Genomic DNA, 144,179 nt, shown 5'->3' on the forward strand with positions numbered 1-144,179 from the left:
GGAAATTTACTTACGTTAAAGTGTTTCTTACATATATAAATTTTTTTTTATTTATTGTGTGTGGGATTTGGGTGGAATAGGGATGTGGCAGAAGATTGACGAGCTGCAGAGCCTAGCAGGGGCCCTTGCCTTTTTTTTTGGTCCGGGGGCCCCGAGTGTTGTCAGTCCGCCCCTGGGGGGAGGGGAGGGAGGGGGGGGTGCCAAACAAAGGGTCCGCCCCGGGTGCCAAATGCTCTAGGTACGCCCCTGCTGGAAGGATTAAGATTTTTTTATAGAAGTAATTTACAAATCTATCTAACTTTCTGGCACCAGTTGATTTAAAAAAAAAAAAATGTTTTCCAGTGGAGTACCCCTTTAACTATAGCATGAAGAGCAAGGGTTTCATTCCAACTAGTCTTCTGTAAGGACTTTCTACAGTATATTCTCTTTATGTTTCTATTGGTTTCCTTGAGTACCAAAGCATATTAGCAAGATAAACGCTGAATGGCCACATTATTAAAGGGGTACTCCACTGCCCCAGCGACCGGAACAATTAGGTCCGAACACTGGGTGGGGGCTGCGGGGGTCATGATGTCACAGCCATGCCCCTTGTGACATCATGCCACGCCTCCTCATGATGTCATGCCACACCCCCTCAATGCAAGTCTATGGGAGGGGGCATGACGGTCGTCACGCCCCATCACAGAGACTTGCATTGAGGGGGTGTGGCATGATGTCATGAGGGGTCGTGGCCATGACATCACGACCCCCGCAGCCCCCACCCAGCATTCGGATCTAAATATTCCAGATGCTGGGGCAGTGGAGTACCCCTTTAAAGGCACCTGCCTTTCACCACTGGAGTTTTCCTGTATGGAAATTAGACACGTGACCCCATAGTACAGAATAAATTCAAATCAGAAGGTTTAATGTGGATCAGCTTCAGTGTGAATCCATATTTGAATATCTATATCATAAGTGTGACCTTTAACAAGGCCTGGTCTATCGATACTAGTCTAGCTGGGGCCAGAAAATCGGAAACCACCCACCCTGTGGAATTTTCTCATGCAATGATGTCAATAGGTGGAGGTAGAATAATGGTGTGGGGAATGTTTTTTTTGGCATACCCTGGGCAGAAGGGTTTACCTAAGAATTGTGGCCTACCAAGGTCATCCCTTCATGCCAAATACAAAGTTTGGTGGAGGAGGGATAATGCTATAGGGTTGTTTCCTTAGGGCTTGGCCTCTGTGGGATTTTGTTAACTGTTTTGTTATTTTATACTTGTATGAATGTAGGTTATATTTGTATGGTGTGTGCTCTTTTGCTCTTGGCTTTTGAAGGCTTATGGGTTGCAGTGCTAGGAGCTGCGGACAGACTCATGGCTGTGGCAAAGCAGAATCAGCAAACATTGACCGTGGATGCTAGCACCCATCCTAAAAGAAGATGAACCTGTTTGCCCTTAGGTAATGGAGCCTAAGGGGGAGGAGACCAGTTCGGAGAACAAATAAAACTACCAGCTATAGCACTATGGGAGGTAGTGGTGCCAGACATTTTCAAAAAGCCTGTTGTGGATTGATCGGCACAGTTCATGTCTTGTTTTGCTTATTGACTTTTGTTTTGCCTTAGGCAGCCCTTATTATATCTGGAAGAGGTGTAAGAGGTCAATTTTATGGTTTTCCTTCTTCAGATATAAAAGATTAGCTTTTCTTTTTTTCTTAAATTGTGCCTAACGTTGGAACATCTTGGTGTAGTGTGCTGAATTTTCATTTAATACACATTTGTTATATGTTTTAAACTCATTTTGCGCCTCACTAAACAAGGAGAATGGCTTAGTGGTGGGGGGGGGGGGGGGGAGGTGACCTCACGAGGGAGCTGGTGTGGCCTAAAATGCAACATGCTGTGCCAAGATTGAGGCGCATCGGACATCGGAGTAAAACTAGAACTAGACAGTCAAAGGCTGTCCAAAATTTTATAAAATAGTCTGAGCCATTGTGATAAAATTGTTGTGTGTGTGGCACTCTTCAGTCCTGGGTTGCTGTGAGCTGGAGGGTCACAACGCTCGGCAGCGCCACTAGAGTTTAATAGCATTAAAGTTAAACTTGAAGCTAGTGCAGAGGTATAATATGGCTATACAGTATGCATGACCTCCGATGCTTACAATAACTTTGGGTAGTACCTTTGTCCTTCGACTCTGAAAAGCCCAACATCTGCATGGAGTAACTCTGGGTACTTTAGTTTCCTCCTAGACTGATAGGTGAAATTGGCTTAAAGGGGTACTCAGCTGTAAAACTAATTTTTTAAATCAACGGGTGCCAACAAGTTAAATACGGTAGATTTGTAAATTACTTCTATTTAAAAATCTTAATCCTTCCAGTACTTATCAGCTGCTGTATACTGCAGAGAAAGTTGTGAAGTTCTTTTCTGTCTGACCACAGTGCCCTCTGCTGACATCTCTGTCCATATCAGGAACTGTCCAGAGCAGGAACAAACAAACCTATCCTGCTCTGGACAGTTCCTGACACAACTACCACTTTCTCTGTAGTATACAGCAGCTGATAAGTATTGGAAGGGTTAAGATTTTTATATATAGATGAAATTTACAAATCTGTTTAACTTTCTGGCACCAGTTGATTACAAAAAAGATGTTTTCCAGTGGAGTACCCCTTTAAAGAAAAATGTTTCTGGCAACAGTTAAACAGAATTATTTTTTGCCACCAGAGTACCTCTTTAAGATTAAATTGACCCACTTGTGAATGTGTGTGAGAAAGTGAATCTTAGCGCATAGGGCACAGGGATTGATGTAAGTAATAACAATATCTGTACAGTACTGTACTGCAGAATATGTTGTCAATATAAAAGCAACAGTAACACATAAACCTTCCTGTCCATGTAAAGCTCTTAATGAAAATATCTGGCAATGTAAGTGTCACTTAAATGTCATTTGATCACACAGCTGTATGTTCTAGGCAGCCACTAAGTGGCACATGTGCCTGTAACAGGCATTTATGGCGAGTGTCTATATTAAGGCCTGAAATAGCTGTTTGTTTTAGGAGGAACATTTTTTTTTAACTTGGTCAGCCATTTTCAAGCCAAGGATATAAGCAAAACATTTTATTTCCAGTCAGTGTTCTCTGCTTTTTTTGGATCTTGCAGTTTTCTGTCCCACTTCCCAGATCTATTTACCATTCTTTAAGAACACGGCGGATATCATTTGACAGTCAATGAGTTGGCAGAGGCAGTCACTGCCAGTTCTCCTGACCACAGGACAATCATAGTCTGCACTCTGCAGCCAAGGGCTGGGTTTCAGCTCTTTGTACATTGTAGGGACGTCAGGTAAAGGATGACATTGAGTTGTAGTTAGACTTATACTTTCCAGTGTCTCAGGTCTGGTCTATATTATTAGGTGCCATTTTGTCTACTCGGAGTATCAATTTACTGTTTTGTAAAAAGCGGTTATAAGTTTTATATACCTTCCTGTAAAGTAGCTCGTACTTACTGGATTGAGTCTCTTTTCAGAAGTGCCGAGAAACACTCTTCATGAACACAGCTTTCGGAAATGTCTGGATTAGAGTTTGGGGTGTGTAGAGTTGAGCAATTCATCCTATTTATTGTTTTTCTATACAGAATTGGGATAGATGTTGGTAAGGAATCGGATGGCAGAAGATTTTATCTCAAGTAAAGACCATGGTAAGACCAAGGAATGCACATACTTCAAAATGTCTACCACTCCAACCACAGTATAATAAACTATTTAAGATGCTTTGAGAAAGACTATAAAGTTCAGTCAATCTAAATCTATTGAAAGTTGCTGTAAGCCCATAGCGTTCCCTTTGTCAGGTCCACACATACAATTGCCTCACATAGTTCTTATATACTGTACATACACAGGTGCATATGACCTTGAAAACAATTAACATATTAATGTTACATACAAGTAATGAATATTGACAAATAAATGTATAACAAATATAACATTAACATAAAAGGGGTAGTCCGGCAAAAAACAACTTATCCTCTATCCACAGGATAGGGGTGAAGTGTCTGATTACGGGGAGGTCTAACCACTGGACCCCCCGAGGTCTCCTGCCTCTCTCTGAGAGGAGCGTGTGCTACATGTGCTCCCATAGAAAACTAATAAAGCATGTGCCATCTGTAGCACATGCTCCTCTCAGAAAGCTGGGGTGTCAGGCAGGAGATTGTGGAATGGTCCCAGTGGTTGGACTCCTTGCAAAGAGACACATCCCCTTTCCTGTGGATAGGGGATCAGCTGTATTTCTCCGAACTACCCCTTTAAACATTTGCAAATATTTAGTGATCTTCTGGACCCTTTATACTCAATACACCAACACCGATTAGCTCTCAATCTTCAGCCTCCCATAGACTCTTATTGAACTGCTACACACCTTGTCCTTTACTCATAACCTTTGCTTGTATCCTTTTAATGTTTGCTATTAGGATTTACTAAATATTTGCTTATGTTTGATGCTGATGGTATATGTTTAAATACATAACTTTATTCATCTATTTATTTTTTAACTGTAGGTAACATTTGTTAATGTTGATTATTTCTGGGCCATTTGTATCTGTTTATGTATATAAAGAAATGTTTGAGGCCATTTCATGTTTTGGCCTAAAAAAGGGACTAATCGAGCCTGAAACACATTGGGGGAAATGTATCAAAACCTGTGTAGAGGAAAAGTTGACTAGTTGCCCATAGCAACCAATCAGATTGCTTCTTTCATTTTTGAGAGGCCCTTTCTCTAAATGAAAGAATCAATCTGATTGGTTGCTATGGACATCTGGTCAACTTTTCCTGTGTGCAGGTTTTGATAAATCTCCCCCATTGTCCGCAATAAAGGCTACCTACTCTACCTATGCATTGCTTCCATAAACAGCATTCTGTTAGAAAAGGCTGCTGTGGGAGCTACATTCATCTGAACAACTGCAAAACCACATGTTGTGGCCAATACCACGGTTGTACCTGAGGAGAATAGGTAAGTAGTTGTCTTGCCCATACTCTTACATATTGGAGCTGTTTTTAAATGGGCACTATCATTAAAACAAATTTTTGTTTGTACACTTATGGTAAATAAAAAAATCTTTCTAATGTAAGATTTCTGTTTTGTGTTTAAAAAAGCTGCCACTAGGTGTCTCCCTACTTATCCAGAGCACATTTCCCTCCATCTCTTGCACAGAATTTGGACTCCTGCTGGCCTGGCAGAAGTGCAAAATCAGGAAATGCAGTCTGGAGTGCTGAGGGTGGTGTGTGCAGCCTTAGCCAATCATAGCTCCTCTCACACTGAACAGCTCTGGGCTGTGTGTAGCAGAGTGAGGGAGGAAGTTCTCCCCTGTATGGCTTCAAATGATGTCATGGCTGCTGGGTAACGCCCATTCTCAGTCTGTGAATCTGACTGAGCAGAAAATACAGAGCAATATAAAGGTAGAAAACTAAAAAACTAAAGGCAGGGGGTGGTCTATCATGATGGGGGCAATGAACTGGGAGGATTACAAAATGTATCAAGATCATGACAGGTACTCTTTAAGTTTTCATATGCTTAGGACAGATCATCAATGTTCAAAGTGTACCTTTTGTTAAGTTTGGTGGGCACTGGGGTTGCCTAGGCCGAGTTCCATGCATGAGTCATACTTAGAAAAGGGTTTGTGCATAGGAACTCCCTGGGCATCGTATGGTTGCCTCAGTAACCAGACCACCAAGTGTGGGCTACATCCCCGCAACTATGCAGAACTGGTGGAAGAACAACTCTGTAGGTATACTTGAATTTCAAAAGAAACCCTTTAACCACAGCTTCCCACATTCTAAAAATGTGTACACCATCTTTGCATTTATTCTGTAACTACAGGTCCGGGTAGTAGGTCAAAACACGTGTTGGCATGTGTGTGATAAATAATGTAACTCATATAAATAAAAAGACCACACCATGGATTTCCTTAGCAACAAATAGTATAGTATTTTTTTCTGTTTTATTACAAAGCTTTTTATTTATTTTTTTAAAACATATGCTCAGCACATTAACTCATATTGGAATGACCAAAAATAATTGAATTGAATTGACATTTTTTTCTGCAAAGCCTTTACTTTGCTATCAATAAAGGGACACATCAAAATTCTTATTTTTTTTTACAACTGGCATCAAATCCCACTATAGGTTAGCAGAAGAAAAAAAAATACAACTACGATACAGAACATTTTACATTGTAACAATGAATCCAAGTGCTGGGCTCTTTTTTTCATAAAATATTGAGGAGTAATACACAAAACTGCATCACCCTTTCCTTGTGACTGATGGCATGGTTCTCCAAATGGGCCAAATCTAAGACTCTGCACGTCTTCTACCAAGATTAATTATATATTAAATATGTGTTTGACATAATACAAACAGATAAAAGACAGAGGTCATGGTTATTTGTGAAAAATAAGGGATCATCTTGAAATTCTCTTGAAGAAGCAAAGATGGGGCTAGCAGAGGACTGCAGTTAGATTATACTATTTATGGCAAGTGACATGAAATGCATCTTCTTATTGTCACCTTCTGCACAACTAATAAGAAAGATAGCACAATGCAATGTACAACAACATTAATGAGTGCCAGCCATGAGCTTATAGGAGGTCAACCTTTGGCATGCCATCTGGGCTGAATGATGTATTCCTTCTTTAGCAAAACAATGGCTACATAAAGTCAGTGGATAACAGTCTGTTCACACTTGATTTGTGGGCCTGCCATCAGCATTTCCAATATTACTGACAGCAAAAATAGTTCTTAAAAGCCATTATAATACAATAGGACCCATCAGGATTTATTTAAACATATCCAGCCTTGCTGTTTTGGCTGTGTTATAAATGGACGCTAGTGTGAACACGGACTTATTCTTCTATAACTGACCTTGGGAACAAGTAGGTTTAATTGACTGTATATTGTATACTGAACTAATTATAGGTTGTGGCTACTAAACTTCTTCCTAATTTATGCATTTTCCACAAATTACCATGTAAGAGCACCCTTAAAGGGGTACTCCGTTGCTTACACATCTTATCCCCTATCCAAAGGATAGGGGATAAGATGCCTGATCGCGGGAGTCCCGCCGCTGGGGACCCCCGGAATCTTGCACGCGGCACCCGTTTGTAATCTGTCCCCGAAGCGTGTTCGCTCCGGGACTGATTACCGGCGACCACAGGGTGGGCGGCGTGTGATGTCACGCCCCCGTGTGATGTCACGCTCCGCCCCTCAATGCAAGCCTACGGGAGGGTGTGTGACAGCTGTCACGCCCCCTCCCGTAGGCTTGCATTGAGGGGCAGAGCGTGACGTCACACAGGGCGGGGGCGTGACGTCACACGCCGCCGGCCGCGTGGTCGTCGGTAATCAGACTGATCACGGGGGTCCCCAGCGGCGGGACTCCCGCGATCAGGCATTTTATCCCAAATCCCTTGGATAGGGGATAAGATGTGTAAGCACCGGAGTACCCCTTTAATTTCCTAAAATAACATTTAAGAATTTAAGGATACCTACTTGTCTTACCAATATATAACCTCGACATCAATGTCATATATTGTCTCTGCAAAAACAACTCTTCTTTATATATTTTTAATACATTATATTTCCATATGACCCTTTTCACAATGGAAGCATCAAAGGCTGCCTATCCATCCCTAAGTAAATAAAGAATTAAAAAAAAAAAAAAAAAAAAAGACATTTTCGTGCAGAAAAGCAAATCACAATATTTTTTTTTTGTTTGTTTTTGCAGAAAGTGGGGCTGGGGACAGGAAATTATTTTATATCCTGACTAATAAAATATACATCAATCAATCCTAAATCTGATATATAAAAGCATTCAAGTTTTATGGAGATAAACAATACAATGATAAAAAGAAGAAACAAAATACAAAATTGATCCTTTTGCTCCATTCTTAAATAAAAGAGGTTTGCTTTGTCCATGGTTTATGTCCAATGTTAGAACTCTGTTTGGTCTGTGGCTGGGTCACTTCAAGAACTTCACGTATGCAGTGAATACTGCACGTAGGAAGTATGAATGTGATGGATATTAATGTATCCTGATGATTCTTGCAATGTTTTCCATCCTCGTGGATCTAGCTGTGGTACATGAAGGCCCCCGGGTACCAGTGGTGCCAAACTACAGGCAGTGATTGTCTATACGGTACAGTGTCTCTAGCAGTGGCATTTCAATGTCAATAGTAGACTCCTTGGGGATTGTGTTACTGTTAATGGAGAAGTTGGGGGGTTTAACAAGCTTCCATCTCCAAGAGTCCTCCCGCCGTGGCTGCCTTTGCTTTACACGCTGAGAAAGAATTCTTTTTCCCCCCTGCAAAGAATAGAAGGTAAGTAAAGGTAAGTGCATAATATTTCATAATAATGAAATGTAATTTGTAATTTCTATACATCTTCATGATGTCAATTTGTCTCATACAAGTCTGTTACCACCTTTTTATTTTGAGTGTTTTACTATAAAATGGCAAAAATGGAATTATCAACACATGGTTTTTTACAGTATACATTTATGCAACCTACTGGAAGATAGGCCAACATTCTAGTCAAGGGATGATGCAAGATAAAGACAAACTACTACTATTAAAAATGGCGTACAGACACACGAGGGAGCTCTTACTGCATGTATGTCTATGTGTCTACCTGACAGTCAAAATATGAATCAAACTGGCATAACGGTGTATGAATTATGCACAGATTGTACAGTCTTAAAGCAATTCCTTTAGAAAATCTATCTATTTTATATCTACATGATTAATATACACTGCTGAAAAAAAAAATAAAGGGAACACTAAGATAACACATCCTAGACCTGAATGAATGAACTAATCGTATGAAATACTTTCGAATTTACATAGTTGAAAGTGCTGACAACAAAATCACACAAAAATTATCAATGGAAATCAAATTTATCAACCCATAAAGGTCTGGATATGGAGTCACACTCAAAATCATGTAATGTCCTTAAAACAAGTCAAAATGAGGCTCAGTAGTGTGTGTGGCCTCCACGTGCCCATATGACCTCCCTACAATGCCTGGGCATGCTCCTGATGAGGTGGCGGGTGGTCTCCTGAGGGATGTCCTCCCAGACCTGGACTAAAGCATCCGCCAACTCCTGCACAGTCTGTGGTGCAACGTGGTGTTGGTGGATGGAGCGAGACATGATGTCCCAGATGTGCTCAATTGGATTCAGGTCTGGGGAACAGGCGGGCCAGCCCATAGCATATATGCCTTTCTTTTGCAGGAACTGCTGACACACTCCAGCCACATGAGGTCTAGCATTGTCTTGCATTAGGAGGAACCCAGGGCCAAACGCACCAGCATATGGTCTCACAAGGGGTCTGAGGATCTCATCTTGGTACCTAATGGCAGTCAGGCTACCTCTGGCAAGCACATGGAGGGCTATGCGGCCCCCCCAAAGAAATGCCACCCCACACCATTACTGACCCACCGCCAAACAGGTCATGCTGGAGGATGTTGTAAGCAGCAGAACGTTCTCCATGGCGTCTCCAGACTCTGTCATGTCTGTCACATGTGCTCAGTGTGAACCTGCTTTCATCTATGAAGAGCACAGGGCACCAGTGGCGAATTTGCCAAGCTTGGTGTTCTCTGGCAAATGCCAAACGTCCTGCACAGTGTTGGGCTGTAAGCACAACCCTCACCTGTGGATGTCAGGCCTTCATACCACCCTCATGGAGTCTGTTTCTGACCGTTTTAGTGGACACATGAACATTTGTGGCCTGCTGGAGGTCATTTTTCAGGGCTCTGGCAGTGCTCCAGTGGTCCTGCTGCTGGGTTGTTGCCCTCCTACGGCCTCCTCCACATCTCCTGATGCACTGGCCTATCTCCTGGTAGTGCCTCCATGCTCTGGACACTATGCTGACAGACACGGCAAACCTTCTTGCCACAGCTCGCATTGATGTGCCATCCTGGATGAGCTGCACTACCTGAGCCACTTGCGTGGGTTGTAGAATCCATCTCATGATACTACTAGAGTGAAAGCACCGCCAGCATTCAAAAGTGACCAAAACATCAGCTATGAAGCATAGGAACTGAGAAGTGGTCTGTGGTCACCACCTGCAGAAGCACTCCTTTATGGTGGGTGTCTTGCTAATTGCTGTTGTCTGTTCCATTTGCACAACAGCATGTGAAACAGCATGTTTTGTGACGTTTCAGTCACGAAAGCCTATCTATCTATCTATCTTATATATCTATCATTATCATCTATCTATCTTATAAATCTATCATTATCTATCTATCTTATAAATCTATCATTATCCATCTATCTATCTTATATATAATTATCTATCGCTCTATCATTATCTATCTATCTTATATATAATTATCTATCTATCTATCTTATATATTTATCATTATCTATCTATCTATCTTATAAATCTATCATTATCTATCTATCTATCTATCTATCTATCTTATATATCTATCATTATCTATCTATCTATCTTATAAATCTATCATTATCTATCTATCTTATATATAATTATCTATCTATCTATCTTATATATCTATCATTATCTACCTATCTATCTTATAAATCTATCATTATCTATCTATCTATCTTATATATCTATCATTATCTATCTATCTATCTTATAAATCTATCATTATCTATCTATCTATCTTATATATCTATTATTATCTATCTATCTATCTTATAAATCTATCATTATCTATCTATCTTATATATCTATCATTATCTATCTATCTTATATATCTATCATTATCTATCTATCTTATAAATCTATCATTATCTATCTATCTTATAAATCTATCATTATCCATCTATCTATCTTATATATAATTATCTATCGCTCTATCATTATCTATCTATCTATCTTATATATAATTATCTATTGCTCTATCATTATCTATCTATCTATCTATCTATCTATCTTATATATAATTATCTATCGCTCTATCATTATCTATCTATATATCTATCTCAAATCTATCTATTTATCATTATCTATCTATCTATATATTTATCATTAGCTGTCTATCATCTATCTAACTATCTATAATTATCTATCTATTTATCTCAAATCTATCTATCAAAATGGTGGCACAGCCCAATTTTCCTGCAGTTGAGGGCAGTCTTGACGGCTTTACTATAAGAAGAGTTAACTCTATCCAAGAGAACTTTGCAGAAGCACAAGAGCACCCCACAGATTTTATTTACTTTCAGCCTTTCATCCCAGACGTTCAAAGGGTTTGGTCCAGGTTGCTCTTCCTGGGAAGGTTTTCCTCTCAGCCTAACATTAAAACATTGGGCTTCCTGTTGAGGAATGTCCCGGAGGCGCCAGGGCCGTAGGTTCACAGCAGCCTGATACAAGAGCTGTGATTCAGAGCTGCAGCAGATTAGGAGCCAGGAATGTCTGCTACACCGAGAGAAATACAGCTCTGCTGTGTTTAGACCATTTCTCTGTATGCTGCCTTTGAAGTCAGGAGGTTATAATAACTATGGCAGATCTGCTCCAGACCGCTCCAATGAGAGAGGGGCCATGAAATCTCAAGGAATTAAAAGACCTAGTGATAGCATTGCTTTGGCCCTGGGAATTTAAGTGTAAAGAATGTACAATTCAAAGTACATGATGAGCATTATTGCCAGTCACAAATGTGGCCTGAATGGGAATAAATGTAAGATCAGGTTTGACGTTTGTGTCCTTAAACTGGCACTGTCATAAAAAAAAGTTTTTTCCATATGATACACCAGGTTAAATAAATAAGATTTGAAAAAAAGTCTTTTTAGGTGACTTTCATGGCCTTATAAATCTGGCCACTAGGGGTCTCCCTTCTGGTCCAGACCACATTCCATCTGCTCAAAAGCACAAACAGGCAGTGCTATTCACTGCCTATGGCTAGGCCGCACTCCCTGAGTTTGGTCTCCTGCCAGATCAGGAGGAGACCAAATTCTGTGCTTTTGAGCAGTCAGAATGCAGTCTGGACCAGAACGAAGATCTGATTGGTCAGATTTATAAGGCCATGAAAGGGACAAAAATAAAAAAAAATTACAGGGAGTAAATTACAAATCTTATATATTTTACCTGCTGTATCATATGCAGAAAATGATTTAATGACAGTGCCCATTTAAAGATTTGCAAGACAGGAATCATTTCTCTTTACTGTATGATTATTGTACATAGGGATGGTAAGGCTGGCACTGTGGAAGGGGGGCAGAGTGGATAATTGTCCAGTGCCCCCATCTTCACAGAAGCCTGTTTGTGTCACCTGCGCTCATTCTTTGCAACATCTGCTGCATCAATACTGCATCAGTCAGACTCAAGAGTATTCTCTACTCCTAGCATGCAACCTCCTCCTCTACCTCCAAGCATCAGCAAACAGGAGCCACGTGCTGTGCCAGAGGAGAACCTATTCCGTGCCCGGCCCACTCTCTTCTTCAGTCTGGATGACTATTTTTTTGGTAAAAATATGATTTTCTAGTAGGGGGCACTGACAGGATCACTATTACTATGTGGGGTACAAAAGGTGGCACTATTACTGCATGTTGCACGTTACAATATAGGGTTTTGTGTTTACTAAAGATAAGTCCTTAGTACAATGGCTTCAAATGGATAAATGGATAATGTGGTCATGTGATGGCATGTCGCAATGGTCACAAAGCCCACATTTTGGACAACCCCTCTAACTGTGCCCTTAATGTACTGCTCAATTTTTAAATGGCGACTCTAAACTGAAAAGCGCTTCACGACAATAATATATACATCATTTACACTTATAAAAAGGCTTATTACAACATTACAGGGGTTTTCTAGGATATTCCACAGAATAGGCCATCAATTGCTAGTCGGCTGGGTGCCGACACCTCAAATGATCAGTTGCCCATAGCAACCAATCAGATTGCTTCTTTCATTTCTAAAAAGGCCTCTGAAAAATGTAAGAAGTTATCTGATTGGTTGCTGAGGGCAACTGCTCCACTACTCTCTGCATCTCTTCTGATAAATCTCCCCCAAAGCTTTTACACAGTAATATAAAACTGTTTGTTGAATACAAATACAAAATAAAACATCAACAATCAGTCTATAATATTCAGATACTATGGCCCAGATTTATCAAACTGTGTGAGAGAAAGAAAAAGATTTATTTTTTCCACAGCAACCAATCACAGCTCAGCTAACAAGCTCTGGTAAAGTGAAAGTTGAGCTGTGATTGGCTGCTGTGGGAAAATCACTCCATAGGCCAAGATTTATCAAACTGTGTGAGAGAAAAAGTGGAGAGATTTCCCCACAGCAACCAATCACAGCTCAGCTTTCACTTTACCAGAGCTCGTTAGCTGAACTGTGATTGGTCGCTGTGGAAAAAATAAATCACCTTTTTCTCTCACACAGTTTGATAAATCTGGGCCTATGTGTGCGTTGTAAATCTGCGAGGTATTGCAAGAATTGTTTTGCCAATGAATCGGTACCGCTCTATGGTGATAGAAGCCTATCCTTGTGGATTCAGTAACCACCAGATTCATTTACCATATGAACAGGGACATTTTATTTAGGTGCTTGCTTTCACAATCTTTTGTAGTTTCCTGTTTTGAGGTTTTTCCCCCTTCTCACTTATTTGGATTAGCGGGATAACAGTGCCAGGGCCCTGGTGTCTTTTGGTTATTTAAATAATGCAATAAACTATTTGATTACTTCCAGCAGCGCATATAGGATTACACAGTACATCAGATTAGAGCTTCAACATGTTCCTAAGGCATCTACATAGGAAGTTCCATTAGGTGACTCCGTAACAAATTCTGTCAAAAAATTCAGGCAAAATAGTGCAGAATGGAGTTCTGCTTTTTGTCCAGTAAATGTCCTGAAACCATGATGGGAACCCAGACCTCAATAAAGTCAATGGGACTGGTAGGGCACCATTGGTTTCTGGCATGTAAGGGATCCAGCACCACCATTATTTACAGTTTTCTGTTCCATTCTTGGAACATTGCCTTGTGTTATTTACTTGTCTTTTCACTCACAAATTTGAATGTACATTTTTTGTACTATTAGAGAATGGAAACATTTAGTTCTAGCAGATAGGAACAGCTTCACGGGCTGAATTTTGACATAATGTAAACTGTTAACCTACGAATGACCAATAATTCTCCTGGTGTCTCATAGGTTTACAATTTACCGTATTTTTCGCCGTATAAGACACACTTTTTCTTCCCCAAAACTGGGGGGGGGGGGGGGGGTTGGTGCGTCTTATACGGCAAATACACATTAAAACCTGTCCTATTGCGGCGGTCCCTGCGGCCATCAACGGCCGGGACCCGCGGCTAATACAGGACATCACCGATCGCGGTGATGCCATGTATTAACCCTTCAGACGCGACGATCAAAGCTGACCTCCGCGTCTGAAGCGAAAGTGACACTAACCCGACCCGTTCGGGACCGCCGCGTTGAAATCCTCCTCGGTGTCTGCTCCGTGCCGGGATCCCCTGCATGGCTGGCGCTCTCCTTAGTCGTCATCACGTTGTCACGCACGCCGTCCCATCATCCAATAGGAGCGGCGTGTGTAGCGACATGATGGCAGCGACGGAGAGCGAGGATACCGGGCAGCAGAAACGTTCCGGAGTGACGGGGACACCCCGGGGACGCGGCGACAGCGATGGAGGGCGACATCCAGGGCAGCGGCCATGGGTCCAGAGCGGCGGGGACACGTATTACCTCTTATACCAGTGGTCTTCAACCTGCGGACCTCCAGATGTTGCAAAACTACAACTCCTGGCATGCCCGGACAGCCAACGGCTGTCCGGGCATGCTGGGAGTTGTAGTTTTGCAACATCTGGAGGTCCGCAGTTGAAGGTTCAGAATCTTTTTTTTCTAGATTTACATCCTTTAAAATTGGGTGCGTCTTATATGCCGGAGCGTCTTATATGGCGAAAAATACGGTATATTATGTCACAATTGAATCCTAGTGGAGACTGGCTGATGAATGTTGCCTGCACCTATTGTTATGACATCACACTGAAGTGGATGACTAATTCTCCTATACTGATGGTATCAGGTGTGTAACAATATAGGATGTAGATTGTTGGCCCCGATGCCACATAATGACAATGAGATTCTAAATAACCCGAATAATCTGGGAAACATTACAAATATGTTCTAGATGTATTTTGTAATCAACAGTTATAAATATATATATATATATATATATATATATGTATATAATAAAATGGGAAAGAAATCACCTATAGTCTTAAAAAAAATCTGTAAATTAGACAAGTTTAGTATCTGCGGATAAAAAGTTACAGCATACTTGAGAGGTGAAAGAAGCCAAGAGGTCAGGAGAAACTCAGGAATCTGTCCAGCCATGGGAATAGAGGATTATTAGTTGTCTAGGAGAGTGTCGCTTTCCATGGGATTAAATTTGCTGATCTCCTTGGTTTGGATCTTTGCATATATGAAGGGTGGAGTTGTAACCTCAGAATTTCAGAACATTTCATTAAGCCTGTATGACATCTGTTAAGCTTAATGAAGTTTACAGGGAAGTGTATGCTTGGCGACGTGGATAAAATCTTCATCGTGCATGCTGATATGTATAAGTGAATTTGTATCAGGGACCCAGGACATGGATAATAAGTGAGAACTAACTGGTGCAGAGGCAACCCTACAGGGGGAATGTGGTATTACATGGACCCATCCGGATGAATAGTTGTGGTTACTCCAGAGTAAGAGCCTCTTTAAGGGGTATTCCAGGAAAAAACTTTTTCTTATATATCAACTGGCTCCAGAAAGTTAAACAGATTTGTAAATTACTTCTATTAAAAAATGTTAATCCTTTCAGTACTTATGAGCTTCTGAAATTAAGGTTGTTCTTTTCTGTCTAAATCCTCTCTGATGACACCTATCTCGGGAAACGCCCAGTTTAGAAGCAAATCCCCATAGTAAACCTCTTTTAAACTGGGCGTTTCCCAAGACAGGTATCATCAGAGAGGATTTAGACAGAAAAGAACAACCTTAACTTCAGAAGCTCATAAGTACTGAAAGGATTAAGATTTTTTAATAGAAGTAATTTACAAATCTGTTTAACTTTCTGGAGCCAGTTGATATATATAAAAAAAGTTTTTTACTGGAATACCCCTTCAAGGGTTCGTTCACACTACGGAATCTCCGGTCGGGAGCGGAGATTCTGCCTGGCGGCGGCCACCGATGTTGCTTCAGTGCTAGGGCCGCGGGGCACTGAGCCGTCACCATTGACGGCTATGCAGTGCTCGCGGAATCTGCGCAAAGAATGAACATGTTCTTTCTTTGCGCAGAACAATTTCAGCGGCGGAATTGTGCGCCGCGGAAATTCCGCAGTGTGAACGGGTCTCGCGGAGACCCATTCACACTAATGTTAAGTTCACACCGCGGAATTCTGCTTGCGGAGTTCCGCTCGTGGAATTCAGCAAGAATTCCGTAGTGTGAACATGGCCTAATAGGGAATATGGAAGTCAGTTTCCCCATTTGGACACTGAAGAGCTGCACAGGCAAAGACTGTACTATGTATCCGTGCCATCATTCTGTTAGCAAAAAAGCAGATGCTAGAGAAGTACCCATGTTATAGAATGAGCACTTTTGCTCCATTTCTAGATGGAATAATAAGAATATGCATAAAAAAAAAACATTACAAGCAAAGTTATATTTATGTAGGAAGGTGAAGTTATTAAATAATGTTATACTGAACTTGTATTTGATGTATTGAGGCTGTGAAAAAGATAATAGCAGGTAGCTCCTTAACCGGTTTCCTTGACTTTAGTCAGGTGGTAAGCACACAGTACAGAACCAGGGAATATCCCGCAAAAAGACAAAACTCCACCGCAGACACACAGGGGGAGATTTATCAATGTTGTTTGTGAGAACCGTTTTTTATGTTGGTTTTTTTTTTGCGTTATTTTTGACTGCCGCGCACCTTATTTATCAAAAAGGCGCAAGGACTTGATAAATATTGCGTCTTTTTTTCATTACCTTAGAACGCACTGGAAGTCGCCAAAAGCAGTTTGTCTTGTGAAACAGTATACTCTAGGTGAGGGTTATTTAGCCAATTTTGACCTGAGGATAATGGTGGTGTTGCACAAGCCAAAAATCATACTGCTGATTTCCTATTTTAACAAGACACCCCAATCTAAAGTAACCAAACAGAGCAATTTTTCATTGTCAAAGGGTTAAATAATTTAACCACGCTGTGCTATTTACAGAACATAAAAAGAGTAATGCAAACTCGGAATGACTGAAAAAATGGAAAAAGGGTTTGTATTTCTAAAATGAAAAATGATACACAATTCTAACAGCTGCGGGCAGGTGGAGATATTAAAGAAAAACTGTTCAATAGCAAAAAGGCAGAATTGTACATTAGAAAGAGATGAGATTTGGTACATTAAATTGGTTAAATAATTTAAAGCACAACTGTCATGAAATGTTAGTGTAATAACCTGCACACAGCCTTAGTACTGTGCAGGTGTTGTGTACAGCAATTATTTTACCTCATATTTGCAGGCTTTCGTGACGCTAAAAAGTGCTTTTAATCAAAGCCACTGACGGTCGGATAGGCGTGGTGCGATGCGTGACGCGATGCCCCGCCACGCCACCACGCCCACCCACACGCTCACTTTGTATCTCAGTGCTGGGACCGCTGTGTGATTGAAACACAGCTCCCAGCGCATGTGCCCTTCAACTAATGTAAAGTGCGCGCTGCTGCGTGTCATCCCACGAGCGCTCGCTCCCGCCGCTGTTGTCCTCCTAAGTGCGCCTTCGCAGGGCTAGGTGCAGAGAGCGCGGGAGCAAGCGCTCGCTGGAGGAGCGAGCGCTTGCTGGATGACACGCAGTGGCGCGCTCGTTACATTAGTTGAAGGGCGCATGCGCTGGGACCTGTGTTTTCAATCACACAGTGGTCCCAGCACTGAGATACAAAGTGGGCGTGGCATCGCGTATCTCGCACCACACCTATCCGACCGTCAGTGGCTTTGATTAAAAGCACTTTTTAGCATCATGAAAGCCTGCAAATATGAGGTAAAATAATTGCTGTACACAACACCTGCACACAGTGTAAAGGCTGTGTGCAGGTTATTGCCCTAAAATTTCATGACAGTCTATGGGAGGGGGCGTGATACCTGTCACGCCCCCTCCCATAGACTTACATTGAGGGGGCGGGCGTGACGTCATACGGGGGCGGAGTCGTGATGTCACGATCTTCCGTTCCTGTGGTCGGGACCCAGACCCTCCAGCGCTTCCGGAGCAGAAACAGGTGGGTGCCGCATGCTATATAGCGGAGGTCCCCAGCAGCTGGTCCCCCGTGATCAGACATCTTATCCCCTATCCATTGGATAGGGGATAAGATGTCTAGGGGTGGAGTACCACTTTAAGTTAAAAACGACTCATATACTAAATATCTTCCACTGCCTAAGTCAAAATGGAATTCTGCTTCTCGCAGTCATTTATGTTAAAATGGCATATAAGCAAAAGGCGCAAAAAAATTGCCCAAATACAAAAAATTGCGCGTTTCTACAGCAAAAAAAAATAAAAAATGGGAACAGCTTGATAAATCTCCCCTACTGTCTAATAAGTAATAGTAGAATGACTACTGAACTGAAGATATAATGTATAAAGATATATATATATATATATACATATACATATATATATAGTGATCCCTCAACTTACAATGGCCTCAACATACAATAGTTTCAACATACAATGGTCTTTTTTGGACCATTGTAACTTGAAACCAGACTCAACATACAATGCTATGGAATCTGCGAAACGTGTCAATGGCTGGAAGAACCGACCAATCAGAATGGATATTTCACTGGTAAAACCTGTGTATTCCTGCATGCACTGACTGGTGTCTGGTAGCGCCCCCTACAGAACAGGGAGGTATTACATGTTCTGTACTCTTTACCTGTATTACTGAAGTGCATGCACTGACTGATGTCTGGTAGCGCCCCCTACAGTACAGGGAGGTATTACATGTTCTGTACTCTTTACCTGTATTACTGAAGTGCATGCACTGACTGATGTTTGGTAGCGCCCCCTACAGTACAGGGGGGTATTACATGTTCTGTACTTTTTACCTGTTCCAGGGTTAGCTGCTCCTTTGGACATCAGGTGAGGGCGGCTCCATTTTCCTTTTTTTTAGGACATTGTGTGTTCTGTACAGGACCCTGAAGAAGCTTTTGTCCACTACATAGACCAGTGTTTCCCAAAGAGAGTGCATCCAGCTGTTGCAAAACTACAACTCCCAGCATGCCCGGACAGCTCCCAGTAGATCTTTCTTACTTCTATATGTAAGGATTTGCTTTTTCTATATTAGTTATCTACTTATTTATCTTTAATCCTCACTTTTCTCCTATTTTTGGATGACATTTTGGGGTCTTCAGAACCAATTACCAGGTTTCCATAGAGTGATGGTCTCATCATACAATGGTTTCAACATACAATGGTCGTCCTGGAACCAATTAATATTGTAACTTGAGGGACCACTGTATATATATATATATATATATATATATATATATATATATATATACTGAAGATACAATATAGGAATTATTCCAAGAAGCTGGTCAATAGCTAAAAGCTGGGACATTCCAAGACATAAGCATTTCCAGAGAGAAGTTAGTAAGTCCTGCCCTACGCTAGTCCTGAAGACCGGGATATTTAAGGAGCAGGTCATTATGAAGAGTCTATAAACAGATGGGACTATTTTATAGGTACAAGGACACAATCTACTCCAGCAACCTGTAGCCCGTGAGCAGGTAGCAAAGAGCACAAGTCCCCCCGGTTAGTCTGCGAAACTCCGACATTAGTGTAGGCAGAAAAAACAGGTCAAATCAGGATTCTTTTCAAGAAACCACAGGCATGCGGCTCACAGAATAAGGACTGCCCACATCTGAGACTTCACTGGGGGGCTTTTCGCTGAAGTCTTGCCAAGCCAGGCATGCCGCTGCACAGCCCAATCCACAAGTAAAGTCGGCACAATCAAAGGCTGCAATTACAGCACCCTGGCTGTGGTTAGGCTTCAAAGAGAGTGCTGCAAGTCACATTTTACATATGTGAAGTCCTAGGATCAGCGCTGAATAAAAGCCACTGTGTGCTTATTATTTGTCCTTCATATTTAATGCCACTGCTGGGAGTTTACTGATAAAGGAGAAGAAACCATTCCCACAGCAGAATTGCTTTTCAAGAAGCTACAGAACTATTTCCCTCATTCCGACAAGCAGAGAATCATTGTGGAATCACATAGGAATATTACACCTTTTAACTCACTTAAAATAACTTTGTTTGTTTGATCGAGACCTGCTGGCAGCCAGTACACGAAACAGTAAAAAATGAATATTCCCAGATAATATTGATCATAAAGTACATTAATAACCTGTTAGTTTAATAAATGTTGCTGAGAAGCATTAGATCAAGGGGCATGTTGTGGATGTGCGACCATGTCTGCTTTTTTTCTCTAGATGAATTCACATTGGGAGGGGGGGGGGGGGGGATTTATCAAAACTAGAGATGAGCGAACTTACAGTAAATTAGATTCGTCACGAACTTCTCGGCTCGGCGGTTGCTGACTTATCCTGCGTAAATTAGTTCAGCTTTCCGGTGCTCCGGTGGGCTGGAAAAGGTGGATACATTCCCAGGAAAGAGTCTCCTAGGACTGTATCCACCTTTTCCAGCCCACGGTAGCACCTGAAAGCTGAACTAATTTATGCAGGAAAAGTCATCAACTGCCGAGCCGAGAAGTTCGTGACGAATCGAATTTACTGTAAGTTCGCTCATCTCTAATCAAAACCTGTGCAGAGGTAAACTTGTCCATAGCAACCAATCAGATTGCTTCTTTCATTTTTTAGAAAGGCCTGTGAAAAATGAAAGACGTGATCTGATTGGTTGCTATGGGCAACTGAACAACATTTCCTCTGCAGCAGTTTTGATAAATCTCCCCCATTGTGTTTTCTATCCCACTCTTTTTTGTTTTCACTTGGTCTGGTCTGTAATATTAAAGGGGTACTCCAATGGAAAACATTTTTTTTTTTAAATCAACTGGTGCCAGAAAGTTAAACAGATTTGTAAATTACTTCTATTTAAAAAGCTTAATCCTTCCAGTACTTGTCAGCTGCTGTAGGTCCTAGAGGAAGTTCTTTTCTTTTTGAATTTCTTTTCCGTCTGACCACAGTGCTCTCTGCTGACATCTCTGTCCATTTTAGAAACTGTCAGGAGTAGGAGCAAATTCCCATAGCAAACCTATCCTGCTCCGCACATTTCCTAAAATTGACAGAGGTGTCAGCAGAGAGCATTGTGGTCAGATAGAAAGGAAATTAATAAAGAAAAGAACTTCCTGTGGAGCATATAGCAGATGATAAGTACTGGAAGGATTAAGATTTTTAAATATAAATAATTTACAAATCTGTTTAACTTTCTGGCACCAGTTCATTTAAAAAATTTTTTTTCCAGGGGAGTACCCCTTTAAGGGCCTTCCTGGTATACCAAATTAAGTGTCAAGCACTTCTACAGCCCATTTCTAAAATGAATTACTATATACAAGTATTAATATACTTGCAAACATGGTTGAATGAAAGATTACAAAAAAAAAAAAAAAGTCTGTACTTTTTCTAAGAATCAGTGCAACTTTTATCCAAGGGCTGTGTCTGGTATTGCACCTGAGATATATTCAAGTGATATATACCGTATATATATATATATATATATATATATATATATATATATATATAATGGTGCAGATAAATCAACAAAACTGTAGATTGAAGCAAAGTTGTTAAAGAGGTACTCCAGTGAAAAACTATTTTCTTTAAATCAACTGGTGCAAGAACGTTAAATAGATTTGTAAATTACTTCTATTAAAACATCTTAATCCTTCCAGTACTTATCAGCTGCTGTATGCTCCACAGGAAGTTCTTTTCTTTTAAAATTATTTCTTTTCTGGTGATACCTCTGTCTGCCTCAGGAATTGTTAAGAGCAGGACAGGAGCAAATCACCATAGCAAACCTATCCTGCTCTTGACAGTTCCAGAAACAAACAGAGGTGTCAGCAGAGAGCACTGTGGTCAGACAGAAAAGAAACTCAAAAAGAAAAGAACTTCCTGTGAAACATAGCAGCTGATAAGTACTGGAAGGATTAAGATTTTTATTTAAAATATCTGTTTAACGTTCTGCCACCAGTTGATTTAAAAAAAAAAATGTTTTCACCAGAGTACCCCTTTAAAGCAACTGAAGAACCCTCTGTGAATGCTATGGGGCTCAAAGGTCAGTTTGTACATGTTTCTTTTCTCCATGAGATGCCATGAAGTTGTTTAGCATTCTTCTTCTATAAGGTTAGCAAACAAGGCATGGGACTATATACTGTAGTTTCCCCATTTATGTCATATATTTCGGTCAATATCCTAAAAACTTTTTTTTCCCACTACAAAGCAGCAAACATTGTAAAGATTACATGACACAACCTGAAAGCACAGAGTGCCGGCTGTTTCATGTCCAATAACCCAAGTAAGTGAGGTCTGGAGCTTTCAGGCCAAAACCTCAAGCCAATAGGAAGAGTTCTGGGTTCAGGGTGTCGGTGACGTGAACTACACCACAAATGATGGAAGGAGCCTCTTGGCAGGGATGTCACACACAAATATTGCAGTCAAGTGAAGAGAAAATCACGTCAGACACAAAAAGTATGCAGATTTCTGAAAGGTCAAGGGTTTGTGCAGATATAACAAATGAACAAAACAATCCAAACCCCACACCTGGACAAAATTCCAGATGGGGGTGCAAGACCCCATATAGAGTGCACCCTCCCTTTAAAACTTCACTTTTATTGAAATTGCTTTTAAAAGTTTACAAATGTCAAAATGATGAGGGGAAAATCGTGGTTTTAAAAGCCCAGCAGTGGTTGATGTACTCTAATGTATATCGTTTGACATCTAGCAGATTGTCTATATATGGCCCTCTATCTGCAGTACTACAGGGCCACTAGATAGGAACACTGCCGATATTAAAACATATAGAACGTGCCTCCCCAAGGGGGAGGCACGTTCTATTTGTTTTAATATCGGCAGTGTTCCTATCTAGTGGCCCTGTAGTACTGCAGATACAGGGCCATATACAGTAACCCCCCGACACGCGATGGCCCCTACATATGATCAAATCGACATGTCGATGTCAGCATCGACATACGATGCTTTTATATGTGGGGGCCATCGCATTAAGTGCTATCCGGCAGCGCAAAATGCTTAAGCTGCTGTCAGATAGCAGTTTAAGCATCCCGGACAGGTTCACTTACCTATCCCCGCTGCTCCGGGTCCACTTCGCGATCCTCCGGCGTTTTCTGCATCTTCTCAGGGGTCCGGGCCTCACTTTCCGGCGTTGTTATTACGTCGCTGCACACGCCGTCCTGGAGCCGCAACGTAATAACGTCACCAGAAAGCGAGGCCCGGACCCTGCAGAAGATGTGGAAAAAGCCGGAGGATCCCGAAGAAGACGCCGGAGCAGCGGGACAGCATCGGGAGCCCCTGGGACAGCATCGGGAGCGGTGAGGACGCGGTCCAGAGTGGCGGGGACAGGTGAGTATAACTTCCTATACTTTACATTGCACGAATTCCTCAACATACGATGGATTCGACAAACGATGGGTCGTTTGAAACGAATTACCATCGTATGTTGAGGGACCACTGTATAGACAATCAGCTAGAGCAAAAAGGGAAAGAAGAGAACCGGCACTGCTGGCGAGACTTCTAGTCACAGGTGGGTGCTCAGCCTCAAATAGGTCCAAACTCCAGAACCTTCATCCAACCATGTTCAAAAAAGGGAAGCGGCACTCCAATTCATAGTAGAAAAGTGGTGTCTTTTATTCACCCATCAAGACAAGTGCAACGTTTCAACCTCACCATGAGAAAGACCTCATGGTGAGGTTGAAACGTTGCACTTGTCTTGATGGGTGAATAAAAGACACCATTTTTCTACTATGAATTGGAGTGCCGCTTCCCTTTTTTGAACATGGTTAGACAATCAGCTAGATGTCAAACAATATACATTAGAGTACGGCAACCACTGCTGGGATTTTCCCTCATCATTTTGACATTTGTAAACTTTTAAAAGCAATTTCAATAAAAGTGAAATTTTAAAGGGAGGGTGCATTCTATATGGGGTCTTGCACCCCCATCTGGAATTTTGTCCAGGTGTGGGGTTTGGATTATTTTGTATATTAGTACCCCAGCACTATCTCTCGGGCATTTGTTGAGAAAGATATAACAAATTAACTCACTGGCAAAAATCCACCCTTGAAACAACAGTCAGGGCACTGGTCATGCTAAATATTGCATTTCAATAATATTTCGGTAAAAGTAAATGATAAAGTTAGCTACACACGGTTAAAACAGATGGGAACATGAGAATTCAGCATTTTAGAGTCATGTCATGAATGTTGCATTCTCCAAGCCCTCACAGTTGTCTCATTCTGTAAGTCCGGGGTGGGCAACATGATATTTTCCAAGGCTCTCACAAGTGGCTCTCAACTCAACAAAGGAGCCGCATGTTAGAATTGTGAACAAACACTGTACTGCATTATTAAGGAAACAGCATGAAATGTTCTTAAGGCCCAAGCTTTAGGTTAACCTTTACGCGGCTAGTTAAGTGAGCATATCAGACGCAAGGCTTCAATCATGTTATGAACGTTACAAAATTCCAAAAATACCTTAGGGATCAGTTATCGTCAATGAACATACAGAAGTAATGACAAACTGATATCTGATACTCAACCAATCACACACTACATGAATGAATGAACTTTAGGTGGAATTACAAACAAACCAACATCCAACATTTCACACAAAGGCAGCAATAAGGTAATGGTAAATTTCCTACTAAAATCTTAAAAATCCGAATCTTTTATTGATAAACAATTTTACCACTAGGTGTCAGCCTATCCTAAACATGTGGTCGGCATTTCCAAACAGTAGGACATGAAAGGCTAAAGTATTACAATGATTTGTTTAAAACTACCGGTACATGTTATTAGCCGTAAAGTTATATTAGATCTAAACTTAAGCCGATCAATACTTTCTGCAGATGTTTTTTACATATTCCAGTAAATACAATATGAACAATCTAAGACAGATAAGTAAAACACAACGAACAACGCTGGCACTTCATAAAACAATCTTTACAGAAAAAGAACACATCTCACTCACCTACTATACCCCTATGTGCTTATGAGAACATTTTCTGCCTTTTTTTATTTTTTTTTTACGAACAATATATTAACCCAAACACTATTTACAAACATATATAGCTAAGATGTAAACATTAGTGTGGATAGTGTGGATGACTGTCTCTTTGCGGTATGACCAAAAATGTATATCACTGTATTTTTCAAAATTATGGCAGTTTCACTGCATTTAACGGTATTTGTGGTCGTGGGGGGGGGGTTCCTCAGTATAGTGTCAGGTGGTCAGGGGTCCTCATCATGGTACCCGGGGTCTCGATCAGGCCCCCCGAGAAATCTCCTTCATGTCTCCACAGTTCTGCTCGAGTTTCCCTCCCCCGCCCAGAAATCATGTGCCCGCCAGCAGTTGTAGTCCCCTCCCAGCTCCTCACAGTCAATTCAGTGCGGCTCGGACTACACTTCCCAGAGATGCTGTGCGGCCAGACGTTTCTCTACGCCATCACGCACTGAAGTTGGTTGCTATGGAAACGGTATTGCGGTATGTGAAAAATTCATATCGTAAGACGAAAACACTCCGGTATTCGGTATGAACCGGTATACCGCCCAGCTCTACTTTGACTAGGATGATCCAACATAGAAGAGAAAGGAAGTGTTCTCAATAAGATCTAGTACTGTGGAAGCTGTGGTCTTGTAATGTCCTGATATATTGTAAGTCGTTCTGTGTGAGATAAGTGTTTCACTTCTTATTGAATTCCTTATTCACAATTCCTAGTGACTACAATATATTCAAGGCCAATCTTTAATTTGTTGCCGTTGTATGCTAGCCAGTCTGACCGACTATGATTTAGACGAATACAGATTTCTCTATGGTTAAAAGAATCAAATAGTAGGAAGAACAGATTGGCGATATAAAATGATAAAATGTATTCCATCATGCTGCTGAAGTGAATAGGCCTGCAAATAATTGTGGTGCAACATTCCGCTGTGGGTTTCATTAGTATCCACAACTAAAGCATGAAATCAGAGGGGAAACTTTCTACCATGATTAAAGACAAATGGCACACTGGGAAGTTGGCCTTGGGACAATGCTAGAAATTACACAATGACTTCTCCCTATATTGTAAACCTATGCCAGACCCCCCCTCCCTACAGCATTATTTTCCTGCATATCCCTAAATGATCCATCAGTGACCAGGCTGATAATTCCCAGGGTATTCCCTTTCCCATTTATGTCACCAAAGCAAGATAAGAAAAATATACTATCTATCTGTGCTAGTTATTCTATACAGGAATGAATTATTCTACACGTATTGTATTAGCCATAACAAAAATACAAAGTCTGTATCAAGCCACTGTTAATAAGACAAGAACACTTTACGATGCACTGATGTAACCTGGCAGGCAAAGAGTGTGGATTCGAATGCACAATGATGCACAATACTGTGTACTAGTTAGTGGGGGTGTTGTATGCCATAGAGTGAGAATATGTACTATAAAAAATGACTTAATGAGTAGATCAACGAATCTGCATTAAATTATGCGTCACAATTGTATATTCCTCCGGAAAAAAAGTTTTTAGATGACTTAAGAGGTGAACCTTGCTGCTTGTGATCCCAAAAGTACTAAATATGATCCCAAAAGGTTAAAAGTAGATACTAACCAACACAACTGACCGGTGCCACCAATATGTAAAATAAAAATACAGTGACCTACGATGGCCCCGACATACGATCATTTCAACATACGATGGCCTCTCAGAGGCCATCGCATGTTGAAGGCAGCATCAACGTACAATGCTTTTGTATGTCGGGGCCATCGCATAAACGGCTATCCGGCAGCGCTGACTGCTTCAGCTGCCGCCGGATAGCCGTGTACGGTGCCCCGTGTGGTCCACTGACGATCACTTACCTGTCCTCGGGGCTTCGGAGCGTCCTCTTCGGGATCCCCTGCATCGTCGTGATCGCGACGTGATGGCGGCGACGGAGAGCAAGGATGCCGGGGAAGCAGACGCCTTGCCGGAGCGTCGGGGACACCCTGGGGATGCGGCGACAGCGATGGAAGGTGACATCCAGGGCAGCGGTGACGAGCAGTGACGGTCCGGAGCAGCGGGGACACGTGAGTATAACCTCCAATACCAGTGGTCTTCAACCTGCGGACCTCCAGATGTTGCAAAACTACAACTCCCAGCATGCCCGGACAGCCGTTGGCTGTCCGGGCATGCTGGGTGTTGTAGTTTTGCAACATCTGGAGGTCCGCAGGTTGTAGACCACTTTCCTATACTTTACATTGCACGGATCCCTCAACATACATACGATGGTTTCAACAAACGATGGTCCATTTGGAACGGATTACCATCGTATGTTGAGGGACCACTGTACATGAATTTAATTGCAAAAATGTCCATATCCAATTATAAACATTATGGAGAAATGCACAGCAGCGTATAGGACTCTTCATACACATAATATGGGAACAAAAAATTTGTAAATTGACACATGTTTTCCATATGTCCAGCAAGCAGACAATAAAAAGTGAACAGTGTGCAGACAAAAATGAGCACATCGTGTTCTTGGAAATTTGGGGGGAAAAAGAAGAAAACTGCCAAAGAAATATTTCTCATTATTTAATGCCCAAGGAGCTATAAGATTTGTGCAAAACATCCCCAGCACACGGCAAACTGGTTTCCTACAGTGTTTGAGGACTCTCAACAGAACGTCTTTGTCCACTTTCTAACAGATGTCTTTATTAAAAAGAGAGGACCCTACTAGAGAGTGGCATGTTGCGAGGATCAGACCACACAGGCCGTAAACAATGGAACTGTGCCAGATGAAAGGAAATGCCTACCATTCTAATATCCCATTTTACAGACTTGGTAAGGGAAGAGAGAGAGTGCTTAAACAACTGTAAAACTAATTTGTAAATTACATACATAACTTTACAAATATGTCCTGGCTGAGAGGAACATGTAGCAACATGATGTTGGCTGTACCTTAAAGATTTCAGGAGCCAGTGGTCTGGAATGCTGCTCGGCAATGTCAACATCATATGGTAGCCAAATTGGAGCTCTACATGTCTCCGTCTCCAGTCTTTACTAGGGCTCTATTTATCCTAATCTAGTAACTGAACAAATCTTTCATTCTGATTATTTTTACACGTCATTTGTATTAAAGGGGTTATCCAGGAAAAAACTTTTTTTTTTTATAGATCAACTGACTCCAGAAAGTTAAACAGATTTGTAAATTACAAATAAATCTAGTTTGCCCGACCTCAAGGAAAGTGTACAGGATTTTTTAAAAATATGAAGAATAATTAAATTATTGAAAACCGTGCTTCAATTGTAATTTATATTCTTTACTTTATTAAAATTAACAGTATCTAATAAACTATCTTCACACAGGGCCCTTGTGTGAAAAATAGAATAGACAGTTCACAATTATTAATAAAACATTAAACATAAAATAGACATAAAAATTGTTGCCACTAGTGAATAACTGTTCATTTGATCCTTTTGAAAATATTCAAATAATGTTATAACAACCAGCGTCCATAAATGTCACTAAATGGTTAACACAGGTTGTAGCCTGGTTATTTAATCTTAAATGAAATATTTCTGAAACATCTGAACATTTAAGATTAAATAACCAGGCTACAACTTGTGTTAACCATTTAGTGACATTTTGTAATAGAAGTAATTTACAAATCTGCTTAACTTTCTGGCACCAGTTGATTTAATAAAAAAAAGTTTTCCACCGGATACCCCTTAACGACAAAGGACGTCAATGTATGTCCTGGTACGGCGGTACTTAGCGCACCAGGAAATACATTTACGTCCTGTGTATGACCGCGAGCATCGTAGCGGTGCTCGCATCATACACTGCATGTCCTGGCTGCTATAGCAGCCGGGGACCTGCCGGTAATGGCGGAAATCCACTGTCGCGCGGATGTCTGCCATTAACCCCTCAGATGCCTTGATCAATACAGATTGTGGCAATGCGCATGTTAAAATAGATGATCAGATCGCCCGCAGTGCTGCCGCAGGGATCCGATTATCTGTAATGGTGGCCAGAGGTCCCCTCACCTGCCTCCAGCCGTCTCCCGTGTCTTCTGCTCTGGTCTGAGATCGAGCAGACCAGAGCAGAAGATAGCCGATAATACTGATCAGTGCTATACCCTATGCATAGCACTGAACAGTATTAGCAATCAACTGATTGCTATTAATAGTCCCCTATGGGGACATAAAAAAGTGTAAAAAAAAAAAAAGCGCAAAAACAGCTTTCGGAACATTTAGTTTTGAACGCTGGCCAGTAGAGTACCCCCTTAAGCTCATCCTCTAGTACAAAAGTGGATGGTTACCTCTTAAAAACTATCCACTAAATATATCTTTCCAAGCATTTGCATTTTAAAATGTTTTCCAAGCTTCAGAGATAATGATATGAGTTTAAAGGTCGGTGCTTTATAACGTGCTTTCCTTCGTATGTTAAATAACATTAAGAGCAATGCAGAAACTTACAAAGTATGATAAAGCCGGTATAAAAACCATTGTGAGAAAGTATTGTTTTTCAACCGGTGATATTTTAGCTAAATCACCTTCTATAAAAGAGCTAACATAACACTTCCACCTTAAGAAAGTAGCCCGTCTCTTTAGCAGATAAAGAATGAATTTAAGGTAGATGGGCAATTCAATACAAGGCTCATCCCATCTAAAACAATATGAGAGCTAAAGAGATGTTCTTACCATGCTTCAGATGTAGGCGGCTGTCATTCTTGGTGGGCCTGCACCTGTAGAAAATTTGGGTCTTTTAACAGTTGTTGAGATATTGCAAAATGTATAAACGTCTTGATTGTATTTTTCTAGAATAATGGTTGTTATACCAGCCTTCAGTGTTTTGCTTATGATATCCATTGAATGTCTACACACACATACATATAATCTCTTTTTTTGACACATGTATTTGCTTTCTCTCCTTGTCTCCCTGCATACGTTAATACTGTATGAAGGGCTACCTTTTTCTCTGTGAAGGCATAAACGTCATGCTTATTGGTCAATAAACCCAGGTGGCAATTCCTCAGTGACCTTTGGATAATCTATAGCAGCCTATTTTTATGGGACTTACAGGTCTGTAGAGAAATGGAAATGTTTTTACACTCTTCTTAGAGCACACATAACACCTGCACACCATCTAGTCAGGGTTTTCATGTAAGGACGTGACACGCATCTTATTATCGATGTCTCTTATGTGTTAAGGAAAACTGGAGTATTTGCTATGGAAACACTATACATTGTCTGCACAGGGACAAATCGCAAAAAAAACATTATAAAAAAATGTGGAATTTTTTCAGTTTCTGAAATGTTTACTTGAAAAGAACAAGAAATGTTCCATCTTATAACTCACATTTCAGAAGTAGTCAAGAAGCTGAGCTATGTAGAGTTGTTTGACTGGGACTTCTCAATGGAAAGATGGTGGCTACCAGTGGTCACTGTAATATTTTTCCCCTAAGGCTACTTTTACACTATGAAAGTGGCTCCGTTACAAACGGACATTAAGGGCTCTTTTTTTTTTTTTTTCCTTGACCACCCTTAACTTCCGTTATTGTAACGGAGCCTAACAGGAGTCATAACAGGCAAAGAGGATCCCATTCACTTGAATGGGATTTCTCTAATGTCTGTTATAGCTCGAGTTATTGCGGCCAAAGATGGCGGAAAAAAAAAGATGGCCCATGCACACATTTTTCTCCCGCTATCTTCCTAACGGAAGTCACCTACCGGGCACAAGTGGTAGTGTGAAAGGAGCCTAATAAAACAGGAACACCAGAGAGTAAACAGCACCCCAATCTTACTAGTTAAGTGGCAAAAATGATGTAGGATAGTGGCGTAAAGCTACGTTTAAACTATAAATATTTGTCTACATGCTGGATATAGGAAAACGTTTTCACTGTTCATATCAGTCAGCACGCATCTTTACAGTAAATAGTTTATGTATTTTGCATATGGCAAAAGCTCCAGTTGTGATTTTTTTCTACTGTAGCAATGCTTTTCATTTCCCCAGAACAAATGTGACTTTCAACCTCACCGATAATATTACATAATGTTTGCGATCTTTAGACAGCTGTGGGCAGACATTACCAGCCAGAATAGAAGACATGCAAACCAAATGGTCAGGCCAAATCAGAGATTAAGGTCATTTAAGGTCAAGAGCAGGACACTATTCTAAATGTCAGTATCTTTGTACTTTTGCGGTGTGGTGGCGGTGGCCAAAATGTTTCTGAGGTTAATTGTAATCCTCATTAGATATGTCTGTCATTTTCCATGGACTGTCAGTGGCTTTCAGAAAGAGTCTAGTGTAAGTAAATGGTGAACATAAAGTACCTGAACTGCACTCAGTTTCCAAAAACAAATGAAACATATAAAGAATAGAAAAACAGACATTAGACCCTGAAATTATCAAAGGAATTTGAAGCTGATTTTGTTCACTTGGTACAGAATTTCATTGTAGTAATTCACTGAAATCTACAGCAAATCTGCAGCCTTTCAGTCCATACACCTTAAATTCATATTCTTGTATTTCTTAATGACAGAGGTTGGAGGACCTTCTGGCAGCCTCCATGGACATTACATTGGGTGGCAGATCCAAGGATGGTAAGTCTAGGCAAACATGGTTGGTTTACTTCTCAACCAAGGTCAGCTGACCAAGACAACCCAATACACATTAGAATATGAGCAGATCCATCTATCATCGATCTACTGTGTCTGGCTTTGAGGTAACACCTACATCTTCCATTTCTGCTCTGTCAAAAACAGGACTGATAAGACACCGTCCTACTAATATCTGATCAGTTTATATACTTATGTATCCCAAAGAAGGGTCAATGTGGCCTACTTTTATTGGCATGACATGTGACACTTGATGATTATTGACCATTATTGTTCATCTAGTAAACTGTGTGATCAAGCTTGGATAGAAGGATTCCAACACAAAGATTACATGGACATGAATTTACCCCTCAGGGCTTGGACTGATAATGTATTGGGCCCACAACCAACTTGGCATTGGGCTGTCTGTTATATCTTTTTCAAGTAGCCGGGTGATTTGAAATGGCAATGGAGAATATTCACTGTTTGCTTTCCTGGCAATGGCATCTTACAAAGTGATGAATGGTCAGTTTATGAAGCTTTTAATTAAGTATATATTGATTTTTGCCTATTTTAAGGACAATTAACACTTTTTCAAGGGGTCTCAAAAGGCAAAATAAATCTGTGTCAGCAAAACAAGACCAATTTGATTCTAAACAGCCCTGTACAAAGGCACTTACAAAATCCCTTAGGAACTACAACCCCCATAGCAGTATTACCATTATTTACATATGAATGAATACAGGACATCTTCTAGTTTGAAACATGGTCGGAGAATAAATAAGTATTGGGAAGCCCATTCTCATAATATGATGTAGTTAAAGGCTGAGCTTGACAAATCTTTCACTGTGGTTGTGATTCCCTGGTCACTATATATCTCAATGTTCCTTCTCACTGTCTCATAAAGTATTTGACAGATTATAACTATGCTAACACCCCAATTTTAGCATGTCGCCTCAAACATAAATACGCTTTCCCCATTTACACATTTTTGGCAAGAGAATTACAATATTGAGTAGTTTAATTATTATTACTAAAAAAAAAAAAAAAAAAAAACAGGGAACTACACAATGCAACTTACCTGATGTGGATTCTTGCAGTTTTTCTCTCTTTCGTTTCTTTTTTTTACCCTGCAGTAACCAAAACATATCTGTTACTCATACGACCTAATATTCTGAAATAATAGATGTATACATCATTAGTAGGTCATCTACCTTATACATAACCCAATGCATTGTCAATGTAAGACTCTGCAACAATGAATCCAAATGATCAGCTGTTCCCCCTAAGGCAACTGCTGCATGTGCTATCACTTTCAGTCTGATCAAAGATGCTAGGTATGATGGCGGGTAAAGCAGGCAAAAGTTTTTGGCCAGATAAAATTATAAGCTACTTTTCTGGTTCCAACACCAGGCTACTTAAATGAGGGTTCACGGTACTACATCCCTTTTCACAGTCCCCACAAAGCATTAAAAAAATGCTGTGAGATAACTTTGGGAATTGAATTACAGCAAGGTCACTTATTTTGGGCGCTTTCGTAAGTTGTCATACTCCACAATACATGTCTCAAACTGGCCATACAGTTTGGCCAAAATGAATCTAATGCGTATGGTCAGCTTAAGTGTTTGAGTGCCAAATGGAGTATAAAACAACATAATCCAGAATTCTCTCAAGTCAAACACCACCAATTATGGTATATAATTAATAAAAAAAGTACCTCTGTTTTCCAGGACAGGCAGGAGAGATCACATTCAGTTCATCCCACAAGCGGCCCTGTTGCTCTTTGAAGGCCTTTTTCTGCCTTGAGTCAGACTCCACTCCCTTGCTCTATTTACCCCTAAATCCCCTTGACTGGCTAAGACCGCCCTTTCCCTCACCCCATTTATAACTACTTCACAAGCTCAGACGCATTATGGCACACTCTTACTCTGCTTTGGTCCTACTATCTAACATTAATATATATTTGTGTGTATACAAAATTAATATACCCGTGTATATATCTTTTAACAGTTGTACCGTTTGGTAAATTAAGAGTTCATAAAAAATTTGGTACAGAAAAAAAGGCAGTTTGCAAAATAAGTGATGATGGAGTTTATCCACAGTCTCAGCAGTGCTTCAAAACATTAACAGGCAGACTTGATAAATCGGCCCAGATTTATGAAACTGTCTGAGAGAAAAAAAATTGAGTGATTTTTCCACAGCAACCAATCACAGCTCAGCTTTCACTTTACCAGAGCTCGTTAGTTGAGCTGTGATTGGTTGCTGTGGAAAAGTCTTTCCACTTTTTCTCTCAGACAGTTTGATCAATCTGGGCTTTATCTTCCATGTTTATGTGTATGTCCATTGGTGCATCAAGTGTACTGAGGATCCATATTAGTAGATAAGATATATTTCTTATATTTTAAGGTTCCATAGGGTAGAGTTTAGAATAGGAGTTTATTATGCCTGGCCTGTCACCAGTTACCTGTTGAGCTAAATTATATACTTTAAGGGGCGGAACTTGTAATGAATATTTACACTAAGAAACAATCTAAAAAAAAAAGATTATATCCAAATATAGTTCTGCTTTTTAAATTGTGCATGTATTAACATTTATAATAGTGACATGATGTGTAATACCCATTAATAACCATTTAGTATCTAAATCTGCCAGTTCAATAGAAAAAAGCACATAAGAGGGTGCAGGATGTGGATGCTCTGTTGGCCTGGAAATACAGCCGGAACTCTTGCCCACTACTAGCAATGTCCGCTTACACAGCTCTGGTGTACAGAAGTGTGCATTCTGTTGCCTGATTTTGTAGTCAGTAATAATCCCAGCTCTACTGAAAAGCTGCAATTGTTCTTAGAGTGATCCCAGGGATGGGGTGGAAGGCAGCCAACAAGGGATGATTCTGCCAATGATGTTACTTTTGTCAGCCAAAGCAGCTCCCTTGAGTGAAGATAAAACTATTTGTCTGAACAAAGGCTCTACAGCCACGTATACTGTACTTGAAACTGTGCTGGTTGTAAGTCTTGGGCCATTTTAGGGACTAAAGCCCATAAATCTAGATATGTTTACTAAGTTAATTGTTTCCTTACAGAAAGACATCCATTCACCAGAAGGCCAGTATTCACTTGGTGCCTCCTTGTTACTGATGGGGTTAATGCATCGCTTGGAGACTGGCCCAGTTCCACAGCTGCTGCAGACCTTGGTCTACACAACCTGACACCCTCATATTATACATTCCTTCCGCCCCCTACCCAAAATATAAGACACCTTTATTGCCATTTGTCCACCACTTGTGTAGCCTAAATACAGTTTAAATCTGGTTGTATTTGAACATTTCTTGAACAGCATTCACATATGAGATTCATCAACTTACATGTAAATTAATATTATACCAAATTACACCAAAACACTGGGTCACTCCCACTTTTTTCTTTAATAAAAACTGGCAATTATATAACAGAAGCCACCTTGATACATTGGCATGGCATCACAAAGCCACATTTGCTTTATTATACATTTATACAGTGAAAGACTATTTTTACTAGTAACTAATAGTGTTAACCTCCAATGTTTAGGTGTATTATTTTAACCCAAATTGTTATGGGATACATTGGATTTACCTGACAGTATCTGTTTACTACATTGTTTGGAAGGCTGAAAAAAGACATATGTCTACCCAGTTCTGCCTATTACCCTATGGTGTTGTTCCAGAGGAAGGCAAAAAAAAAAAAAAAAACACCCAAAAAACTATGATGTAGATAGCACTTATCCTTCTTTTAGGAAAGAAAAATCCTTCCTTCCAAATCCCTGGATCATAAACCCTTCTTCACAATTTTAATATAGCCTGTAATATTATTTTACCCCAGAAATGCATCCAGGGAGTTTGAACTCTGTCATGGAGAGTTCCATAATCCCCTTGGTATAGATATAGTCCTGGGTATAATTAGATAATTGGAGAGATCTCTTACAAATTTATATATAGTATTTATATATAGTTTTATACATTTATACATAGTTATTAGGTCTCCCCTAAGCCTTCTTTTTTCTAAACTAAATAACCCTAATTCTGATAATCTTTCTGGGTACTGTAGTCCTCCCATCCCCCGTATTACTCTGGTGGCCCATCTTTGAACCCTCTCCAGCTCCACTACATCTTTCTTGTACACTGGTGCCCAGTACTGTACACAGCATTCCATGTGTGGTCTGACTAGTGATTTGTACAGTGTTAGAATAATTTTTTGTTGTGTCCACCCCATGATTTAATATGCCTTGGCAGCAGCTGCCAGACACTAGTTGCTACAGTTACATTTACTGTCAATACTCCTAAGTCCTTTTCCATGTCAGTTGTCCCCAATGATTTCCCATTTAGTGCATATTCCCAGCCTGGATTTTTCCTCCATATGTCCCAGTGTGCCAGTTCCCAAACCTCCAACCTATTCAGATCCATTTGTAACAGTGCACTGTCCTCTATTGTGTTACCACTTTACAGAGTTTACATAGAGAGGAGGTTAAACTAACAGGCCTATAGTTTCCGGCTTTTTGACTATTGGCACCATATTTGCTGGGCGCCAGTCCTGGGGTAAAGACCCTGTCACTACAGAGTCCTTAAATATAAGAAATAAGGGTCTGTCATTACTTAACTCCCTTAGAACATGGGGGTGGATGCCATCTGGACCTGGTGATGTCTATTTTAATTTATTTTAGGCGGCACTGCACTTCTTCCTCTGTTAGATAGGTGACATATAATGGAGAGTTTACCTTATCCCGCTGCATTTCCCCTGGCAATTCACTTTTCTCTGTGAATACAGTGGAGAAAAATATATTTAATATATTCGCTTTTTCGTCATCACCCTCTATAAATCCTCCCTCATTACTTTTTAATGGGCCAACATGTTCACTTTTAACCTTTTTACTATTCATATAATTAAAGAGCATTTTTGGGTTAGTTTTACTCTTTTTTTGCAATAAGTTTCTGTCTCCAGTGTTACTGGTTGTATCTGTTTTACATTTTTTTTCCCTACAGCTTTTTAATGTTTCTTTACTGTCTTCCAGTTTTAGTAGCTTAAATGCATTTTTTTTAAATAATTTACTAGCCCCTTTACATTATTATCCAACCATATTGGCTTTCCTGTTCCTGACCTATTTATTAATTACCTGTTCATAACTTATGTCTCTTTTACAGTGAAAATTTAAAGGGGTACTCCGGTGCTTAGACATCTTATCCCCTACCCAAAGGATAGGGGATAAGATGCCTGATCGCGGGGGTTCCGCAGCTGCGTGCAAGATCACGGGGGTCCCCAGCGGCGGGACCCCTGCGATCAGACATCTTATCCCCTATCCTTTGGATAGGGGATAAGATGTCTAAGCGCCGGAGTACCCCTTTAAGATGTCTGTAGTCTTGTTTTTGAGGACATTATACCAATCTATAATGTAAAGGACTTCTCTGAGCTGATCAAACTTTGCCTTCCTGAAGTTCAATGTTTTTGTGGAACCTCGACAGAACACCCTATTAAAGGATAAGTTGTTGGCGCTATACAAATAATAATATTAATAATTATTATATTGTAGTCACTATATTATTATTATAATATTGTGGTCACTATTTTCTAGGTGTCCCTCAACCTGCACATTAGTTACTATGTCAGGTCTGTTGGTTAAAGAGGACCTTTGGCCAATCACCCAAATTTCTATTTTACTTTAAATAGCTTAGGGTGCCCTAATCACACACCTTCTTACAGATTCTTTATACATGCTTATAGGGAATCTGTCAGATGGGTGTGAACTTAATTTTAATAGCTGGAGTTATGGGTTGGATTATACAGTCAGGGGGTGTAAATGTTGTATATTGAGAAGCATGTCTGCCTAATACACACTCCCTGACTGTATAATCCCACCCATCACCTAATGGTCACTCCCATTATTAATATGAATTTCATGCCCGTCTAACTGATTCGCGGAATTATCAGAAAAATTATAAACCCTATTATCTTAGGAACCAAAAATATATCAAGAAACTGTAAAAAGGTGTGTGATAAGGTCAGCCTAAGATATTTAGTGATAACATAATACCATTTTTTTTTTGGGGGGGGGGGGGGGGGGGGGGGTCACAGGTCCTCCTTAATATTAGGTCCAGTAGGGCACCTAGGCTAGTCAGGTCCTGCACCATTTGGGACAGATATATATCTTTAGCTATAGACAAAAGCCTGTTTCCTTTATGGGATCCACAGGTTTTAGTTTTCCAGGTTATATGAGGATAGTTAAAGGACATGTGTAGTGCTCAGAACTTATCCCCAATACTAAAGATAGAGGATAAGTTATAGATCGCGGGGGGGGGGGGGGGGGGTCCAAGTGTTACGGCCCCCGTGATCTCCTGTACGGGGCCGTGGCAATGTACAGGAAAGGGGGCGTACCATTGCCGCATGACGCGGCAGCCGACATGCCCCCTCCATGAATCCCATAGAGATACATGGAGGGGGCGTGCCTGCCGCGGCTTTCTTCTGTGGACGACACGGTCCTTCCGGCAGACTGCTGCGGCCCTGTACAGGAGGGCCCCAGCGCTCGGACCCCCCGCGATCTATAACTTATTTCCTATCCTTCGGATAGAGGATAAGTTATAAGCACTACAGATCTCCTTTAAAGTCTCCAATAATAACCACCTCATTTTGATTTGCTGCCTTGTTTATTTGCCTCAATACTTGCTCTTCTGCCACTTCCATTATATTTGGCGACTTATAGCAAACACTTATCGAAGCGGGATTTCTTTTACATATATCCCACAGTGTGGCCTTAAGACAGGACTTGACATAAAGGCAAACTCCTCCCTCTTTACATTTTTTAAGATAGTTTTATAATAAAGCATAACCCGTAAGTTAACCTCCCAGAATCGTCCAATCATGTCTCTGTTATTCCCACTATGTCATAATTTTCCTCAGACATTATTAAGTCTAGTTATTACATTTTATTGTTCAGACTTCTAGCATTAGCCAGCATGCAATTATTTTTTTTTTCTATTAGGCCTATCCCTATTGACTATTCTAACCTCTCCCTCTACTCCACCCCCAGGTACATTAGTAAGTCTCATTTCTCTATCTACACTGCCTTATGCTCTACCCCCCCCCCCCACTGTCCCTAGTTTAAACACTCCTCCACCCTTCTGGCCATCTTCTCCCCGAGCACAGCTGCACCCTCCCCATTGAAGTACTGCCGGTCCCTAATGTAGCGCCTTTAGCCAACGCAAACCCTCCTTCCTACACCAGTTCTTTAGCAACTTGTTTACCTCCCTAATCTCATGCTGCTTCTCTGGTGTGGGGGCCATTTATATAGATTTATTAGCAGGATGAGGGGTAAGCCTAACTGGGCATTGTTGACTGTCAATTTTCTATGAAGATGTTTGCTGCTGTCAGTAACAGTTGCCCTTTCATTTTATTTCATCATGATAAATGTTATATTTCCCCATGCACAATGCTAATTTTAAGAAGCAATACAATGCATGCAGACACACATAAATGAATCAGAGTACAACATAAAAAGAGACATTTTCTAGAAATTAAATACGAAATAATGGGTCACAATAAATGCATTGGTTAATTTCACAGAGTAAGAACCAGAAATAATGTGGCAAAGATGGTAGAAAATCTATGACAGGTACATAGGCAAACCAAGGGATGTCTCGAACAACAGCATGTAAGATTAAAGAGAACCTGTCAAGTCCTCATGCCTCACATACCGGCCCTAGGACCTGACAGGTCAGAAGAACAGCACTGAAATACTGTTCTCCTCAGCTCTATGTAACTTTAATCACCAATGGCCGTGAATGGTATCCAGGCACAAAGGGGAGGATGCAGCAGCTTCCAGTCACCCTCACTGAGCCCCCTGCCTCTAGTCAGGCTTTTTTGACAACCCCAGTGCAAGGCTTCTGGATAAAAGGGGGTGCAGTGAGGATGACTGGAAGCCCCCAAGTCCCCTCCCCTGTGTCTGGACACCTTTTTGTGGCTGTAGCTAGAAATAACTTTTTAGTTTATTTTAGTATTGCACAGACAGGGGGTGAATCTTCCGCTCAGGGGGCATGAATCTGAGGTTCGGGGATTTAAATCAAATAAGATATATGCCCCCATCGGAAAGAACGTTACCATCCAGTTGACTTTTGGGAAAAATGAGCAGATCTGCAGTCAAGTTCTAAAATCTGTATATTTCAGAAATATGGTAGTCAGGGCACCAAAAGCTACCAACCTGATATAAATGGGTGACAGGGTTTTATGAACTGCTTGTCTGGCTGTTATATATTAGTTATTCAGGAACTTATAGTTCATAAAAGACAATGAAAATCACTCACATAGTTGTCTCTTGCAGACCAGCCTGGGTAGAGCTGCATGTGAAGCTGCCTTTCTTTTCGGGCTAACTCGTAATATTTGGCCTGTTCTTCACGGGACAATGCATGCCACTGTAAGAAAGACAATACAGCTTTAATAATTGCATATCATATATGTATTGTAAAGAAGGGAGAAAATATCTTCACTGCTGACTCACAGAATGTTTCTTAAAACAAATATGAAAATTAAGATTTTCACAAAACTACTAAATATATTAAAGGGGTAATCCAGGAATTGAAAAACAGAGCTACTTTCTTTCGAAAACCGCTCCCCGTCTGTCTCCAGTTGAGTGTGGTTCTGGAGCTCGGTTCCTTTGAAGTGAATGGAGCCAAACTGTAAAACCACACCTAACCTGGAGACAGATGGGGAGCGGTTTTTGATAGAAATGAGCTGTGTTTTTCTATTCCTGGATAACCGCTTTAATATCCCAAAAAAATTGATGCCTTAACGTAATTCAATATATCTCTTCAAAGGCAATAAGGCAAGAGGACAACTTCAGCAACACCACTTCTATTACTAAATGCATTATTTTACCAAAAGTAATTGTCCATAATTCCAACATTCTAATAGCATAATACAAAATCAAAGCTAAATCAAATAAAACTAGGATTCCATAAATATAGTAGCATTATTAAGAATTGTATTATTATTTCAGGGCTAAAACTTAGTAGGTGCCTGAGCATTGTTCAGAACAAGTCCTAAGCTGGTGTGAAATTTTAAATTTTATTTTAAATGTTATTTTAATTCCACAGCCCATTAAATTACATTGTGCTGTAAAAAAACAAAACACTGTGATTTAGCCATAATAAAAAGGAAGCTGACACAATTGTATAGAGATGGGGGATACCTGTTTTGCTTTAACATAGTCTTATTTGCCACAAAATCAATTTAAATCCTTCAAATGGTGTCACCATAATCCACTTTTATGGTCGGCTTTCCAGCTGCCACAGTGACATATGTGCCTTGGATGTGAATAGGCGTTATGTTGCCAGAAAAATGCAATGTTGGCTGTACATGTTTTAAAAGAGAAGGTCCTGATAGCCTTAGGCATGGAGATTAGATAGTTGCTTATCCCAGACAACATGCATTATAAATATGTAAAAATATAAGTATATCGGGAGCCAGGGATCAATAACCGGGAGAAGCATTGACAAGAAATGTGGTTATAATTAGGTCAAGGTAAAAGGCGCTCTATGAGTCTGATGCTATAAATGCTTATCCGTGCTTGTAGGCAACAAAATAACACAGCTAGTGTGAAAAGGGCCCCAGGTCTAGGGGCTCTCTAGTGGCGCCTAGTCATTAATGCCGATCCCTGCTCTGTAAAAGACACCTAATGAGTCCTAGCAATGCTCCCTCTACTCTTAATTACACCCTGACGTTAATACCTGTATTAGCACTTCCTTCACATCTGGAGTGGATCTAACTCACTATTGATCTGCTAGAACAACATACTTCATGTTAAATATTCCTGTCAGCCTGAGAAAGGACAATTAGTCAGTGTTTTTTTTTAACTAATAAAGTACATAAATGGAAGGAGGACTGCTTCATTACATAGTAACTTGAGTGCTATCATGGTTTTTATATGACATAAATCATAAACTGCAATGAAACAGCTAAAAGTCATTGTGAAAGTCAGATAATCAAAACATACACAGAATAATACTACTTTTCGGGTGCCAGGACTTTTGCCTTACCTGTGGAATAGGGAGTTGAAAACAATCTATTATTTATTGTTATCAACTATTTCAAGCTGGAGAAGAGACTGGTTGTAGTGTTTTTCAATGGGATTTTTAAAGGACTGAAGGCCCACATACACATTAGAAAAAAGTCAGCTAAAGCCGCCAACTTAAGGACCAGTCAAATGTCTAGTGTGTATGGGAACCTCCGGACAGAAAAAGTCACAAGAGATGTGTTGGGTGTGTTGGATTTTAACCACCCAATCCATTAAGCTGCTGCCAGATGGGACTGGCAGTAGCTTACCCCTCCTTTCTCCATTGGAATGTTCATTTGTATGGAGGGATCCTGAAAAACTATGGTGAAGCCCAATGGGTTTTAGGGTCAGACAGAAATCAATGGTGTCTGTCATGGGCCAGATCCAGTATTTCTTTATAGTTTCTGGTCATAACCCACACAAAGCATATGTGAAAAGAGCACAAATTTGAAAAGGATGCAATGTAGATAATTTTCAAGAGCCTTCACAAACAGATCCTTTTATATATAAAATTTATAATGCATGCAGTTTACCACTATTCCAGCAGAAAAAGAGGAAAATATAAACAGGAATGATATTCACTTGGCTCCGTTCTTGGCACGCTGCATTACAGGGCAAGAGTGACTTTTGCTTCACACACAAACCCGTGTGAAACAGCTGTTACTTACATAGAGTAATTGACTTTCACTTTACACACAAACCTCTGTGTGAAACAGCTGGTACTTACATAGGGAAAGTGACTTACACTTTACACACAAACTCCCGTGTGAAACGGGTGGTACTTACATAGAGAAAGTGACTTCCACTGCACACACAAACCTTTTAAAAACGGCTGATAATTACATAGAGAAAGTGACTTCCACTTCACACACAAACCCGTGTAAAATGGCTGATACTTACATAGAGAAAGTGACTTCCACTTCACACACAAACCCCTTTGAAACGGCTGATACTTACAAAGAGAAAGTGACTTTCACTTTACACACAAACCCCTGAGTGAAACAGCTGATACTTACATCGAGAAAGTGACTTCCACTATAAACACACACACCACTGTGTGAAACGGCTAGTCACAATGCAGTGCGCCAGGACTGGAGCCAGGTGAATAGCAGGGGAACAGAGCCGTGCGGTGAAATGGAGAACAGGATGGCTATTCGGCCTTACCCTGCTAATGCCCCTTATGGATTAATATTTTTGGCTGGAGTTAGAATTTATCAGATGGTTTCACATAATGTAACTAATCAGAGTGCCAGGAAGGTGTTAAAAGCCCTTTCACAGGCATGCCTTTATATTTAGGAACTTAACAATTTAAAGGAAATCTGTCATGAGCGACACCTGCACTAATCTGTCGGTACAGACAGGTAGTGCAGGTGACACTGATGACAACGGTGCACACCTTGTCCCGCTCCATACTGTAGTTCTCTGGCTAACATCTTCAGTATCTTCTGCTCCGTCATCACTGAAGCTCCGCCCATGCTCCAAGTCGGGAGCTCGGAGCTGAAGATACCGGAGAGGATTGCTGGAGAACGACAGCACGGTACGGGACAAGGTAAGTACCATTGTCATCAGCGTCACCTGCACTACCTGTCTGTACCAACAGGTTAGTGCAGGTGACACTGATGACAGCTTTCCTTTAAGTTGTTTCATATTTGCAAATGAGCAGCAAGTGCCCACAAATGAGGGCCAGATGCCTTAAGTGTTCAGCATTTCTATCCCCTATAGTAAACATCTCAGAGGCTGTCAATCATATGAAGGAGGAGGGGACTAGAGGCGATAGGGGTGGAAATACTTGCCACTTGAGGCGATTGGCCCTGCCCCATGGGCACTTGTTGATCATTTGCATATCTAAAAAACATGAATTGCTTGGCTCACAAGCAGAATTTCAGAAATATGAAGGTATCTATGTGAAGAGGCTTTCAACCCCTACCTGGGGCAGTGGTCATGTACATGTGGACCTCCAGATGGTGCAAAACTACAACTCCCAGCATGCAGGCATGCTGGGAGTGATAGTTTTGATACAGCTAGAGGTGCACAGTTTGGAGCCTTATGGGGAGATTTATCGAAACCTGTGTAGAGGAAAAGTGGTGCAGTTACCCATAACAACCAATCAGATCGCGTCTTTCATTTTTAACGAGGCCTCTGAGAATTGAAAGAAGTGATCTGATTGGTTGCTATGGGCAACTGCACCACTTTTCCTCTACACAGGTTTTGATAAATCTCCCCATTAGGCACTATGTGAAACCATCTGACAGAGATTCTCTGCATCCACAGCTTGGCAATACTTAACTATTAATAATCGTGGCTTCGGCATTTAGTGACTGGATTCTCACGCCCTAGATGATACATGCCAGTATCCTGATTTTTTTTTTTTTTTACCATCAGTCCTTATTTTATAAACAGCTCATAAATTCAGTAAACTGATATCATATATATATATATATATATATATATTTTTTTTACAGCAGATGTAAACCTGAGGGTAAACATAGTGAAATGAGGATCTAACGTGACAGGCAGACAGGGTCATAGCTTTCCTGGAAGTATGTGAGTCACAGGAAACGAACGCTACAAATGATTCATTTGCTTCTGGGAAGTGAATGAGTGTTGTGGGTTACATTTTGTAAAGAAAATGAAAGTACTGTGTTGTTTTCTTTATATGTTGTTCTAAACCCTGCCATTTTAGTCACTATGTAATAGTTTTGTAAAATGATGATTTCAAGGACACAGGTGGTTGATAATACAGGCATATCTATCACAATCTAGGACCTTCATGCTATGTCGCTCATACAGACATTTTGGAGGGGGGGAGGGTGACATACTCTAAAGTAGGGCTGGGCGGTATGACCAAATGTGTGTATCACGGTATTTTTGTAACTTTTGGTCGGTTCCACGGTATATAATGGTATTTATACCATTGTTTTCCACCGGAGTAACCCTTTAAGAATTAGTTGCTTAGGCTTTGGGTGATTATTCAGTGGATTCCTATTTCCTATACCGAGATTGTAGTTGGCTAGATATCTAAAGGCTCCTGAAATGATTGTTCAAAGTGTACGCACTATTTGTATCTTTTTCAAAAAGGCGCATGTGGTTAATATCTTCCACTGCAATGTCAATAATGATTTACTGCATTTGCATAAAGTGTCTATTTTGAAATTGCGCACAGTGTTGGCGCAAAATAGGTTTTCTGCAAATTACAGCCTAAAAAACTGTCAGGAAGGCAATGAAAAATCTCCCCTATGTCTCCTGGTTAAATCTATAATCTCTGCAGGCATGGTATAAAAGGAATGCCAAAACATTACCAGCGCAGGAAGCACTCAGGATATCTTCTTGGACAGAGAACAAAGTACCATTCTAAAGCAATTTCGTTTTTTTTGTTCTTTATAAATTATTCTTCTGGGACGCGTAACAGAACAGAGGTGAATGAAGTCCTGGCTGTTCACTTCCTCATTTACTCTGTATTTGCTGGTTGCCAGGCAACAGCACAATCATTACAAAGCGTTGGAATGTAACAAGAGCAAAAATGTAGCCTCAAGTACCGTAAATAGCTTTCTGGGGCAGCCAATCAGAAATCAGCTTTAAATTCTTAAACGGCTCTAGTAAGATAAAAGCCGAGCTCTGATTGGGCAAGAAAGACACTTTTTTTTTAGAGCGGTTAGGAAAAGAAAGAAACCCCAAAATCTCACCCTTCTTCCGAGGATCTGGTTGATGGCAGCACTTTCTTTAAGCGTACACTCTGCTACAACGTTCGCCCTCATCTCTTTCATATACAACATAAAAGCGTTCAGCGGTTTCTTTATATGAGGTCTTTTTGGCTCCTGTTCTTTTCTCTGTTCATGATGAGATTTCCTAAATGGAAAAGAAGGACTGATTGTGATGAAAACCACACAAGAGAGCAAATGAAGAAATATAATGAATGGGTGGATATACAGCAAACTAACAAGTAATTACATATAACAGCCATTCCCATCAGCTGCTAAATATCAGTGGTTCTTAACCTGGGTTCGGTCCAACCACAGGGGTTCGGTGAGTCAGTCCCGGGGGTTCGGCGGGGAGGTCGCAACAGGACAGGCAAACCAAGCAATTGCTTGGGGTCCCGAGCTGAGCCGGTGTTTGCCTGTCCTGTAGCGACAGGGCAATTCCCCCCTCACTATTAAATCCCTGCGGCCGCGTCTGTGGGGAACACTGCCTACATCAGTGGTCTTCAACCTGTGGACCTCCAGATGTTGCAAAACTACAACTCTGTAGTTTTGCAACATCTGGAGGTCCGCAGGTTGAAGACCACTGGCCTGCCTAATGTGGGGGGACACTGCCTGCCTAATGTGGGGGAACACTGCCTGCCTAGTGTGGGGGAACACTGCCTGCCTAATGTGGGGGAACACTGCCTGCCTAATGTGGGGGAACACTGCCTGCCCAATGTGGGGGAACTCTGCCTGCCTAATGGGGGGGAACTCTGCCTGCCTAATGTGAGGGAACTCTGCCTGCCTAATGTGGGGGAACTCTGTCTGCCTAATGACGGGGAACTCTGCCTGCCTAATGTGGGGGAACTCTGTCTGCCTAATGACGGGGAACTCTGTCTGCCTAATGTGGGGGAACTCTGTCTGCCTAATGACGGGGAACACTGCCTGCCTAATGTGGGGGAACACTGCCATTGTTGCGAAAATGACATGAGAGTGGCACTTGCCAAGGTAAAGCCGCGCATTTCTGAACTGGTCTCTGAAAGACAACAGCAGAAGTCACTGATTTGCAGTAAATATGCATTAGGTTTTTGTGTGAAAATCATGTTTTCATGGTTTTGTTCTTTGTTCTTAATGGTTTTGTTCATTTTGTGAACCTATGTATAAATATATACTTAAATATATACCTCCTGTGTTTTGAATTTGAAAAAATCATATTTTATTTTTCCAATTAAGAGGGGTTTGGTGAATGCGCATATAAAACTGGTGGGGTTCAGTACCTCCAACAAGGTTAAGAACCACTGATCTAAGGCCTTCACATTACTGCATACATACAAAGGCATCCAGAAATACTAAAGTGACCCGTCAGCAGCTTAACAGGGGTAAAAAGAATGGCATGACTAGATAGTATTTGGGGTATATTTTATCTCCATGGTCCTTTTCAGGCCTGACTATGTAAATGAGGCTTATGTGCCCAGGTGGTGTTTCTCAGCGCACCAAGAGCCCAGGTTTAGCAGTGAAGTCTACCGACTCTCATTCAAAGTGGGATAGGCATATGCAAGCAATAAAAGGAGATAGGCTGGCTAACCATGGGCTCTTGCCATGCTGGGAAACACCCCTGGGCACTTGAGCCTCATTTACATGTTAACAAAAAGGCTTAAAGGGGATGTCCCATCTGATTACTTCTGGCTTTTTTGGCTATTAAGGGAGTTACGTAAATAGCGTGGCTCACAGGGCTACACCATTTGTGCAACTCTCATTAAAGTGTAGAGGATGCAGTTGCACTATGGGCACTGGAGAGTGGAGAAAAGGTCACATGGCCCCATTAGAGAAACATAGAACTATAAGTTACATGTGATCAATATGGGGTGTGTAAAATAATTGTTGTCAACTGAACATTACCCTGTCTAAACAGGGAATGTGCAGCCAATAATAATGTATTTAGATGGCTGCATGACCAATCCAGTGATCGTTCGTATGGCTTGGCTGCATGACTGATTGGGCCTTGTGAGGGTATGAGCGCCGATCAGCGCTGGATTGTTGCCTCCCATTGGCCCATGTAAAAGGGCCCTTAGTGAAAGAAATACTCACACATGCATTAAGTCATTGTCGCTATGTTGGTGTTCTTGTTTAACCTGAGGATTGACAATAGCAGGGTGAGGGATTCCAGTTGCGTGTGGACCTGGAGGACCAGGAACCATGTGATGTGAATACCTAAGATAAAAAGAAAATATAGGTATAACAATAAAGTAGATTTCCCAGTGTTTTTTTCTAATAGCTATTTTTGATCACTCTAAAGACTCGATATATCTAGGAAGCAGGCACACATCTGCTATGGATTATACTAGATACTGACACACATTAACATACAGGATTCTGAAATCAAGTGTAAGTATTATTGTTTTGTGTGTGCTTTGAACTGCATAGATTACATTGTGTTTCTTTTTGATTGGAACGGCTTTCCACTTTGAACTGGATTAACATATTTAAAAAGAATAGTTCAGACAGAATAATTGATTCATTCGTAGCTGACTTGGCTCAATCAATTCAGTTCAAACAGGGTTATTGATTGACAGATTTCATGTAAAAATGGCTTTAGAAGCTGCGGGCATCTATAATGCTGCTCGGCTGACAATCCCAGCACTTAGTGAATTGTCTTTATTGGGAAGAATAGGCCACAGGCATGAAATGGAGGATTGAGATTATTCTAGTGTGAAAGATTATACATCTTGACTCTCTATTATACTGTATGGGATAAACTGCAGACCATTGTGATACAAAGCATGGGGTGAAGGGGTGACATTCTATTTGTGTTGGACAATTGTTTGTTATGTATCTAACAAAAAACAGTGATGTAATAATGACACTGCTATATATGCTTCACAGACAATGCAGGACTCTTATTTTTGTAAACAAAGAAGATAAAAGCAGTTACTCTAAGGAAAATAATGTTAATACAAGGGCATCTCCTTAAAGATGCAGTAAATCAGAAGTACCCATCTGTTTTGTATTGCCTGATAAAGAGGTTGGTTCGGCCATGAAATTTGTTGCATCTACACAATTAATAAAGATGTCAACAACACCACTCCAGTTTGTCTTCAAAGAGTCCTTCCTTCCGCACCAAGGGTCTGTACGTTTTGTAAACAGTACATTGAATACAAAAAATAATGACAAGTCACCTAAAGACCCTGGCATAAAATGAGAGTGCCAGCAAAGTAACAATGAAGCAACTCCCAATGGGGTACTACTAAATGCATAGACAAAAAGTCTCAATGCTAATTTCATTTGTTCATCTATTCCCAAGGGGTACAAGGAGGCCAGAGATGTAACTTGAAGTTTCTGGACCCTAATACTAAATGACCCCTCACTTATCTTGCATTATTTTTTTTACTAGTCATTATGGAATAGAAGTACCCTTTGAGCCCTATCCTTTCCTTATTTTGGAGGGGTCCCTTTTTTAAGGTCAGTTTTTGGTCAATATTTTTAGCCAATACCAGGAGTGGAACTGACACTGTAGATTTCTAACTTTTTTGTAATTCCAATCCATTCCTGTTTTTTCCTGAGAATGCTGACCATAACATTGACCAAAATAAAATGTGTTAACCCAGCCTAAAAACTGTTGAAACATCAACACTGTTAACTTTGTATCTAAGACATCAAAATTAAAATTTATAGTAATAAATTCTTCATAAACCAGTAAGAATCAATGAAGCAGCTGTTACTGTAAATCTAGTATGTAACCTTTATATGTTTTAAGGATTTCTCCATGGGGATAGCTCTGGGATCGTCCAAATCCACAAACAGTGGGATTTCACCCACCAGTAACTCACGGGACTGAACTTTGCTGGTAGCCAACCAAGCCTGTGTCACCCATTTGCAGGACTTCTGCAGTTATCTCTGCTTTACCTTCTGCCTCAGAGAACTTCTCTGCCTCAGCATTTTCACCATCCAATGTCCATATCTCTCCAGCTTCAGAGGACCTTTCATAGGGTTTTACCTCAGTCTCAGCTTCAGAGGACTTCTCATATGGCTTCCTCTCATGGTCTTCAGACTCTATCGTTTCTTGAGTCCATTGCTCAGACTCCGCCACTTTTAGAGAAAGCATCTCAGTCTCCAGTAGCTTTAAATGTTTCTGCTGCTCACTCTTGAGCTTAGCAGAGCTCACTTTCCAGCAATCCTGCCAAGTTTTTGACAGTATCCTCCAGGGACAACAGTTGTTCTCTCATCTGCTCATTGTCTTTTTTTAGCTGCGCCATCTTGGACACTTTCTGCTCATAGACTTTTAGCTGAGCCTCTTGTTCAGAGAGCTGCGTTCTCAGTGAATCCAAGGTAGCTGCATGAGACAAGCTGCGTGATATGTTTCGTTCTGCGCCTCCACGCTCTCCACCTTATAAGCCATTACTACTTTCTCCTTCTCCAGCTCTTCCATGGCTACCGACCTAGCCTTGTGATCACTTTGTAGAGCCAGATATGCCTCACACAGGACATTCACTTCTTCATCCTTGAATGAGACCTGCTTGGCCAGACTCTCCAATTCTCTCTCTTTGCTGGTCACAAGATCCTGGGAGCGGGACAGTTCATCCTGCAAACTCATTTTTCTGCAGCTGAAGCTTCGCTTCCTGCTCTTTCAAGCCAACTTGTTCCAACCCGTCTCCTCCTTTAGGGGTTGTCATCCCCTTTGCAAGGATCTTGGCCCATTGGCCTCAGGGTAGTCCCCAGAAAGTCTCTCTGGACTGTTTCTCTGCTCTCCAGCAGACTTCTTTCACTTCACCACAGTCTCTCCGCTCACTCGCAGAAACGTCAAGAGCTCCTGGGTCTGCAACAACAACATCTGGTCCAGTGGTTCGACCTTCCTGGTCTTGATCCATTTCTGGTCCAGACATCACATCTCCTTCACTCAGGACTCTGTCTATGACAGTAAGCACAGCACCCAGCTCCACGTGCACTCTTTTCAGTACTTCTGCATTATCCGCAGACATCTCTGTAGCTTCTTTTCCGTTCAACAGCACCTCTTCCAGATGACGGTGCAATTTCAGTCCCCCCTTGGGCTCATCTTTAACTGGCGAATGGAACCCATGTTCCGGCACCTTCTCCGTTTCTGGTTTTATTGAAGACTCTGTTTCAGTCAGAGGCACACTTGTCACTTGAGTCTCTGGATCCTCTTGGACTTGACTCGCGATCTGTTCTTCAGCAAACCCAGCAGTCTGGCAGACCCCTATCTGACATATATCTAGTGACTGCTGACACTCCTCAGCCTCTGCTGAGTAACTTTCTACTAGTGTGTGGTGCAAGTCAAGTGTTGTAGGCCTATCAGGTGTACCTGCTCTAGTTACCTGCCAGTTTTCCAATAATTGCTGAAAAAATAGAAAATCCATCCCCAGTACTACATCATACTCCAAAGAGGGCTCTATTGCAACCTTGTGACTCACAGTACCATAGGGGGTAGAAAAACAGACAGTAACAGTTTTACAACCCCAAATAACTGCCTGTATAGACACTATGACAGGGTCCGGCTTCACCAGACTTATTATACCCCTAGGCTCTAGCAAAGCAATAATATTTTTACCACCTACTACCAGCTCACACAGGTTTTCTTTTGTCCAGTCTGAGTTGGCAGCAGTACACATTACTTCAGAACACATAGGCATGAATTTTTGACAAAAAACATTATCACACTGCATAGGTTAAAAATTTACAGGACAGTTCACACAATCAAGTAGTGACACACCATCCATCATTAGCTCAGGAACCTTTGTGTGTGGTTTCTCTGTCACACTCTCCTCATTCCACAACTTCCAAAAATATGGGAAGTTTCTGCCCAGTATAATCTCTATCTCAAGCCCAGCACACACCTCCATAACATGGCTCACTGTCCTATAACAGGTTTCAAAGTCAATCAGAACAGTCTTACCAGGCTCTGGTCGGGTCTTCAAAAAGGGTATTATGTCCAGAATGACTCTGGATACAGCCTGGCGACAGTCCAAATCCACAAACAGTGGGATTCCACCCACCAGTAATTCACGGGTCCTCACGTCCATCTTTTCTGGCCTCCTGACCTGAGGATCATCAGGAGTGAAGATGTCCTCTTGCTGAACTACAGCTAATTTTATCAAGGTGCTCACCATAGCATCCCTCTTGGCGACAAGCGGTTGCTGTCCATGTCGGTTGCTCCTAGCAACGGCATTTCGGCATCGACCCATCTTTGCAAAACAAACAACATGGCTTACTGCTATTGCGCTGTGCAGGTGGCCCATCCACCTGTCTCCTCACCTGAGAGAGAGCTCACTTGCTTGATGCAAACCATTGCCCCTAGCAACGCTTTCACCACAGGCTCAGTCCTGCTCTTGTGCTCTACGGCTGGGCTTATCCCACTTGCAACATGCATGGTTGGTTGCTCCTGGCAACAACTTCACTGCAACTCGACCGTTGGTTGGTCTGCCCGCATCCTCCACCAATTTTAAGGATTTCTCCCTGGGGATAGCTCTGGGATCGTCCTTGACACAGCCACAGGACACGTTTCCACTTCAATCAGCAGGCAAACAACAGTACTTTATGCAAGCCCGGCCCCTTCGCCAGCTTTATTACACAGGTTGCAGGAAAAATAAAAACACAAAACTGGAACAAACAAAACCCTAGACCGTCCAGTCACTGACTAGACAACCCAGCATGCCCTGACTATCAACTGGAGGGCTTTTCCTGGCCAGTTAAACTTATGCCTCCTGCAACCTTTTACTCACTGTTTGCACACAGCATTTGCAACCTCTTGCTGTGTGTCTTGTCCACACTTGGGGCCACTCACAGCACAGGCTGTGTGTTCCTCACCAGGACCCCTGCCTCCCCCCACAGCCACCTTGCTGTCTTCTGGGGAGAGCCCCAACTAGTCTGTCTGACTTCCTTTTAAACACACTTCCCCTTTCTGCTACCTCATTAATTAGGCCACAGGTGGAGGTTTCTCCATGGTTAGCTATGGAAATACACCCTTCCCTTGCCACAGTGTCACAATGTATACAAGACAACTTGGCAACTTTTACAGGGCAGTGAAAAAATTAAGAAAATATTACAAAATACTGCAACCCACAGTTCGATGGCAAGGCATAGACTGTTGCGCACCTGGGCATGAATAACAAACATAACGGAAAAATGTTAGTCCTTTTCCAAATTCACTGATTCATCCTTATTTACGTAAAATGGGCAGGTGCCCTTCTCGTCTTATATATATATATATATATATATATATATTGTACCCATGATGTTGTTGGGGAACATTTATACTTGGTCTACAAACACTAAGATGATGCTTTCTACCATCTGGATCATCCACAAACCCTTTTCTCTGCCAGAAACATCTTCTTAAGAGAAGAATCAACATCAAATTGATTTTGAATAAAAACAGATCAACCTATAGTGCCAACATTTTGGAACAGAAGACACTGTGAACACTTGCCAATAAGCCCAGTATAAATAATTCTATATAAACAGTCACAGCTAGAGCGAGCCTAAAATCTTTTGAACTCAATTGCAATATTGAAGAGTCTCATGAAGACAACCACTGCCCATATGCCATACTAGAACATATAGACATCATAGAGAGGGGGTCTCCAACACAGAGCCCCCTGCTATAAGCCAGAATAGAGAGCAATTTTCTGATTGGCTGCCAAGTGATAACACATTTCTCTGGCAGCATCTGCTGCAAAGGAAATGTATGACTGGAAGTCACTTTCCCCAGCAAAATAAGGTTGCGTAATAAATTCACAGAAATTGCCAAGCCTTGCCATCTTCTGGGGTGCAAAAAGTTAAAAAAAAATATCAGGAATTCACTTCATTCCAGACATCATATGTGGGCTCTGAATTATTTAAGACAGGACTTTAAAGGGGTATGAACTGCTTCCAGAAAGTTAAACAGATTTGTAAATTACTTCTATTAAAAAATCTTAATCCTTTCTGTACTTATCAGCTGTTGTATGCTCCACAGGAAGTCCTTTTCTTTTTGAATTTCCTCTCTGTCTGACCACAGTGGTCTCTGCTGACACCTCTGTAAATTTTAGGAACTGTCCGGAGCAGGAGAGGTTTGCTATGGGGATTTGATCCTAGTCTGGACAGTTCCTAAAATGGACAGAGGTGTCAGCAGAGAGCACTGTGGTGAGGCAGAAAGGAAATTCAAAAAGAAAAGAACTTCCTGTGGAGCATACAACAACTGATAAGTACAGGAAGGATCAAGTTTATTTATAGAAGTAATTTACAAATCTGTTTAACTTTCTGGCACCAGTTGATTAAAAAAAAGTTTTTTCAGGGGAGTACCCCTTTAAGAATAAAATTTAAACTGTTGTATAACAATAAAACAGAACCTGTTCTTTTTCCCTAACAACGCCACTCTATCATGGGCTGTATTTGGAATTGCAGTTCAACCCCATTCAGTGCAAACAAAAAATGAAGGAGCTTCCCATAACAAAGAATTAGTTCATAATTTCCTAAACTGTACTTATAAAATGAAATCCAGAATCTGGTTGTTATGAAGGACAGATGCTGTATTTCTCACTACTTATCATTCTCTGGTAGTTTGTGCAGTAGTTTTTTGTGCAAAGATTGGGTTTTGCAAAAACAATTTGCACAATTTTGCAACTCTGCGCTGGCACAGCAAATTACAAATTTCCCCCTAAGGGTTAATAAAATCTAGACCAAATTTCGCAACGTGGGTCGGGCTGTTCTCTAAATGAACAAAACAAAAGAAAAAAAAAGCGGATATACTATAATGCAGTGCACACCTATCAGTAACAACACTATTCTGTATAAAATATTAATCTTTATTAGCAAAAAAATATACAAAAATACATGGATGCAAAAAGACAATGGGGGGCTCGTCCGGGACTGAATATTCTGGTTTCTTGAAACATAACAAAAAATGGTACCTGTTCATGACTGGCATATATTTCATTTTTCATCAAAAGACAGTCCAAAATTGCCTACATTTATTCAGAGGTGTGCACTACAATCTTTTTTCATACACTGTTGTGTCAAGTGTCAATCTTAATAAATAAGGGCCATTACAATCCAAACAAATTTGCGCCATTACATCTTCCAAAACATTTGTCATACAGCTGTCTGGCTTCTGAATAGTACCCTACCTTGTTATGTAAAACTAGTAAGGTTTGCCATGTTTCTCTTTGACCAGTCTCCTGCTTCTTGTTTGGTAGAATTCCACATGATAATGCAGTTCTGTGCTCAAGAATTTTCAGATTTGAAGACTTTCATGATTATAAGATACCATACTGGAGGAAGTCCACTCATCTTCTGACGTATCAGAAATATTAGAGGCAACAATATAGAAAAGAGTCTATTTGGAAAACTTACCAGCCGAGAGGAGGAGTCATCTGGCCCACACCTCCAGGAGACAATGGGTAAAAGGTAGGTAGGTCAGGTGCTTGATGATGCCTGTGCATGCCTGTAAATGAAGCAGAATGTGGTATCATTTTTCCAAAGGCTATGTGAACAACCCCTAGCAAAAATTATGAACTGGCACACTTAGAGGGTGGTCACCCAGCTTTTATTCTTCATAGTTAATACATATATCATAGACACAACACAAAGACATATTAACAGCTGAATATTCTGGTTTCTTGAAACATAACAAATAAATTAGTATTAACAAATAGGTTAGAAAAAGAACAACAGCAAATACATTGTAGCTCCTTCTCAGGCTTTTATAATGACCTAAAATCTTTGAGACATGGACTTCACTTATGAACTGTTGTCAACGTTCTTGAAGAGCAGTCGATAGGTCAGCTTTGGAGGATGAAGCCTTGCCATACAGCTATTTATTTACATTTCCTTCATAAGTTTTCAATCAGATTGAGATCCGGACAGTTTTTTGGCCATGCCATTAAGGCTGGGTTCACATATGTCTGGCGCCTGGCTTAGTAAACCCAGCCCGCAACTGATGATAACGTGCAGCAAGATGCGTTCCCCTGTCCAGCGCCCACCCATGTGACATGTTCCACAATGCAGCGTCCAACTTCAGATGCCAGGTGAAGGTGAACTGTCCCATTCAAATGAATGATCAGTTCTACAATCAGTTTCCCTCTGGTGCTTTTTCTACAGCACCGGAGGGAAATGCTGCCTGACAATTAACAAATGAATGAACAGCACCAAACAAAAGTTCTAACATCATCTCTTTTTTCAACTCAGTTTGGCGATTCATCACTAAAAGTTACTTTCGTCAAATATTCCACACCCCATGATTGCTTCTCTTCAGCCTACTTTACGTCTGTTTAGGTGTTAGTGCTGGTTTTTGTTTGACTTTTCTATATTAATTTCTACTATCATTTAGTCAATTTCTTACAGTTCCGATTTGTTTTTAATTTGTTTCGTTCTGCACTTTCTATTTTCTGGACAAGCTGCTCTGAGCTTTCTATCCAGACACTTTTGTCCACCCATATGTACTCCTGCTAAATGCTTTTAAAATTTTGATACCTGTACCAAATACATACAGCTGGGAACAACCAATATCTTTAGCCACACTCTACCACACCCTAATAAAATTTAATAATCCTTTCTGTTGTTTCAATTGACAACTCTTTTGGTGGGGTCATGTTTTCTATGCACCCTCTATTAACTTTATATCCTTCACTTTTTCAACTGCAGAATATGCTGCATTTTTTATTCCATTTTTTCCCCTCTACTTATATTCCATTGACTAAAATATATAAATATATATTTTTCATTTGTATTATTTGTTTTATGTTTCGTTTAGCCAGAATGTTAAATAAACCTTGTTTTGTGTCATATCTGTGGTTTGTGTATTTGCCAAAAAGTAAAATAGCTGGCTGACTATCCTCTAAGTACACTGATTCCATAATATTTGCCAGGGGTAGTATACTTATATATCAGTAGGCAGAGTCACAGGACAGTCACATCAATACTTCTTTTTCTTGCTAAAAATGTAATGTACGACAAATAATGTTAGGTTTCAGTGCAAAGAAGTGGTAAGTGCTGCTATTTTACCCCGGAGGACATTAATTCCTTCTCAGCCCTCAATGGATTAGTCACTGTCCTCCAGTTCTGTTCTATTTTCTGATGGATGAGGAAAAATATACATGAACAGCATGCATAATGCAATAACCATGAAATTTACATTTATAAGGTGCTTAGGCAATTTCTAATTTTGATTTTAACCCTTAAGTTACATGCTGAGATACCCTGGCCCAGCACCTACAGGAGGTAAGCATTAAAATAAAATCCGAGAGAAAATAAATTGTTTTATTGAACTCTTAGATCCGTTCTAATGCTGTTTGTCTTAATGGAAAGTTTTAAATTAAGAAATTCAAAAAAATAAAAAAAGCAGCTGCCCAAAATAGGCTTAAATACAGCATAGATTAGGTATGTTACATTAGGGCTTGTCCATTAACTTAGATTCCCTAAAGGTTGCATTGCATTTTTTCCTCTCCATTTTAACCACAGAGGATCAGTGACTAATTATGAATCATTTTAAGGCTTCTAATGCTCACTCTTGATATGATTCACTTGGCTCCCGATTGTCACTCCAGCTTCTACTAAGCTCTTCATCAAGCTGACGCCTTTGGGCGGCAAGGTCAAGCTGTTTTGCATTGGTAGTACTTTTGGTAGAACAAAAATGATGCGAAAAAAAATCCCATAAGAAATTGCACATCTTCTTTCACTGTGCTGGGAATGAAAACCCTACAACAAGTAGACTAAACACCTTGCCACAAACATCTAATCCCATTCCCAAATGGATGCCAGCTTTCCTGCACCATAGTTCTCGAGCTCGCTGCACACATAAGAAGGGTAATGGTATTATCGGCACACTTAACCCTCTGTTATTACTTGCATAATTGATGACTGTCCTCACTCCGATTACAGCTTTCCATCATTTTTTTTACAGTAGAAAAGATTTTTGGCGTTCTGCTTTGTAAAATAAATTTGACTCTCTAGCAAATTTACCCAAAGCTATGATGGTAAACGTTCAATGTAAAGAGTCTATGCACAAGCTGTTTTCTAAACACATAACATGAGCAATACAGTGTTCTATATTGCTAAGCATTATTGGTAAAGGTCTTTGACTAAAATAAAAATAAATAAATAAATTGATAATTTATATAGTTTATGCTTAAAGGGGTACTCCGGCGCTAATACATCTTATCCCCTATCCAAAGGATAGGGGATAAGATGTTCGATGGCGGGGGTCCTGCCGCTGGGGACCCCACAATCTGTCATTCAGCACCCACCTTTGCGAGTGCTCCGCAGCGCTGGGGGCTCCGAGTGTGCAGCGTGATAACCACCGGGCCTATTTACTTGCATTGAGGGGGCGGGGTGGGGCGTGATGTCACACAGGGGCAGAGTTGTGATGTCACCATACTCCGGCCCCGTGGTCATCAGCGCCTCCAGCGCTGCTAAGAGCTTGCAAGGGTGGGTGCTGAATGACAGATTGCAGGGGGTCCCCAGCGGCGGGACCCTCACAATCAGACATCTTATCCCGTATCCTTTGGATAGGGGATAAGATGTATTAGGGCCGAAGTAACCCTTTAACCTTATGTATCAAGAAAAACTTCCAGTGTATAGGTCAAATCTATCCATATTCCTATATTGCCTAACAACACCAGTGGGAGGTATATGTATGGCATCATAATTCTGTATAGAATAGTGCAGAATAGCTCTCTATTCCATACAGAGGAATCCGGTAAAAAATGTATACTGCATGGTATGGAAGCCTATGGTGACAGACAGCTATTGAAAGCATCTATTAAATGTACACTGGGAGCTTTCTCTAGTAAATATGTTTAATGGAAGCCATTTAAAGCATACCTGTCATTTGCAAAAACTTTTTATATAATGTAAGAAATATTCTACCACTATGCCACATGGAATTGAGACTAGGCAAACTCCCCAGACATTCCTGGCCAAAGCTGGGGAGAACTGGGAACAAGATTCCATGTATATACAAAATCAAAAAGGGCATATACAGGTTCAGGGAATAAATTATTTTTGTTTAACATAGACAATATAGGATTTGTAGGTCCTGTTCCTATTATTGGCTCTATAATACAGCCATAATCTTTGTTTATTCACGGATTGAATATATATATTTATTTATTTATTATTATTATTGTTTTTTTTGTTTTTTTTTATCAACTCGGAGCAATAATCCATACCTTGCTTTGAGCCGACATCTGAAGGAATATGTGAAGGGTGAACTCCTGGTGCGAAGTGCTCATCACTGTAGGTAATGAGAGGGGTGAGGGGATGCACTGCATGCGATGGCTGCACAACTGGGACCTTGTTTGACTGTAACAATTAAAAAAAAGATAAAGTATAAATATCCATTCTATATAACAGGTTAAGTTGATTTCTACTATGCAAAACAACTGTCTCTACAAAAAGATACTAAAATGTCTGCAAATCCTTACATGTTAATAAAGAGTAAACTGCTGTCAAAAAGATTATCTGCCATTAGGTTGACTGTATGGGCACACCTTTTGCGCAGTAATAACAGAAACAATCCAATATCTTGGTGCCCAATGGTACAACCGTTGTAATCTTTTACCATTACTATTACAAATGACTTTTCAATATAAAAGACAATAGTCCATAAAATGTGCTGGTCTACTATCATACAGATTAGTCATTACAGATCATACAGATAGTCATTGCTGTGCAAGACCATGTTCACACGGTGGAACTTCTGAGTGGAATCTGTCATAAAAATTGAGCTTGGCAATTCAACTACAGCAGAGTCCCATTAATTTCAATGGGATTCTGCTGCACTGTGCACACAGTAGAATTTCCACAGCACAGGTTCATTGTTTCTACAGATTCAGCTCGAAAATGCATTGCCGTCTATTGAGATTCTGCACATTTCCCGCTGTGTGAACATAGCCTAAGACATAAAGGGGTTATACAGACTTTGGTATTGCAGCATATTGTCTCATCAATAGAGACACATTTTTTTTTTTTTTTTTTTAATCCTGGATAATGCCTTTAATAGAGCTACCGCAGTACAAGCTTTTATCGGATGGCACATAGTTGGCCATTGACTTTAATGGGTCAACCATGTATTCACTTGAAAAAGACTGTGTGAAGAGGTAGAAAATGAATTGATAATGGCACTTTGTTCTCGCGAAAGGAGGGGGGGGGGCACAGCATTCGCTCCACAAAAAATTGGACAACGATGGTATATATGTCATTAATATCTGCACCAAGACAATTCTTAAGAAATAATAATAACAATAATAACATCGTCAGAGAGAACACAAGTTAATCTGAATAGTAATAATAATTCTAAATATAGACACATAAAAGGCAAAAACCCATAAGCAGCATTCTTTAATTTTGTTTTCATTCTCAGCGTCTTTTTCTCATAGACCACAAGAAGTTGTATTACTGTATCTTATTAATGTCTGGCCTATCCCTCCAGTCATAAAGCTCAAAAAAATCCAGCACCATGAATTCTCACTAAATTATGCCATCCTAGCTCTCCTCTTAATTTTACGGTTTTCAACACAGATTTGCTTTCCTGTGGGAAGAAGATAAGAACCTAAGGATTTTAATTTAAGCTTTGGCCTTGTCTTATATCTTTTGCCGGTTGCATAGTGAACACAGTGGCGGTAGGTGTGTCATGAATGAGATCTCTTTTTGTCACTAAATAACAAAAGAATTATAATATCTCACTATTATTCATGAGCCGACTTCCACTGAAGGAATATCCAGCGTGACCCTACCCTGTCCTTTTGATACTTCGACATGTAGAAAAGGTTTAAAGTTCAAAAAATAATAATCATATTGTTTCTTGACAGTATTCATGCTTTCCATTCACATACAGCACAGTAAACAATGGCTTTCCTTGCTAATAACATGTTGATTATTTGTCCTGTTACACTAAATATAGATGCATTTTTTACACTTGTGTACACACTTTCACACTAGCATTGCAGCATTTAGTCCACATTTAATATGCTTTGCACTTTGGGGGAGGTTTCTTAAGCCATTCCAGGTGTGCAAAGCCTCAAAAGTTGCACATTTTTTAGCACAAATTATGATGTCTGCTCAAAAATCACCAAAAAAGTGTGACTGATGAGGATTTACCCCTCTTGCACCAAGGAAGAGGGCTTGACTTTGCATGGAGGAGGCGTACATGGAGCTCACCCTCCTTACATGCAACTTTACAGCTGACATGTGACACATAAAGTCACAGAAAAATTCAACAGCTCCAAGCTGGTGTATACTTTAGCACTAGAAGCAAGTACAGCCCTGGAGCCGCTGGATTTATTAAGAAGTGTGTACTTCCAGCAAACTAAAAGATGGTGGGGCTTTACATACATACGGTGTACCAAATTAATATATATGTCTGTCCTAACTAAGAGACTAGAGGTGCAGTGATATAGTAGGTTAGTCCATATAATGATCAGCTGTAGACTTTTAAAACTCCCCTGACTCACATTGCTCTCCTCTGCTATCAGCTGTGTACAGAACCTCCTGTGTATCCTATAAGATGCAGCTATACGTTTTCCTCTTTGCATCCTAGAAGCCTATCATAAAGAGACAGGCTGAAGAGACATCACATTCAACAATAAGACTCTATAGTGTTAATAAGGGAACAGCTATTCTATGTCACTAATCTATCGCTTGCTGAAAAAGGGTCAACCACTTCTTCATCACTTTAAAGGAACTTGTTTATATGATAATAATATGACACTTACATAAGGTTTTTTGCCATATTTGACTAAAAAGAAAGCTCTGCCCCACTGTTCATGTGATGAGGCAGGATGACTCTCCCATCCATAACATAGTACATAATTGAGGAGCATGTGACCCTGAAAAATTACTTAGGAGGAAGAAAGATGTAATGTCACATGTTCTTTCATAGGGAACCATGTTGTGGGCAGGAGAGCTATACGTCCTCATGGGGGTTCAGGGGGAGCACAGCTCATCATTATAAATTCCTTATACAGAATGAGCAAGAACTGTACTCTAGCAGAGTATGTAAGTGCCATATTATTATTATTATTATATATAAAAGTTTCTTTAAATATCTCAGATCAAATACATTGCAGCTCGGTCCCAGTGGTGAAAAACCCAACCTTTTTTATTTCAACAGCTGTGTACACTGCTCAAAAAAAATAAAGGGAACACTTAAACAACACAATATAACTTCAAGTCAATCACACTTCGGTGAAATCACACTGTCCACTCAGGAAACAACACTGATTGACAATCAATTTCACAAGCTGTTGTGCAAATGGACCAGACAACAGATGGAAATTATAGGCAATTAGCAAGACACCCCACAATAAAGGAGTGGTTCTGCAGGTGGTGACCACAGACCACTTCTCAGTTTCTATGCTTCCTGGCTGGTGTTTTGGTCACTTTTGAATGCTGGCAGTGTTTTCACTCTAGTGGTCGCATGAGACGGACTCTACAACCCACACAAGTGGTTCAGGTAGTGCTGCTCATCCAGGATGGCACATCAATGCAAGCTGTGGCAAGAAGGTTTACTGTGTCTGTCAGCATAGTGTCTAGAGCATGTAGGCGCTACCAGGAGACAGGCCAGTACATCAGGAGACGTGGAGGAGGCCGTAGGAGGGCAACAACCCAGCAGCAGGACCGCTACCTCCGCCTTTATGCTAGGAGGAGCAGTAGAAACATTGCCAGAGCCCTGCAAAATGACCTCCAGCAGGCCACAAATGTGCATGTGTCCACTCAAACGGTCAGAAATAGACTTCATGAGGGTGGCATGAGGGCCTGACCGGGCAGGACATTTGGTATTTGTCAGAGAACACCAAGATTGGCAAATTTGCCATTGGCACCCTGTGCTCTTTATAGATGAAAGCAGATTCACACTGAGCACATGTGACAGACATGACAGAGTCTGGAGACACCGTGGAGAACGTTCTGCTACCTGCAACATCCTCCAGCATGACCGGTTTGGCAGTGGGTCAGTAATGGTGTGGGGTGGCATTTCTTTGGGGGGGCCGCACAGTACCGAGATGAGATCCTCAGGCCCCTTGTGAGACCATATGCTGGTGTGGTTGGCCCTGAGTTCCTCCTAATACAAGACAATGCTACACCTCATGTGGCTGGAGTGTGTCAGCAGTTACTGCAAGAGGAAGGCAATGATGCTATGGACTAGCCCGCCCGTTCCCCAGACCTGAATCCAATCGAGCACATCTCGGACATCATGTCTCGCTCCATCCACCAACGTCATGTTGCACCACAGACTGTCCAGGAGTTGGCGGATGCTTTAGTCCAGGTCTGGGAGGATATCCCTCAGGAGACCACCTGCCACCTCATCAGGAGCATGCCCAGGCATTGTAGGGAGGTCATAGGGGCACATGGAGGCTACACACACTACTGAGCCTCATTTTGACTTGTTTTAAGGACATTACATCAAAGTTGGATCAGCCTGTAGTGTGGTTTTCCACTTTGATTTTGAGTGTGACTCCATATCCAGACCTCCATGGGTTGATAAATTTGATTTCCATTGATCATTTTTGTGTGATTTGGTTGTCAGCACATTCAACTATGTAAAGATGAAAGTATTTCATATGATTCATTCATTCAAATCTAGGATGTGTTATCTTAGTGTTCCCTTTATTTTTTTTGAGCAGTGTATATTAATAGCCAACATTTTTCTTTCAACTATTATGCAAACTGTGACTGACGCATTTGTCTACATCATCCATTCCAATTGTCCTTAGAAAAAACCCATCTAGGAAGATGAACATCCACATCATTGTGCAGAATAGACAATATGGGTGCTGATCAATGTTGGGAGCTTTTCGCGAAGAAATAATCCTTCCAGCTTTTAGGTGCCATGATCCAGAAGGACCTGCCCTATGACCTACTGTCAGCTACACAAGTTTCTGATGTATAAACAAAATTAATTACTGGAACTAGCTCATTGTCCTTTGGCAAAATAGCTGCAAGCTCCCATCTTCACACTCCGATGTGCTGCACAAAGCTAAGTAAAAGCAGTTTGTGATTTGCTAACACATCTGTTTTCCCCTAAGTGTCTCTTCCGTTTTCAAGGCAATACTCTGGATATGCAATCCCTTGTGCATAACACACACAGCAGAGGCCTTACAACATGATTTGCAAAGTCTCTTTGGTTAAAAGAAGACAAAGGAAATAAGCATCTTCAAAACAAAATGTTTGTTCTTCTTCCACATACTCCATAATTAATCCGATTTTTCCTCAGTGGACTTCTTCTTACAGTTAATACTTCTGACAGAGGGAGTCAGTTTGCAAACAGTTATTGGATGGGAATATGTAACTCCAAGAAATCCCAAGACATACTCAAAAAAAAAAAAAATACATTTAAAAAATGAGAGTTAATAGGAAATGTGTAATGTAGCTTTAAATTGCACTCTCCAACTACTGGACAGCATTCTCATCTTCACAGGGACATGAGGTTCTAATAGTTTACACACATAGGTTGTCACCACTTTGGGTACTGTTTATAACTTAGTGCCACCATTGTCTTCCTAGCTCCTTTCTCTTAATGACTATCTTGCACACAGTACAGGTTATAGGTAAAGTTTTATATATATATATATATATATATATATATATATATATATATACACATATATATATATATATATATATATATATATATAGATATATCAGTAACTAACTCAAGTAGAAACAAAACGGTAACCCGCACTCACCGCAAGGCTTCAGACAACGGAGGCCGTCGCCACAGTGCGAAACCGTCGGCAGTCGCCTCTTAGCACTCCTTAGCAAACCTGTACCGGGTCCATAGGAGAATCCATGTCGGAGCAGGAAGTCTGCAGCCTTGTGGTGAGTGCAGGTTACCGTTTCTACTTGAGTTATTTACTGATTCTATGTTTATGGTTCCCAGCACCGCCGGACTCAATAAAATATATATATCATTTAGATCCATATACTGTTCTTATATACAATAAATCTTTGCACAGATCTGATAGATCCATTAACTATGAATCTGAGGCATGGAAAAATAGATGTGACCTCACAGGATGTAGAAGCTTCCATTTCATGAAAGGAATGAATGGCTCTATATTTAGCATGTCCAACTACTGGAGAAAGAGGTCAAACCTACTCTTCACATGAAGGACGGACAAAAAGACCCAATTCAGCAGTTACATGCAGTTACATGCTTATGGGAAAAGAAGCTCTGGTTACTGACCACGTCTACAAATACAGGACATTGTTCTATATCCATGGGAGAGCCCTGGTCTCCTCACCTTTGACACACAGTGTAAAAGCTTGGAGACAAGGACATTCATTCTCCTCTGTGACCCCCTCCCAGTTGCTTTTGAGATTTCAAACCTATAATGCCAGTTCATTTATATCCATGCTAATGTTCTTTTATAGTTTTTTTTTTTTAAGAAATCCTTCACAATGGAAGGCTGTATCATGGCTGTGTAGAACCAACAGGTAGGCACTCATAGACTCATAAAAATATTGCCTCTAGCGGAGAATACCTTTGACAAAATCATGAAGCAAGGGAGAGTCTGTGCTTCCTTCTCGCTATTGTGCCATGTGCATAAGGCCTATGTTTTACTTTTATACACCACACACTTTAAATTTAGTACCTTTTAAAGTGTTATTTCTTATTCAGATATAAAAATGGTGGATGAAGACCAAAGAGCTAGTCAGAAACTGTTCACAGATCTCCATTAGTGCAAATCAATCTAAGCCTATAAAACCCAATACCACGCTTACAATAAAAACTGCAAAAATCTACCCACTACCAAAATAAAAGCAAATACTTATGTAATTTCATTGGACTGCATAGAATTAAAGCTACAATTCATGACTCCTTAAAGGGGTATTCCAAGTTTCCAACTAATCCCCTATCCACAGGATAAGGAATAAGTGTCCACTTGTGGTGGATACAACTACTGGGACCCCCATGATCTTGTGAAAATGGCTCAGAGTCTTTGTTTGGAATGCTGTACTCCACCATTTCTGATAGCTCAATAGAAAGGGGATGGAACGGTGTTGCGCATGTTTGACTTGCTGCTCTATTCAAAACAAAGACTTTGGACCCCATCCTTAAGATCGCGGGGTTCCCAATAGTTGGGCCCCTTTGTGATCTGACACTTATCCCCTATCCTATAATACATATAAGGTATATTTCATTTGAGCCAGATATAACTACATGGTCTAAATATAGGGGGTATGTAGTATGCTGTCACATCCAGGCCCTAGATTCTAAAAAAATGCCCAATAGGTCCCTCTGTACTAATACAGAAATGGTAATGTGGCCTTTTTTAAACAAATCTTGCATCCTGGCCCTGCATGTATTAAGCAATTATATCCTTATACATACTGACTTATACTTTGAAAATAGTACCATATCTACGCATATACATTTTTGTGGTGCCAAAGAGTGTTGCAGGTTATGCTCTTCAGTACTGTCAATATACAGGGGATAAACCTGTCAAGTGTTTGCCTCCTTTAGTCTTATATTATGATGTAGATTGTACCTATTTCACTCTTGTTCAGGGCCTCTTAAGAAAGTAAGATGACAGATCGTGCTACAAACTATGACTAAGTTATTGTTTAATGTGACACATCTGAATGTGGAAATCAGCCCATTAGTGTGAAGACATGAGGCTTTTCCAAATTTCCTTCTTTTTCACTCAGTGTTCATTATCTCGCAGCTTGCCAGTATGATCAAAGGCCTGGGAAAGGTCAGGCATTTCTGCCGTAGAGATACTTTTGATACACAAAAAAAAAAATCTCCAATCCGACAGCATTTTACAGTTGCCATTGCACGCTCAGTCTGCCGGACACTTAGGTCTTAAAAGGTGGAGGAACATGCAACAGAATGAACATTTACAGCATTAAATAGCAAACAAACAATGTATCAAGAGTGGTTGTTAAGTTCTGAGTATATTTCCATGGACATAGCATTCATTTACTGTACAATTCCGGTAATCTACATTCACTAATCTAGAATTTTTGATCATCTGGCATTTGTTTGCAACCGAAAAATACATTATAATCAAAAATTTCCCAAAACTAAAAGAAAGAAGGCTGAGTATGGAGACCAAATAATGATTTAATGACCACCTTCTGAATAAATAGGCAATACTGTTATAGTCTGTGCTAACATTTTATCCTCAGCTATTTTCTCCAATATTGTAGTAGATAATCTGACAATCTTTAGGTCCCAGAATCAAAGAATGTTACACTATATTGTATTATCCATTCTAACTTTACCTGCCTAGACACATTTAGAGTTGATATATCTCATCTTGCATTATGTTCATATTCATGTATGTTTCATGCAAAACAATTAGCAATGGCTTTGTTTCCAAACACTATTTATGGAGTATATACATACATGGACAATGCATAACAATAATAACAATACACGCCCAATAATTTCATCAGAAACGGACACAAAGATGAGTGGACTCCCTCCTTTTGGTTATAGTTAATGCTTCCCCTTGTATGTGCTAATGTACATGCTCTCTATCTATGGACAAGAAGGATGAGATGGTACAACCTGACCTAGGTCTCTTGTTTTATGGTCCCCATATCTGCCATCTTGGTTGTCTCTGTAGCATGTATGTCCTACGAAACACCCTCTTGCTCGATTGGCAGCAATTCTAGGCCAATTTGTGCAATTCAATTATTTTACATAGATAACAAGATAACAATTATCAACCCAAAAGTATAGTTTTAGTTCACATAGGACAAGTCTATGATTTCTCATACTAAATTATTTGATCAGTATATGTATATTGGCTGACAGCAGCAGTGGAGCCTAAATAGAAAAGAAATCTACAATATAATGGAATGTAAAGAATTGTACCGCCTCCATGTTTTAGACTATTTTCGGAGTTGGCTTACAAATACTATTGCAAAATAGTGACCAAAGCACGGTTGTGTGGAACTGGCCCAAGAATGCTGTAATGGCCAGTTATGAATTTGTTGAGTATAGTAAAGTTTCATGCATTCACTATTCCTATTCGACTATATGAGAAGTGCACAAGAAAAGATGGGGGAAAAAAGAAGTTTACTGAAGCCAAAGCTTCGGGCAGCCCTAGAGCAGATTGTAGGCTTGCTGAAGCAAGTTGGCAAGCTTGAACTTTTTTGATGCGATAAAAATTCATTGATGTTGGCTCATATGAGGTGCACTACAGCAATGCTCATGCTCCGTGTACCCTTGGCATATCGGTTCCTTTTTCCTCTCTGTTTTAGCATAACTTTATTTTTCTCTTTTATCTCTAGATAACTGCTCCCAGGGACCGGAGGAATTGATTTTTTGTTTTGACTTATATTGTTTGAAGATCTGTAACTCAAAGCAGCTCTCACGCCTCTGATGTCTGCGCCTGAACATCTTAAAAGGTAAATGCAGCCCTGTGTACTAAACTCCTCATCGATGCATCTTCATACTCTTGCTGTTGCTATTTCATTTTATTTTCATTTATTTATCGCTCTTTGACCTCTGCGTAGAAGCCTTGATTCTGCAAGACATAGCCAAGGGGAAGCGCTTGTTTGCTAGAATAATTTTTTTTGCCATCTATACCAAAAAATATTGTTTTGTGTCTTACAGAAAAACAGCCATATATACCGCCCATGCTAGGATTGAACCTCAAGACAGTTTCAAAGACAAATACTGAGAAAACCACAAAACCGAAGTCGCATCAATTGTTTTTCTCATCAAGTATGGACAACTGTAACATCCCGTCATCCTACCTATATCTGTCATGTGTCATTGCCTTACGTGACAACGGTGCAGAACATTATTCATGGCTCCAGCCTAATGACCACCTTTGTTAAACTTGTTTATGCTTTGGCCTGCACACCTACTTATTGGAGACAAACATGCCACAACAAAGCTATTCCGAGTTTTACTAGACACTGCCAACCTAATAAGCTTCTAAAGCCTGTTTTCCTAATTGGCCATTCCCTCGAGGGATAAAGGGGTAAATTGGCACTTTTTTGCTACAATTGGTTAGCAAGGATTTCCTACTTGTAATTTTTATGGTTCCGAGAACATGATACGCAGCCTCTGCATATTATCTTACGACAGGCATGACCGGGATTTCAGTGACAGGACATATGTCATTAATATAACGTACATCAAGGGATAGGGTTTTTTACTTATTCTTCGAAAATGTCTGTGAAGTGCCAAAAAAAGTGCTAAAATGAGTGGATTTCCATTTTATGCAAAGGAAATCACATTGCAGTCAGACAGCAGCACATAAAATTTAAAAAAAATCCCTAGCCTTGACAAAAGGAGGAAACATTTTATAACTTTTCTTCTTATATATGATGCCAGAAGCTGAGGATGACTTTGTGCTCTAGATAAGTATATTCATTTTATGCATATTATTTATTCCAAAAAAAACGTTGACCCTGATGTGGCTATGTGTTATTACTTGTTATGTGTTATTACTTAGGTAAAATAATATTATATTATGGATGGTAACAATTGACAATATGTATATATATATATATATATATATATATATATATATATTATCCACACAAAGGGGCTCAATTTTATTTCTCATAGCAGTTACTTTTACATGCTTCTGATTTGGGGTCCCATTGTATTAATTCCCGTAAGTTGCCCAGCTTGCTAAAATACGGTTACATATGCAAGTATTATCTCTCAATTGTAACCTCATTTTCTGCTCGGCTGGACAGCATGACCATGATTTGTCATTGTGTCTCCCCCCGCCCGCCACATCACTCATGTGCCTATTATTGCCATCAGAATGTGGAGTGTCAGCAGGCCCCTGCTCCCCATCTCCACGCAGTCACTCAGGTAACAAACCCATAATCTCATCCTGGTTCCATGATGGTTGAATTACACTTAATTGTTCCTGCACAGTGATTGATTTCTGCCTGAATAGAGACCTCTGCCTTTTTTCAATGCAAGCGAACGGCAGCCAAGTCTCCCCCATCTAGGAGGAGGCAGCAGCCTTTGAAGAGATCAAAGCCAAGGCCGCAAGCAGTTGTGCGCCCTGGGAATACGGAAAGCCTTTATGCTCTCACAACCCCATTTCAGCATCATGTTGGACTGCAGCTGTATTACATTCTGCCAGGACTCTCAATGTTTTCAGTACTGGATCTGACATCACCCATAGCTGTTTTCTCGGAGTTGAAAAAAAAAAAAAAGAAGAAAAAAAACTGAAAAAGAAGCTGAAGATAATGCTTTTCTCAGCTCTTTAATTCTAACATTCAGATGCTAAGCCACAAATGCTTTCCATTCTAAAGCTGTTAACATGTTTTGGATACACATACCTAGCTATTGGACTTTACTGCTTTTCTACTGCATCAAAAGAGTCCGGCCACACCAAAATCCTCCTCTCTGCATGCCTCCAGGCCAACTAAACAAGCTGTATGTGAACTGTTTTGACCAGCATCAAGTCTGGTTGGTTCCACATACAAATGGTAATACGATACAGTAATGTGACAGCCACCTTTTTCTCAAACCTGCTTTTCACGCTAGTGGGAAAAAGAAATTCATCAAGAGGATGTTTTGAGACAAACAGTAGAAAAAAACAGTAGAAAAAAAAATGCAAAACATCCTCCAGATATTCAGTATGAACCGGAAATAAACACACGGCAAATGAAACTTACCACCAGACAGAAGCTATGGTATAGTAGCAATTTAATTTGTCTGTATGTATATATATATATATATATATATATATATATATATATACATATATATATATATATATATATATATATATATATATATATGGGAAACATGTTTTTTTTCCTACATAAAAATCTACCAATACAGTTTTGCCCCTTTTACTGACACTTACATTAAGGTCACCAAAAATTCTAAATAGAGGGAAACAATCGGTGCTGTTGACAATGTGCATGCTACCCTAAAAGGTCTGGCAGTATACTAGACTTCAGATACATTAAAGAAGAGCAACAGAGAAGTAAAGGCATAACTCACAGCAACCAATCAGATTCAAGTTCTCATTTTTAGAGGCCTTATTTGAATGAAAGACTCAACATGATCGGTTGCTTAATGCTAACATGGGATCTTAAAGCCAACATGAATGGTTATGGTATAAAAAATAGTCACCAAGGATCTGGTCATCATTGCCATCTTTGTGACTTTTACTGTCAATTAGTTTTAGTTTTTTTTAACAGATTTTTATTTGCTTAAAATATAAAGATACCTGCAGTGCACTATCTATCTATTTATCTGACATTTATCTAGTCATGGCCGTAAAGGTTGGCACCCCTGAAATTTTTCTAGAAAATGAAGTATTTCTTAGAGAAAAGGATTGCAGTAACACATGTTTTGCTATACACTTGTTTATTCCCTTTGTGTGTATTGGAACTAAACCAAAAAATGGAGGAAAAAAAGAAAATTGGACATAATGTCACACCAAACTTCAAAAATGGGCTGGACAAAATTATTGGCACCCTTTCAAAATTGTGGAAAAATAAGATTGTTTCAAGCATGTGATGCTCCTTTAAACTGGCCTGGGACAAATTACACCTGAAAGTAGATAAAAAGGAGAGAAGTTCACTTAGTCTTTGCATTGTGTACCTGTGTGTGCCACACTAAGCATGGACAACAGAAAGAGGAGAAGAGAACTGTCTGAGGACTTGAGAACCAAAATATCATGTAGAAAAATATCAACAATCTCAAGGTTACAAGTCCATCTCCAGAGATCTAGATTTGCCTTTGTCCACAGTGCGCAACATTATCAAGAAGTTTGCAACCCATGGCACTGTAGCTTATCTCCCTGGGCATGGACGGAAGAGAACAATTGATGAAAGTTTTCAATGCAGGATAGTCCAGATGGTGGATAATCAGCCCCAAACAAGTTCCAAAGATATTCAAGCTGTCCTGCAGGATCAAGGAGCATCAGTGTCAGCGCAAACTATCCGTCGACATTTTAATGAAATGAAACTCTATGGCAGGAGACCCAGGAGGATCCCACTGCTGACACAGAGACATAAAAGAGCAAGACTACAATTTGCCAAAATGAACTTGAGTAAGCCAAAATCCTTCTGGGAAAAGGTCTTGTGGATAGATGAATGAGAACAAGATAGAGATTTTTGGTAAAGCACATCATTCTACTGTTTACCAAAATCGGAATAAGGCCTACAAAGAAAAGAACACAGTACCTACAGTGAAATATGGTGGCGGTTCAATTATGTTTTGGGGTTGTTTTGCTGCCTCTGGCACTGGGTGCCTTGAATGTGTGCAAGGCATCATGAAATCTGAGGATTACCAACGGATTTTGGGTCGCACTGTACAACCCAGTGTCAGAAAGTTGGGTTTGTGTCCAAGATCTTGGGTCTTCCAGCAGGACAATGACCCCAAACATATGTCAAAAAGCCCCCAGAAATGGATGGTAACAAAGCGCTGGAGAGTTCTGAAGTGGCTAGCAATGAGTCCAGATCTAAATCCCATTGAACACCTGTGGAGAGATCTTAAAATTGCTCTTCCAATAAGAGAGACCTAGAGCTAAAGGAAGAGTGGTCCAACATTCCGGCTGAGAGGTGTTAGAAGCTTATTGATGGTTATAGGAAGCGACTGATTTCAGTTTTTTTTTTTCAAAGGGTGTAAAGCCAAATATTAAGTTAATGATGCCAATAATTTTGTCCAGCCCATTTTTGGAATTTGGGTGCCAACATTTACGGTCTTGACGGTATCTTTCTATCTATCTGCTATCTATCTATTTGCTACTTATCTATCTATTTGCCATCTTTCTATCTATGTATTTTCCTTCTGTCTATGTAACACCTATCTATCTATATATATATATATATATATATATCTACTTACCGATCGATCAATCAATCTATATATCGATCAATGAAGCTATGGATCTATATATCGATCAATCTATGGTTCTATATATCTGTCTCACATTTATTTTTATTTGTTGTGCTATTATATCTTTGTATAAAGTGTCCCAATGATCTTGCTTTTAGGTCAGCTCACCACAGACATTTTATATTAGTCTTGTGTCCAGGAAACATCCACAAAGATGTACATTCAGATTGCCTAAACATGTATGTTTATGACCAAGCAAGCAGGATGTGGGTATTTCAACAGAAGCAAACATTGGGCAATTCTACTCTACCCACACGCTTGGAGACTATCACCGGATTTGGCTGAAGGAAGGTCAAGTGATACTTTTCTATTGAACGGTCCATAACTTGGTGACAAAACACACATATATGAAGATCACCACACACACACCTAAAGTCTGAGACAGGTTGCCCAAATTGTGCAGATCAGGAGTTGGTCCCTGATGTCAGTGGAGCATAGAGGCTCAAAAGCCAAATAAACCTTCAACCACTGGTTGAGCACACTGAGGTAAACAGATTTGCTCTTGCCATTGGTAAGCTAGAACCATATAGCAATATTTTAGCATATGTGCAACTGCTTTCAATCTACAGCCCTAATAACACTGTTTTTTCCAGTTGTGAAATTATGACCAGTATTTCCAATGGTACGGAAATCTAAAGAGCCTAAATATTCATGTTTAATACACCTACAACCATTTTCCTTGAAAATCAATGATCCAAACATCCAATATGGAAAATTCACCCGATAATACTCTTTGGCTAACCTCTGTCTACCTGTGAATATTCATGCAACCTCCTCAGTGCTTTGCGCTTGTTTGAATAAAAGTAAAAAATCATTAATCACTACATATCTATCACAATACACAAAACAAGATTTTATAGAACAAGACATAGAAATGATATAAAACCTAACCTAATGATTTTGGATGACAACAAATATTACGGTACTCGTAAGACTGTTAGTGAGTTTGTATACAGTGTTTACTTGAATAAGAGTCTTTGGCTACTGTCTTCATGTACCGCTGTGTGCTACCATGTAGCATATTTTGCCCTTGAACCAGTGCTCTAGATGGAAGCAGTCACAGACAGCATAGTGCTCCTGGGCAGAAATAGTGTATAAGCCCCCTGTAAAGAAGAAGCCAGTGTGTCGAGAGCAGTACACTAGCTTCTCTGGGGGGGAAGTAATTCATCAATAATATGAGCCATGTCAATCATTAACCGAGACTGTTTACAAAATTCAGATATAATAGCAGCAGTAATAATTCATTTAAATCAATCGCCAACGTTCAGTAACACTAAGTATCGTTAAATTTGATCAGAATTGGATCACACAAAAATGTGCATCTGAAGCCTGAGAATTTTGCAAAGTTATCTTAGCCGCCAGTGTCAGTGATAGAGTAGGAACAGACAACAAGCTCTGCCCCAGCATGTGAACAGCTGCAATAACACCCTGACTGTCCTCCCCTATTATTGATTAGGCCATGTTAAAAGGACTTTTCCACCATCCGACAAATTCCACTTATTGGTGCCTACATGACCCCATATAGAATTTATGAGACGGCAAGTTTATTTGGCTCCAGTCAGAGAGAAAAATCTTGTATCGGAGACATAGGCTGGGTTCACACTTAGTATTTTGGTCAGTATTTGGTCCTCATTTTGGTCAGTGTTTTAGATAACTTCTGTTCTGTTTGTTGTTCTGTCTGCAACTCCTGGAGTTATGTTGTCAGAGTGGTTCATGGTATTATGCTTACACAACTGTAAAGCCAGGGGAGTAACACAAGTGGTGTAACACAGCCGGCTCAGTGAACCCAGTCTAAAACTGTCCACAACTGATGGCAAAGTGTATCATCTGGCATCAGTTGTTTAGGATCTAGTGCCTATTATTTCGGGGGGGGGGGGGGGGGGGTGTACACCGCAAGCACCATGCGTTGTGTCCAGCGTTTCAAGTTCCAAATTGAAGCATCAGATAACTGTGAACTGTCCCATTCAAACAAATGGGTTCAGCTCTACCATCAGTTTCCCTCCGGCACTTTTTTACCACCACTGGATTGCTGGATATAAGGGGGGGGGGGGGGGCGCGTTACTGTTCTGAGATGACACAGATGTAAAGCAGAACCAGGAGAGGGGCCTATTTGTCTTCTCTTTAATCCTTTGTATTAAGTGATATGGTAACATCAGAATACATTGATGGCGGCAGTGACTTGTACAGCAAGGGGCTGTATGTTATAGTTCTAAGCACTTAAAAGGATAATCCTATAAATTATACACAAGTACTGGGTAGCAGTAGTCATCCATGATGAAACAAGGGTGATTCACTCAACATTTGACTAATTGAATTAGCAGTGATGCTGTTTAATCCCTTGAATAACTTTTTATAGAAATAACCAGGGATTGTAATAGATAAACCTTTCCGAATAAGTGTACGATTAATCAGAATATGCAATCTAGGAAGTAATAATTGTTCATCCCAGACTAAGGATAATACAACAGTCAAGACAAAAAACTCATTAATATTAAGACCCCACAAATGTAGGTGAAGCCACACAAAGCAAAGCATGTAGTATTTTCATTACTTTGCATGGCAGAACCAATATTTGCAGCAAATAAATGTACATTTATTGTCTACATTTTGCAGAATAAAGTCCTTCTATACCAAGGTCTACATTACTATCGAAAGCCACTTGTGTATAACAGTAAGACCAATTTTTTGTAATAGATCAAAATTTGGTTTAAGAGGTACTCCGGTGGAAAACAAATTTTGTCTAATCAACTGGTGTCAGAAAGTTAAACAGATTAGTAAATTACTTCTATTAAAAAATCTTAATCCTTCCAGTACTTATCAGCTGCTGTATGCTACAGAGGAAGTTGTATAGTTCTTGTCTGTCTGACCATAGTGCTCTCTGCTGACACCTCTGTCCATGTCAGGAACTGTCCAGAGCGTCCCTGACATGGACAGATGTGTCAGCAGAGAGAACTGTGGTCAGGGAGAAAATAATTATACAACTTCTTCTGGAGCATACAGCAGCTGTTAATTGCTGGAAGGATTAAGATTTGTATATAGGAGTCATTTGCAAATTTGTTTAGCTTTTTGGCACCAGTTGATTTAAAAAAAAATGTTTTCCACCGGAGTACCCCTTAAGGGCTTATTGGTATAACATTCTGATTTCAAAGTTTATTACTTGTTTCTCTAAAAATTGCAAGATAATCAGTAATCTCCCAGGACCCGAAACGGAAGAAACAGACCTGCAGAAAGACAACTAGTTTGCCATTCTGTTGTCAGCATTCCCTATTTTCTCAAGGATCTCAAATTAAGTTGTATGTACTTTACTATGGCCATTTAATAATCCATAATTCTTTTTTATTTTTTATGTAATTTATTCTAGTGTTTTTAAAAGTTTACCATAACATCCCCACTCCTTTCATCTCTATTCATTAAGAGACAATGGCTATGGGGTTCAGGCAACGTTTGTGTCAATACAGAGTTGGTATGAATGACAAATACTCCTTAAAGGGGCATTTTGGGCAAAAACATTTTATCTCCTATCCAAAGGATAGAGGATAAGATGTCTGATCGCGGGGGCCCCGCTGCTGAGACCCCTGTGATCTCCCTGCAGCACCCGCATTCTATGCGGGTGCTGAATCTCCAGTTTTGGAAACCTCTGGGTTTCCGGGACTGGGGACGTGACGTCACGCCCCCTCGATTCATGTCTATGGGAGGGGGCGTGACGGACATCACGCCCCCTCTCATAGACATGAATGGAGGGGGCGTGGCGTCACGTCACGTCCCCAGTCCCGGAGGTTTCCGAAACTGGAGATTCAGCACCTGCGCAGGGAGATCGCAGGAGGTCTCAGCAGCGGGGCCCCCGCGATCAGACATCTTATCCCCTATCCTTTGGATAGAGGATAAAATGTTTTTGCCCGGAATACCCCTTTAATACTCTATAGGCTTTCTGTATTTTTGGGGCTCTGTTAAATAAACATTGAATTTACCTTTAGCATTAGCCTAGTCCCAGATAACTAATAAAAAAAAAAATTAACAGTGTTTTAATGACTGCCCAAGGCAATAGGGTGCAATAAGATTCTTGGCAGTAGCTTCGTTTCAGCAAACACACATAAAGAGACAACCATCTGGGAAACACTGTCCCTCTTTTTGCTGGTCCCCCTACTTCTCTTGCTGATCCCCCTACTACAGTGTAATATATATATATATATATATATATATATATATACCCTGCTGTAGTGTAGGAGTAGGAGACCATCAGCCATCTTTCCTTGTAAGATGTTAAACAGCTGGGCAAGGGGAGTCACCGGCCAATATGGTTGCTCTTGGTGGCAGAACCTACTGCTCAGTAGCCACTTGAACTCAAGCTTGGACTGTCTAGCAAGCTTAGAACATAGACAATTTGTGAGGTAGTTTTTTTTTTTCATTGTCTTCTACAAGTCTTTACAATCTAATTTCCATTTCAGCTGAATACAATAATGCTTAATTTTTTAAACATCTGGGAAGACAGAAAAGTAAAGCTGGCTATACTTATGAATGTTCGGCATGTATGTCTCTTGAACGGTGAGAGGCACTGCCAGAAAGCCCTGCCATTGGCTAGTTACACTGAGAACAAAAGGTTTGGACAGTAGAAATACATGAATAATAAAGAAGGCCACCATACACATGGCATATGGTCACACAGGTTCAGACAACACATATCAAATCTGGCAAACTTAAAGGGGTACTCCGCTGTAAACATCATATCCCCTATCCAAAGGATAGGGGATAAGATGTTAGATCGTGGGGGGGCCCGCCACTGAGCACCCCCCTGATCTCAGGGCAGGCAGTGGTGGAGTCCGGAACATGGAAGCTTGCAGCTTCCGCGTTTGTGACATCACGCCCCTTCTATTCATGTCTATGGGAGGGGGCATGACGGCAAGTACATAGGCGTCACGCTTCTTAAAGACAAGAATGGAGGGGGCGTGGCAGCCGGCATCGCCAGTCATCGGGCTCGCTCCCTACACAGAATGACAGGGTGTCGCAGCTGAGAATGTGGGTGTCCCCAGCAGCGGGACCCTGTGATCTAACATCTTATCCTCTATCCTATTTGATAGGGGATAAGACATTTACAGCGGAGTACCCCTTTAACTAGAGAAAAATACCACACTCCAGGCAGTCAATGTTCCATCAGTTCTACAAAACAATATTGTGAAACCCATCATGTCACCTATATTACGTGAACAGAAACCTTGACCATTTTATAGTTATACATAATGACAATTTTCATATTTCTGTTCAATAGGAGGTAATATAGACGTTTAAAGTCTCTGGGGAATATTTTTTGTACATACAAATGCTAAATATATCTCCAAAGATTTACGATGCTAACACCTACACAACACATACCGAAAGAACAAAGATACTGTGTTGTGTAAGAGGTCTACTACGAGTATGGTTAAACTATGATACACAGTGCAAGCTATGGTTTAAGCAAAAGAAAAGTGAAAACTGTTCCTGCTTTGATATTTTACCACATAGACAGAATTTGACTGCAATATACCAACAGATACGTTAAGAAAAGATTGGGCGCTTGGTACTTTTTGTGTGGTTTAGCAGATGCTTTTCTGGGAAAATATTGAAATATACAAGGTATGCACGTTTTGCTTTAGAAAATGAATGTAGACTCATGGGCCCACATTTTTCATTGTAGGTGTAAGTGAAGCATTTTTTTATACCTTTTTTTTTGTGTGCTGATAATGTGTAGAAGCATCAAATTTATTAAAAGGTAAAAGAGCTTTAATAAATTTTGTGCAGGTCACATTTTCTGAAATTTCTGTCTGCACATACACCAAAAAGCTACACCATGTCTGGGCTGGTGTCGTTTTAGAGACTTTTCAGTGGCTTTGCGCCTTTTTTTGCTCCTTTTTACAAAAAGGCGCAATGATAAATCCCTTCCATATCATGTCTATTGCCAAAATCAGTGGATTGCAACTCAAAATGTGTAAACAAAAAGGGACAAAAAAAGTGCAAAAAACCCTGCTTGCGCCTTTTTTGCCCCTTTTTTAGACACAAAAAACATTCTAAAGACAATGATAAATGTGGGCCATGGTCTATAGAAGGTCAACAAGACCCTACAATACCATGTGGCCCACTAAAGAGGTTCTCTATCTAAGGGTATGTTCACATGTACAAGATCTGCTGCATATTTTGTGCAGTTAATTTTGCTTCCCATTAACTTCAATGAAAAAGAATAAATGCAGCCGATCCTGTACAAGTGTTTATTGTATAAAACAACAAAAATATACGAGCAGGAGAATACTATGGTTATGAACTGTCAAGCCACCTTGTTTTACTTTTATCCATTTTAACCTTACAGTGGTCCCATATTGACAATCATTTAGGGAAATTTAAGTCGCTAGTTGTTGAGCTGGATCCCCTTATTTACAATACAAAGGAACAGTGAGTCCTAGCAGAAATGAAGAAATCTGTGTATGAGTCCACAAATATAGAGCTTCTCTTTGTAGAAACTCTACTCCTTCTAGAATGGGACGGCCCATCATAGTGAACTAATGTTTATGGAGCATAATAATATTACAGGTTATGGATCATTGATCCTGGGATTTATTCTGCTTGCCAAACTTAAGAGTTGGGAAAAGACTTTTACCTCAAGTTTTCTTTGTCTTCTTCCAGAACAACACCACTGTAAAATAGGCTGAATTGCCTGTATGGTAGGGCTGGGCGGTATACCGGTTCATACCGAATACCGACATTTTTGTGCTGCACGATATTAATTTTAACCCATACCGCAATACCGGTTTGGCCCCTCCCCCTCGGGAATGAATGAATGAATCAGCCCAGCGCTGCACCGTCCCCACATCGGGGAGCTAAACCTATGTGACCTGCGAGCGCTGTTCTGCCCCCCCCCCCCCAATTAGCCCAGCCCAGCGCTGTCTCCATCAGGGTACTACTCACATGTCACCCGCATGCGCTGCCCTCCTCGTTCTGTTTGTTGCGGCTGCCGGCGCTGACACTCTATACCAGTGGTCTCCAACTTGCGGACCTCCAGATGTTGCAAAACTACAACTCCCAGCATGCTTGAACAGCTGATGGCTGTCTGGGCATGCTGGGAGTTGTAGTTTTGCAACATCAGGAGGTCAACAGGTTGGAGACCACTGCTCTATACTGTGCGGTATTCCTATGCCCGGGCTGCAAAAAATAAATTAAATAAACTTTAACTCACCTCCCGTTGGTCCGGTACCGGCCTCATCTGCTTCCTGTGGATGGGAACGTCGGACAGCCGTCAGCCTATCACCGGCCGCAGCAATGTCCCGCCTCGGCCGGTGATAGGCTGAGCTACACTCTCATGTAAGAAGCCGGATCCTTACATGACAGTGGGCTCAGCCTATCACTGGCCGAGACGGAACATCGCTGCGGCTGGTGATAGGCTGACGGCTGTTCGACGTTCCTGTCCCCAGTGTAAGGCTGACGTAGGTGCGCTAAAGTTGATTTTGTTTACCTTTTGCAGCCCGGGCATAGGGATACGGCACAGTATAGAGTGCCGGTGCCGGCGGCCGCAACAAACAGGATGAGGAGGGCAGCGCTTGCAGGTGATATGTGAGTATTTACTCCGACGGGGATGTGGGCTGATAATTAATATGGGGGGGGGGGGGGGGGGCTAGGAAATACGGTTATATACCGTGGAACAAAAGTTTAAAAAATACTGTGATACACACATTTGGTCATACCGCCCAGCCCTACTGTATGGCTGTATTTTTTTTTAGCTTTACCAACTTTGTAACTATACACATGGTGGCAGTGAGTCTATGCCAGCTCCTATCTCAGACTATAGTGAAAGTCAGATTTTATAAAAAAAAAATATATATATATATTTGGGTGGAGGCTCTCTAACAGTTAGTGGTTACAGTGAAGAACAACCACACGTAGTCTGTGCCCTAGTTTGTTATTTAGAAGAAAAGGAAAAGGGACATTTACCAAGGCTGCTTGCTGAAGTTACTACACAAACAAGAATGTAGGAGGCATGTTCATGCTGCATTGCTTGCCAATATGGTTTGTCTCTCACTCCCAATGTCAAGCAACAGGAACAATATCCAATTTCATCATCAGCTGGCTGGATCTTTGAAGGCAGTCACATAGCGCTGGCTCCTGGCGGCAGCCGTGCAGCTGCCATTAGAAGAAATTCATTCACAAATGGGGCAGTTGCTCTTTACTACCAAACCTTATTTTACCAACCAGAACAAAGGTAATTCTGATCCTTTTTGGATGAGTACTAGGAGCCAGCAAAACTTTCTAAGGATTAGTACCGTATATACTGGAGTATAAGCCGACCCGAATAGAAGCTGAGGCCCCTAATTTCACCCCAAAAAACCAGGAAAAGTTATTGACTCGACTATAAGCCTAGGGTGGGAAATACATCATCCCCCCATGTCATCATCCAGACCCCCGTCATCATCCAGACCCTGGTCATCATCACCGCCTGTCAATCCCTTCATCAGTGGTCTTCAACCTGCGGACCTCCAGATGTTGCAAAACTACAACTCCCAGCATGCCCGGACAGCCATCAGGCATGCCCCGGACTAGTGACGTTGCCTTGACGACGACGCACAGGGACGTTCATGCGCGTCCCTGTGCGTCGTCGTCAAGGCAACGTCACTAGTCTGGGGCAGGCCCGGAGCGCGGAGAAGAGGGCCCCCCCCCCGATGAAAATGGACAGCCCGGAACGACTAACCCTCCCCACCGGACGGTCCTGCAGCATAGATGGCCCGGACCAGCTCACCCTCAAAACTAAAGGGGGGTCTGGATGATGACGAAGGCCTCAGTGGTCTTCAACCTGCGGACCTCCAGAAGTTTCAAAACCACAACTCCCAGCATGCCCGGAAAGCCGATTGCTGTCCGGGCATGCTGGGAGTTGTAGTTTTGCAATATCTGAAGGTCCGCAGGTTGAAGACCACTGATGAAGGGATTGACAGGCGGAGGGTTCACTCGAGTATAAGCCGAGGGGGGCGTTTTCAGCACGAAAAATTGTGCTGAAACATTGTGCTTATACTCGAGTATATACGGTATCTATTCCCTTCCATGTATTTAGTTGTGACAAGCTACGTGCAACAAGCTCCATGCGTGTAGCTTATAGACACATATATGCGTACATAACGCATCAACTAGTCAGTCACGGCCCTTGAGATACGCTCGCAGGGACAGAATTTTGACATTTACATTACAAACTGACAGCACTACAGGTGATTACAGTGTTAACCCCTTGTGTAGGAGGCACTGCAAAATGTTCCTGAACATGTCAACAGGAAATGAACGCTTTACACCTTAAGCCGTTTTGCACAGTGCTTTAGGCTAAAAAAGTCATAAATATATGTTGTAAAAGAATGAAGTTTTTTGCTATCTGCCAAGCCACAAATTCTGTTTACTTCATCTACAGGGAAAAAAAAAATTCTATTAAGTATCTTTCAACGTGCGCCAGCCCATATTCACAGGCTCTATGTGGCAAAATGTGAGAATGCTTTAAATTAAATCTATGTAGGCCCGAGCTTTTTGAGAAACAAAGAATTCTAATATGATGTCTCCTTATTCAAAACAGATTTCACTCCTCATATGAAGGCAATGTGTTATGCGGAGCTGGGATTCATTTCTCCAGTCAGATCTCTGTGTTTGTGTCATGTAACATAATCTAGACTTAAAAGTCTCCAGATCCGCATCTGTGGACAGTAACTTGTTTAGTTAGCAGGGGCTGCCCGTGAAGCTGCCTTCACTTTCACACTGATGAAAGTAGCAGGGACCCGTGTATGCCCTAAATCAACCAGAAACACGTGGATTGTTCATTTTCAATAAAACAGCTGTAAGGTTTAAAGGGCCGCAAAGCATATGAAAACAAAGTATGCACCTAGGCACGTCTGTAGAGGTTGGCAGCCTTTGTATATAAACATCCCACTTAGGTGATATGACACTTTTGCCGGCATGATAAACAATTGGTCAAAGCAACGACATTTAGAGGTGTTAAAACAAACGCCTTATGTGTTGGTGTTAAAAAGCTCACCTCCTTGTACATAATAACGCTGTGATCTGAGAAGTTTGTCTTTTTGTATGCACATTTTTTTTGTCATTAAACTAGGGTTTAACATATAGACAGTAGCCAGTCAAGCTGAAAACCTCTAAAGGAGACATGGTACAAACATATACAATTACAACAAAGCCAAGTTTATTACTGTAAAACAAAAACATATAATGGTCATTGATTCTACCATAGCCTACGAATAACCAACACAATAGATCAAAATGTTAAAGGAAATCTGTCATCAGTATCATCCGTACTAACCTGTCATGCAGGCTTGTAATGCAGGTGATACTGATCAAAATAATACTTACCGCGTCCCGAACCGTCACTCCGTTCTGCCTTAATTCATCTTTTTCAGTATGTGCAAATTCGTTGCTTAGGGCACGGGCGAAGCTAGGAACGCTGCTCCAGGCACTGTGACGTCATCTTCGCCGGGAGATAACTAGAGGAGGATGCACGGAGGATCCTTACAAGTCTAAGATGGCCGCGAGAATGAAGCTCAGCCGGACACCGCTTCCGGGTGTACCCAAGAAGCAGTGCATGCGCAGTACAGTAACAAGCTGAGCAAGCAGGGAGGGGGATTATAAATATGGAGGAGCCGGGCACAGCCAAACCCGGCGAAAATGACGTCACAGTGCCCGGAGCAGGGTTCGTAGCTCCCCCCCAAGCAACTAATTTGCATATACCGAAAAATATGAATTACGGCAGAACGGAGCTACGGTTTGGGACGCGGTAAGTATCATTTTAATCAGTATCACCTGCACTACAGGTCTGTATGACAGGTTAGTGGGGGTGATACTGATGACAGATTTCATTTAACACACTGTCAAACTATAAATACATTCCAAATCTCCCTACAGAAAACCAAGCTGTCCCCGCCAACCATAATTGTTTCTCTTACAATCTACACTTACCAGAGGTGCAAAGGTTAACATTATTGTACTATATTGTATAATTAATATAGACGTAATAATACAACACTTTACACTGTCTTGGGTGGAAAGGTCTCTTACTATGTTAGATATTAATTTTTTTCAGAAGATCTTGGAGGCAGTTTTAGGGACAGTATAATACCTATGGGGTCAGGGTGTCTCTGGCCAACCTAACATATGGCATTTTGGAGACAATAGTTTGTTAATCACAAACAACCATTTCTACATAATATTCAAACAACGTTCAGCTGAAATAGTCAAAATCAGTTACTTAGGCACACTTTTATCTTTAGTATATGTCCAGCTTAAAGAGGTTGTTTAGGGGCTAAAAAAGGTTTCTATATGCCTGGGGGTGAAGTAGAACTAATAAAGTAATATCTACCCCAAGCAACCACAGCGGCTGCTCCGATGCTACCAGTCTGTGCTCATCACTACTACTCTTTGGTTCCTGATTGTCTCTGCAAGAAGTGCTTGCTCAGCCAGTCACTGACTAAGGTGGAACACCATTGGAGTCATCAAGAACTAATGGTGACTAAGGGGACTGGGAGAATAGGCGTGGCAGTCATCAGATTTTTACATTACATTTTACATTACATCCAAGCATATATAAACGTTTTTTACCCCTGGACAACCCCTTTAATCTGTAAAATGGTACATACTGCTTCATGACACTCAACTTTGATGGGGTATTGTAAATATGGATTAAAAAGGGTGATAATGTGTCAGTTACCTATCTTCTTGTGATACCTGTGTTTTTAAATACTTTAAGAGTTTAAATTTGGCAAAAAAAAAAAAGAATATTTTGTCTTTCTCAAACTCATACATATATAAGAGTCTCGTAATAGGGGAAAAAAGTCTGTCTCTATAAGAACAACTATCATTTCATATAATAGTTTATAAAATCTCTCCATAAAAATATAAGTTTCGGTTTCATACCAGGTACAAAAACAAAACAAGATCCCAAATAAACATGCCATTTTACAGAAAAACACATAGCACATAGATACTGGTAATTGGAAGCAGTATACTCCAATACTTCAGAAACTACTGTAGACAATAACAGCACAGTTCACACAGAAAGAACCCATTTTATGCTTTGTACTGCCAAGTAGAATTTGAAGGCTCATAAACATTACACAGAAATTTGACCTGGACGGAGTCTGAGAAGAAACAAACTTGAGTAACACACAGTGCACTTACTGTTCTAGGAATGGGTGGAGACAAAGATCCATTTGACATGTATGGGTCATTATTCATATTTGGCATCATGATGTAACTTGGGTATCCAGGATACGAATGGCCTTTGCTGTATAAACCACCATCCGGATGTTTTCCAACTATTCGCCACCACAAAAACAGAAAGAAAAAAAAAATGACTTATGGAAAACGTTTTCAGGGAAACACACTAAGACAACAGCTCTTTTCATTTGCGGTAATATTCAACATTAGGATATGCAGAACAGTGATGTGTGGAGTTGTGAAATGTCTTCTATATTGTTTTGAATCTCAAAACTGGATTCCTAATAATGCGCCCTAGAAGACATACAATTCATTAGGACTTTTTATCTAATCAAAGAAAGAAGAAATCTGTACCAAGGGCTGCACTGATTCCCTATGGTGAATTGCTGTTTAAGAAAGTAATGTTGGCAAAGTTAGGCAACATTCACAATGCCCTCAAAAGCTCAGTTGAGGGCAGTACCAGCAGAGTTGTCATGTGGCACTATTCTTCCATTCAAACCATCAAAAGCCATGATGCAACCCAAAGAATATATGGTATGATTGATGTGGCCAATGGCACCAATTGTGTAATGTGTATGAATGCAGGATGGCAGTCCACAGATATCTACATGCAAGCAGTGTAATCCATGGCCTTTGGACATAAGTGGTAGGAGAAGTGCTAAAGGGAACTTGTCATCACTTTCAAGGTGCCCGAACCATGAATCATAAAGTGGTCCCCAGCAGATTCCCCCTGCCCTGCCGGCCTAGATTGATAGATCTCTCTGTTTGGATATATATATATATATATATATATATATATATCTATTAGTCAAGGCCAGCATGGCAAGCAGAAGCCACCAGGGTCCTTTTCACTTTCAGGAAGCATGAAAATTATGGCATATTCCATTTAAGAAGCTGCTGATTCCCCATTCCCTATTTTAATAAACATGCATGCTTGGTTGATCTGAGTGTGCATATATATGGATTTAGCCCACATCTATCTTGCGTGTATGACCATCTATGGTCTTGCTTAGATGCACTTACTTTCTTTTATGATGTTAACAAAGAAAGACGTTTTTAGTTAACGTTCTATCATTGAGGACACTGTTTAGCTGTTGTGATGGACGGGTTAAAAACACTTAAAAACAAAGGAAGATGATGGAAAATATTAGTCTTCCTCAGTATTTTATAAACCACATTCAGCTGGATGTGTAATGTAATGTTATTACAGCTGATCTACTGTCATTGCTAGAAAATTTCATGTGGAGATTTCATCAGAACACTGTATTAAAACAGTATGCTTTTGCTGTGAAAAAAGAAATAAATAAATAAAAAACAAATGTCTTAGCCTCTGTACACATCACCTCTATACATGGTGCATACACCATATGCATTTACGTATAAACCATATCAGTGTCCTTTTGGCATATGTCAGGCAAGTATAAAGACTGATCTATTTGACAGGGCCTGTGGGCCCATGGCCGAACAGTCCACAGCTTCCCAGTCAGATGCATCACTTGTTAAAGGGGTACTCCAATGGCCAGCGTTCAGAAGTAAATGTTCCAAACTGTGTTTTTGTGCTGCGGTGGTCGACCACGCCCCTTGTGACATCACGGCCACACCCCCTCAATGCAATTCTATGGGAGGGGGCGTGACGGCCATCACGCCTCCTCCCATAGACCTGCATTGAAGGGGCGTGACCGTGATGTCGCGAAAACAGCAATTGGAACATTTACTTCCGAACGCTGTCCAGTGGAGTACCCCTTTAAAGTCTACTAAAAACTGATGATACATCCCTGACAATAAATTCATGCATGCCTTTCCCACACATTGGTAGCCTGGCTTTAGACCTAAATGATCAGGTCTCCTTCACACAGTTTCTTTGCAGTGTTTTTTTTTAATTTTTTTACTTTTTTTAATTTCATGCGTTCCTTATGATGTTTTAGTGGCATTTTATAAAATGGAATGTACAAAACATTGGGGGAGATTCATCAAAACCTGTCCAGAGGAAAAATTGCTGAGTTGCCCATAGCAACCAATCAGATCGCTTCTTTCATCTTTGAAAAGGCCTCTGAAAAATGAAAGAAGTGATCTGATTGGTTGCTATGGGCAACTGGGCAACATTTCCTCTGGATGGGTTTTAATAAATCTCCCCCCGTTATTGTCTTTTCTATTAAGAAAGTGTTCGAGCTCCCATCGTGCCAGCGCCAATGGCTACACAAAGCTGGTTCTGAGGATGGTAGGACGGGATGTAATTTCTCCTTATATCTGTCAAATAATTTCCTCTAAATATATCCGCTCCAGCACAAAATAGACAGAATAGACAGTAAGGTAAGTTGAGGTCAAAGAAAACACTGTCCAAAAGCAAATGCAATAAAACTGTGTTTTGGAAAAAGAAAAAGAAAAATGACAACTATATTAAATCAACTCTATATATTATAAGGAAATATTCCAACAAGTGAAAAGAAAAAGAATGAACAATTTGACCCTCTGACAAGCGAGAAATGGTAAGACTTATTATTTTCAAATTTTGGTTCACGTCAAGAATTTCCAGTGGCATGCGAGCACTTGGAAAAGTTTATGATATAAGTTTGCTTATTTTTCTTTGGTGAGAGGCGATACTTGAATGTGTACGCCTGCTGTATTTTTAATGTGTCAGCTGTTAGTAAAACCGCAATCGTCTTTTCCATTCATAGAGTATTATTATGTCAGTTGTTCATTGTAGGCAACTATTTATTTATGAAAACAGTGGCCTTTGTAAGAAGTGTTGTGAAATGTGACCACTACACGGGACAGGCTGGCATCTCACTATTATACCATATTACCCTGGCTTCCTTTATGAATACTTGTCACATGAACAATTGCTTCTATTCATGCCAATTGACAGCAATTAAACTCAGGCCAGGATACCAATGTAACATAAGGTTCTCCCCACAAAGTTTAACCCACAGCGGGGCTCCATTGTATAGTGAAATAAAATCATGACACCTAAGTGACAAGGAGTTTGCCAAGTCAGCACTGTTTCTGCTGCCAGTAAAACGTATATGTAAAAATCTGATGTCAACAATTATGAGTATTTCTGCATCTATATGCAATAAAACACACTGGGGGGATATTCAAAGACTTGTGGAATAACTTGTGCTCTTTATTTAGCATCTCAAACAGCATTAAAGGGGTACTCCGGCACTTAGACATCTTATCCCCTATCCAAAGGATAGGGATAAGATGCATGATCGCAGGGGTCCTGCCGCTGGGGACCCCCGTGATCTTGCTCGCCGCACCCAGTTTATAATCAGTCCCCGGAGCGTGTTCGCTCTGGGTCTGATTACTGTCGATCACCGGGCTGGAGCGTTGTGACGTCAAGGCTCCGCCCTGTGTGACGTCACACGCTCTGCCCCCCTCAATGCAAGCCTATGGGAGGGGGCGTGACAGCTGTCATGCCCCCTCCCATAGGCTTGCATTAAGGGGGCCGGAGCGTTGTGACGTCAAGGCTCCACCCCGTGTGATGTCACACTCCGCCCCCCTCAATGCAAGCCTATGGGAGGGGGCGTGACAGCGGTCACACCCCCTCCCATAGGCTTGCATTGAGGGGGGCGGAGCGTGACGTAACACGGGGCGGAGCCTTGACGTCACAACGCTCCAGCCCCGTGATCGACAGTAATCAGACCCGGAGCGAACATGCTCCGGGGACTGATTATAAACAGGGTGCGGCGTGCAAGATCACAGGGGTCCCCAGCGGCGGGACCCCTGCGATCAGGCATCTTATCCCCTATCCTTTGGATAGGGTATAAGATGTCTAAGCGCCGGAGTACCCCTTTAACTGCGCCCGATTTTCAGAAGTGTGTTTGATCTTTTGAAAATTTGGGGCAAATAGCACAAATAGCAAACCATTTAACACCGGGTATACTTGGTATTAGCTGACGTACTTTGTGCGCCAGAAAGTGGTGCTAAACCTTTGAAAATAGGGTGCTAATAGCACAAAAAGCCTAACCACACCCCTTTTTAAAAAAACTGGCTAACAGGGCGCTAAATCAGGTGCTAAATATCTGAATAGGTGGCGCAAATAGTGTGTGCCACATTTTAAGCAAATGTGGTGCAGTGTAAGCAAAAAATGTGGCCACCAAAACAGCTCCTGAAAGAGTTATTCCATTATTTCCTATAATCCTGAAGAGTAATGTCACTGAGTTAGGGAAACATCCATCACTTTGATGCTATGTTCACACACTGGGCTATGGCCCCACAGGTGACAGGGACTTACGTAAATGGTGGCACTCTTTGTACAGTAACATAGTAACATAGTTCATGAGGTTGAAAAAAGACCAGAGTCCATCAAGTTCAACCTATAACCCTAACGGGGCCCTACTGAGTTGATCCAGAGAAAGGCAAAAAACTCTCATACTCGAGGTAAAAATTCCTTCCCAACTCAAATATGGCAGTCAGAATAAATCCCTGGATCAACGTTCTGTCCCTATAAATCTAATATACATAACCAGCAATGTTATTACTCTCCAAAAAATGCATCCAGACCCCTTTTAAATTCTTTTACAGAATTCACCATGACCACCTCCTCCGGGAGAGAATTCCACAGTGTCACTGCTCTTACAGTAAAGAATCCCCTCTGTGCTGGTGTAGAAATCTTCTTTCCTCTAGACGTAGAGGATTCCCCCTTGTCATAGATACAGTCCTGGATATAAATAAATCATGGGAGAGATCTCTGTAAGGTCCCCTGATATATTTATACATAGTTATTAGGTCTCCACTAAGCTTTCTTTTTTCTAAACTAAATAACCCTAATTTTGATATTCGTTCTGTGTACTGTAGTCCTCCCATTCCCCATATTACCCTGGTTACCCGTCTTTGAACCCTCTCCAGCTCCACTATATCTTTCTTGTACACTGGTGCCCAGTACTGTACACAGTATTCCATGTGTGGTCTGACTAGTGATTTGTACAGCGGTAGAATTATTTCCTTGTCGTGGGCATCTATGCCCCTATTGATGCACCCCATGATTTTATTTGCCTTGGCAGCAGCTGCCCGACACTGGTCACTACAGCTAAATTTACTGTTAACTAAGACTCCTAAGTCCTTTTCCATGTCAGTCGTCCCAAGTGTTCTCCCATTTAATACATTATCCCAGCCCGGATTTTCTTCCCCATGTGCATTACCTTACATTTATCAGTGTTGAACCTCATCAGTGCTGCAGAACATGTTGGAGCAATATCTGGAGTATAATTAAAGCGACAGTAAAAGAAAACTGAATGACATGTTTTATTTAGGTGGCAATGGCTTTTAACACCTTTTATTTGTTGTATTGGTTAGTTTAATATAACATTACCGCTAACACCACATATAAGATGCTAGATCTTTACTTCTATGCAAATATACTAAATGAAGCCATGGAGGAAGGAGGCGAGGCTTTCTGACATTTAGAACTGTATTTTTAAACACATAACTCCCACATATATAACGTTCATTACAACAACCAATAGGTTTTGCAATTGCTTTCATTAGAAAATGTTCAGTATTTCATCCTGAAAAAGCCAGTCAAACAACTGTCCCCCCCCCCACCCCTGCTTGGACACATACTAGTCCTGCTGTGTCCATGCGTCATCACCTATGTCATGGACACACTTCCTTGATTGACAGCTGTGAGTGCAGGGCTCACAGCTGGAGGAAAAATCCTCCCACTGCCAGCTTGTGTCCCGCTACTGTCAGTGAGGACAAGCTGGGAGTAGTAGTTTTGCTAATGCTAGAGGAGATGTGAGCAGACAGCATACTGAGGGAGGGGGGCGGAGACCTGCACAGTGAGGCCACGCCCCTTCCCTTTGAGAGGAATTCAGACTAGTGAGCTAAATTAAAAGTGTAATAAAAAAAAAAATAAAGGCGCTAGACACATAAAAATTCGATGTACATGGTCAGGATTAGGTACTGAGTGATATATTAAAAAAAATTGTTTTTTTGTTGTAGCTGACGGGTACGTTTTAAATAAATAGTTTAGAATCTATTGATTTGCATTATAATATGAGTTGATAAGTAGTTTACATTAATAGGATTCTGACACTTGTAATAGAAGAGCAGCTGGGAGTCATAGGCTGCCTCCCGGAGTTAGTCAAGTATCGTTTTCAGTAAAATACCACATTTACTCCAACAACTGTTTTTGGCCAAAACACCATCTCAGACTTTATACTGTCTGGCCACTTGCCTTTGTATACAAACTTCTACAGACTGTCTGATTAGTCAAAAATGTGGTGAAAAATAACTCAGCGTTTTCAATCAGGATCCTCTGGTTTTACCTCAAATAATGTTTTTTTTTATACTCAACTTAAGGTATGTTTTTACTGGAGGAGGTTTAGTAATCTATTCAGCTCTGGGACACAGCTGTCTAGCTTGTTGACTTCAAGACAGATGTAGTTTCGTAAAGGTTTTCTCAAAAACTTTCAGGGGGCAGACATAATAACGAGTTCTACCTTAATTTATTTACTGATGTATAACAAGATAACACTGTTAGAGGGCAATGAATTAACCTACTTATTTTATGAAAAGAGTGTCCAGCAGCTCGGTACAGGGATCCAACCCTTTGATACTGTCAGAAATGCCAATACCTAGTAGCCATAAGGGGCTAATCCTCTTACTAGGCTGCCAATGCCCACCAGTCAATTAATCATTGTGGGGTTCAGTCTATCAGACTGCAGTATGAAAATAGAGAGGAGGGGGATACAGAGAAGCTTGCTGTGATTGTATTAAGAGACCAAGTGCAGCACAGAAGATTCAGGGAGGAAATTAATGCATTGTGAATGAGAGTGGGCTCTCATTGTCTTGAGTGCTTGTCTTGGACATGCTCTTTCCTGAGCAGTGGATGTCAAAATGAGTTTGAAGCACAATGGAGGGATTTGTGGGACAAAAGTAAAAAAAAAAAAAAAATGTAGGGAACTTGCATGATCTAGTGAGTAACATATATGAGCATTATTTTTTCTGTGGTAGGACAGGTACACTTTAAATGTTTTTTGCTATATAGAAGAAAAAAGTGAGTACGGCACAGCCGCTTTCCTTAATTCTGTAGCGGAGAGACGTAGTGTGAATCGGGTCAACACCTGAACACTGTTTGGAGTAACCCAATGTCCGTGCTCTATCCTCAGAAAATTGAGTGAAGAAATCCAATAATAAAAGGAAAAATGAGGAGGCACTGGAACTGCAGTTACTCTAAGTTTATTCCATCAGGTCATGGATACAACTGAGGCCGACCAGGTCGGCCTCAGTTGTATCCATGACCTGATGGAATAAACTTTGAGTAACTGCAATTCCAGTGCCTCATCATTTTTCCTCTTATTATTAAATGTTTTTGCTGTTTAATACATAATAGATGACATTTTCTAATAAAAATTAATTTAAGCTAATAATAACTAAAATTGCTATAAACATTGAGATCAATTTGAACTTACCATCATCTGGGTGTTCTCTGGACTTTTCATGGTAAGAGTCCTGTCTTCTTCTTGAAATCTGAAAAATACATCCACAAGGTTTCTTACTAAATGAAATTGACCATAAGCCTATATTTATACAGTGCAGATATAACATTTCTTAAGTCAGCACTACCATCCTGATATGATATATTTGAATACTTAAAGGGGTTGGCCACCTTTATGATGTTTTTTTAATAAACCACTGCTGGGATTATGAAGATATTACACACTATGAGGCTTCCCTGCAGCCTCGTTCTTTTACACGACTTCGCTCCCGCCTGGTCCTTTTTTCCTGCAGCCGGACAGTTTATTGTCCATACAAATCTGCCTAGGGAGAAGCAAGTAACGATACACGTGCCTCCACCAAGGAGCGCAGACGCAGTGGAGGAGGCAAAGTGACATCTATGGCCATGTGCTCCTCCATAGGCAGCCATGTATGGACAATGAGCTGCCTGACTGCAGGTAGAGATGAAGGACTGAGCGGAGTCGGGTGATGTAAGAGAACAAGGCCTCAGGGAAGCCTTATAGAATGTATAAGTAAGTAGTGATTTATTAAAAACATTCTAAAGGTGCCCAACCCCATTACAATGACAGAGGCAGATAACATAACATTTTCTTATTTATGAAACCTTTCAGACTTCAGCCACATTTGACCTTTTATGATAAAGAAAACTTAGAGTTTTTCTTCTTTACATGTGCTCTATATTTATATATCAAAGGTCCAAACCATTATTTGGGTAATATATCAGACTAAGGCTAAAGTACAAGATCATCTTGAGCAAGGTAGATCTTAAAAAAATCTAAATTCTATTTCTTTCATATTGCCAGGGGTGTCCTGGTACCCTGGCCCTTTTTTTCATCTAGACTTACACAGCAGGGCACTGTTAAAAAAAAAGACCCCCTGTGCCTGCCACTTTCAACTATATCCACATCCTTTATACAACTGAATACAATGCCCTTCCTCACCCTGCTATTGGCGTCACATCACTCCACACCAGTGGGTTTCACCTTGTTTTCTACCAACCAGTTACACTATGAGTGCCTAGAGGCACCACCACAAGCCACAGTCTGATAAGCAGAGTCATAGGAAGAGGAAGCAGTGCAAGCCACCACAGAATGATGGATGATGCTCCCCCCCCCCCCCCCAGGCAAACGTTGCGCTCCAATGAGTCTCACACCAGAACTGTGCTTCTACTCCTTTCAGCTAGCCATTAGGAAAGTGTAGAAATCATGTGATACCTTAGTACAGACCTTATACACATAACCACATTTCCATTTTTAAGACCAAGATAGCCTCACCTTCACTGCTATCTTTGTCTCTGCTGACTCAGACAATATAGAACTGTCACTTTTCCTTTTTACAATGACGACACCTCAGAATATTTTGGCCCAAAATGAGTAAAAAAACGCTAATGTGATAAAACTGATCATGCTTGTCTTTCCTCCCACAGTTTATGAAGGACCCGCAGCCCCGGCGTGGAGCGGTGAGTGCCACATAGTGCCAAACCAGGTCGTTAGTACTTTCCGTTACAGACTTGTTCTTATCCATCTAAGTAGCGAGGGGAATTGATGAAACCAGTGGGAATTGCTTATGTACACATTTTCTATTGCCATCTTATGGAACTGTGCATCCTGACACCCTGAGATTGAGTGATAGAATCTCACCCTCCACAGGTGGATCTTTCTACATTTGGGTGGACATTATCACCTTTTAGGTGGATGTTTTTATTTCAGGCGGACACGCCATTCATATATATTTATATGTATTTTTCTTGCAGGTGGACACCCCGCACTATTGAAAATTATTGATATTGCATTGTTATTTCATGATTTATGTATGATTGTGTTTTGGGTTTTATATCATTTAATAACGCAAGGGCCCTGCAAAAAATATTTTATATTTCATATGTACCTATATGATTAAATTGTCATTTTAGGAGAGAAATAAATATTTCCTCATTTACATCTTGCATACTTGCATTGATTTCCATCATATACCCCTGGTGGGTAGAACACTGTGGACTGTGAATATTTTATTTATTCAGTTTTTTCCCTCTTTTTGGGTGAGAGGGTCACAGTTAACCTCGTGTTGTGTGTATTGTGAGCTCCACGTCCTCTATATATATTCAGTTTATGAAACCCAATAGAAATTAATATAAAAACTGAGCTTTCAATAAGGCCTTCCTAAAGACACCCTGAACTGTACCAAGTATACTCAATGGCCCTCATTTACTAACAGGATTCCGATTCTTTTTGTTGGGTTTTGCGCCTAAATTCTGTCGCACGGAACATGCGACAGAATGTGTGACAGAAAAAACCCGACAGACTCTGAATCAACCTACAAAAAACAACCTACAAAATGGGTGTTGTTTTCGGGAAAAGGGTTGTGTTCCCTACATTTCAGCCAAAATCACTCGTCTTTTCCTAAAACCACTCTGAAATTCATGTGAATTATCTGGGAAGAAAACCCTACACTTTAAAGCATGTATAAAGTTTCAGAAAGCAGAGTAAATTCTCTGGCTGTTCGCTCCTTTGCCTGTCTCGTCTTTTTCAAGCAATTCTTACTTTTAATTTTGAATTTTCTTTGCACAATTTAATGTGTATACCCTGATAGACTGTTTCTGACCCCGCAGAAGCGCGGCTTTTGCGGGGTCTGAGACCGCCGTCACTGCCTGCTTCTCTCCCCCTGCCTTTCCTGGGGTCTAGAGTCCTGCTGCCGCCGCTTCTCTCCCCCTGGCTATCCAGAGACCGCCACCGCCCCATTGCCTCCCCATCCCCGGTTTTATAATTACGGTACCTGTTCCCAGGGTCCGCGCTGCTTCTGGCTCCGGTGGTGTCCTGCGTTGTTGCTATGCGCCGTGCAATGACGAGTGACGTCTTCAACGCGATGTCACCGTCAGTGGCCCGGCGCACAGTGACAGCTAAGGACGCCTCCGGAGCCAGAAGCAGCGTGGACCCCGGGAACAGGTACCGTAATTATAAAACCGGGGATGGGGGAGGCAATGGGGCAGTGGCGGTGGTGGTCTCTGGACAGCCAGGGGGAGAGAAGCAGCGGCAGCAGGACTCTAGACCCCAGGAAAGGCAGGGGGAGAGAAGCGGGCAGCGACGGCGGTCTCTGACCCCGCAAAAGCCACGCATCTGTGGGGTCAGAAACAGTCTATCAGGGTATACACATGCACACACGCACCCTCATTTTACCAAAGATATTTGGGTAAAAAACTTTTTTTACCCAAATATCCTTGGAAAAATGAGGGTGCGTGTTATAGGCCGGTGCGTGGTATACCCCGATAAATATGGTACTCATTTAATACATCTATCTATATGTGTCTCCCTTTTTCCTCAGGTCCGAGTTACAGTGTGTGGATGCAGTACTTTATATATACATATTTCCATGAATACATTAACCCATTAAACATTTGAAGTTTGCCGGGTCTGAATGTTATTGGAGGCTGAGTATGACGTCAGCTTCCAGGGTCTATTGGTGGTGTATATGAATGAATCAATGGGCTCACTGTGGGCTATGGAGAACTTGTGACAAATGGGGTAGAAAGCTAAACAGAAGGGCCTGGTGGTAATGTGGATGGGAGACCTTGGTGTGGGTTCAATTCCCAGGTTGATATACAGTGTTGGGCTTATACTTTAATTAGGATAGACATATATTGGTCAATTCATAGTTAAGAAAGTGTTTGAACTGTGGGAACTAGGTCAATTGGATACCATAAATAGGCAACTAGGTTAATTGAAACAGGAGGTAATGTGTGGTATCCACATTACAACCAGGACCCTGCGATTTAGCTTTCTACCCAGTTTGCTGTAAGATCTCCATAGACCACAATGGGCCCATTAATCTCAATGGGCAAAAAAAATTACAATGTTATAGATCTAGCCCAATAGACCCTGGAGGCTGACGTCATACTCAGCCTCCAATGGCATTCAGACCCGGCAAACTTCAAATGTATTCGTGAAAATATGTATATATAAAGTACTGTATCCACACACTGTAACTGGACCTGAGGAAGGAGGGATCCCCTCAGAAACGCGTAGTCCTACCATGTATTGCCACTTTTTATGATTTTCAATAAAAAGCAATTATGAATCTATCCACGCCGGTGTAGCACTCCAGTGCTGAAGTCGGATATTCACTGGAAGGTCAAGGAAACCCCTGCTGGGATTCCCACCTCCCACATCTAAACTTCTGTAGAAGAAAAACTGTGACAGAAATATACCTGCCTGCGACAGTTTACAGTGCGACAGAAAATCCTGCAACAGAATTTACAGTGCAACAGAAATTGCCGCGCAACAGAATTTTTCCCTGCGACTAAAAATATCAGGAAAAGTGCGACAGATTAGTAAATACCAAGTGAAAAAAAGTTTGAAAACACAAAAAAGAAACACAAACCAACACTCCACTCTTAGTAAATGAGGGCCATTGTTGCAACAATGTATTACGTAAAATATGGTCAGTCACCAAATGGAATGCCAATTGATCTAAGCATGCCTTTTATAGAGTACCTTTCCTTATGCTATGCTAACTGCTAAGCTATGCTTACGACTTCCTATGCCCCATCTGACCTGCTCTAAAAGGGGTTTATGGGACTTTTTTTATTGGTAACCTAGCCCAAAGAGAGGACATCAATATCTGTTTAGTGGGCCGATAAGCCATTTGTCAGAACCAAACACGCAATACCTTATGCTATGCTAACTGCTAAGCTATGCTTACGACTTCCTATGCCCCATCTAACCTGCTCTAAAAGGGGTTTATGGGACTTTTTTTATTGGTAACCTAGCCCAAAGAGAGGACATCAATATCTGTTTAGTGGGCCGATAAGCCATTTGTCAGAACCAAACACGCAATACATAGTGAAGTGAATGGCAGCTGAGCTGCACTAACTCAGCACTGCCACAATTGAATCTCAGGAACTGTCTGCTTCCTGCCCTGTCTCACTGTATTGCAGGCACTGTGAACAGCTGACTGGCAGGGGACCATTATTGGCACCCCACTGATCTGATGTTCTATTCTGAAGCTCAAAAAAAGTCCAAGAAACCCCTTTTAAACTAATGAAAATTTTTTCTCTACATTTCATCTTTCTTCGAGAAAATATGTAGGCAAAACTAAAGCCAATTCCCCTTACCATCAAGACATGGGATTTACTTACATAAGCAGTGAAGAGAACAATAAGATTTTTGCATTCTTATTAGATACAGATGACTAGCCAGTTTTAGAGGCTACATGGAATTGTGGTCAGACCATAGCCTTTATATATATATATATACATATATATACAGTGAAGAAATTGTTCATTGTGGATGTGTTCCTGCTGGACAAACAAAGCCCATACTATCGACAAAAAAAGCCAGCAGAAGGTCTCTTAGGGATAGGTTTTTTATTTATTTTACAGGAGATTGGTAGAGTTCTACTTTAATAATTATAACTCTGATATACGCCTACATGAAAGTGTGTGGATATAATTAGAATGAACAGTAGGGCAGACAGAACCCTAACATTGAAACTGTCCTATTAACTCTGCATTTCCTTCCTGTGTTGGAACAAGGTATCAGATAATGTGTTTACTAAACTACGGGGACTACCATCTGACAGCAATTACCCAGTTTGCATCTGTTCATTAATCCACTTCCTGCGTGTTGGAAGTCCCAAATTTTTTTAAACAAATATTCTTTGCACAGCTGTGTTTTTGTTTTTTACCAAAGCCTTAAATATTATTACAGGATGTACTTTTTGCAGTCGGTAACATTTAAATGAAGAGATATAAAAAATCAGCTTGTGCCCAGTGACTGAAAGGTTTGGTGGATGCAAGATGGCCACTAGGACTCTCTTCCACTATCGGTCTGCATTAGTTTACATAGTAGAGGTCCCAAAGGTGTCAGTCAACATTACATTGCTAGCAATAGGATTTAAGGAAAAATATCCAGTGTGTATTGCCAGCTCTAGCTTCCTCTGAGCTAAATTAAAGAGAATCTGTCACCAGTTTTAAGCTGCACTGAGGACAGTATTAAAGGAGAACTCCAGACCATAAAAATTGTCCCCCATAGTGCCGGCAGTAAAAAAATAAAGATGTACATACCTTCCTCCGCTCCTCCGGGGCCTCTGGTAACCGGCTCCGGTCTCCGCCGCAATCCACTTCCTGGTTGCCGGTGGTCGGATGAATCAGCCAATCACCAGCCGCAGCGCAGTCCGACTCGGCCGGCGATAGGCTGAGCGGCAGTGTGACTTTTCGGCCCCAGCCGCAGGTGCCGGTGTAGTGAAGAATTATGTGTCCTGAAGCGTTTTTACACTGCCTATCGCCGGTCAAGTCGGACTGCGCTGCGGCTGGTGATTGGCTGATTCATTCAACCACCGGCAACCAGGAAGTGGATTGCGGCAGAGACCGGAGCCAGTTACCGGAGGCCCCGGGGGAGCGGAGGAAGGTATGTACATCTTTATTTTTTTACTGCCAGCACTATGGGGGACAATTTTTATGGTCTGGAGTTCTCCTTTAAGTAGTGATAGAGAGAGTTTTATCATAAGCCATGGACTGTGTAACTCATGTTCATGAGTTACAGGCTTCCCCTCCCCCTTCACTGCTGATTGACAGCTTTCTTCCTTTACTGTGCATACCAGGAAGCTGTCAATCAGTGTTGGGCGGGGGTGGGAGCTACAGAGCATATGCACATCAGTGGGAGGACTTATGTGTATGGTGCCATTCTGACTCTGAGGATGATGTCAGGGAGAGAGATTGTGCATTTGGATTTTAACAAACCCGATTCTCATGCTCTCATGGGGATCCCCTTACCCGTTGAAAACACATGGGTACTTGGCCAAGCTGGGTGCGTATAGTTGGATCAGAAAAAAAGCTACCTAAGGTGTATGGTGACCTTAAAGGGGTATTCCCCTGAAAAAAAAATGTTTTAAGTCAACTGGTGCCAGAAAGTTAAACAGATTTGTAAATGACTTCTATTTAAAAATCTTAATCCTTCCAGTACTTATCAGCTGCTATATGCTCCAGAGGAGGTTCTTTTCTTTTTGAATTTCTCTTCTGTCTGAACACAGTGCTCTCTGCTGACACCTCTGTCCATGTCAGGAAATGTCCAGAGCAGGAGAGGTTTGCTATGGGGATTTGCTCCTGCTGGTATTGGCTAATAAATGCTGACCTATGCACTGACCTAAATACTGTGTGTGAACATGATCAGGAACATTTTCCATTAGTGGCTGGTTTAGAGCATACGATTGAGACAATATTAATAACCATAGGAGCAGATCTAAAGGTCAGGTGCTGTGTGTCAGGAAGGTAAAGGCAAGCCGCTCTGTCATGGACAAGGTATGTACCCATGCAGCAAACTGAGTGTTTGCCCCTGGTGAAGATATGCCTAGCTATGACTAGCAATATACACAGGTTACTAATATGGTAGGGTCCAATACAATGTTTTATGATTTAATACACCATGTAAATGCAACCCCAAATAGCCATCAAACATTCCTTTGCCAAATTGTTTCTGCATGTGGGGATAACCAATAGTTTCTCCTCTATGCAGTGTGCATTGGCCTATGTGGAAGACTTTTAAAAAAGGGCTGAACAGCAAAAATCAGCCTGTGTGAATAGCAGGGCTGTGGAGTCGGTAGATAAATGTTCCGACTCCGCAGTTTTTTGTACTTCCGACTCCGACTCCCAAGCTACTCTGTATTAATATGTGAATGTATTTATAAACACTTACAGTTGAATCCAAGAAGCTGTTCCACCAAGTTCTTCTAAGCTCTTCTAGCAGAGAGAGGTAGTTGGGCAGAAGCTGCTGCCTTCTCCTTTTTGTGTGCTGATCTGCTGCTGAAGATAGGGCAGTGGGAGGATCCAGGAAGGGGCATTTATTATAAAACATGATTTCCCTAGTAGAATCCCATAGTCATGTTTAAAGTTTAAGCTAACAATCGGAGTTTACAAGTTTTTATAGCCTTAGCTGAATGGCAGCAGTTTTTCCAATGGTTTACAGCTTCAGTCTTGAACTATTGACCCTCCATTCCCTTCACTTATACAAGTGTCTCTAGTCCTGCAAACACATATTTACTTAATTCCTTATCAGTGAGAGGCTAGGTTACCCATGGGTTCCCTGTAACAGGAGAACACTATGGAAAGTATAAGTATTGCCGCTCCCAATTGTGCGTTTCGTGCCATATAGTGAAGCACATGAAAAGCATGCTTCTTCACGGTCACTTAACGTGTTCATTTTGCGGTTATGTGAGGCACTGCATGCATTGGTCTTTATTCTTACAGTAGATAAGTCATTAATTATAACTTTTTGTGAATTGAGACATTTAAACTTGCTTTTTTTTTTTTTATTCCAATCTAAATTTAGTAGGAGTCGGTGCCGTAGCTGACCGCAGGGGGTCCAACTGCTGGGACCCCCTGCAATCTCCAGAATGGGACCCCAACTCATCAGTAGGAGTGCATGTTGTCTACCAGTAGACGGCACTTGTTCCATTCATTTCTATGGGAGTGCTGATTATGCCTGAGTGCTTTACTCGGGTCTTTTTGCCACTTCCATAGAAATAAATGGAGCGTGTGCCATCTACCGCACATGCTCCTCACTGAGAGCTGGGTCCCATTACGGAGATCGCGGGCGGGTGGTCCGACAGCTACTTATCCCCCATCCTGTGTAAAAGGGATAAGTTCATTTTGGCTGGGGTTCTCCTTTAACTCCCATTCATTATGGTGGGGAGGGAATTTGCATACACTCTATGATCTCCCCAGGTGCATAGAACTAAACATGAACATCAACGGCTGTCCGGGCATGCTGGGAGTTGAAGTTATGCAACAGCTGGAGGCACACTAGCTGTCGCCGGCGCAGTGATGTACTCCTTACGATACGTGATCATGAACGGGAGTTGGAGACTGTCACGAGAATACGGCGCACAGGAATGAGTGAACGGAAGGTGAATAATGATGCCAACAGCTACGTATGTACAGGTATCACTTACTGATAGGTAGAGAGGTCGCTAGCTGACAATTCTGGTGGGTGGGAAGTGTTTTGAAGGCTGATTGGTCCGGTGGGTGACACCGAATGATGAGGTAATGACCTTACCTTATAAATACTCCGCAAATGCACGTGGAATGGTGGTTGATCGCGGTATTTTCTCACCAAAGCATGTAGAGGGAGGCAGTTAAGGTTTTAACAGTGTGTTCACTGTGTACCTGAGCGTGACCTGCAGTATATGTTGTAGTTTATCAAAGGAAACTAAAATATTATCTACTTATCTAAATCTGCTTTTAGAATTTAAACTTGTTTCCCAGTAAGGTAAATATGATTGTCATACACAAACCTTATGACTGTTCACTACATAAGAGTCAGGTAAAGAAAGCAAAGAGATAATTCAGTAAGTGTAGTGATAAGCCTACAGATCATTTTGAATGAATGAACATTTCCTAAATACACTGCAATATCACACAAACATTCCCTGACAATGCAGTGTCCAAGCCCTGATAAAATGATATTTGGGAATTTTCCAGAAAAGGGAGATTGCTGGTATCCACTGTGTTTGGTGGTAGATGATGCGTCTGCAGTAAAGCAGGATCCACTCTAGGAGCTTTCACTGCTGCATATTTTAACTGAGAGGCCTGATCTGGAAATGCTTTGAAGTTGCGGCACCATAAGCTCTGTTGGGCAGTACAAGAAAAGGGCCTCAGAGATCCTTAAAGAAGCACTCCAGTTTTTTTTTTTTTTGCCCATATCAAGCACATGCACTCTCACTATTCCTACAGTGCCATTTGTGTTTTCTCCATAGCTGCATTCATATTTTTCAATACTATAACTGGATCATGTGATCACCAGTCTGAGCCACAAAACATCACAGTGCTTAAAGGGGTTATCCACCATAAGGTGATTTTACTACATACCTGCCAGACAGTAATGGACATGCTTAGGAGGGATTTGTGCTTGTCTTGAGGCTAAATGGCTATGTTTGTGGCTATCTTTTTGTGAACTGGATATTTCCTTTTGGAGTTTGGTCTCTTAAACTACACATCCCATAGTTCCATGTTTGTAAGGGTAAAGTCACTTTCCTCCCTCCCTCACATCAGCCACTGCACCCATTGAAACACAAATGAGCCGCATCCATTCAAAAGACCAGTGTTTTCTAACTAGGGTGCCTACAGCTGTTGCAAAATGATCTCCCTCCCACCCAATGAAGAAGGGCAGACTCCCTTTGCACACCTGACTAGTGATGTCACATCTCGACGCACTGCAACCTGGGAAAACCCGAGACCTGAGTCATTTTGTATGCTGTTAAAAATAAATATTGAGGCAAAAATGACAGAAGAATTGTGAGAAAACCATCATCACACACAGGTACAGACAAAAAAAATCCTGGAACACCCCTTTATGGTCTATTCACACAAACAGTGTTCTGTGCAGATTTGATGCACAGGATTTTCTGCTGCAGATTTCAATGTAAGCTGAATTACTGAGCACAGCTTGAAATCCTGCGCATAATATCTGCGCAGAATACTGTACGTGTGAATAGACCCTTAAAGAGGCACTGTCACAAACATGATATGTTGAAAGATTAGATTCTGGCTAAGTCATCTATGTTCTCACAGCTCGTCATCTGGGTCCCTGCAGCAGCCACTGAGAGACACAGAGTTATGAAGTTGCTCAAGGACACACCCCTTGCTAGGGAGAGGAATGCAGGAGAAGTGAGCAGACCTGAGCAGCACAATGGAACTGGTATCTGGCCAAAACTAGAGTCAACACAGATAAAAGTGGCAGGAACATTATCCTAATTACAGTGTGAGTAACATTCTTGGATATGTTAGTTAAAAACACTACATGTTGTGATCATAGGTCAGATCACTTTTGCCTCATGGCAATATTTATCTTCAAAGTGCACTTTGAATAAGGAAATACAAAAACTGCAGATAGGAACTGACCCCAACCCACTTTTGACTCTCAGCTGCTAGCTCCTGGAGTCTAGCCACGTAATTCGATCACCAGGTGATCACCAGGCTCCACGTCCTCTCTCTGCAAAGCTGGGAAATGTAGGCAGTATTAGGAAATCATTTCTGTGATTCTGTGTGTAATGAACATGGCTGAAAACCCATGCATAGGACATCTGCTAAAACAGGTAAGCACACGGCATACATAAGAACCTCTACAGTATTCTCTAATAACAGTCTAAACTGCACTACATAACCAACAAAAATAATAATTCCCAGAGTGCTTCTTTACGTAATTGAACATAAATGACAAAAGTTCATTTTAGGTAGCCATTTTAAAAGCCCACAAGAAACAGATCCTAAGACTTTCCTTTCAGAAGAGTGACAAGGTCAGCCAGTATAATGTCAGCGTTAAAAAAGACAGAGATGACCTGTCTGAACACATTACTACAAAAAGAAGCGTTTCACCAAAGCTCTATGAATTGGGGCATTTTGCATAATCTGCCATGGATACACAACTCATTCAGCCAATAGAATGCGTGTTTATAGTAGCAAACGTCATTCCAACCAATAGGAATGTGGATAATAGTACTAATCCTATCTATTACTTGTTAATGTTATACCTACCCAAACACATATGCATTTAAATGAAGAACCTGTCATTAAACATTCATTGTCAGACGTCCTCTCATACAAAATGATAAATATTACATTAACTATAGATCAGAAATGTGTCTCCTGTTTTTTTTAAAATGTTTTAGATATCCAATATTGCATGGTTTAATCTGAAATATCAAAGTGAATATTATTCTAGATGGTGCTTATTAGATTTATTATTTATGGTCTAAAAAAAATTCTTACATTGACAAGACTACAGGTATATTATAACAATTAAGACACTGAAGAAATACAGAGATCACAGAGGTTTTCATTGTAATTCATTGGGAATGTGAGGACCATAGGCACCCCCTAAAGCCTCAGTCTACTAGGCATGGCGGAGTGATGACCGTACAGTATCTACATGTAGAAATCAGCCTATTATTCTATAATAATTGTAGTATTTTACTACAAAGGAATCAATTTGGGTCAGTATAGCTGTACAAAGCATTGCGTGTCAGGAGTTCCGATAATTTGAACCATGTACGTTCTGTCATAATGTTGGATCCATGGTATCATCCCAATTTTCCTGCATCTCTGTCACAAGACTTCTGTTCTTTCATTTGTGTAATGTTCTGAACCCAATGATAAAGAAAATAGTGATGACTCAATCCAAAATTGTCTGTATATGCTGATACAATAAATGCAAAAGAATTAGACACTTGTTCTCTAGGGGTCTTATATCATAGCTTACAATAGATCAACATTTTAGCTAATGCTCAACAACACTGCCTACATTTTATTAGGTTATTTTTCCTGTACTAAAATACATTTTTTACATCTAAATTAACTCCGGACTTTAAAGTTATGTGATGCACACAGACATTATGTGAAGAAAAAAAGTGCCACATCTATTACTGAGTGCATATTTGTAAAATATGCCAATATACCCTTCACTTAATGGCTTCACCTGCAGTCTGCATTGCTTGTGTTGGACACAGCTGGCTATGGGGAAACGTGTGTGATGACAGCCCAATCGTGAGCACAAGAGCCTTCTTTCAGCAAAGCCATTACCTCTAAGACAAGACTTACACTATGTATCTGGCAACAAAGGGGTAAAATGTACTTGCAAACTATAAAAGCAACAAACAATCTGGAACACCTATAGAATTGTGCTAAACAAGGTTTACTGTTAACTAGAATATTAGCACTGAAACATATCCATTAAACAATATATTTACAAGACATGCAAACATGTCATTGATGCCATGTGACAATACAACACAACCATCAATACTAACTACCCTATTTACAATTCAGATCTTCCAATTCATAGACTTCCCTCTGTTGGTGGAATAGCACTTGTATAGATGATGTCTTGTATGTGTGGTAAAATAATATACAGTATATGGTCATAAAGGGCTGACGTGGTATTAACCACTTTTAGATGATTTTTACCATACCTCTATAGCTGCTTATGTTTAGGGCACTTATATAAAAAACTATTTTGTATCTAAAACAAAATAAATTTATAGGGGTCGTCATTTATTGGTATGTAAAGTACATTTTCAATGTAGCCGGCTATAGGCCTTACACTATAACACTCTGCATAGGGATTTCAGTGGTTAATCTACTGTATGTTAGAGAAGATATTGTGTCAGAAACACAATAAAAGACTGATTAAAAATAGTGTTCACGACATATGTTTGGATTATTGAAACTTCACAGGGAGCCGCAGGAGTCCTGTGAACTTTTTGCTCTGTCTGGACATAGCCTTATGGTGCCTGGCTGGTGTTGTCTTTATGTGCTATCAAGGTTCCACTAAGAGGGAGGGGTTATTCGGTCATGCATAACAAGTGAAAGCTATTTATTCAATTACCACTTTTCATACATATATAAGTGTACACACACAGCCTGATCCTCTAGGGGAGTTCCCAGGAGTGGGTCAAACTAAACAAAATTCAAAGGGCTGAGGCAGGACTATAGCCTCACAGGGGTTAATCTAAGATTAGATAGTCTAGGAAAAGTTTACATACAAGCAAAGGAAAGCAGACACAGAACTTAAAGAGATAAGAGAGACTCCAGTCATCTGTGTGTTGCCATTACAGTTGCTGGGAAACAATTTGTTGAAATGACAAGTGTCCTGAATATGCAGCTACAACCCTGTTATACAAACTTATGTCATCCTATGCGTTCCGTTTCCTAAGTCTACTCTACTCATTGGGAATTCCAATAATAGCATGGGCCATAAACATGGCTGCACACTGGACTTTCTGGAGCTGTGACATGTTGCACGTTGACTGTATGGACAGTACATTTAATACCACTGTCTCTATATAAAGGGGTAAGAACATAGATTGTATTACCTTATTATATTCTAAATTCCAATACTAGAAATACATCTGCTTCAAGGTATGGGGCTGCCATAGAACCAGAGGATCTTAGAATTAAAACAACAATGTTGCTTAACATGAATACAGAATACAATAGCCCTGAGTGTGAGAAGAACATTGGCAGTGATGTTTTTCATGGAAAACCAAGTGGTTCTTTAATACAAGAAACATACATGGATCTGAGAAGACAATCCATGGCTAAGCAGATAAGTAAAAGACATGCAAATATGGCCTCCTTTTGGCAAGTCTGATGAAGATGGCGGAGGATGGGTCATTTACAAGTAGGCTCCTAGTTGGCTTGCGTTCTATGAGCTTGGCTAGTATAAAACAATAGCTACTACTAAAGTAACAAAATGGTAAATGCAAAAAAGCTATGCATATATATTAATACAATAAATGTGTGGGATGTAGTGTATGAATCAAGAATTCTATATTTGTGACATGGAATATTTGTTATATTAACACAGACAATTGAAGGTATAATAGGAAGATCTACACTACTAACACTCCTCCCCCAGGTCATTAACCCCTTCCTGGATCTTCCCTCTGCCCATCACATTGAAGACAGTTAGTTACCTGTGGTCAGCTACTACTCATTTGCACAGTTGTGGCAAACTGTTGCTTCCTGTTCTCTCCTTACCTATTAACCATACATTTGCTGGCACATGCTTTTACTATTGCACTAGCTGCCCTCTTTTAAATTGAAAACAAAATGTATACGTATATAGATTTCTATACGTCAATAAATAATACTAGGGTGTAACTAATAATGGCAGTGTAACGGTAAACTGCCAAGCTGCTAATAGGCAATCTATATGCATTATACTGACACACCACCTTATTGTTTATCTAAAATGTAAACATTCAATAAAGTTTATTGTTTATATATTATTTAGCTGGGGAAAATGTTATATAAAGAGATGCTGTTTGGATGTTAAAGTGATTATAAAAGGCCATTAAACTGAAACATCCTTGCACCTCCTCCAATGCTCACATGGACAATGGAAATGACACATGCCAAGGCCAAAGAGGCATTTACATCAGAGAAGGCACATTGAGTTCACAGAAAATGATGTTTCCAGAGCTGCTTATCCTGTATATTATGAAAGATCAAATGAATAAACAGTTCCTAAAGACTTCCTGCAAGTCCTCCTCTTCTCCACATGTTTGTGTGCCTCAACTGACTGCACTCCTAGTGAAGACAGCATGGCTTTAAAGGGGATCTCAAATGTCAAATCAACTGGTGTAAGAAAGTTAAACAGATTTGTAAATCACTTCTATCAAAAAATCTTAATCCTTCCAGTACTTATCAGCTGCTGTATACTACAGATATCCTACAGAGAAATTTGTGAAGTTCTTTCAAGCCTGACAACAGTGCTCTCTACTGACACCTCTGTCTGTGTCAGGAGCTGTTCAGAGCAGGGGAGGTTTTCTATGGGGATATGATTCTAATCTGGACAGTTCCTGACAGGGCAGAGGTGTCAGCAGAGAGCACTGTTGTCAGACAGAAACAAAATTCACAAATTTCTCTTTTTTACAGCAGCTAATAAGTATTGGAAGGATTAAGATTTTTTAATGGAAGTAATTTACAAATCTGTTTAACTTTCAGGCACCAGTTGATTTGAAAACATTTGTTTTCTACTTGTTTCCACCGGAGTTCTTCTTTAATGCAAAGGCAGCCATAGGCATCCAGATTAAGAAATACACTTGATCTTCAAGTGTAAAGGTGGCGACTCACAAAAGCCATAGCTGAAATCTTTAGGTCTAAATAGGAAATAATAGGGTCAGGGATATGGAAAAATGTACAAAATGCACTCTGCACTGACTTCTACTGAGCACGTGTCAGTAAACCCTTTATCTGCTCAGGTGTGAGTAGTAAGGCTGTATTCACACCACGTTTTTGCAATACAGTTCACATATCAGGTTTTTGATGAAAAACTGATTCCTCAAAACCGGACTAAACTGTATCAAAACGTGTGTACAATTTTTAACCCTTATACGATTAAAAACCGTATACGGTTGGAAAAATGATGTCCGGTTGCATTTGTTTTTTAAGAAAAAAAAGTATAGATTTTTAACTTTTCACTCCATTATGAATAAAGTTTTACTTGTTTGATTGAAATTCCATGAAAAAAATACTCTGCAATGTCAGACCGTAGGGTGCAAACCGGATGGAACCGAATGCACATACGGTTCTGTACGGTTCCCATTGACTCCCATGTTAAATAAAAACTTATACGGTTTTATACGGTTTTTCACTTGGACCAAAAACCGTGGTAGGCTACGGTTTTGGGTACGGGAAAAAAAACGGACAAAACCGTACAAGACGCAAAACGGATGCAACCGGATGCATTGTTTGTCCTACGGTTTTCAATGGAGAGTCAATGCATACGGTCTTCAATGGAGAGTCAATGCATACGGTTTTCAATGGAGAGTCAATGCATACGGTTTTCTATGGAGAGTCAATGCATACGGTTTTCAATGGAGAGTCAATGCATACGGTTTTCAATACGGTTCCATACAGTTTTCAAATTTAAAACGTATTCGGGAACTGTATGTGTGAACCCAGCCACTGTCACTACTAGAATAAGGACAATTGTCATCAACTTAATTGTGGACATAAAGTTGTAATGAGTATGTTCCTCCAAAGCATCACCAAACCACTGTACAGCTAGAATGTTTATAAATAAAGAAATGTATAAATAAATAAATAAATAAACAAACAAGCGGTGTATCCATTTACTATACATAAAATACATGCAAGAAGCATGAGCCTGACATAACATATAAACACTATCCCAAGACTGGAGATCTAACATCATTGTCTGAACTTCTTTGCTATAGGTGTTTCCCAACCAGGGTGCCTCCAGCTGTTGCAATACTACAACTCCCAGCATGCCCGGACAGCCAACGGCTGTCCGGGCATGCTGGGAGTTGTAGTGTTGCAACAGCTGGAGGCACCCTGGTTGGGAAACACTGCTATAAGCACTAGGTATGTAGTTTCACACACTTGTGGACTTTGCATTTTCCAAGGAACTACGTGCTAACCCTACTCCCAGTAAACATGCCCACCCTCCCTATAAGCCCCAGGTGTCTCCCAGGACTATGACTTGTAGTTACCTCATGGCTGTTGCTGTTTGGGGTGATCTCAGTCTCGTTCACCAGAGAAGACTTAATGTCTGCCAGGTCCCCTTCCTCCTCCGGGTGGCTGATCTCGGCATAGATCTTCTCCTTCTGGGGATCTCCTTCATCCTTGAAGGGGATCATCTCATCAGTGGCACACAACTCGGGGTCCCCACCACCTCCATTGCCTCCCCCTGCTCCAGAGAGCTGAGGCATGGCTGTGACAGGAGAAGACACCACTTCTGTGCACAGAGGATCAGAAATGACACCAGAAAATGACCAATCTCCCCCAACCTGACGAGACCCCGCAGATCCCTGTATCCAAGCTGCGCGGGAGGCGGGGGACCAGCTAGAGGCAAGAGACGAGCTCCCCACAAGTTTCTGCTAACTCCCTGGTTCTCCAGGCTTCACCTGTGCTCTGCGACCCTGAGAACAAGGCTTGTGGTGTCACCATCCAAACTTTCTTCTCCTTTGTCGGCGTCACATGGAAGGCGGCGGAGAGCAGACAAAAGTTTGTTGTGACTGTGAGTAAGATCGCGGTGAGTCAGGGCTGAGGATGTCTGAGAAGTTCCTTCCAGTCACCGGCGCAGGACCGACCCCCCCTTTGTTACTCTTGGCAGGTCAGGTAGCCCTCTAAGGATAGCCCCCCGGGTTACTCCGTCACGTTGCCCCGCTCCTCTGCTGTAGCCCCTGGTACACGTCCTGCTCTAGCTCTGGGTGGGATTGTATTCTCCCTGTGTGTTTGTGTAATGTAACTTTAACATCCCCCTCCTCCTGTGCCCCCCTCCCTCCCTTCCACCCCCCTCACCCGCTCCCTCTCTGTCTGCTGTAGGGGCGGAGGAGGCGGTGGAAAGAGATGAAAGAGAAGCCGCCGCCGTGATTGACAGCTCGCTGATAGAGGAGGGAAACAGACACACACACCAGCTCAGCAAATGAAGGGGCAGGAGGGGACAAGATCACACCAGGGAGGGGGGAGACGAGAACAGGCCACAATGAAATACTCCTAATAACTGCAATTAAGGCAAACACAGGAGAAAGATCTAATAAGTGGGGCAGGTGGACGTGTCCTGGGTGGGCAAGAGCCCCTGCCAAATATTACCACTCAACTTGTATACATTATATAGAGTGCACCATCCAAACATATATATATATATATATATATATATATATATATATATGCAATAGACATAGACTTTTCTACATGCACAGATTTCCCTGAGAAGTATACATCATTATGTATGTATATGACTGTGAAATCTCGGGGGCATGCAGCAGGGGGGCTCTCTAATACTCGGATGCTGGGTGAGTATAAGCTGAGATCAAACAGAAATAACACCATATAGATCCCATTTGAATGATGAAGGCTATAGAAGGGGATCTCAGCAGTGTTTATTAGCAGAGAGGACGCGGAGGAGCATGCTGCTAAATCTATGGGCTCCTATAAGAAGGCCTCTGAGATCTTGAGGTGAGCACATTTCTTGCAGATCCATGCTGCTACCAATTGCCCTTCACCCCATGGACTCACTGGCACCTACTGCACCTCTCAGCTGCCACATACTAAAGTGCCCTTCAGGCTGAATACAGGTAGCTGCCACCGATCTTATACAGATTCGATCACAGCTGCAACAATCTCGGGAGTTAGCGATCACATCGTCATCGATCAAATCTATCTGCAAACCCTTCACTAGTGATCTTCTCGGGTATTATCATGCCGAATGGAAAGTGACAACATAGGGGGCAGTCAGTGATTTGGAAGTTGGTGACACATTAGCACAGAATCAAACATTTGCCTGTGTAAATCCTATTTCCCCCCCTCATGCTAATTGCTTGGATTTGCATACTAATTTTTAGAGCACCTTTTCCCTGCCCAGACTCCTCTGCAGGGGGGGGGGTTACAGGGCAGGAGAAGCTCAGTAATAAAATGGGACTAGGAGAAAGCTGGTTGTATGCTAATTAAACCTTCATCATTAAGAAGATCCAGCCATTGGCCCTGAGCAGTGGATACCAAGCATATATATGTTTATGTGTGTGGGAAAATAGAAGAGATCAAATACTAGAATAGATCAATTAAACATATAAAATAGCAGAACTGTTCTTGTATTTCACTTAATATCTATTCTAGATATTGTATAGCATCTAATAGCTCATCATGCCTCAATCTGCTTGCTAGTATAAGATATAGTGAAGCATTAGTTGCATGTAGTATTTATTTTATTAGGATACATTGTTTCATTTTATCCTGTAAAAAGCATTGGGAATAAAGGCAGAGATTCTTGTGAAGTGGATAGAAATATCATCCTAAATCTCAGGATTTGGAGAACTGGTTAGGAGATAGCTCCTCTGGCTTTCTTATAACTATTTTCATTCTGAGTGATCAGATATTGTGTAAAGATCATATAAAATATCCGAGTGTTCCATAAATAAATCAAATCCATGTAAACATGATAGCTTCAGTTTGTCCATTAGACCAATATGTTTAATGGGAATCAGTGTGAAGTATCATTCATGGCTCTTCAGATTTGACCATTTCAAAGTGTGTAAACAAATGATCATGTCCCCTTTTCCTTGTCCCCTCCCCACCCTGATCCTTTTAGATTGTAAGCTCATGTGGGCAGGGTTCTATCCTGTTGTATTTTGTTACATTTGAAATGGTTCTTGCAATAACAGTTTTGTATCCCACTGTAGACAGGATGCTCTGTCCTTATGCACCAATCTGTTATTTATTTATTTCACATTTATGTTACTTGTTTTTGTCTTATGTACTTAAACCTTATACGTAGAGCACAATATAAATGTTGATTGTTATTAATAACACTAGTAAAATTAAACAAAATTAATAATACATCATCGCAGAATATGATTCTACTATATAAACTAATAAATATTGGTAATACAATTTTTCTTAATTTTAGGTTGGATTGGGTGAAAAATCATTACGTCTGTGTCCAGCTTGAAATGTGCTGTGAACTAATGAATTTCAGGTTTGTTTTCTTGCTTTAAGTAGAGAGGAAGTTGTTAGACTGCAGGGTGTTTATTCTAGACTGAGCAGAGGACTGGAAGGGGATGCTATGTACTGCAGCCTCCCCTATCTCCTGACTCTTTCATGTGGGTAGCACATTATCCCACTCCCATTTTTAACCCCCTCATCTTTAGTTTTTTCTTTTTTTTCTTCTATAACTTGCAAAGAGGGTAAAATGATTTATGTCTACTACATGAGCTCAGGAAACCTCACCAGCACGCCAGCTTTAACTGTAGACAACACAAACCTGCAGGAATATTTGGGGGAGGAGGAGATTACAGTGATAAGGGGGAGTAGGGAAGGATGCTGATTATTATGAGAGCAGGAAAGGAAAAAGCTGGAGGGAAACAGACATCAAAATACTTTTTTCGAAACCCGCTTCCTTTTAAATCACATCTGCATTCGAGCCAGATCTGTAAGAAATTTAATGTGTGGTTAATATATGAGAGAAATAGCACTAATACAATTTACCACTTCATGCTCTCCCCAAATTCTTTTTGGCTTTATACACATAAATATCACATCTCTGATTTTTATTTTTACATTTTTTTGTGTTGATACATTTTTATAACAATATTTGATGTACTGCTGAAAAAAAAAAACAATGACAATTTATTATAGATACTAGTTGACTAAGCTAATATATATATATATATATATATATATATATATATATATGTCAAATTAATCATTCAAATACAAGTAAAATCTTTTGATCTTGTATGTGTAATGTGGACATTGAATTTGTTATGGTTCAATCTAATGCTAATGCTTATGTAGGCCTAGAAAAATGTGCACATGATTACTGGTAAGAATTGTTTATATTTTTTTATTATAACTTTTATTTATTATTATTAAAACGTGATCACAAAGATGTAATAATTTGTAATAAAATAATAACATTCTAGATTGTGTGAATTTATTTTGTTGGTTTATGTAAATTATACATTGTGTTAGTAAACAACATCATAATCCCTGACTATTTTATTTTTATTAGGCCTATTCTAAATTATGATGTCTACCTAATAAAAACTTCTGTATTTTTACCCATAAAAGATGTTCTGTAGTAATAATAATAATAATAATCATAGACCATTCATTTGCAGTTGTGGATTTTGTCATTGTGAAAGCAATGTTTTTGATTTAATACATATACTTCTGTAAGGATAGCTGAAAAAGCTCAATACAGTTTGCATTAAACAGCATCAAATGCGACTATATTGGGATTGATATACACATACATGTGTAACATTTTACTCAACAACAATTCAGTCCTTGACCAAAACAAAAATTTTTCCTCACTGGATTTAATATAGGGAAAATACAACTTAAAAGAAAAACAAAATATTACATGCAGTACTGGAGATGAAGTTCGCTTTAGAAGCATTTATTAAAAATTAACTGTTTCTTTAAATTATAATCCCCCACAAAGATAACCAAAAAATAAATAATTAAATGAAAAAATATTAAAGAATCCTCCACTGTTATGGCTGAGTTCATGTATGACCTTAATAAGTAAATTGAATTTACTTATTCCATTTTTATACCGATCATTTATTAATTAATCAAAAGAATCAAGATCAAAATATAGTAATAAGTATTAGTAGTAATAATAATACTTTAAGAGTTCCTGCAGAAATATTTAGGATATTGTCTTAAGTGGTAGCCACTGTATCTGAGAACTTCGTGGACATGCTGTCCGGTATAGTTTCCTAACCGATTGGTAACATCCACAGGGTTTTTGTATACAACTTGTTGTACTTTTATTTTGCATTTAAACTGCAGTTTTACTTACAAAAACAGCCATTTACAGTAAATATCAAAAGTGCTGTTTTCGCCTACATCACGGTTGCTGTATGATACCTTACCCTTAGAAGAACGAATGTGTAAATTGAGGGGATCAGAATAAGAACAAAAAATAATAATTTTGTCCATAATGACAAAAATAGAACATTTTGTAATTCTTTTAGTTTATCTTCACATTATATCTTCTACATCTAAATCTTATGACATGGGAATCCATTCTTATTCCATTCGTAGCAAGCAGAAATGCTGTCAGTACCTCAGGGGTCACCATGACTACAGTTGCACTAAACAGGAATCTGGCACGTCTCCAGATCTTCTAGACCCTGAAATATTTCTTGTGTTGCGGCAGTGCTCGACTCTTACCTGGAACCTATGTCATAGCTGTCCATAGATAGAAGATAGAAGCCAGCTGACAGACCACAGCTGTGTCTTCTGACAGTACAAACACAAAGACGGACCTACCAAGACCAGTGTTTCATGCGCCAGTCTTAAAGGACAAGTATCATGGAAAAAACCTTTCCCCTATCCGAAGGATAGGGGATAAGTCTTAGATCGTGGCGGGGGGTCTGAGGGGCTCTCTTCACAGTGGTGCTTTATGACCCCTGCCTGAAGCGGGAGTCGCCACGTTCCCTCCATATGGCTCTATGGGAGAGCCATTCAGCAATCTTCGACTCTTTCATCTATCTATCTATCTCTCTATCCATCTATGTCTGAACATAGACTAGGACTGAAATTCAGCCATGACATTTGGAAGCAAAAAGGCATACTGTGGTGAATGTGAAGCAAAAAACTAGGCCAACATGCAAAAACAGTGGGGGAGATTTATCAAAACCTGTCCAAAGGAAAAGTTGCCCAAGAATAAAAAGAAAGAAAACAGAGCTAATTTCCTCCAAAAACAAACAAACAAAACAAAAAAAACTGTCCGCAGGTCATGTGTGGTATTGTTCACATAGCAGAATTTCTGTGCAGAATGTCACAAAAGAATTTAGATGGAAATTCTGCCCATTTATTTCCATGGGATTCCGCAGTCCCATTTAGACAGCAGAAATTCCGCTTTCTACATTCTGCAAAAATATAAGACCAGTCTTATATTTTGTGGGAATACAGAAATTCTGCCACAATTCGGTTCTGTAAGCTTTGCTGAATGGAATTTGTGTGCAGAATTGCCATGTGAACATAGCCTAAGGCTAAGTTTCCACTTCTTTTTTTGTCCCCAAAATTTGTTGGGTACCAAAAAAAAAAAGGATACAGTAGTGATGGAAAAAATTTTATTTTACGAAATTTATATATTTTATAACAAAATTATTATTAATTGTTACTAAAGTGTGTGTGTTTCACTTTTTTGTCTATGTATTTTAGGTAGTACTACTACTCCCAGCATGGAACAGACTGTTCCATGATGGGAGCAGTAGTACATGTACTAATAGACATATCACCCCAGGTGTCAGTCCTGACACCCGATGCAATCGTCCATAATATAGCAGAGATGCGGCTGTATACAGCGCTCGCATCTCTGCACTATACTCCGGCCAGTGATGTGAATAGAACATCACTCATTCATATTTTCCGCCCAGAGTGGTGATTGGCCGGATGGTTGCAACCAATCACCGTTCTCTGAGGGAAATATGAATGAGTGAGTGGCCGGCCGGAGTATAGTGCAGAGATGCGAGTGCTGTATACAGCCGCTCCACATCTCTACTATAGACAGGACAATGTCAGTAGTGATACCTGCTGTGATCTGTTCTTACCTGCAGGTACTACTACTCCCAACATGGAGCACACACTGCTCCATGCTGGGAGCTGTAGTATCTGCATTAATAGACAGATCGCAGCGAGTGTAACTTCTGACACCCGCTGCGATCTGTCTATTAATGCAGGTACTACAGCTCCCAACAGGGAGCAAAGTGTGCTCCATGTTGGGAGTAGTAGTACATGCAGTTAAGGAAAGATCACAGCGCATGTCACTTCTGACACCCACTGTGATCCTCCTGTATAATGTATAGATGCGGCCGCTCTTCTATGGTCCCCTGCACTGACGTATATATACACATATTCCTATCTCCCACAGAGAGCTGTGATTGGCTGGAACCATCTAGCCAATCACAGCTCTCTGCGGGAAATATGAATATGTGTACCGGTATGTATACGACAGTGCAGGGGACCATAGAAGAGCGGCCGGCCGCATCTATAAATTATACAGGAGGATCGCAGCAGACCGATCTGTCAATTAGTACAGGTACTACTACACCCATCATGGAACAGTGTGTTCCATGCTGGGAGTAGTAGTACTACCTAAAAGAATGTTAAAAATAAAGAAAAAAAGTGAAAAACACACACACACTACATTTTTATTATTGTCGGCTACAATTTTAGGTCCCTGCCTGCTCACATAAATTAATCCCTGCTTAACTCCTTAAGGACCAGGCCATTTTACACCTTAGGACCAGAGCGTTTTTTGCACATCTGACCACTGTCACTTTAAACATTAATAACTCTGGAATGCTTTTAGTTATCATTCTGATTCAGAGATGTTTTTTTCGTGACATATTCTACTTTAACATAGTGGTAATTTTTTGTGGTAAATTGCATCATTTCTTGGTGAAAAATTCCAAAATTTGATGAAAAAATTGAAATTTTGCATTTTTCTAACTTTGAAGCTCTCTGCTTGTAAGAAAAATGGATATTCCAAATAAATTTTATTTTTATTCACAAATACAATATGTCTACTTTATGTTTGCATTATAAAATTTATGAGTTTTTACTTTTGGAAGACACCAGAGGGCTTCAAAGTTCAGCAGCAATTTTCAAATTTTTCACAAAACATTTCAAACTCACTATTTTTCAGGGACCAGTTCAGTTTTGAAGTGGATTTGAAGGGTCTTTATATTAGAAATACCCCACAAATGACCCCATTATAAAAACTGCACCCTCCAAAGTATTCAAAATGACATTCAGTAAGTGTTTTAACCCTTTAGGTGTTTCACAGGAATAGCAGCAAGTGAAGGAGAAAATTCAAAATCTTAATTTTTTACACTCGAATGTTCTTGTAGACCCAATTTTTGAATTTTTGCAAGGGGTAAAAAGGAGAACATTTTTACTGGTATTTGAAACCCAATTTCTCTTGAGTAAGCACATACCTCATATGTCTATGTTAATTGTTTAGCGGGCGCAGTAGAGGGCTCAGAAGGGAAGGAGCGACAAATGGTTTTTGGGGGGCATGTCACCTTTAAGAAGCCCCTATGGTGCCAGAACAGCAAAAAAAAAAAAAAAAACACATGGCATAGCATTTTGGAAACTAGACCCCTTGGGGAACATAACAAGGGGTAAAGTGAACCTTAATACCCCACAGGTGATTCACGACTTTTGCATATGTAAAAAAAATAAAAAACATTTTTACCTGAAATGCTTGGTTTCCCAAAAATTTTACATTATTAAAAAGGGTAATAGCAGAAAATACCCCCCAAAATTTGAAGCCCAATTTCTCCCGATTCAGAAAACACCCCATATGGGGGTGAAAAGTGCTCTGCTGGCACACTACAGGTCTCAGAAGAGGAGGAGTCACATTTGGCTTTTTGAAAGCAAATTTTGCTCTGGGGGCATGCCGCATTTAGGAAGCCCCTATGGTGCCAGAACAACAAAAAAAAAAAAAACACATGGCATACCATTTTGGAAACTAGACCCCTTGGGGAACGTAACAAGGGGTAAAGTGAACCTTAATACCCCACAGCTGTTTCACTACTTTTGCATATGTAAAAAAAACAAAAAACTTTTTTACCTAAAATGCTTGGTTTCCCAAAAATGTTAAATTTTTAAAAAGGGTAATAGCAGAAAATACCCCCCAAAATTTGTAACACAATTTCTCCCGAGTACGGCGATACCCCATATGTGACCCTAAACTGTTGCTTTGAAATACGACAGGGCTCCAAAGTGAGAGCGCCATGCGCATTTGAGGCCTAAATTAGGGACTTTCATAGGGGTGGACATAGGGGTATTCTACGCCAGTGATTCCCAAACAGGGTGCCTCCAGCTGTTGTAAAACTCCCAGGATGCCTGGACAGTCAGTGGCTGTCTGGTAATACTGGGAGTAGTTGTTTTGCAACAGCTGGAGGCTCAGTTTTGGAAACAGTGGCATACCAGACGTTTTTCATTTTTATTGGGGAGGGGAGGGAGGCTATGTGGGGGTATGTGTATATGTAGTGTTTTTACTTTTTATTTTATTTTGTGTTAGTGTAGTGTAGTGTTTTTAGGGTACAGTCGCACGGGCGGGGGTTCACAGTAGTTTCTCACTGGCAGTTTGAGCTGCGGCAGAAAATTTGCCGCAGCTCAAACTTGCAGCCGGATACTTACTGTGAACCTCCGCCCATGTGAGTGTACCCTGTACATTCACATTGGGGGGGGGGGGGGGGGAAATACCTCCAGCTGTTGCAAAACTACAACTCCCAGCATGTACGGTCTATCAGTGCATGCTGGGAGTTGTAGTTTTGCAACAGCTGGAGGCATACTACTTTGGCTGGGAATGCTGGGGATTGTAGTTATGCAACAGCTTGAGACACACTGGTTTGCTACTTAACTCAGTGTTTCACAACCAGTGTGCCTCCAGCTGTTGCAAAACTACAACTCCCAGCATGTCCGTTGCATACTGGGAGTTGTAGTTTTCAACAGCTGGAGGCACACCGGTCGTGAAACACTGAGTTAAGTAAAAAACTCTGTGTTTCACAACCAGTGTGCCTTCAGCTGTTCCAAAACTACAACTCTCAGCAGTCACCGACAGCCAACAGGCATGCTGGGAGTTGTAGTTATGCAACCAGCAGATGCACCACTACAACTCCCAGCATGCACTTTAGCTGTTTGTGCAAGCTGGGAGTTGTAGTTCTACAGCTGAAGGTACACTTTTCCATAGAAAAAATGTTCCTCCAGCTGTTGCAAAACTATAAGTCCCAGCATGCCCATAAGGGAATGCTGGGAGTTGTGGTGGTCTTCCTCCTGCTGTTGCATAACTACAGCTCCCAGCATGCCCTTTTTGCATGCTGGGAGCTGTTGCTAAGCAACAGCAGGAGGCTGTCACTCACCCAACTCCTGATCCATGCTGCAGGTCAGTCCCTCGCCGCCGCCGCTTCTCTTGGGGCCCCGATCCCAACATTGACGCCGGGGATCGGGGTCCCCAGCTCCCGGGGTCCACGTCCCGCACCCGCTCATGTCCTCCGGAAGAGGGGCGGAACGGGTTGCGGGAGTGACACCCGCAGCAGGTGCCCTGATTGGTCGGCCGGTAAACCGGCCGACGAATCAGGGCGATCGTGAGGTGGCACCAGTGCCACCTCACCCCTGCTTGCTATGGCTGTTCGGGGCCGTCAGAGACGGCCCCGATCAGCCAGTAATTCCGGGTCACTGGAGACCCGATTGACCCGGAATCCGCCGCAGATCGCTGGACTGAATTGTCCAGCGATCTGCTGCCATCGCCGACATGGGGGGTCATCATGACCCCCCTGGGTGATATGCCCCGATGCCTGCTGAACGATTTCAGCAGGCATCCGGCACCAACTCCGCTCCAGATGGCTGTGGGGGGCCGGGAAAGCACATGACGTTCTCATACGTCATGTGTCCTTAAGGACTCGGAAATGGAGATGTATGAGAACGTCATGTGTCCTTAAAGGGTTAAAAATTAATACAAATGTTGTTATAAAAAAGATATATTTCGTATCTTTAAAAAAAAAAATTTTAATGGTACCCTACGAAATTTTATTAAAAAAGGTATCTCCATCACTTTTGTGGATCGCTAAAGTCCAAAAAAGAATAAAAACCGCCTGCAAAAACGCCAAAGTTAAAACTCACATATTGTTTTTCTTGGCGTTTTTTCACTCCCATAGACTTCCATGGGAGAAAAATGCCACGATTTTGACTAAAAAATCACCAGTGGCTCAACATGCTGCGATTTTGGAAAACCGCCAAGGAGCTGAAAAACGCCAAAAAAGAGTGAAAAAATGCCAAAAAGAATAAGATTTTTGCGATTTCTCATTGATTTACAGCTAACATCTGGCCGCAGCTTTTTTTGGCCGAAAAAACGCCATGCGGCAGAATTGGTGTTTTTCTTGGCGTTTAAAAAAAAAAAAAAAAAAAAGTAGAAACTTAGCCCAAGAGTGCTGTACATAAATGAATGGCCACAAGCCTCAATGAACTGAAGCAGAATTGTGAAGAAGAGTGAGCCGAAACTCCTACTGAATGATATGAGACACTAATAAAGTCACACAAAAAACTATTACTTCAAAAGGTTCTGTGATTGGCCAGATGGTTCCAGCCAATCACAACACTCTGTGGGAAGTATGAATAGGTGTATATATACGTCAGTGCAATGGACCATAAAAGAGCAGCCGGCCGCATCTATACATTATACAGGAGGATCGCAACGGGTGTCAGGAGGATTATACAGGAGGATCACAGCGGGTGTCAGGAGTTACATTCGCTGCGATCTGTCTATTAATGCAGGAACTAGAGCTCCAAGCATGGAGCAGAGTGTGCTCCATGTTGGGAGCAGTAGTACCTGCAGTTAAGGACAGCTCACAGTGGGTGTCACTCCTGACACCCTCTGCAATCATCCTTCATCCCTGAGATGCAGAGCCACTAACCATTCATATTTCCCGCTAAGAGCGGGGATTGGCTGCCACCATATGAATTTCTATTCACATCACTGGCAGGCCCAGAGTATAGTGCAAAGATGCGAGCGCTATATAGAGCAACTCTGCTATATTATGGACGATCGCATGGGGTGTCAGGAGTGACACCCGGGGAGATCTGTCTATTAATACCGGAACTACTACTTCCATCATGGAACAGTGTGTTCCATGCTGGGAGTAGTAGTACTACCTAAAAAAATATATTAAAAAAAAAAGTGAAAAACACACACACACTACATTTTTATTATTGTCGGCTACATCTCTAGTGCCCTGCCCTGCCCTCCCACATAAATTGATCCCTGTTTAAAAATGAATTAAAATTTTGTTATAAAAAATATAAATTTCATTGAATACCTTTTTTTCCCATCACTACTGCATCCTTTTTCTTTTCTTTTTTTTTTTTGTACCCAACAAATTTTGAAAAAAACGCCAAAGGGGCCAAAACTGCAATTTCTTCTCAAGAAATTGCAGTGGCATTTTTTCTGGCGTTTTTTTCACACAAAAAAATGCTGGAAAAAACCCAAGAGGATACTTAGCCTTAGTGTTAGGTCCCGTACCAAGGTTGAGAAACCTTGACGTTGGTGTGCAGACTCAGGTATGTCCTTCATATAAGGATATACTGGCTAATGTCTCAATTTTAACATCATTTTGAGGGTTAGTTACTGTCTACATCTACCACAGTAGTGCACCTAAATGTATGTATTATTTTTGACAAGGCCTCTGAAAAATGAAAGAAGGGATCTGATTGGTTGCTATGGGCAACTGGGCAAATTTTCCTCTGCACAGGTTTTGATAAATCTCCCCCTGTGTCCCCAGCTGTTGCAAAACTACAACTCCCAGCATGCCCGGACAGCCTTTGACACTGACTACTCATGGATCATCGTTCCAGCTGATGTGCACAAGTTGCAGGTCGTGGTGTTTGTATGCATTTTGGATGCAAGCTCAGGCCTAAAGGAATAGCATCACTATATATATTACCATTATACTGTTGCTGATCAAATCCTGTATACTAAGACCAATATTGCCAATAATATGAGTATACAAGGAGGATTATCATCACCATACATATAATCATCATATTGTTACTGACCAAATCCTATATACAGTGATCCCTCAACATACAATGATAATTCGTTCCAATTGAACCATCGTTACTTGAATCCATCGTATGTTGAGGGATCCGTGCAATAGTAATATAGAATGTTATACTCACGTGTCCCTGCTGCTCCAGACCATCACCGCTGCCCTGGATTGTCACTCCCCATCGCCGTCATCATGTCCTCGGGGTGTCCCCGCCGCTCCGGACCGTCACCGCTGTCCTGGATTGTTGCTCTCCATCGCCGTGATCTCGTCGCTGCGCACGCCGCTTCTATTGGATGACGGGACAGTGTGTGTGGCGACGTGATGACAACAAAGGAGAGCGACAGCTATGCAGCGGAGCATGAAGAGGATGGTCCGGAGCGGTGGGGACAGGTGAGTGACACTCACCGGAGCACACGGGGCACATTAAACGGCTATCAGTCTGTGCTGCCGGATAGCCGTTTATGCGATGGCCCCAACATACAAAAGCATCGTATGTTGATGCTGCCTTCAACATGTGATGGCCTCTGAGAGGCTATCGCATGTTGAAATTATCGTATATCGGGCCATCGTAGGTCGGGGGAACTCTGTACTGAGACCAATATTACCAATAATACCAGTATACAAAGAGGAATATTATCACCATACATATTACCATCATACTGTAACTGACCAAATCCTGTAAACTGAGACTAATAGTACCAATAATACCAGTATACAAGGAGGAATATTATCACCATTCATAGTACCATCATACTGTAACTGATTTAATCCTGTATGCTGAGACCAATATTACCAAAAACACCAGTATATATGGAGGAATATTATCACCATACACATTTCCACCATACTGTTACTGACTAAATCCTGTATACTGACCAACATTACCAATACTACCAGTATACAAGGAGGAATATTATCACCATACACATAACCTCATCCTGTTGCTGATCAAATAATCCTATATACTGACCAACATTACCAATAATTGCAGTATACAAGGAAGAGCTGTTTCCCCATACAATGACCATATACTGGTAGACATCAGCTCTACACAGGCTCTGCAGACCATATAAGTGATTAGATACAGTTACATCAGGGGACTTGGAGGTGACGTGTTCTCTGATTGGAGTCATTCACTTTCTTTTTTTCTTCAGACTGTCATGTCGATATCTTCCATCCACAACTCATCTCCACAGAACCTACAAAACAAAAATATTAGGCTTTGCACTTTTCCAGCACCTATAGTGCCCTAAACAGTAATAACTCCCATAATGTCCCACACAATAGAGTAGATAGATAAGTGGGTTAGGGAAGTGTAGGTAGCCCCCCCCCCCCCATTAGGTAGTTAGTTCACTCCAGTAGGAAGACAGGTCCCTTCATGTAGTTTCCCCCATTACGCAGGTGTCCCGAGTAGGTAGGTGCCACCTGTAGGTAGGTCTCCCTGTAGATAGCTGCCCTCTGTAGACAGTTACTCCCTGTAGGTAGTAGCAGCCCCCTATAAGTAGGGGTTACTTTCTCTAGGTATTCCCTCTTGTATAAAGTTGCAGCCCCCTTGTATATAATAGTACGAGGCCCCCTTTGGGTAGTAGTAGAACCCTCCTTTAGGTAGTAGTAGCAGCCCCCTTTAGGTAGTAGAAGCAGCAGCACCTTTTAGGTAGCAATAGCAGCCCCTTTAGGTAGTTGTAGTAGCATCAGACACCTTTAGGTTGTTGCAGTTGCAGCCCCCTTTAGGTAGCTGTAGTGGGAGCCCCCTTTAGGTAGTTGTTTTAGCAGCCCCCTTTATGTAGCTGTAATGGCAGCCCCTATTGTCTTCTGATCAGGTCTGGGGTCAGGCAAATGATGGTGATGTCATTCATGCGCTGAAGCACAGATCGCAAAGGAAGAGACGCAACGGCCTTTTGTGGCTGTCTGCATATTGTGGCTGGCCAATGGATCTGTAAGACGCACTTACATAGTTAAATAGGCATTGTCAGATCCAAAAACTTTTTATATGTTGTTACTGATGAAAATTAAACACCTTTTGTAATACGGTTGAAAAAAATGTAATACTTAATAAAGAAATTGACTCTTTAAAATCCCACCACTAGGGGTCCCCATACCTACTGGGACACTAACTAGTCCTGCAGCAGCATCAGGCTTGTCTATGAGTCATGGTCAAGAGATGACTAATGGACAAAGCTACATGAGCACATACACCAATAACCTCCCACCACCACAAGGGAGGGACATGCCCCCTTCCCCTGAGAGGATTTAACACTGTGAGCTAATGAAAAGAGGTATTTTATTATAAATATAGGTGATAGAGGCATACAAATGAGGTGTACATGGTCAGGATTAGATAGCGAGTAACATATTAACTTTTTTTTTTTCTTTTTCTGACAGGTACACTTTAAATGTCCTGAACCATCCAGCCCTGGGAATCCGACCCTGATGCCAAAATAAAGATTGAAAAAGGTAAAGCTTGTTCCTGAAACCCTTAGATAATATCAATACATTTTTGAACTTGTAGTTTGCCCTGCTATAATGTGGTGTCACAGTCTGGTATTGATCAGGCAGTGGCATACCTTACATAGAGGCAGGGTACACCACTACTATGGGTACAGCAAACAGGGGGCCCACTCAGGGAATTTAGGACAAATGCTATCCTGTTTTTGCCTGTGCCCTTTGGAGTTACACTGGAAAAAGATACAGTCATGGCCGTAAATGTTGGCACCCCTGAAATGTTTCTAGAAAATGAAGTATTTCTCACAGAAAAGTATTGCAGTAACACGTGTTTTGCTATACACATGTTTATTCCCTTTGTGTGTATTGGAACTAAACCAGAAAAAGGAGGGAAAAAAAGCAAATTGGAGAAAATGTCACACCAAACTCCAAAAATGGTCTGGACTAAATTATTGGCACCCTTTAAAAATTGTGGATAAATAAGATTGTTTCAAGCATGTGATGCTCCTTTAAACTCATCTGGGGCAAGTAACAGGTGTGGGCAATATAAAAATCACACCTGAAAGCAGATAAAAAGGAGAGAAGTTCACTTAGTCTTTGCATTTTGTGTCTGTGTGTGCCACACTAAGCATGGACAACAGAAGGAGGAGAAGAGAACTGTCTGAGGACTTGAGAACCAAAATTGTGGAAAAATATCAACAATCCCAAGGTTACAAGTCAATCTTCAGAGATCTACAGTAGATTTGCCTTTGTCCACAGTGCACAACATTATCAAGAAGTTTGCAACCCATGGCACTGTAGGTAATCTCGCTGGGCGTGGATGGAAGATAGAGACCAAGATAGAGCTTTTTGGTAAAGCACATAATTTTACTGTTTGTACTCGGGGCTTCACACTCGTGCTCGTGGCTGCAAATGTTGCATACAAACCTATATATAAAAACATTAACTTACCAAGCGGTTTGAGTTTTGCCATTAACTGCGACCAAGGGTACGCCTATAGAGGGCAAAAATAAACCTAGTAGAATGAATCACAATGTTCATGGTTATCATAACCAACACCACACACTAGCCGAATAAAACATCCCGTACCCTATACTTAACTCTACCTTGTGTGACAGAAAGGTTGCATCTACCAACTAGCAACCACATGAGGCGGTACCTGGTACTGAGAAGCTGTAGTAGTCCCAACCACTCTGAAAACGACCTGACACTATTAGCTGATAAACACCTATTAACAAGCTTATCTGTGACATCACGGCAAGAGGGAAACTGACTTAGTACTATCCCCAGTCCCTGCTATTAAGAGGCAAAATTGCACTGATAGTTAATTGATAAGCAAAGGACCTGACTACATGACAGACCTTTGGTGATAATGATCTTGCAGCACCATAACTCCCGTAGACCAAAACAAAGCTGTTGTAATTACCTTACCTGGAGACTTAACCAGACTGTACAGTCAGTTATGCCCTGAACTATACATTCTGACCCAAACTGGTCTCGAAAGCGATGGCCCGCTGCAGGTGACAGGTGCCTTCGTTACCATCGTGCCTGTAGATTTGACAGGCCTTGTGTAACCATTGTGCCTGTAGATGTTACAGGTCCTGTGTGACCATTGAGCCTGTAAATGTAACAGGTCGTTGCTTGACCCTCGTGTCTGTAGATGTGACAGGTCTTTGCATGACCTTCGTGCCTGAAAATGTGACAGGTCTTTACTCACCCCTTGTGCTTGTAGACGTGACAGGTCTTTGCATTTTTTTTGTGTGTGTGTGTGTGTAATAAGCTATTGGTCTATAACCTATTTCAGAACAATAACTACGCAGTGCATCCCCCTGCAGACAAGGCAGGTATGATGGGTATACAACCACCTATGTGTCGTGACATTGTTGCTCTGAAAACAAGTCAGTAACAACAACTGCGTAGTGCATCCCCCTGCAGACGTGGCAGGTATGACGGGTGTACAACCACTTATGTGACATGATGTTGTTACTCTGAAGAGGTGTCAGTAACAACAACTATGCAGTGCACCCTCCTGCAGACATGGCAGGTATGAAGGGTATACAACCACCTATGTGTCGTGACATTGTTACTCCGAAGATGTGTCAGTAAAAAACCCTTACGCAGTGCATCCCCGTGCTGACATGGCAGGTATGACGGGTAAACAACCGCTTATGTGTCGTGATGTTATTATGCAAGAGACATGTCAACAACAATAACTCGTGCACTCGTGTATCCTCAACACCACACGAAGGCATACCACTGGATCCTGGTCAAGGCACGGGGGCAATAATGACTCCGACACCAAGTTACAGACAAAGGTAGCTTTACTGAGTGACAGATGGAACAGTCTATACTGCTTAGCCAGGCCCACGGAGGTGGCCAGTGACTTCGGAGACCTCAAGGCTTGCAGGGACTTGTAGTGGACTGGGACAATATTGCTGAAGGCCACGCTGACTGAAGACAAATGACTTTGACTTGACTGACTTGAATGGGACTGACTATACCCCAATTGTAGCTTAGTTGAAGACTTGTAGCTGCTGGACGGACTTGAGGTCTCCTATGGACTCCAGACATACTCTTAGGACTTGAGATCAAAGAGAAAGAGAGAAGAGACTCCTCCCAGGGCTTATATAGGGGAGACTCTGTTGGGGTCCCATAGGTCAACCTTGGGTCACATGGTTACTGACACCTCACTGGGTTACACTCACATGACAACAGGTTAATCACATGACAAATATTCTTAAAGGAACAACACTTATATACAAAACATAGCAGAAAACCAATTGTACAGAGGGAACATGTGAAGGGGCCCAGGGGACACTGAAGGAAGGCTGCCTGACAGGGCAGCGAGGGTACAGGGGTACAACTCCTGTATTGGGCAATCACAAGTGCATGGTGTAAATGCAATTTACAACTGCTGTGAACTGCACTGCACTGACTGTGTACACTGTATACACACAAAATAATGACAGTAAGCACTGAATATGAACAATGACAATACTGCAAATCAAATATTGTGACCGTTTGCACTACATAAACACCATGAGAAACAGCACTGTGGACAATATGATTGTATACTGTATAACACCATGACCGAATGATACTGTGGTAGATGTAGACAGTATCATATGACTAACCCTCAAAATGATGTTAAAATTGAGACATTAGCCAGTATATCCTTATATGAAGGACATACCTTAGCCTGCACACCAACGCCAAGGTTTCTCAAGTGGCACGGGACCTAACACTAGGCATTGGCGTTGGTGTGCAGGCTCAGGTATGTCCTTCATATAAGGATATACTGGCTAATGTCTCAATTTTAACATCATTTTGAGGGGTAGTCATATGTTACTGTCTACCTCTATCAAAGTAGTGCATCTAAATTTATGTATTACTCTATATGTTACACATCCACACCTTTCATCTGGTGTAGAATTCCATTGTGGCACTTGTAGTCTGCTGCAGGCATCCCCCATTGTATGTATTTTATGCTGGGGATCGCCCTTAGCAACAGACCACAAGCGCAGGATCTGCTCCTCCAGCATAAATGCACAACTGCATTTGGGGTTGAGCATTTCCTGCCATTTGAAACCATGTTTTTTTCTTGTTATGACCGAATGAACTGTATAAAACACACTGGCCGTAAGCAGTATGATACTATGGCCATATGTACAGCACGTAAATGCTGTGACTCAGTGACCTGAGTATGACACTTGCTGTGAGCACTGTACCCACTAAGCCTGTTTGCACTATAAAATTATATGCTCATGTGCACTATAAATTAAGACTCTATCCCCCATTTCTACTATATGTGAATGCTAACCAACAGACGTGCGGCAGTATTATATAATATATAATACTGCTGGCACGCAAACGCCACTCCCGTGAAAACCTGATCCTGCCAATACCCCCCCCCCCCGTCTCCACCATCACTGAACACCAACTGCAACTTTGAACCAGCGACACCGATGACAATATATGTACAGGCAGCAGGTGGCCAGCATACTGCCATGAGGCAGCAGCAGAGCTGCCCAAGAAACCTAAGCCGAGCCACTTGCACACCAAACGTACGTGCAGCAGAAACGGGTGACGTCAAGAAACCTCGGAGACTGTACTCCCCTCGCATGTGCATCCGGCTCCCGAATCCTGTAGCACCGCAGGCAAAGCTGGCGGACAGCAAGGTTCAACCTCCCCTGATCACCACTGCTCTTCCAGACCCACCAGACCTCATGTCGCTGCAACTCTCAGAGCGTGAGATTCAAACGCTGGACATGGCAGTACAGCCACAAAGCGTCACGTACGCCTCGCCTAGATGGTGCAGGGGGCGTTATATACTCATGCCCCTGCATGCTTCCTGTACACCACTCCTGGAATGAGGCCTACAAAGAAAAGAATACAGTACCTACAGTGCCCCTTAACAATTTTATTAATCCGTATTGGTTTTCTTTTATTTCTGGGAATAAAAGAGTCAGAAATAAAAGAAAACCAATATGGATGAATACAAATGTTAAGGGGGCAATAAATGAGAAAAATAAAGCATTTAAACTACTAAAACTATAAAGAAAAAAGCTATAGAGAAAAATGTAAAATATGTAAAAAAACAGATAAAAGCCACAAAAATAGAGACAGAAAGACTCATTGCCAAAGAGAGTAAAACTAATCCCAAAATGTTCTTTAACTATATAAATAGCAAAAAGGTTAAAAATGAAAGTGTAGGCCCTTTAAAAAATGATGAGGAAGAAATTATAGACGGGGATCAGGAAAAAGCAAATATATGAAACAAATTCTTCTCCACTGTGTTCACCGATGAAAATGAAATGCCAGTTGAAATACAGTGAGATAAGGGAAACTCCCCAGTACAGGTCACCTGTCTAACCCAGGAAGAAGTACAGTGCCGCCTACAAGAAATCTAAATAGACAAATCACCAGGTCCAGATGGCATTCACCCCATGTTCTAAAGGAATTAAAGGGGTACTCGGCCCCTAGACATCTTATCCCCTATCCAAAGGATAGGGGATAAGATGTCAGATCGCTGGGATCCCGCTGCTGGGGACCCCGGGGATCGCTGCTGCAGCACCCCTCTATCATTAATGCGCAGAGCGAGATCGCTGTGCATGTAATGACGGGCAATACAGGGGCCGGATTATCGTTACGTCACGGCTCCGCCCCTCGTGACGTCATGGTCCGCCCCCGTCAATACAAGTCTATGGGAAGGGGGCGTGGCAGTCGTCACGCCCCCTGCCATAGACTTGCATTAAGGGGATGGGCTGTGATGTCATGAGGGGCGGAGCCATGATGTCACGCTGCTCCGGCCCCTGTATCGCCCGTCATTACGCACAGAGCGAACTCGCTCTGTGAAGTAATGATGGCGGGGTGCCGCAGCGGCGATCCCCGGGGTCCCCAGCAGCGGGACCGCGGCGATCTAACATCTTATCCCCTATCCTTTGGATAGGGGATAAGATGCCAGGGGCGGAGTACCCCTTTAAGTAATGTAATAGACAGACCCCTATTTTTAATATTCATGGACTCTATAGTAACAGGGACTGTTCCCCAGGACTGGTGCATGGCAAATGTGGTGCCAATATTTAAAAGGGGGTCAAAAGGTGACCCCGGGAATTATAGGCCTGTTAGTTTAACCTCCTTTGTATGTAAATTGTTTGAGAGTTTTCTAAGGGATGCTATTTTGTAAATGTATGACTCCATATCAGCATGGCTTTATGAGGGATCGGTCCTGTCAAACTAACCTGATCAGCTTTTATAAGGAGGTGAGCTCCAGACTGGACCTGGGGCAATTGCTGGATGTCCTATATCCGGATTTTTCCAAAGCTGATATGGTGCCACATAAAAGGTTGGTGGATAAAATGAGAAGGATTGGGCTGGGGGAAAATGTGTGCAAGTGGGTAAGTAACTGGCTCAGTGATAGGAAACAGAGGGTGGTTATCAATGGTACTTATTCTGATTGGGTGACTGTTACTAGTGGGGTAACACAGGGGTCAGTCTCGGGTCCTGTTCTATTTGATATATTCATTAATTACCTTGTAGAGGGGTTGAAGAGTAAAGTAGTAATCTTAAAATTGCTGTTGGGAAAAGGCACCCTTCCAATAAGAGAGACCTGGAGCAGTTTGCAAAGGAAGAGTGGTCCAACATTCTGGCTGAGAGGTGTAAGAAGCTTATTGATGGTTATAGGAAGCGACTGATTTCAGTTATTTTTTCCAAAGGGTGTGCAGCCAAATATTAAGTTAAGGGTGCCAATAATTTTGTTCAGCCCATTTTTGGAGTTTAGTGTGACATTATGTCCAATTAGCTTTTTCTCCTCCCTTTTTTGGTTTAGTTCCAATACACACAAAGGGAATAAACATGTGTATAGCAAAACATGTGTTACTGCAATCCTTTTCTGTGAGAAATACTTCATTTTCTAGAAAAATTTCAGGGGTGCCAACATTTACGGCCATGACTGGATTATGCTATGATCCATGCATGCTAATAACAGACACAAGCTTGATGACATTTGGCAAATCATTCATAAATTCAGGAGTTTGGTCTGCTGGGTAATCTCAGAATTTCCTATGTCCTCTATGTGGAAGCTAATTTGGCCTGTTTGGATGTCACTTGAATAATATTGTCACTTAAATAATATTCTTTTAGCACCAAATTATTGATATATTTTGGCAACTATTCTCATTCAGGCCACATGTTTTAGCCATTCTGAGGTGGAATTGAACCAAAATTTGACGGTCATCATGTTTATAGCAGGTGATACATTCACATGACTGGTAAATTGTTAACTCAGTGTAGAATGAATCTTGTAAACTGTCAGAGTAGACAATGTTATCACCATAAAAACTAAATTCAACGAGGTTATAAAATTGTATTCAAAGACCTGCTCCAGTTTTTGTCTCTTAACTATTTATTTGATAGAGTACTATCTGTAAAGTAAATACTTTATTATTAAATTATATATTACAGCATTTTGAGAATTAGGATTTAGCCAGGCAAAGCTCTTATGCTATAAGGGTATTTTCACACAGGTTTTTCCACATAAATTTCAGGATATATTCCCCACCGTGAATATTTCCAATGTGAAATTCACCCACAGACTGTCTCAAATGAATTTCAAAGTGTGTGGATTCTTTATTTGTGGATTTAAAATATGTATTTGAGGTGGATTCCACACAGAAAATTCAGTGGATTCCAATATCGAGTTCAACCTTTTTGAATGAGCTAATCTGAATGCAGATCTAAACCGCACATCTAAGTAAAAAAATGAGGGTCTGCCTCGGAATTCTACCACAAGGTCTTTTGTAAATTTGCATTGTGTTTAAAGGGGTACTCTGCCCCAAGACATCTTATCCCCTATCCAAAGGATAGTGGCTAAGATGTCCGATCGTGGGGGTCCCATCATTGGGAACCCCTGCGAATTCCTGCACACCATCCCGGTATTGTGAACTTTTAGTTGGGAACTCTTGGGTTCGGGGCCGTGGTCATGAATGGCGGGAGAATGGCGGGACATCACGAGGGGGTGTGGAGTGACATCACAACCACAGCCCGGACCCTGCATTCCAAACGTAAAGTTCAGAATGATGGAGGGGCATGCAGGAGATTGCGGGGGTTCTCAGCAGCGGGACCCCTGCCATCATACATCTTATCCCCTATCCTTTGGATAGGGGAGAAGATGTCTAGGGGCGTAGTACCCCTTTAAAATATCCCTTGTATAAACATAGCTCAAATATTTATATGTTTTTTTTAAATGTCATCATCATAAAGTAAAGCAAAGTAGCGGAAGGAAGATGGTTGGGGACTGCTTTCCTGCCTTAGGCACTGGATACCTTGCAACCATTGACAAAACAATGAATTAAAACGGTATTCTGGGGGGACTGAATTATTTTAAAATGCAGTAGGGGCACTTTAAAAATAACAAAATGAAAGGGAAATGCCTGCTGAGCCAATAACTGACTGAGGGGGATCAAAGCTGTGGGGGGTCATCAGAACTGAAAAGCAGTGGTGAACAGTGAAGACTGGGAAATGTCAGAAAAGTAGCTGCAAGGGATCGGGCAGGTGAGTGGTACCACTGCATTTTAAAATATTTCTTATGTCTTAATAACCCTTTAATAGGTGTTTGTAAACAGTTCACATTCAAATTAAAGGGCATCAGGCCATGACAACAAGCTTAAGAGACGCTGCATGATACGACAGACAGTGACCCAAAGCTCACAAGTAAAGCTCACAGAAAAGTTAAAAAAGAATGTTAGTAGCCATAGTCCTGACCATAAAGGGCTATTCCGGTATCAGAAGATTGCATTACAAAACTATCACCTCGACATATATAATTTACTAATATAGTGTTAAAATTGGTATTGGCTTTAGTATGTTTTTGCCTGAAATACCTTGGACAATAAATTGTGTAGTCCTTTCATTATCGGTAAGCTGTTATTTTAGCAACCTAGCTCCTCCCTTTTCCCTGAGATAATGCATCATCCCCTGCTGTCTTAGGAGGTATGGTTGGATTTTGTTTCTGAGCTCAAGCCCTGCCCCCTGAGTGATGTCACCACCTCTGACAAGACCCTACACCCCACATGACCCTTTCCCTGTCATAAATATGCATATATATATATATATATATATATATATATATATATATATATAGGGAAATTTAGGGAAAAATTAGCTCTGTTTACAGCATTCTGCATTATGGTGAACAATGCCACAGGCAGAGAAGCAGACAGGGAATCAATGCAGCAGGTTTTGCAGTCAGTACTTTTCTGTAGAACTGGCAGGAGGGAGGTGCTGTGGGCTGTAATAATAAGGAGCTGGGGAAAGAAATGTATTATGGGAATTGTAGTACTGAGCAACAGGAAGTAGTGTTTTTGACATGGTAGCGGAGAGGACTTCAAAATAAATCGATTTTTTGGGGTTTAAGATTAGGCAATAAGGTAAGGAATGCAATATGTTTTTTACAGCATTTTTATTTTTTTTACCTAATATCAGAATACCCCTTTAACAAGACACAATGGAATGAACTAAAGAGAGCTTTGCATGTGAAAATAACATTTATTGATGAAATAAAATCTTATTTGTAGCTACAACCTAAAATTTGGTTGAGATAATTGCTGTCAAAAGGGGATCTACAGGTTATTAAAATTGTTTTGTTTACGGTATTTCCCTGCACTGTGAATGTTTATTGTAATCAATAAAATCTATAAACAGTACTACAACTATCTGTGTGTTATTAGTTGAGTAACTGTAACTTAACAATCATACTTAACTTTATTGTTAATGGGGATATTATGGGAATTCAAAGGGTTCACTTACTTTTTCTTGTAACTATAAAAAACAAGTAAAAGTGTTGATTCCAGATGACCAGATCTAGTTGCATAACTCTAGAGTTGGGTGGTAAAGTTAAATTAACATTTGATGTAAAATCAAATATGTAATATGGTCAGAATGGGTATGATTCCACTATACCAGGGGTTTTCAATTGAAATTCAAAGAGGTCCAGTTAGAGAAAATTTCCGCAAGCAAAGTTCTGGAAAATCCTCCCTCGTAGTAGCCCCCCTGTTAGTAGTATCAGCCCCTTCTCACACCTGTAGGTAGTTACAGCCTCCCTGTAGATAGTAGTAGCCCCCCTGTAGGTAGTAACAGCCACCCCTGTAGATAGTTGTAGCCCTATGTAGGTAGTACCACCCCCCCTAAAGGTAGTAACAACCCTTCCTGTAGATAGTAGCATCCATCACCACTGTAGGTAATAACAGCCCTCCCATATCAGTCCCCTGTACGAAGTAACAGCCACTACATATGTAGTATCAGCCCCTGTATATGGTAGTACCCCCCCTCCCTTGATGGTATTAACAACCGTTTCAGGTAGTATCAGCCCTTTGTTCATAGTAGCAGCCCCCTTGAAAGTAGTAACAGTCGCCCATAGGTAATATTTTGCTTGGGGCCCCCAAATTCCCTCAAACGGCCCTGAGAGGAGCATGTGATATTAACATCATTCTGCCTCCTTCACTGTGCCTGCGTACTTTAGCTATGAAGGAAGCAGAGTGACATGAATATCACATGCACCTCCATAGGACAACATATTATGGACGGGGGAGCAGAATGGTAGGATTTGCAGAGTATACGACGGGGAATACCGTAGTATATCAGAATGTGCCAGGGATACTACCTTATACAAAGAGCTGGGTCCAGAGCGATGGTGGCTTGGTACAGACCTAATGAGTGACCGCAGCACTATACAGACTGATTTACAGGATCGGCTTGACTGAAAGCAGACACATTTATACAAATGTAAAGACTTTACTTGTGGCAAACAAATTTTTTTTTTTTAAATCAACTTGTGCCAGAAAGTTAAACAGATTTTTTAATTACTTCTATATGCTGCAGAGGAAGTTGTGTAGTACTTTTCTGACTGACCACAGTGCTCTCTGCTGACACCTTTGTCCATGTCAGGAACTGTCCAGAGCAGGATAGGTTTGCTATGGGGATTTGTTCCTGCTCTGGACAGTTCCTGACATGAACAGAGGTGTCAGCAGAGAGCACTGTGGTCAGACAGGAAAGAACTGCACAACCTCTTCTAGAGCATACAGCAGCTGATAAGTACTGGAAGGATTAAGATTTTTTAATAGAAATAATTTACAAAACTGTTTAACTTTTTGGCACCAGTTGATTTAAAACATTTTTTTCCCACCAGAGTACCCCTTAAAGCAGTCAATGCGGAACATTGAGCATTTAGTGATCAAAGGAAATAGCCACTTAAAGGGTATTCCAGGAAAAAACTTTTTTATATATATCAACTGGCTCCAGAAAGTTAAACAGATTTGTAAATTACTTCTATTAAAAAATCTTAATCCTTTCAGTACTTATGAGTTTCTGAAGTTAAGGTTGTTCTTTTCTGTCTAAGTGCTCTCTGATGACACCTGTCTCGGGAACCGCCCAGTTTAGAAGAGGTTTGCTATGGGGATTTGCTTCTAAACTGTGCATTTCCCGAGACAGGTGTCATCAGAGAGGATTTAGACAGAAAAGAACAACCTTAACTTCAGAAGCTCATAAGTACTGAAAGGATTAAGATTTTTTAATAGAAGTAATTTACAAATCTGTTTAACTTTCTGGAGCCAGTTGATATATAAAAAAAAGTTTTTTCCTGGAATATCCCTTTAAACTCTCCGGTATATGACCAGTTTTAGAGGGAAGTCAAAATTTGGTTAGTAAGTCTCATCCAAATCTTACATTTGTGAATCCTATGCATAAATCCCTATGGATATTATCCTTCCTTCCTATCACCTTGTGAAACACCTTGGATATTATCAGGAGGCCTGCTGTTTTCAAGTTATTTGAAAATTGAAGTGATGAATTGTAGTAAGTTTTTTTTTTTCTATATTTTCTCTCTCTCTTAAAACTGTAACACAATGCAACTTGTAGCATCATCTAAAACCAGTAAGTCCTTTTCAGCCAGCTGGATACACTTAAGGGCTGCATATCTGTAACCTTGTATGAGTATATTGAGTCTCTTAGGAATAGAGATCCTGCCCCAGTTACTCTATGATGCTACCAGGGAAATCCTTTAGGGGCATCTTTTCAGTAGCAATGGATCTACAAGTGGATAGATATTAAAATATTTAAAATAAACATTACATAAAATCCTACATGCTTAATCCTCCTTTCTTTCATCATTTACCTTTGTAGGATAGACAGACTTCTCCAAATAGATTGACGACATTTATATGACTACAGTTTACCCGCAGACTGGGCTGCCATGTTCATAACCCATGAGCTACGAGGATTTTTAATCCTTTTTGCGCATGTTTTTTCAATAAAGTTTATGTTATTTTGTATAGATGGAAAATCAGGGTTCTTTTTGATCAACTTTTTGGTGGTCTATGAGTAATTGAGATCCACTCTCGCGCTGAACTTACCACTCAGCAGCCTCTCCCCTAAGTGCACCGGCCCCCACCTTCGGAGACCTGCTCAGCCAACCACTTTATGGTGAGAAGAATAAACCTACAGCTGTAAGATATTCCAACCCTCTTAGAGATATAAGTTAACATGTTTAAATACAAATTAAAAAAATTCCTGATATTACGGTAATAATATATGAGAATACACAAATAGTTATTGTTAACGTATAATTGAACCTTTTCTAATGTTAGCTGTTTAGTTCTCTACATTATTAGATAATAATTCCCTTATATTGTTTTACAGTGTTTCCAAGGTGGAATTTTAGTTGTAAACTACCGTATTTTTCGCTGTATAAGACGCACTTTTTCTTCCCCAAAACTGGGGGGGGGAAAGTCGGTGCGTCTTATACGGCGAATACACACCTATCACGGCAGTCCCTGCGGCCATCAACGGCCGGGACCCGCGGCTAATACAAGACATCACCGATCGCGGTGATGCCCTGTATTAACCCTTCAGATACGGCGATCAAAGCTGACCCGGCTCAGTTGGGCTGTTCGGAACCGCCGCGGTGAAATCGCGGCGTCCTGAACAGCTTACAGAACACCGGGAGGGACCTTACCTGCCTCCTCGGTGTCCGATGGGCGAATGACTGCTCCGTGCCGGGATTCCCTGCATGGCCGGTGGTCTCCTTCGCCGTCATCACATCGTCGCGCACGCCGCCCCATCATCCAATAGGAACGGCGTGCATAGCGGCGTGCGTAGCGACGTGATGGCGGCGATGGAGAGCGAGGATACCGGGCAGCAGAGACGTTACGGAGCGACGGGGACACCCCGGGGACGCGGTGACAGCGATGGAGGGTGACATCCAGGGCAGCAGTGATGGGTCCGGAGCGGCGGGGATACGTGAGTATTACCAGTGGTCTTCAACCTGCAGACCTCCAGATGTTGCAAAACTACAACTCCCGGCATGCCCGGACAGCCAACGGCTGTCCGGGCATGCTGGGAGTTGTAGTTTTGCAACATCTGGAGGTCCGCTGGTTGAAGATCACTGTGACCTATACTTTACGTTGTATTCTAGATTTTCCACATTTAAAATTGGGTGCGTCTTATATGCCGGAGCGTCCTATAGGGCGAAAAATACGGTATATTAACATGTTAACTCATGGTGAGTCCTTTTAGCTTTACCACTTATGAGGCCATGGACTGACACCGCTGTCTATCATGAACTGTCTCGTTAGGTTTCATCAAGGCATTTAGCTAGAGTGAAACCAGGAGAATTGAGAGTCTTGAGAGGAGAAAAACAAGGCCAACACTGAAACAAAGCGCCTGCAGCCATTGCAAAACAGATACGCTTTGTGTACATTAGTGCAACAGGCATGCAGGGGTTGAGTCACCACCAAGTTACAGTCTCTGAAGCTTTTATTACCTGACAGTGACTCAACACAAGGGGACCCTATAACTTCAAAGAGAACGGAAGAACATGCTGCCTCATGAGTCATTGTTCTCAAGTGACACAGTGTCTAATCACGTCGGTAAACAATATAGATTTCTTATACTTCTAATAAGAATTTAAACCTAAACTGTATATATGGAGATCTTAATGATCTTTATACTGTTGATTACTTACCTCTCAGTTGAAGGTGATCTCCTTAAATGGACCCCTCTTTCACTGTCCTGGTTTGGTACAATTCTGGCACCTAGAGGAGTTATCCGGCATGAGTTGTTTTCTCCCATAACTATTCATAGTAACATAGTAACATAGTTTATAAGGTTGAAAAAAGACCAGAGTCCATCAAGTTCAACCTATATCCCTAATGAGTTCCTACTGAGTTGATCCAGGGGAAGGCAAAAACCCCTCATACTAGAGGTAAAAATCCCTGGATCAACGTTCTGTCCCTATAAATCTAGTATACATAACCAGTAATGTTATTATTCTCCAAGAATGCATCCAGACCCTTTTAAACTCTTTTACAGAGTTCCCCTTGACCACCTCCTCCGGGAGAGAATTCCATAGTCTCACTGCTCTTACAGTAAAGAACCCCTGTCTGTGCTGGTGTAGAAACCTTCTTTCCTCTAAACGCTGAGGATGCCCCCTTGTTATAGATACAGTCCTGGGTATAAATAGATCATGGGAGAGATCTCTGTACTGTCCCCTGATATATTTATACATAGTTATTTGGTCTCCTCTAAGCCTTCTTTTTTCTAAACTAAATAAACCCAATTTTGATATTCGTTCTGTGTACTGTAGTCCTCCCATTCCCTGTATTACCCTGGTTGCCCGTCTTTGAACCCTCTCCAGCTCCACTATATCTTTCTTGTACACTGGTGCCCAGTACTGTACACAGTATTCCATGTGTGGTCTGACTAGTGATTTGTACAGCGGTAGAATTATTTCCTTGTCGTTGGCATCTATGCCCCTATTGATGCACCCCATGATTTTATTAGCCTTGGCAGCAGCTGCCCGACACTGGTCACTACAGCTAAAATTACTATTAACTAAGACCCCTAAGTCCTTTTCCATGTCAGTTGTTCCAAGTGTTCTGCCATTTAATATATAACCCCGTCCCAGATTTTTCCTCCCCATGTGCATTACCTTACATTTATCAGTGTTAAACCTCAGTGTGGGTTATAATAAAATAAACCTGTACTCACCTTCAGCGCTCCCGGGGTGCCTCTGCTGTCCGGCTCCAGTTCCCCGATGCGATCATCTTTCTGAACTGCAGCATGACTGTCAGGAAGCACGTGGGCCCAATGTGTTGTACTGCCGCTTGGCGAATCGCATGTGTGACACATTGGACCTAGGTGTTTCCTGGGCACGACACTCATGCTGCAACACAAAAAGACCATGGCACCAGTGGACCAGAGCAGGACAGCATAGGCATTGTGGAAGTGCTGGGGTAAGTACAAGTTTATTTATTTATATCCCATACAGTAGACGTACTGTAGTTAACGCACCAAATAACCCCTTTAAGATAGACATCCATCCCAGGATTCTTTATTTTTTCTAACATTCTCAAAATCCCCCATCATTTTATCTCCTCTAAAATATCTTTGTTGATAATAACTAACTGGGCTCCAGGAACTTCCAGACTTCACTTTTCTATGCTAGTTAGACATAATGGGCCATGTCATAGTTTGATCCCAAGTTCGGTACTTCAATAGCTGTACTAGTGGTAATAGCAGTACTTCAATAGCTCAATCAGTAGCAGAGCCATAGCAGCTAGAAATGATTAGCAAAGGTCTTGGGCTAGCGTGAAAACGAATCAACTCTCCGCCTGTTAGGCTAAGTTCACACTACGAAATTTCTGCCTGCAATTCCGCTTTGAAATTGCAGCAGAAATTCTGCTTACGAAAATGTATAGTATTGTGAATGTGTTTCCGTTCACAAATTCACACTTTGGAATTTGTGAAGCGGAATTTGTTAACGGCATTGCTCATTCTTCAGGCGGAAATACTCGCGGAACACATTACAGTCTATTGGAGACTGCAGTGTCTGCACGGTCCTAGTGCTGACAGATTCAGTTGGCGCTGGCCGCACTCGGAATCTCCGGGCGGAAATGTTCTGCCCGGAGATTCCGCAGTGTGAACCTAGCCTTAGAGACCATCCTACATTGAATTAATCTCCAGTCAAGGCCATTGTATCTCGATGGGGTTACTGTTAGGCAAGGTTCACACTGTGGAATCTCTGGGCAGAAAATTTCCGCTCGGAGATTTCGAGTGCAGCCAGCGCCGACTGAATCTGTTGGCGCTAGGACCGCACGGAAACTGCAGTCTCCAATAGACTGCAATGTGTTCTACGAGTATTTCCACCTGAAGAATGAGCAACGCAATTCTTCAGGCATAACTTTTCAAGCAGATTTTTCGATCACAAATTCCGCTTCACAAATTCCAAAGTGTGAATTTGAGAACGGAAACCCATTCACTACACTATACATTTTAGTAAGTGGAATTTCTGCCTGCAAATTCAAAGTGGAATTGCAGGCGGAAATTCCGTAGTGTGAACCTAGCCTAACATTCTAACAAAACAATGACAGCCAAATATCTCTGTAACAGTGATAGTTAGAGACTAGTGATGAGCAGACTGAACCTGTCAAACCCGGATTCATTCCAAAAGATCATTAGTGAACAATATATCCCAGTGTGCCAGTTTTTATTTGTAGTACACCGATTGTTGTAAAAAAGCAGTGCATGGATGGTTTCGTGTCACTTTTGTGAACAGTCTGTGTTTAATGTTGTCATTACTCTGACATTAACTTTGCTTTAAAACAGCTCAGAAGTACTAAAATACACTGCCAGATGACCTGACAATGTTATAAAGGGCTTTAAGGGTTTCAGTATTATATACAAGTTTTACTGCTATTGATGAACTTGTCTCCTGTTTGTTTGCATCGGCTGGAAGTGGTCGGGAAAGTCTAAAGCAGCCGAATCGGAGAAGTTATGCAATTTCCGTAACTCTCATAATCTATAATGTGAGATGCGTAAACTGCGTAGCCTTGCAGGTTACTCTGCTTACATAGCTCGGGGTGTTACCAGGTATCATAGCATTGAACTATGGATGAAAATGCTCCATCTAGTTCAAGGCAGTGATGTATTCATTATGATTTCCCCTTGGAAAAGTTGTTCAAGATGTTCAATATGGTATATGTGAATGATGTTATGAAACTGAAAGCCATACCTGACTGGCAGTACCTCGATTTATTAGGTTTTATCATGCCACATTTTAGTAAAATTGGTCTCCTGCTGTTCTAGCACTGCCATGCCAATCTGCTCTGTAGGCTAACAGAGTATCTTTTAGCTCTTACAATAAATAGAATAAATGTGAGTTGAGAATATAATAATGCCTCTATATTATTAGTTATGGTATTCATTTTGTATTACTTAACTAAGCCTGATATCCTGATATATTGCCTCATATCAGGCACTGCTTGATAATGACTGGGTGAGCCTGGTCGAAACATCGCCACTTGCCGTGAAGACACTTTTTTCTATGGAATAAATCACTAAGTTTTTTTTTACTGGATAATGTGTGCTGCAGTGAGATCCTATTTATTTATTTTTTTTAAATCTATCTATCTCTCTCATATCTATCTATTTACAACAAGCAAGTAGAGCAGCAATCAGAGTAAGTAGAAGTTGGGTGCATGCTGCGGTCAGGCTTTGGTCAAAGGCCCCTCTGACATTTCGGCCAACTCACTTGGCTATCCTCAAGCCTGGCTTAATGATGGCCAAGTGAGTTGGCCGAAACGTCGCCTGTAACATTATTTGGTGATTCAATAAAAACCACCACTTTTTGAACACTAATCTGGAGTGCTGCCGTGTATCCACATGCTATCTATCTATATATATATATATATACACCGTATTTTTCGCCGTATAAGACACACTTTTTCTTCCCCAAAACTGGGGGGGAAAAGTTGGTGCGTCTTATACGGCAAATACACATTAATACCCTGTCATATCGCGGCAGTCCCTGCGGCCATCAATGGCCGGGACCCGCGGCTAATACAGGACATCACCGATCGTGGTGATGCCCTGTATTAACCCTTCAGACGCGGCAATCAAAGCTTACCGCCGCGTCTGAAGTGAAAGTGAAACTAACCCGGCTCAGTTGGGCTGTTCGGAACCGCCGCGGTGAAATCGCGGCGTCCCGAACAGCTTACAGAACACTGGGAGGGACCTTACCTGCCTCCTCGGTGTCTGATGGGCGAATGACTGCTCCGTGCCGGGATCCCCTGCATGGCCGGCGATCTCCTTTGTCGTCATCACTTCATCACGCAGTCCCGTCATCCAATAGGAGCGGCGTGCATAGCGGCGTGCGTAGTGACGTGATGGCGACGACGGAGAGCAAGGATCCCGGGCAGCAGAGACATTCCGGAGCGATGGGGACACCCCGGGGACGCGGTGACAGCAATGGAAGGCGACATCCAGGGCAGCGTTGACGAGCTGTGACGGGTTCGGAGCGGCGGGGACACGTGAGTATTACCTCCTATACCAGTGGTCTTCAACCTGTGGACATCCAAATGTTCCAAAACTACAACTCCTGACATGCCCGGGCAGCCCGGGAGTTGCAGTTTTGCAACATCTGGAGGTCCGCAAGTTGAAGATCACTGTCCTATACTTTACATTGTATTTGGTTCAGAATCTTTTTTTTCTAGATTTTCCTCCTTTAAAATTGGGCGTGTCTTATATGCCGGAGCATCTTATATGGCGAAAAATACAGTATATTTATAATATATATAAAAATATATACATTTTTTTTAACACTTAAACAATCATTTATAGCAAAAATAAAAAAAATATATAAAAACGCACAAATCCCAATAAAAAACAGACAACCTAGAATTGATTTCATACATACATACATACATACATACATAACAGAAACAAAAACATACAAAAAAAAAAAAGAAAAAACACTTAATACATACTATGCATCCGTGCTTGATCTGTTTTTCTATGCAAGTGTGAATGATCCCTTACACTGTGTAGCATAAGTACTGGATTTGTGTGACACAGTGGAGTATACTACAGCACATGTATTTGATAAGTATAATACTGTTGTGTGAAGCAGAAGCATTGGATTTGTAAAGCACAAGTATTATATGTTTGTAATACAGTGGCAGACACAGGCAGACAGTGATAGTGATCTGGAGCCTCAGGCTATAGAGGTCATAGGTCCCTTACCACCCATTCTATCCATGATATATTTAACGCAGGTTCACATGTCGCATTTGTCTCTTAAATTTTATTTAATCTTTTTAATACAGAGTAGGGATCTTACCTTAACCCCTTGAGAACCCAGCCAATTTTCGTTTTTCCCTCCTCCCCTTCTAAAAATCATAACACGTTCAATTTTGCACCTACAGACCCATAAAAGGGCTTGTTGTTTTGCATCACCAATTGTACTTAGTAATGACATAACTTATTTTATAACATAATGTTTGTCGAAACAAAAAAAAAATAATTATTTGTGAAATTATAGGTAAAATAAAAAAACTGGCATTTTGTAAATTTTAGGGGCTTCTTTTCTACGCAGTGCACTTTTCTGTAAAAATGACCCCTTATCTTTATTCTGTAGGTCCATACGATTACAAAGATACCCAATTTATGTAGGTTTTATATTATTTTACTACTTAAAATTGTCATCTTCCGACCCCTATAACTTTTTTATTTTTCCACTTACGGGGCTATATGAGGGCTCATTTTTTGCACCATGGTCTGTCATGTTTATCTCTACCATTTTTGTTTTGATGGGACTTTTTTTTTTTATCACTTCTTATAATATTTTTTATGGTATATGAAGGGACCAAAAATGCACAAATTTGGACTTTGGTATTTTTTTTACACGTACACCATCAACCGTGCGGTTTAGCTATCCTTATATTTAAATAGTTTGGACATTTATGCACGCAGCGGTACCACATATGATTATTTTTATATTTATTACATTATTTAATTTAAAAAAATGGGAAGGGGGGGGTTCAAACTTTTATTAGGAAGGGGTAAATTCACTTTTATTAACTTTTTTTTAAAAACACTTTATAATTTTTTTTTGTCCACATGATTGCATATACTGATCAATGCTATGCCATCCACAGAGCTGTCGGGATAATTTTACTTTTGTTTTGATTGCCGTGTCAAAAGGGTTAATGCTGGGCAATGGCCAGATTGTCGGTGCCTGGCATTAACCGTGGGTCACAAACTGGGTTTGAAGTGTACTCAGCTCGTGAGCACGCTTCAAATCTCAGTAACAGGACCAGGGCATACAGGTACGTCTTGTGTCCTTAACAGGTTAAAGGGAATGTGTAATTAGAAAAACCCCTATTGTTTATAATGATATATTTATTGTTTATAGTTATATTAAACACATTTTTGAATAACAATATTTTGTGATATATGTGGCGGCCCAGTACAGGAGATGTTGCCCCGTACCCTTGCTGCCCTGTCAGTCAGCCTCCCTACAGTGTCCCCTGGGCCCCCTTGCATCTGTCCCCCCCATGTAAATATGTTTCTAATGTATTATACCATGTAATGTGTTCCGAAAGCATTGTCACTTTAAGACTGTTTACCATGTGACTTGTCATGTGATTGTTTCCCAGGAGGTACCAGTGACCAGGTGATCCCAGGGGTGACTTATGGGCTCCCTGCTAGTCTCCCCCATATAAGCCCTGTATGGAGCTAGCTCTCTCTCTTTCCTTACAAGTCTTTGCTGAGGTCA

General features: G+C 41.1%; 1 protein-coding gene and 1 long non-coding RNA gene across 4 annotated transcripts; one reads left to right on the top strand and one right to left on the bottom strand.

The window, feature by feature from the left end:
• Positions 1-7,353: 7,353 nt before the first annotated feature.
• Positions 7,354-109,809, bottom strand: LEF1 (lymphoid enhancer binding factor 1). Of its 3 annotated transcripts, XM_056564387.1 has the most exons (12): positions 109,052-109,809; positions 92,002-92,059; positions 84,545-84,681; positions 58,692-58,824; positions 54,877-54,967; positions 47,620-47,742; positions 45,538-45,700; positions 40,107-40,214; positions 36,533-36,570; positions 32,867-32,915; positions 29,890-29,933; positions 7,354-8,313 (listed from the first exon to the last, which is right to left on the bottom strand). In XM_056564387.1, the coding sequence occupies exons 1-11, from the start codon at positions 109,268-109,270 to the stop codon at positions 29,913-29,915; spliced, it is 1,140 nt and encodes a 379-aa protein (XP_056420362.1). In that variant the 5' UTR covers positions 109,271-109,809; the 3' UTR covers positions 7,354-8,313; positions 29,890-29,912. The 3 variants fall into 3 exon arrangements, with proteins under 3 accessions (XP_056420362.1, XP_056420369.1, XP_056420377.1); XM_056564394.1 differs by lacking the exon at positions 36,533-36,570 and having other exon boundaries at positions 7,355-8,313; positions 109,052-109,808; XM_056564402.1 differs by lacking the exons at positions 29,890-29,933; positions 36,533-36,570 and having other exon boundaries at positions 7,355-8,313.
• On the top strand, positions 86,718-93,903 carry LOC130361434 (uncharacterized). Its single transcript, XR_008891006.1, has 4 exons — positions 86,718-86,893; positions 87,006-87,069; positions 93,474-93,506; positions 93,801-93,903. It is a non-coding gene; the product is annotated as an uncharacterized LOC130361434 (long non-coding RNA).
• Positions 109,810-144,179: the final 34,370 nt, after the last annotated feature.

Source organism: Hyla sarda, chromosome 1 (genome assembly GCF_029499605.1).
Source record: "Hyla sarda isolate aHylSar1 chromosome 1, aHylSar1.hap1, whole genome shotgun sequence".
Taxonomy (NCBI): Eukaryota; Metazoa; Chordata; class Amphibia; order Anura; family Hylidae; genus Hyla; species Hyla sarda.

What these genes read in the sequence shown, in the direction of transcription:
- LEF1 (XM_056564402.1), bottom strand. Translation starts at nt 109,270, where the DNA reads ATGCCTCAGCTCTCTGGAGCAGGGGGAGGCAATGGAGGTGGTGGGGAC. An exon ending in ATGACTCCTCCTCTCGGCTG is followed by an intron (nt 47,743 to 54,876) that starts GTAAGTTTTCCA and finishes TTTTTATCTTAG; the next exon opens with GTATTCACATCACATGGTTC. An exon ending in GACAATGACTTAATGCATGT is followed by an intron (nt 45,701 to 47,619) that starts GTGAGTATTTCT and finishes TTTTCCATTTAG; the next exon opens with GAAATCTCATCATGAACAGA.